This window comes from Sorex araneus, chromosome 3 (genome assembly GCF_027595985.1).
Source record: "Sorex araneus isolate mSorAra2 chromosome 3, mSorAra2.pri, whole genome shotgun sequence".
NCBI classification, from domain to species: domain Eukaryota; kingdom Metazoa; phylum Chordata; class Mammalia; order Eulipotyphla; family Soricidae; genus Sorex; species Sorex araneus.
Genome location: NC_073304.1, coordinates 231,705,945 through 231,850,123, shown reverse-complemented (window position 1 = coordinate 231,850,123; position 144,179 = coordinate 231,705,945).

Genomic DNA, 144,179 nt, shown 5'->3' with positions numbered 1-144,179 from the left:
CAGAGGAACCACAATATTTTATATGATTTTCTTCTGCTATCCAGGTGTTATGGTTTAATGGTATTCTTACTGGCTGGGCTTTGTATTTCTGGTCCTTGAGCTGGAAAGCTAACTTTCATTATTATTATTATTATTATTATTATTATTATTATTATTATTATTATTATTTTTGTGTGTGTGTGTGTGCTCACTGAATTTTCCAAATTGCTTTTTTTTTTTAGCTTTAAGGCTGGGGATGTATGAGACACAAAGAAATACCAGTGATTCATCATTTTTTCTTTCTCAAGGTCCATAGCCAGCAGGCTGTTTCCTCTCTTTTAAGCAGAATTTTCTTAAGTTTGTCTACTCCATAACATCATCGATTCTTTTGCACTTAGCAAGAGAAATAGATAACGATACAAGTCTTTCAATATATTACTCTCATCTTTTCTGAACAAGACATCAATGAGCAGTAGTATCGAATTGGATTACTCTTAGAGAGATAAGCACAGTTTCAGATGCCCAGAGATGTCTACATTCTTATATCTACTCCCATCTCACAGGCATGGATGCCGGACACTCTCACTGGATGGTTCGCTCCCAACTGAAAGTTGTTGAATACAAAAACCTAAACATAAATTGATTGTCCACCTCTCTTCAGGCCCTCTCAAATTATCTTCCAGGAATTTTATTTTTCTGTTCTCAGTGCTACTTATGAATCTACTCCCAGCTTCAGCATTTCTGAGCTGCTATGAATAGCTGAAGGCTTCTTCTTCTTTGCTCCAATCCACCATCACCACATCAGCTGTCTCACCTCTCCTTGTCTTCATCACATTTAGGTGACAAGTTACATTTTAAATGCCATCCATTAGTCATGATCCTTAACTAGAAAAGTATTTTCCTCTATGTTCTGATCTCTCTGTTGTTTCTGGATACCTGCTCTGATAATCTTTAACAGATCAGCCTTCCAGAATCAAATGATTGCTCATCACTAGTTTACTATATTCCGTCTACTTGACTTTACTTCTGCAACATAAAACCTTACCCTTCTTATTGTTGAATATTCAGCAGATTTGCTCTTTTGAGGAAAAGAAGACAAACTGTTCTGCAAAGTTTTTCCTAATCTTCCCAGTGAATGACAAACTCTCCAACTTGGATCATATATCTGTCTTATCATACTGTCTTTTTTTGTTTTTTTAAATTGTATGTGTCTTCTCTCCTATAGCATTTTCCTACAAAGAGTTCAGGCATCTTAGTAAGCTTTATTTAGATTCGCTAACAACAGCACAAACATGACCGTGATACTTAAAGAACCAACACAATTGCCAAAGGTTAAAAAAAAAAAAAACACCGTGCAGATTCTATCCTATATTCTGAGAACACTCTATTTATTCCAAGTTTCATGCTCAAAACATGATGTGGTCATGAAGTCACAAGAATGAACGCAAAGGTGATTGTTTGAAGATGTTTAATATCTGTGTGTATGTGTGGTACATGCATGCATATGTGTGTGTATTTTCTTATCTCCTAAGATGGATAGGGAAGGCAACATATAAGATGTCTCTTTCTTTACAGTACTTTTTGTTTGTAAAAGCTATGCCTGAAATATGACATCTAGGATAGATCAGTGATAAAGACCACCCCATCGATCTCTGGAGTCCCCAAGTTATTTGAAGGCTACCACAATATGGTCACATTAATATATCAATTGAAACACGTAATTTTAGAGGAGTGCATAGCTTCTAAAGAGAGCTGCAGACAAGGTTTTGGCTCCCCAGTGACTCATCTTAGCAGTTGACATTTTTTCCTGGATTCAACCAAGAAACTGTGAGTAAGTTTGCTTTGCCACGTCCCAGAGAAACCCCGGATAGCTCTCACTCAATCTGCTGCGAGCAGAGCTATCAGGTCACCTAAGAAACAGCAGCTTGTAGACTTCTGCTTTATGCAATGTTGACCTTGATTTGCACAACCCAAATAGAATGTGCCCCAACTCATGGAGTCAAGGCAGTAAACAAACCCCGTGCCAACAGGACATCATTTCAACATCCTCTGGCATATGAAACATGTTTGGGCAAGGTCACACACATCATAGGCTGTATTTTGGTATGGACAATTTGAGAACACTGTGGCAACTATATGATAGGTCCATTAGTTTTACAGAGACAGCCACTAAAGTTACTCTACGTCTGCTACTTGTCAAACTCCTGAAAAGTCATTGAAATAAATCACTGAAATCTAAGCAGTGGTCCAAAGGACCTGGAAACAAACCAGATGCAAATTGCTGGAGAAAGTGATAGTTAAAACACTCAAGATATTTTTATTCCAATGATGATAATTAGTTTTTAGCTTAGTTTCTTCTATAGTCCTGTCCACACATATAAAGTTATCATTCACCTATCAATATCCACAATTGTCCTCCAAACTATGCCAATAAGTACTTATTATACGAGTGGTTCTTTACATTTTTTTAAAAAATGCTGTTTTATGCTCCACCACTATTGTATTTGATCAATTGCCACTGATTGACCTAAACACTTTTCCTAAAACAAAGGTTGTGTTAGGTATCTTGAATTTTAAGAGTAAAGTGAGATAAGTTTCTTTCCTTGATCAGCTCCATAAAATTTATTTCCATTAATGACATCCCGCATAGCACCTCCAAAAAGAAATGGAATAATCTGAAACATAAACCATGCATATAATTCTAATATTCTCATATAGCTACCTTTGATTTTAACTTTTTCCATAGAATCTCCCATTTTGAAGCTATTTTAATAGCTGCAATTTGAAGAAATTTGTTTTGCTAAAATTGAGTTCCTCAGGAGCAGGTGAGCTAAGTTTACTGTTCAATCGTTTGCATTTAGTATAGTGCCAGACACATAGAAATGCTTAGTGAAAAATTGTTTAAAATACGTTGTTTCAATTTGAGACTAGAAAATGAGGAAAACCATGCATGTAGCAGCATGGGGCTAGTTATCTTAATTCACAGAAATAGTCATATCTGGACCTTTCTAAGTCTTAAATAAATTGAATTTCATTGCTAGCTGACTACATCTTTCAATTCCAAAATCTCAGATTATTTTGCTAGAGTATTATAGATTGAACATACATTAAAATAAACCTATAAAAGATACAGTCTTAATGTATCATTGTGATTTTGGAAAATTAAGGAAGGTGAAAATAGAAGCTAGTAAAACGCGAATAGCAGAACCTCTTCTCCATACAACTCTCATGTTCTGGCCCATAGTAATTAGACAAACATCACTAACAAGCTAGTAACCATAGTTTTCACCTTAACCTAGTCCTATAATAGTTTTTATTTGTTTGTTTGTTTTTGTTAAAATCACACATTACAGATATAAGCTGTTCATATTGCTATGTGCAAGTATGAACTTGTGAACTTGAAGACTCAACTTGGTTCTCATTCCACATTTCATTTTCATCTTTCTGTGTTTGCAAGAGCTTTCTAACCATGGAGTCACATCTAGAAGGCCTAGTTCAAACAAATGTTAGCTTGTGATGAATAAAATAACGATGGAGCATTTCATAGTAAGTAGATGGCATCCTTTTATATGAAGCAGATCAATATGAGACCCAACTTTAAAGATATAGAATACAGTTGATATTTATGTGGTGTAACAAAAGCCCCTGAATAGCAATGCAATCCTGGGGAAAAGAATGAGAAACTTCTCTTTTAACAACTTTAAACTATACTATCACTGCATCACTGTATCACTGTCATCTCTTTGCTCATTGATTTGCTCGATTGAGCAACAGTAACGTCTCCATTGTGAGATTTGTTACTGTTTTTGGCATATCGAATACGTCACGGGTAGCTTGCCAGACTCTGCCGTGTGGGCAGGATACTCTCGGTAGTTTGCTGGGCTCTCCGAGAGGGGCGGAGGAATCGAACTCAGGTTGCCCTATTGTAAGGCAAATGCCCTACCCGCTGTGCTATCACTCCAGCCACCCCAGTATACTTATATAATGAAGTAAAATAGCAAATTTTCCAAATAGCCAAAATGTCTCTCTTATGATGTATATTTTTGAAGTTGAAATATTTTTAATTAAGTATTACATTTAATTATTAAATATTTTGAATTAAAGCCTTATAATGGATTAAAACCTGTTGTCTTGAAGTTGTGTGCTTTGTCCAAATCTAGGCTGGACAGAGATAGGTAAGGCTTAGCAGATACTGGTAAGCCTTCACTTTGAGATGAAACATTTTTTATGATATTCAGATCAGTGTGAATAGAAAAAAAGATTTATGAAGGTACAACACAGTGTGATAGTTTTAGGTGGGCATATTTTTACCCCCTGATCCATTGAATGACTATCACATTGAGATAAGTTATTAAAAATTTTAAAGGAAACAGTGTTAAAGGGTCGTGGAGGGTAGAACTCAGTGGACTAGAACAATGTATTGCCTCTAGGAACCCCAGGTTCAATCTCTAAGGTCACATGGTCATTCAAAAACTGTAGAAGTGATGCTAGGGCATCAAGCAGGGCATCCTGTACTACAGAGTGTGATAAAAAAAAATTACTCCAAAGTATAAAACCAAAAACTTTGTGTTGCTCTTAGTAGTAACCTTATTAGTTTATTGTTAGTGTAAGATAAAATATAGTTAAACATGCACTGAAGCAAAACAAGGGTTCAGAATGTTGATTGAAAACAACCCCTTTAACTCAGATTACAGAACTAAGAGGTATGGGGAATGGGGGAACAATAGGAATATTGTTGAGGAATAGGGTTCAATGGAGGGTGGTGAAAGGATAGTAATGTTTGGGTGGTATAGCCACATCTATTTAGAAGGAAGATGAAATTGTACCCTAAGCAACTTGCAGTATTCCAAACTAATATTGTGTTCATTAAAATATGTCATTTATATCAGGGTCACAATGATATAATTAAGGAGAACTGGCCTTCTGTTGTCTATTTCGGGGACACATGAGTCTTATAAAAGGAATAGCACAAATGCTATTTTAGTGAGATTTTAATGGAGAAAGACTAAAATAAGCATGCATTCAACCTGGTGTAAATGCAACCAATAATAGCTAATTTAACTTGGTATGTGTTGGCAATTACACCACCTCCGCTTCGGTGATGATATTGTCCTCATAACACCAAACATTGGTCAAGCGACACAAATGCTGGCTGACTTCGACCATGAGTGTGGAAAGGTCGAATAGCAGCTGAATTTCAACAAGACGATGTTCATGAAAAACTGAACTGGTCTTTGAAGCTCCATTTGCTCTCAATGGAACGAAGATCTCCAAATGCAGCAGCTATGTGTACCTGGGTTGAGAAATCAACATGAAGAGTGACTTGGTGCCAGAACTGCGCAGGAGGAAGAGAGCAGCAGGGAATGCATTCAAGACCGTCGAAGAGGTGGTTAAGAGAACAAAGAACCTCTGACTCCAGGCACATCTTTTCAATTCCACCATTCTTCCTGCACTAACATATGCCTCAGAGACCTGGGCCCTACGAAAACCGGATGAGAATGCTATTCGGGTATCCCAAAGAGGAATCGAAAAAGCTATGCTGGGAGTATCAAGTCTCACTCAAGTGAGAGAAGGAATCCGGAGTTCTGACCTCCTTAGATGGTCAAGAATCAGGGACCCTGTCTCGTTTGCCAAGGCATCAAAAATCAGATGGTCCAGTCATGTAATGCAATTCGGAGATGACCTCTGGACTAGAGATTCCACGAGACATCAGAAGACCTCATGGCCGCCCACCAACTAGATGGTCAGATTTCTTCGTCAAATCCCTGAATGAACGTTTGAGGCTCTTCCTGTTCCTGGAGCAAGCAGATATCATTGGGCTGCACTAGCACATGACAGGGACAAATGAAGACATTACTGGAGCCCGCTCGAGCCAATCGAAGATCAACGGGATGACAAGTGACAAGTGACATGTGTCACAGGTAGGGTTCTCTCTTAGCAGCATCCTCAATGATGAAGCCAGCCTGACTAGATGTTTACGCCATCTAGTCTTGTGATCAACAACTATGGATAGGAGAGAGAAGGAACAGACAAAGAAGAAGTCCAGGTACAGGTCAGTCTTCAAATTTGCTCTGACTAACCAGACAAGGAAAGGCCAGGGCTAGAAGGGCCCTTTGGAATTAGTGGGATCTAGATGGCCAATATAGAGGATAACTTTCTAATATGTTAAAACATCCAAATCTGGGTCCGAGAGATAATGTTGCAGCAGTTAGGGTGCTTACTTTGAAGGGGGCTTACCTAAGTCCGAGCCCCAGCATCCCACACAGTCCCCTAAGCACCTCTAGGAGTCATTTCTGAAGCATCTCTGGGTATGGCCCCCAAACAATGCAAAATAATTTTTCCCAAAGAAATAGAAAACAGGAGTATTAACTAATGAAATGAGCTGTAGATAAATATTTGCTGGTTTGTTTGTGGTTGACGAGACTAGTAATTTTCAACCAAATCGTGACTCTCCGGGTCGGTTCACTGAGGTATTAACTCTTTATGGACAGCCTTGGGGTGGGCAATTTGTGACTGGGAAGGTCAAGATTCTGATGAGAGGGGGCTGGAACGATAGCACAACAGGTAAGGCATTTGCCTTGCACACAGCCAACCCGGGTTCGATCCCCATCATCACATATGGTCCTCTGAGCACCAACAAGAGTAGTTCCTGGGTGAAGAAGCAGGAGTAGACTCCTGTGCATCACCGGGTGTGACCCCAAAAGCCCCCCCCCCAAAAAAAAGAAGGTTCTGCTGAGAATCATGTGTTTGGGTTTTGGCTGTATTTGTTGATTGATTGATTGATTGATTGGAAAGCCTTCACTTATTTTTCCATTTATTTGGCCTGTGAGAGGATGTTTTGACCCATGGATCAGGGCACACCTTCTTCCTTCTGTTATAAACTCCACTTCATCTCCCAGTGACATTGCTCGGCCTCCAAGATTCTCTGCAACGGCATTCCCAGACCTTTTCACTCTGGGGATACACAGAGCCCATCCAAGCATCCTCCGTGTTGTCTTATATTATTGAGTAACTGAAAACACAAAACAACAAAGTTTTGATTCATCATCCATACGAAGTGTTCTTTGCTCCAGCTTTTTGGCTCATTCGCAGCTGAGAGACTGCACTTTTAGCATGTTGCTGCATATTTATTCCTAATACTTTATCTGTATTCCTTCCTGATATATACTCTCAAGCCATGCATAAATAAATGAACATTTCTTTCTTTATTATTATTTATGATATATTTTTAAAATTTATTTATATATATATGTATTTAGGCATGGTCTGGAGCGATAGCACAGCAGGTAGGACGTTTTCCTTGCATGCGGTCACCCGGGTTTGATTCCTTTGTCCCTCTTGGAGAGCCCGGCAAGCTACCAAGAGTATCTTGCTCACACGGCAGAGCGTGGCAAGCTCCCCGTGGCATATCCAATATGCCCAAAATAGTAACAACAAGTCTCACAATGGTGAAGTTATGGTGCCTGCTCGAGCAAATTGATGAACAATGGGATGACAGTGCTACAGATTTAGGCATGGTTTGAGAGAAATGAATTGCAATCTAAGCTCTTAAAGCAACTCAACATCATGATTCCATGATAACCACTTCTTGGTCTCTCAGAATCTCAGCTCTATTTCTGTGAAACTCGCAGAATTTAGATAGACTATTTTTTCAAATCTTAAACTACTTTTCCATATTAGGTATTGGATTGCTTAAACATTTGAAGATGATGAAGAATCTTCTCTAAGGACAGAAATGCTTGAGATTGAGGAAATAGCTAAAAAAATATTATGTTTACCTGACATGGATAGGACTCCTAGATATTTAAACATACTAGTTAAAATAAACTAGTATACATACTAGTAAATATACTAGTTAAAACTAATATGTTTACCTTACATAAATAGGGCCCCTGTAGTTATTTCCACAGCATCTGATATGACCTTGGTGGTCTTCAATATGAATAGATTTGTTCATCAAAACCAGGTCAGAAGTGACCTATGACCCCAAAATTGCTCCAAACAAAACCAGAAATCCATTCTATTTTGTGAAACAGCTAACCCTTCAGAATTGAACTTAATAGATTAGCTTGGTGACTGTGCAGAATAACCCGTAAATATCACTGAATATCAATTACCACTGCTTATTTTTATTATTTCACTGTGTAGTAATGATATATTTCACTACATAATCATTTCATGATTTCACTATATTAACTATATAGTTTTATCAGGATATTAACCATAATTGGGCTGGAGTTATAGCACATCGGGTAGGGCTTTTCCTTGCACACGGCCAACCTAGTTTCGATTCCTCCATCCCTCTCAAAGAGCCGGGCAAGCTACTGAGAGTATTCTACCCGCACAGCAGAGCCTGGCAAGCTACCCGTGGCATATTTTATATGCCAAAACCAGTAACAACAAGTATCACAATGGAGACGTTACTGTTTCCCGCTCAAGCAAATCAAGGAGCAATGGAATGACAATGATACAGTGACAGTGATTAACATGATTAATTTGTGTTATACTTCAGCCTAATTCTAATGATCTTCCCCACCAATCTATATGATTCTTCTACACCTCTTGATACTGCACCATTATACTGATACAATTGTGCAAAGCTTCATTATTATTTTAAAGGCGTAAAGGGAGAAGACTGAAAAAAATCTGAAATAGGGATACTTTATTGTTGCCCATGAATGCACAGAAATGCAGCAGTCAAGTTCTTGGCAATAGAAATTAGATGGTAACCAAGATTCTTTAATTATTTTAGTGTTTCATTTTATCTTTTTTCACAAAAGGACTTTGACTCAGTTAACATAGATCAGCCCCCCATAGATATTGAGAAAATCTGGTCTGAGGGAGGAACTTAATGGTTCTATTTGCAAGGAATTACATGCAATCCATTGTGCATGGTTATCTTTTTCTCAGATTTATTTCTAGTCATTGAGATGGACAGAAAGTGAGTCTCAGGTTCTGTGAAGTACATTAAAAGCCAAGTCATCCATTTTATTATCCAAATCTAAAAAGAAAAAATCAAGTAAATACCGATTGGTGATGAATGGTTCTAGTATTACTTGTGTTAGCCATGCTTGGCAGAATTGAATACCTATCAGCAAAAATTGTTGCCTTTAATTTTAGTTGTCTCAACTGTCAGTCTATAACCATGAGTGCGTTGATTACTGTTGTTCCAATTCCCTCATCTGAAGAAGAGGAAAAATGGTTCATTTCACAAGTGGTTTTCAAGAGGAAGTAAATTCTCAAAGTGCAAAGAGTGATTGATTAACAGTGTTTAGTTTGTTTGTGGGAAAACTTGTCTGACTTGTTACTCTGCCTGTCTAGTAGAATGCCTTGCTGAGGAAAAGATGGAAAACACACACATACACACATACACACATACTCACACTCACACACACACACACACACACAAGATCACCTCATGTTTAGAAGCTCCCACTGTTGAGACTTTAAGGCCATGTTGTAGTTTAACATGTGACCAATCAGAACCTGATGGACATGCTGTGATTTTAAAACTTTTGGCATTTTTGTCTTTTCTCTAAATGTCTATGTCTTGTTTATGTTGTTTCCACAGCTTCTCGGATCTCCCAAAGAGGTGAGAAAAATATTCCCAAAAAACAATATTCCCAAATATTCCCCAATATTTAAAATCTTTCTCTTTTAAAACCAGAGATATGGCTAACCCAAGGTTTGATCCCAGCCCCATATGGTCCCATGTACTCCTGAGAGATCTCTGAGTGCAGAGACAGGAGTAAGCTCTGCGCATCACCAAGTGTGACCCCCAAACAAAGAAAAGAGACATTTATGTTTTATAAAAACAATTTACCACAGAAAATCTTAGTAAAGCTAACTATACTCATCTCTGTAGGTTGAACAATTGTTTCAGAGCAAAGAAAAACCCCTAGGAATATATATATATATATATATGTATATATATATACACACACACATATATATATACATATATATGTATATAGTAGCAGAGTCTCTTGCCCGTGCACCTGGCTGTCTTCCCTGGGGCCCCTCAGAGGGGGTGGGCTTCAGTTTCCCTCCCCACCCTGAGCAGAGCTCCCTCGGCCAAAGACCTCTGGAGCCTAGCCACAGCTATGCTCAAGGCCCCTCTCCACACATTCAGATGAGCCTCACGCATAAAGGTACTGGCAGAGGAACCCAGGTGTGTGGGATCCAGGGCTGAGACCTTTGAACCTTCTCGGATCAGGACTGGGCCTCTTCTGCCCAGATTCCCCATTTTCCAGTAGCTAGGAGACACAACCAGGGACTGCCCCCAACGCCATGTCATCCCACCAAGGGCCAACGTCCAGAGACTATAAAAATCAAGCTCTCAGAAGAAATCTTATAGCCTAGTTCTCCCTCTGGGAGAACCTGGCAAGCTACTGAGAGTTTCCTGCCCACATGGGAGAGCTGTGCAAACTCCCCATGGTGTATTCATATGCCAAAACCAGTAACAATGATGGGTCTCTTTCCCCTGACCCTGAAAGAGCCTCCAATGCGGCACCTTTGGGAAGGATGAGTAAAGAGAGGCTTCTAAATTTCAGGGCTAGAAGAATGGAGACATTACTGAGACCGCTCAAGAAACTTGACGATCAATGGGATGATGATGATTATGATGAGTAGCACTGTAGCAGTCTTCCGTTGTTCATCTATTTGCTCGAGTGGGCACCAGTAGCTTCCCCATTGTGAGACTTGTTGTTACTGGTTTTGGCATATCAAATACACCACGGGGAGCTTGCCAGATTCTGCTGCCTGGGCGATATACTCTCGATAGCTTGCCGAGTTCTCTGAGAGGGATGGAGGAATCGAACCCAGGTCGGCCACATGCAAGGCAAATGCCCTACTGGTGCTATCGCTCAAGTCCAGAAATATATATATATATATACACATATTTATATATATAGAAAATATATTTATATTTAAATTTATATATATTACATGTGTATTTATATTTTCTCTCTAATAAATATATAATTATATACATGGAGAGAGAGAGCAGAGAGTTGTGCTTTGATATAGTAAATGCTTTTTTTTTATGTAAGGGGATACTTTAAGCAGTGTGGTTTTCCAAAGCTTAAGCTGAAGTTAAAAATATCCTCCTATATTAATAGGAGCCTATTGACTATACTGAGTAAAGCCCTGATGCCAAAATAGTTCACCAAAATGCCACAAGCGAAAATAATTATTTGGAATCAAAGAGCTGAATGGCTTCTACATTTAACTAGTGGAAATAGAATCTAATATATTTCCACTAATAAACTAGAGATAGACTCAAATTTATTATAGAATGTATTCTAATAGATTTATCTAGAGTTATGTGTATAAAAATATATATACAAATATTCCCTCCTGATTTGTTTCTCTGTGGCTAACTTATTTGGAGCAAGATATTAGAATTTGAGTGATATATTTTTCATGTGTAGGTTGTGCAGTAGAAGCCATTTAAAGTAGGATGTTTATATAAATTCCTTTTTACTACATTTGTATTCTCTATTAAGTATATGTACATGTGTATATATAGTCATGTAACTTAATTTATGCAATTGCCAAAGCCCATATTGGCAATTACTTTAAGTGAATATCATATTAAGTAATAATAAGAAAATTTACCCCAAATATGAGCTGCCTTCTCATGATTCTCGTTTTGCCTTACTAATACTCTGAGATTCCCTATTAGTTGAACTAAATGTTACTGATTTGGGAACATTATTCTAAGTTTGCTCATATACTTAACTTTCAACCGAATTTTATTCAATTCTCCTCCCCCACTGAAAAATCAGCAATCTATAAAATATGTTTGGCTCAACCAGGGAAGGATTTAGTTTCTTTGAAGATGAAGTCTTCTAGGTGCAAATTTCATGGAATTGTGTTATAAAGCTGATATAAACAGCTGGTATAACACAATTCTTTATACCAGCTTTATAACACAATGTATATAACACAAAAGAATACATTTTTCTCCATGGCTTTATAACACAATATAGCCATGGAGACAAATGTATTCTTTGTTTTGTGGCCACACTGAGTGGTGCTCTGGGCTACACCTTGCTCTCTGCTCAAGAGTTGCTCCTGTTTTTGTGCTCAGAAGACCAAAGTGTGGTGCTGAAAATTAGACCAGTGCCTCCTGCATGCAAAGTGCATGTTCACATCATGGAATTTTCGCTCTGGGACCCCAAAATACTCTTGTGGGCTCTTACTGGTACTTTGAGACTTTCTATGTTTCTAGCACCATTACTATAAAACATGGTCCCATCAACTAGAATCCTCTTGATGAAGTATTTCTATTCCTATTTCTATTTCCATTTCCATTTCAATTTCAATTTCCATTTCTATTTCTATTTCTATGTGCAAGAGATGAACTCAGGATCCCAGCTAAGTTCTTCAGAGAAGATCTTCTTTGGAAAAGTCATTTGTCACTCACATTAAAACGCATTTACCTGAAACTATCACAAACGTTGGCTTCATTTCTTCAGAGATTTTGGGGGGAGTGAATGAGACAATATGCTAGACTACCGAGTTATATGCCATAAAGTCTATAAAATGCCATAAAGTCAGCAGACCATAAAAATCAAACCTGAAAAGCACGAGGCAATAAAAACATCTTCAAACCTTGGATGGAAGAATTGAATTTCTCAATCTCTTTACCTTGATTTTTTTTTTTTATTTCAGGACAAATCTATAAGCTACACAGAAGTATGGTGAAGACAGGACCTCCTGCTGTTACACATTTTTCCAACAACTCAATTGCAGAATATGATAATAAGTTATTAATCAATTTTTGTTTGTTTTAGCTGGGTAGCAATTCTCCATGGAGTTAGTTCAGACCCTTTAGGGAACACCCTTCAGCATCTCCCATGTGAAGTTTGCACAAGCAGATGATGGACAGTGTTTGTGGGGTTTCCTTCTTGGCCAACTAAAAATTCCCTCTGGCTTGGGAGAGCATGAAGTCTTTAGTGAGGATGTCAACTGTGATTTATTATAAGCTGAGTTAATTCTCCTTCAATCTAAAGGCCTTGCATACGACATAATCACTTTCTTTACCCTCCCACCCCCCCCCCCCACAGAGGAACTTGCTTATTCCATGATTCTTAAGACAGCTTCATCCAGAAACTGGGCATAGTAAAATTTCAACTGTTTTCTTTGGAAATTTTTGTTGCAGGGAATGGGGCACGGAGCGCAATTAGTCAAGTAGGGTTGTCACCCAAGAAAGATTCAATTCAATGTGAGAAAGCAAGATGTCTGTGTGTGTTAGTATAAGTCTGTGCATGTCTTTATGAAACTCAAGAGAGCTTACTGGCAGCAGGGCAAAGAGCCTTCTGCAATACCCTTGTTAGACTTTTCCTATCTTGGCTTTGCTGTGCTTTTATTCTTTTGAAGGCAGACGCTGAATAAAGGGAATGGAAATCTGGACAAGGTTCAAAGAGGAACCCAGAGGATTTCAAAGTTGGAAATTAGGGATTAAGATCCCTATTTTGGTAGTGGTAAATGTGGAGAGAAACCCGTGAATAGAGATTCTAAGAACATCTTGAACTTCATAAGGTTCTTCACTCATAAGCTGATCCCCTCCTGTGCTTTAGACATAGCAAATAAAAGTTGACAGTTTTATCCATCACTTTTGGAACCAGAGTACTGAGGGTGGGAGATTGTGTCCCTAACAAAACTCAACCCCGGGGTTAGATAGTCCCTTGGGCAAAACAGCGTAGGTCTTAAAAGATCAACAGGCAGCAAAATTTGTCCAGGAAAGACTAGAATAAAACAGTTTGGGATCTTCTGGATGTTGAGTGTAACACTGGCATAAATAGAATAGGAAACTGTTATGACTTTCATTTTTATTTTAAGATTGCCTGCTGATGGGCTTTGTGAAATAACACAGTGTCTGATCTTTATGTATCTATTGAATTTTGATGTGCTTATTAACTATTCTTAATGTCTCTGTCAACCTTAAATAACAGATCTATTGTTGGGAGCCAGTGAGGGGGGGATAGTATTGTATTGAATAAATGGGCCAGGGTGCTTACTTAGAGCTGTTCAGGTGACCCTAAAGCATGGACAGTCCCTATGTATCTATCTCCTTATGTGTTTGTCTCATTCTCTGCCACTGACCCCCACTGGATGGAGGTCCAAGATGCCGATCCAATTGGCTCTAAACAATGAGTTTCCCAAAAAGGCTTGCAAAGTTGCTATTTTTGACCTTTGAAAGTGAAGTGCTCACAATCTGGACTACTTTCATCAGGAATGTAGCAAGTGATGGTTTCTCTCAATCCCCAGCAAGCGTCCCTTAAAATACTCCTTAAAATGCATCCGTCTCTTTTCCTGTGATGTTTTCTCTGAACACACTTTGATGTAGGTCTTGGTTCTCACTCTCACCTAACTTCCCTATCCAAGAAGATAACATATCATAGAAAGATAAGAGATGTACTTGGTATTGGCAACATCTTTCAAACCATTGGAAACATGCATAACTGGTTAAGAAAAGCCATCGAAGGCTTAAGACATTTCTAGAGTTGATGGAGGCATATCACAGTCTTTATGTCAGAAGTCTTGTCACATATACTGAGGAACAAAATCAAAAACGATGTAAATATAGTTTTCAAGTATTGAGTAATTTAAAGTAATAGTTTATTAGTCATAGAAGTAATAAAATTATGGGCCTAGATTATTCTGTGTAGTATGGAAGATCTCTGGATGTTAATCTTAACAAGGCCATGGAAACAACCAACCTTCATTCCATTCTCACTCCAACTTTTTACCTGCTCCACCAAAAAAGAACTACCACAAATGCTTAGACATGTTCCCATACCATGTGGAAAATCAACATTTGTTAGAAGAATCACTTATTTAAGGACACAACTTTTGAATCTATGACTTATATAAAATGGAACAATAGAGGCAGCAGATCAGAACAATAGTTTTGCCTTAAAATTGTTCCATCAAGAATTATAATTATCATTCCTATTTGGTAGGCATCATGAAGATCCCGATGAATCTGAAAACAAGACGTAGAAGAATTGTGCTCAGAAAAGCAAAGCCTGGGTGGGTGCAGAGACAACAATCATATCGTTGTTGAATGTCTATGTTTCCAAACCAAAAGGTGCTAAACCACTCTACATCAGGTCCTGATACTAATCACCAAAAGATGTCCCTAAATTCAGAAATGGACCTAACTGCTTTGTACTCATATTGTCTTTGTACCGCCATCGGCATAGGCGGTAATGGAGCTCACTGTCGGTTGTTTTAAATATCTCCCTTACAGGACGCTGATAGGCAGGGTATAGGATTTCCTATGTACATAAATCTTCAAGTCTGGCAGAAACCAACCTCATCAAAGTTCTCTCCATCTTCATTTGACACGGATTTTCTTTCCTCCTCCCCTTTAATGTTTGTTCCATAGGAACGGTCACTGTCACTGTCACTGTCATCCCGTTGCTCATCGATTTGCTCGAGCGGGCACCAGTAACATCTTCATATGAGACTTGTTGTTACTGTTTTTGGCATATCGAATACACCACGTGGAGCTGCCAGGCTCTGCCATGTGGGCAAGATACTCTCGGTAGCTTGCTGGGCTCTCCAAGAGGGATGGAGGAATTGAACCTGGGTCGGCCGCGTGCAAGGCAAATGCCCTACCCACTATATTATTGCTCCAGCCCATTCATAGGAACACTGTTTATTAATAGATTGAAATTTGCTCTTATCTGTGTTTTCATTACCTCTAAGTGTAATATACTTAGTGTAATCCCTTGTTATTTTGCAGCTTCCAATGCCAAAATTACCTGTCACATTAACATGCATGACCATATTGAACTGCACTAATTACCTACATTTTTTCATTAACATAATTTTGCCATATTAGAGACTTTCAGTGGTCCATCTCCGTACTCGTATATGAGCATAATTGTCACTATTTCCCCTGCCAAGATTCACGCGCATATAAAAAGATCCCTTTGCTTATTTCTCCACCCCTTATGCTTCTCCTTTATCGATTACTACAATCAGTTTTACTATTGTTTAGATGAGTGGTCTTCAACCACTGATTCATAGGAAATTGCCAGCTTTCAGGAGACAGACTGTTAAAAACTACTGGGGTACAGACCTTTTCGTAATTGCCGGTCTGTGGACTGGAATGGAGGACAGATGCTGATTTTCAGAATTATAAAAAAGGTTGAAGAAGACTGAAAGAGACTATTTCAGTGTTAAGTTTTTACCTTGTTGTACCTCTTGAAAAAATTTCTTCCGTAAAATACAGAAATGGCCTAAAAAGTTGCAAATATGCTACAGAACTCAAAAAATGGACTGGAGCAATAGCACAGCAGGTAGGGCATATGCCTTGCACATGGCCAACTAGGGTTCAATTCCTCCATCCCTCTCAGAGAGCCCGGCAAGCTACTGAGAGTATCCCGCTACACGGCAGAGACTGGGAAGCTCCCCGTGGCATGCTCAATATGCCAAAAACAATAACAAGTCTCACAATGGAGACATTATTGGTGCCCGCTCGAGCAAACTGATGAACAACGTAATGACAGTGCTACAGTGCTACAGTTCAACTCAAAAATACGTTAGTTGTAAAATAGTCGTAGGTTATCAAAACAGAGACACAAGAAAACAGACAGTAAGTGGTGAGATTAGGGATTGGCATGGAATGTGTGGCATAGCACCCTCTTTAGTCCAAGAGAGATTTCATGATACAAAAGTTATACAATATGCCTCTCCAAATATATTATACATACAAGCAAAGCCTTGAAATTTAACCATTTCATTTAAAGAAAGTATTTGTATATGTTTTTTTCAGAATTACTCATTCAGAAAGAAAGAATGTGACAATAGATGAATTACACAATACTAATACCTCTTTTCTGATTTTTTACTGACACACTTTCTGCTTATATTCTGTAGTCTCCAGACTATTCTGCTGAAGTTGAAGTTTCATTGCTTTAAATTATGAAGATCATTCATTACAGCTTAATCCAAAAGAAAATGTGTCAGAAATGTGCAAGTTATGTAACAAAAGACGGGAAGTGCAAGAAGTGGAATATCATTGCAAAGAAAGGAAGAAAGAAAGAAAGAAAAGAAAGAAAGAAAGAAAGAAAGAAAGAAAGAAAGAAAGAAAGAAAGAAAGAAAGAAAGAAAGAAAGAAAGAAAGAAAGAAAGAAAGAAAGAAAGAAAGAAAGAAAGAAAGAAAGAAAGAAAAGAAAGAAAGAAAGAAAGAAAGAAAGAAAGAAAGAAAGAAAGAAAGAAAGAAATAGAGAGAAAGAGAGGGAGGGAGGGAGGGAGGAAGGAAGGAAGGAAGGAAGGAAGGAAGGAAGGAAGGAAGGAAGGAAGGAAGGAAGGAAGGAAGGAAGGAAGGAAGGAAGGAAGGAGGAAGGAAGGAAGGAAGGAAGGAAGGAAGGAAGGAAGGAAGGAAGGAAGGAAGGAAGGAAGGAAGGAAGGAAGGAAGGAAGGAAGGAAGGAAGGAAGGAAAGATGCTGTTTCCCTGCTCAAGTGTTCTCTGTGCAGACTTCCTCTTTTGGTATCCTCTATTCTAGTCTTGGGTATTCTACGCTCCACCATTTAGCCTTGTCCTTAAAGTGTGACTTGTATTAATGCTTCACATTGTGAAGTTTGTTTGAGTTGAGTCCAAAAGGTTAGAAATGAGGATAACTAGGTTGAAGGTTTAGCATCTTTTGGTAGGCTTCCTATATCAGACCCTATCTCTCAATCAAAGGCGACCTGTTTTTGGAATGAGCATATTCATAGATTTTGCTGCAATACTTTATTTCCTGATCTGCTATTCATGCTATCTCTATGTTCTTTAGGTCTAGACTGTTTGCTTAATGTACTATGTTGGCTCACAGTCTAACAGAACTCAACTCATATAAATAGTGGTTTCTAGTATATTCCAGGCTTTTTTCTAGATTATTTAAATTTATTGCCTCTTTGAATTCCCAAAACAACCCAGAGCAAATCGATCAACAATGGGACAACAGTGCAGTGCAGTGCCTCTTTTAACTCCCCAAACAACTCATACCTTCTGTTATAGATGAGGACATTGGCAGAGAAATGGAATACTTTGACACCTGTAAGTAGAAGTAGAGCTAAGTTTTTAACCTATGCAGAGAAATTTCAGATTATAACTTCAAAAATACCATTTTTAGTTGATCCAAACCATCTTGGAATGATATTCCAATACTGATTCACTAGCAACTTGTTAGTGAAGAAGGAAAATTATTTCATTATTTTCTTTCTATTGCGATGAAAGCTTTAGAAGAAACTCTCTGAATGTGGTATTAGGTAAGATGGTGAACTTCACAAAAACAATTATTATATCTTATTATACTTACTAGATCAGCTGTATTTTTATAATTCCTTATAAAAGATACTAAAAGAGTGCTGGAACTATTTAAACATGGTTCCTTTTTATTGGCTAGTTACACTGTGTTCCCTATTGTCTCCAGTTCAGCTAGTACAGTCTCTCTCTCTCCTCTACCTCCCCCTTCTCTCTCCATATATATGCATATATATAATTTAAAAAATAATATGACATCCTCAGTCTTCCTAAAATAAGTCTGATGAATGTCTCCAAAATGTTAATTGTATTTTCTCCAATTGTTTTAAATGTGACCATTTCATCTACTATTCTACATGAAGAATGTTTATTACTTTATAATACTGTTCAACCACTGACCAGTTATATTTAGTTAACATAAAAAAATGAAGATAAGTTTAAATTTTGTATAATTTTTGTCATTCTCTTACCAGCTAATAATTTTATGCACAACTATTCAATATAGAGCAAGCTATATAATAAGTCGCAAAGTGAAAAATAGTTACTAAGTATATTTTCTTGTATGTGGAATATGAAGAAGAAAAGCCAACAAACTCTTTAAACTCAAATGAAGACAGTCTTATATTCTTAGTTTTTTTAGTTAGAATTAATAGTGATTAAGAGTAATAATAATGAATACCAGAATGTAAGGGTCAGGGATTTTGAGAAAAATACAGAGGGATCAATTTGATATTGATAAATGGTATTAGACCTTTGGTGATTGGCATGGTGTGGTACATACATTTATAATGGCTTGGCATATGCGTAGTTTGTGAATCAAAGGTAAGTAAGTTTAAAAAAAAGTCATCCCTTTTTATTCTCAATTACTGCTTTCAAATGTAATCACAATATTACTATCTTAAAATTTCTTTCTCCAGCAGATATTATCATGAGATTTTAAGAATGTATTTAATATATCATTGTGTGTTTCTCAGTATTTAGTATGGTATCTCACAAAAAATTGATGTTACACATACAATTAACACAAGTTATGTATTACATAATTATGTGTGCATAATCCACACATAATTGACTAAAATGAATGATTAAATTAACTGCAAATATATTTATGATACTATCTCTCATATGTGTATATTGTTAAGCATTCCACATCTTTGTAATAATGAACATACTATAAACTCTTCTTCACAGAGTATAAATATATTTCAGTAATTTCTGCCACTGAGTAGTATCTAATGGCCAGCATAGGTTGACATTATATGTGATTAGACAATACAATATAAAAAAATCAAATTATTTTTTATTAGTCCTGGAAGTTATGATGATGCATGATTAGAGCTTCATTACTTAGAAAGTTGAAATTTCTTCAGATAACAAAACTCTCATATTCTTAGAGAACAATTTTATCCCAATTTACAATGAAATGAAAAATGACATTTATTATTATAGTTTTATGATACTAAGGATGATTGCCGTTCTCTGCCAGCAATTAGGTAAAGATATGAAAGGATATGAAATAGGGCAGAAGACAAGGTGTTCGTAGTCACAGGAGAGAAATTCGTGGTGGAGAAGGATTAATATACCATGTGAAATGCAGATCCTCTGTACTAATGGGACCTTGGTTGGAAGAGTGGCCCATGCCAAGTTCTTTAAGCAAAGAGGACCACATGGTAGTTGAGTGAAATCTGATGTTTTGCTTAGTTGTCTCAGACATGTTTACTTTAGTAGAGGGTTATGGAAAGGTTGAATCAATAAACACTTTCTTTTCAGTCAGCAGACTTGCCATGGACATCAATAGTCATGCTTAAACTGAAACTGGTCTTTCTCCATGAATGGAAGCATTCCTTGCTTCCTTTGGGAAAAGGAGATTTCATAGATGTGAAGCACTTATGATTAGATACCCAAGCAGAGAGTTGGCTACTTTAAATTTTATTCAAAGCACTATAGAGCATAACTGGCAAACATAATCTCAAGCAATAAGCTTGTGTCCTCATCTTGATAGTCATTTGGAATAAGAAATGATAATCAAATTGTGAAATTCTTGTACGACTTCCATCCTGCCATTTATTTGGATTAAAGTAAATCAGAACTATCTTTGTAATCTTATAACCTTAGATCACAAGTGGATTTCAGTTGTTTCATCTTCCTTCCTTTTCCTTAATCTTTTCATGTAGAAATCCGTTATAGAAGATAAAATTTGATCCTATAATGTAACGCTGTCTTACCCTGCATCTATAATAAAATAATGCATAAAATTAAAAAGGAAAAAAATAACCATGGAAAGTTAAAAGATAAAAAGAAATGGATATTTTAATTCAGAAAATGCTTCTATCATTCCATAAAGAAAATAGTCAAAGAAGCATATTTTCACACCCACTTTTTCACTTTTCCAAATCTGCTCTTATCAGTCTTTCTGGGTGGATAAACAATTTAGGAGGGTAACCTTAAATCCGGAAGTTATGTATTAATACATGACAAGCTTACAATATTATTGTCTTCCTTTAGTATGGAAGTCTGCTGTAATGCACACATATAACAAAGCCACGAAACAGGGAAGTTGAAAACAATACGATTTTATGGTGTTTGAGTTTGTTTTTAAAGACTTTTCTTTCTTAGTCTACCTTTGACATCCAGTCACTGTTATCAGTCCCGAGAGTTCAGGTTTTCTGCAGACAAAAGATTTTAAACATCTCCTTGGACTTTGTCCAACTTGACTATAAGAAGGTATTTGTTTTATTTCTTTGCCTGTTGTACGTCTTGGGTACCCACAACCCACAGGTGCACATTAAGCATGATAGCCTTTCCCTTGTTCTCGAAATGGAAGTAGATTATGAGGAAGTATTTAGTAAATTAGAGGAACTCTGAAAACAGGTGGGAAGCTGAGTCACAAGCACCAACAATCTCATGGACATTGAAACCCAGCTTGGTGAGCCGACCTCCATGTTTGGGAGTTGGATAGCAAGTACAGTAAAGATAGAAGAGCCCAGACATACACAATAATCTGGAGACCAAATGCCACTACAGAAATGACCTACCTAGAAATGTGGGCTGATGCTCACAGACCAAGGAAGAAAAATTCTGTGTCATCTGCTAGACCCATTATTTGAAATGCACTAAGAATAGATTAACTTAAGAATATATTTACAAATCATTCTTTGTAGACAGCATGCGAATTTCCATTGTCAGTTTTTATATTTTATTTCTCTTCATTTAATGTATACCAAAGAGATGGACGAGCCTGGCAGGCTTCCCCTGGCATATTCCACATGCCTAATACAGTAGCAATAACAGGTAATTCCCTTGACCCTGAAAAGAGCCTCCAATCGTTGGGAAAAATGAGTAAGGAGATTCTGCTAAAATCTCAGGGCTGGGACAAATGGAGACATTACTGGTGCCCACTCGAGTAAATCGATGAACAAGGGGATGACTGATACAGTGATTAAAACTTTTTAATTTATCAGGAAACAAGTGGTAAACAGTATAGGATTTAGCCCAGTATTACTTTTTTTTCTTTTTTAAAATGTAATTACAGTGAGATACACAGTCACAACGTTGTTCATACTGTTTCATTCTTAAAATGTTTCAACACCCATTCTTTACCAGTGCACATTTCCCACCATCAATGTCCCTTGCCCTTTCTCACCTGCCTCTATAGCAGCACTCTTCCTCTTCTTCCTCCTCCTCTTCCTCTTCCTCCTCTTCTTCTTCCTCCTCCTCCTCCTGTCCTCCTCCTCCTCCTCTTCTTCTTCTTCTTCTTCTTCTTCTTCTTCTTCTTCTTCTTCTTCTTCTTCTTCTTCTTCTTCTTCTTCTTTCTTCTTCTTCTTCTTCTTCTTCTTCTTCTTCTTCTTCTTCTTCTTCTTCTTCTTCTTCTTCTTCTTCTTCTTCTTCTTCTTCTTCTTCTTCTTCTTCTTCTTCTTCTTTCTTCTTCTTCTTCATTGTCGTCGACGTCTCCCTCTCTCTATCCCATTATTATTTCATCCTTTTTGTCTCTTTTCTCAATATCTCTAAATAAGCAAAGATCAATAAAAATAATCTGATAACCAAAGGAGTCTATTGCAAATGATCATATATGGTGAAAACAGGAAAGCACAAAGATGTTTATAGTATGCTAATAGTCAAAACTTGAACATGTTCTAAAGTTGAATTGCCTGAGATATATCAAATAAATCATGGTTTAGACAAATGGGAAATTTGTCTGTCATAGTTAAAATAACCAGATAAAATCAGAGATTTTAGCAGCCTCTCCTTACTCATCTTTCCCAATGATTGGAGGCTCTTTCAGAGTCAGGGGAATGAGACCTATTGTTACTGTTTTTGGCATATCGAATACGCTATGGGTGGCTTGCCAGGCTCTGCCAGTGCAGGCAGGATACTCTCAGAAGCTTGCTGGGTTCTCCGAGAGGCATATATATATATATGTGTGTGTGTGTGTGTGTGTGTGTGTGTGTGTGTGTGTGTGTGTATTTCCCTTTATGATGATATGTCATACGGCTTCTTTGAGGCCACATGGTCCAGGAATATGTTCACTCATGCATGAGGCTCAGCCCGAACATGTGTAAAACCTGGAGCATGGTGGCAGTGGGGTAGTGGAGGTCGGCTTCTCGGGCTGGGTCCCTTGGTGTAAAAAATTAAAGCTCGCCGAGGGGTGAGCGCACTTGCGGGCTCTCCGGGTGGCTCTGTCTCACTACCTGCGTTCGGTGCCCCAGAACTGCTGTGTGTGCTGTCGGTCAAGGGCAGGCGACGGAAGGAAGAAGGCCAGACTGTTTGCTCGATCAGTTTATTTCATTCTCTCTCTCTGCTTCTCTCCCGGCTCTGAATCTCTCTCTAGATCTCTGGATCTGGCCCCCCAACCCACTCTTACAGCCTAGTTAAATCTCCACCACATGAGGGGGTTGGGGCGTACACATAGGTGTGGTCACCATCAATAGGGCTGAGGTTCCTTTCCCTCAGGGGATGCTTCTCCTAGGACTTAATTCTCTTTCAGCAGGATGATCCACCCAAGGGCGGAGTCCCATGAATGTGTTTCTCTTCTCCTCAGCCAGCAAACATATAATATTAATCATTTTGTATGGACACAATAAGAGATGCATTAAAGCTTATGGAATTGCTCTCCTGGGGCCATCTCAATCTCAGACTACAGTGCTCAGGCCAGATCAGTCTTTCCTATCCCTAGCAGGGTCCTAGTCTCATCATTACTTTTGGATCATGACAGCATTTGTCTATGATCAAGCTCTTAACTTATAATTAAGAATTAGGCACTTTGGCCAGGCCCATCTCGATGCCAGGGTAGCACATAACTCACCGCTTGCCCTGGATCCTTCCTGTCCCTCGTCGGGGACCCTGCTTTGGGGTGCTAGGAACTGAGGGCAACTGAGGCTTAAGTGGAGAAAGCAGATGCCCGGGAGGGAATAATATTCAAGGCCAATTAATTCCCAAGTTATAAAAACATAATACTGTCTTCTTGTGTCTATACAAAACAGACATAGCTTTAAAGTAAGTTATTCAAAAGGCATAAAGAGGAGAGAAAGACAATGTTATAATATTCAGTGTCCTAGGAATGTCTGACTTTACAAATTAGCAGAGTCAGATTACGGGAAAGCTTCGGATTAACTGTTTGGGGGAAGAGAGCATGGAGAAGTGATTATAGCTAAACAAAGGGATGGGAGAGATTCAGGAACACCCTGATGGGTCTGACTGGGGTAAGCCTAAACTCTGGGTAAAATTACAGTCTTAGAAGAACTTATCTGTTGGATTTGTCTTTTTGTTTCATATTCTCTCTCTCCTCCCCTCCCCTCCCCTCCCCTCCCCTCCCCTCCCCTCCCCTCCCCCCCTCCCCTCCTCTCCTCTCCTCTCCTCTCTCCTCTCCTCTCCTCTCCTCTCCTCTCCTCTCCTCTCCTCTCCTCTCTCGCCACACAGAACAGTGCTTAGGACTTAAGCCTGACTATACACTCAGGAATTACTCCTATGGCGCTCAGAGGACCATCTGGGATGCTGGAATTTGAACTCAGTTCAGCTGCATATAAGGTCAGCACCTAGACTACCCAGATCTGGCAGCAATAAAGCTTACCATAGAAGAATCACTCGGTGAGTCCATCTCAAACTGCTGACTCATGAAAATGTAAGCTATGTTAAGTTCCTTATTGCCAGATCTGGGTAGTCTAAGAGTAACAAGCCCTAAGTGTTTCATTGTCCAGAAGCCTTATCCAGCCTTGTTCTTGTTGTGGCAATACTGTTGTTCCTTTAAAAAGAAAAAAAAAACATAGACCAGAGTGATAGTATAGAGGGAAGGGTGTTAGATATGTAGCAAGAGTTCATGGACACCCAGTTGGTTTCTCTCTGTTTCTATGTGGGTGTGGGGTGGTGGTGGTGGTGGTGGTGGCGGTGTGTGTGTGTGTGTGTGTGTGTGTGTGTGTGTGTGTGTGTGAATACACATGTGGGCATATGCATGCAAGTATATAACTGAAGGGATATGAACCAACAACGCTAGTTGGGCCTTAGAGAGATGGAAATTTTTGTTGTGTATCAGTACACGGTTTTATTTCTCTAAATTAGACATGATTAACCCTGAGATTAAAATAAACAAGTAAAAGAAAGAGGAAACCTAGAATTAAAATCATTGCTTTAGATGAAGAACTCATTGCTAAGGATGGTGGGTTTCTTTAATTTTTCAAATTCATTTTTGTTGATCGTCCTAGTAAACAACCAGATGCCATGATTAACATAAGAGGAACAAGCACAGCATCATGAAAACCGCTGATAATGTGGAGATATCTGGGCCCTCACTCCTTGCTGGTATACGCACACAGGCACACTATCTGGTAGTTTCCTACCAACGTTACACTTATCCTACCATATAACACAATTATTCTTGAAAATGCATCTACTCAAAGATCCCTTTATGGATGTTACAGTAGCAGCAGTGAAGTCCTTGCAGCAGAGGGAGGGGCAAGTAAATTGTGGAGCATCTAGATAGTGAAATATTCAGAACTAAGAAAGCAAGTGAGATGAGGTGAAGACTCTGTAGAACCTTCATGTGTATTTTCAGCAGAGATAATCCAACTTTAAAGTTCATATATTGTGCCGTTAATTCTAACTATAGAGCACTTGGGAGAGGATTGAACTTCAGAGAAAGGAAAAATGGGGGGAGAGGGTAGAAAAGAAAATTAATGGTTGCAAAGAGTACTGGAGAGTAGGTCATGGTGCAAGAAGAGGCGGGATCTTAGGGGAATTGGGGGTTAGTGAAAATATTTATGTGGTATTATAACAGCTGACTACTTATGATTGCACTTTGGTTAAAACACATTCCGTGCTCAGCCTCGTACTCACCCAGACAGAGACCCCAGCAGCTGTTGGCTACCACAATCCAAGGTCACCTCCATGCCCTACTGGGCTCCACTGTATTGGGACGGACTTCGCCAAGATATTAATTTGCTGAAACTTTGAGTATGAGGGTTTTGTGACTGAAATCTCCAGGCTTTCTCAGAGTCGAGATGGAACACCTCCCCAACCTCCCTATACGTCCAGCAGTCACATCCATACCCCAAAGCTGCCACCCAGTTAAAAAGGCTAATCCAGCTATAACCCCCCCTCCCACGCCAAAAAAAAAGCAGAACTTCCTGAACAAACATGATGACAGTAGTAGTATCTGTGAAAGTGCCTGCCGTGGAGGCCGGCTGGCAGGGAGGTTGGGGGGGGGGGTTGGCTAGGGGGTGGTGAGAGGGAAACTGGGAACATTGGAAGTGGAAAATGTACACTGGTGGAGGGATGGGTGCTGGAATATTGTATGACTGAAATGATGTTCTATCTCACAGTGATTCACAGCATAAGACTGTGAATTCACTGCATAATTCACAGCTTAAGATTCAATAATAGCTCATTAAAAACTATTCTGTGCCAATATTGAATCACCTATGGACTGGAATGATGATGATGTGCCAGTAAAGGTTCATTAACTGCAGCAAACAAAAGTATTCGGTGGGAGAGGATATTCCTTTTTTTTTTTTAACCAGTGTCCCGAGTAAACACTCAGTAGATTTTATTTTTTTATTTGGATTAATAAAAACAATTTATGTTTGTGTTTACTGAAGGGAGATAACTCCCAGTATTTTTTTATAATTTATTTATTATTTAATTGGTGAGTTACAGTGAGGGTACAGTTAAAGATTCACACATTTTCGTGCTTGTTTTTCCCTCATGCAATGTTCGAGAGCCCATCCCTCCACCAGTGTCCATTCTCCACCACCAATGAACCCAGTATCCCTCTCACCCCCCATCCCATACCCCCACTGCGCTCCGCGTCTGTGGCAGAGCATTCCAATTTGTTCTCTCTCTCTCTCCTTTTGGGAGTTCTGGTTTGCAATAGGGGTATTGAGTGGCCATCATGTTCAGTCTACTTTCAGCATGCATCTTCCTCCCTGCTCAGGATTTCCAATCATATTTTACTTGGTGCTCCCTTCTCTATCTGGAATGACTTTCCCCCAGCGTGTGAGGCTAGCTTCCAAACCATGGAACAAACTTCCTGGTATTATATACTACTATTCTTGGGTGTTAGTCTACTTCTCTGCCATTTTATATTCCACAGATGAGTGCAATCTTTCTATGTCTGTCCCTCTCTTTTTGGCTCATTTCACTTAGCATGATACTTTCCATGTTGATCCACTTATATGCAAAGTTCATGACTTCATCTTTTCTAACAGCTGCATAGTATTCCATTGTATAGATGTGCCAAAGTTTCTTTAACCAGTCATCTGTTCTCGGGCACTTCCGTTTTTTCCAGATTCTGGCTATTGTAAACAGTGCCGCGATGAACATATAAGTGCAGATGTCATTTCGACTATACTTTTTTGTTTCTCCAGGATATATTCCCAGAAGTGGTATTGCTGGATCAAATGGAAGCTCAATTTCTAATTTTTTGAGTAGTGCCCATATTATTTTCCAAAGGGGCTGGACCAGTCGGCATTCCCACAAGCAGTGAAGGAGAGTCCCTTTCTATCCACATCCTCTCCAACAGCAGTTGCTTTTGTTCTTTTGGATGTGTGCTATTCTCTGTGGTGTGAGGCGGTATCTCTTGGTGTTTTGATCTTCATCTCCCTGATGATTAGTGATGCAGAGCATTTTTTCATGTACCTTTTAACCATTTGTATCTCTTTCTTGGAAAAGTTTCTGTTCATTTCTTTGGCCCATTTTCTGATGGGGTTGGATGTTTTCTTCTTGTAGAGTTCAACTAGTGCTTTGTATACCCTTGATATCAATCCTTTTTCGGATGGGTATTGAGTGAATATCCTTTCCCACTCTGTAGATTGCCTTTATATTCTGATCTCTGTGTCTTTTGCGGTGCAGAAACTTCTTAGTTTAATGTAGTCCCATTTGTTTATCTCCATTTTTACTTCTTGCTTAGTTCCGTGTCAGCTTTGAAGATACCTTTAGCTTCAGTACCGTGAACGGTTTTGCCAACCTTGTCTTCGATGTACTTTTTGGACTGTGGTCTGATGTTGAGGTCTTTAATCCATTTTGATCTGATTTTTGTACATGGTGTCAGGTCGAGGTCTAAGCCCATTCTTTTGCATGTGGTTTTCCAGTTATGACAACATCATTCGTTGAAGAGGCTTTCCTTGCTCCACTTCACATTTCTTGCCCCCTTATCAAAGATTAGATGATCATACATTTGGGGTTGTGTGTTGGGATATTCCACTCTGTTCCATTGGTCTTCGGCTCTGCCTTTGTTCCAGTACCATGCTGTTTTAATTGTTACCTCTTTGTAGTAAAGTTTAAGGTTGGGGAGGGTGATGCCTCCCATCATCTTTTCCCCCAAAATTGTTTTAGCCATCTGTGGGTGTTTATCATTCCATATGAATTTCAAGATTTGCTTGATCCATTTCTTTGAAGTATGTCATGGGTATCCTTATAGGGATCGCGTTGAACCTGTATAATGTTTTGGGGAGTATTGCCATTTTGACAATGTTAATTCTCTCTATCCATGAGCAGGGGATATGTTTCCATTTCTTCATGTCCTCTTTTATTTCATGGAGTAGAGTTTTATAGTTTTTTTTGTAGAGGTCCTTTACTTCTTTAGTTAAGCTGATTCTGAGGTATTTGATTCTCTGGGGCACGATTGTGAACGGGATTGCTTTTTTCATGTCCCTTTCCTTTGTTTCATTGTTTGCATATAGGAAGGCAGTGGTTTTTTGGGTATTGATTTTATAGCCTGAGACCTTACTATACAGATCAATTGTTTCTAAAAGTTTCTTAGTAGAACTTTTAGGCTTCTCTAGATATAGTATATCATCTGCGAATAGTGAGAGTTTTATTTCTTCCTTTCCTATCTGAATGCCCTTAACATCTTTTTCTTGCCTAATGGCTATTGCTAGTACTTCCAGTACTATATTGAAGAGAAGTAGTGAGAGTGGGCATCCTTGTCTTGTCCTCGATCTTAGACAAGATCTTAGTTTTTCCCCATTGATGATAATGATTGCCGTAGGTTCGTGGTAGATGGCTTTGACTATCTTGAGGAAAGTCCCTTCTATACCCATTTTAGCGAGAGTTTTCATCATAAATGGGTGCTGGATCTTGTCAAATGATTTTTCTGCATCTATTGATATGATCATGTGGTTTTTATCTTTAGTTTTGTTGATATTATGGATTATGTTGATTGATTTCCGAATGTTTAACCATCCTTGCATCCCCAGGATGAATCCCACTTGGTCATGGTGTATGATCTTTTTGATGAGTTGTTAGATCCTAATTGCTAGTATTTTGTTGAGGATCTTCACATCGGTGTTTATCAGAGATATTAGTCTATAGTTTTTTTTTGTTAGTGGTGTCTTTGTTTGCTTTTGGTATTAGGGAGATATGTGCCTCATAGAAACTGTTCGGGAGGGTTCCTGTCTTTTCAATTTCCTGGAAAAGCTTGAAGAGAACTGGCAACAAATCTTCTTTAAATGTTTGGAAGAATTCGCCAGTGAATCCACCTGGACCTGGGCTTTTGTTTTTGGGGAGACTTTTGATTACAGTTTCGATTTCCTTGATATTTATGGACCTTTTCAGGTATTCCAAGTCTTCTTGGTTCAGTCTTGGCAGATTGTAGGAATCAAGGAATTCGTCCATTTCTTTTAGGTTCTCTTGTTTTGTGGCATACAGCCTTTCAAAATAATCTGTGATGATCTTTTGAATCTCCTTGGTTTCTGTTGTGATGTCCCCTTTTTCATTTCTGATTTGGTTTATTAGGGTTCTCTCTCTCTCTCTCTTTCTTTGTGAGTCGTGCTAGCGGTTTATCAATCTTATTTATTTTCTCAAAGAACTAGCTCTTGGTTTCATTGATCTTTCAGATTGTTTTTCGGGTTTCCATATCATTAATTTCTGCTCTAAGTTTTATTATTTCTTTCCTTCAATCTGGTTTGGGTTCCTTTTGCTGGTCCTCTTCTAAGATCTTGAGCTGTGAAGTCAAGCTATCTAGATAGGCCCTTTCTTCCTTCCTGAGTAAAGCTTGCAGAGCTATAAATTTTCCCCTTAATACAGCTTTAGCTGCATCCCATAGGTTCTGGTAGCTTGTGTCTTCATTCTCATTTGTTTCAATGTATTTTTTTATTTCCTCCTTGATTTCCTTCGTGACCCACTCATTGTTCAATAGTGAGCTGTTTAATTTCCAGGTGTTTGATTTGATTCTCTGCTTCTGCGTGTGATTAACTTCCATCTTCAGCACATCATGGTCTGAAAAGATAGTTGATATAATTTCTATCTTCCCAATTCTATTAAGGTATAGTTTGTGACCCAGAATGTGGTCTATTTTGGAACATGTTCCGTATGCGCTGGAAAAGAATGTGTATTCTTTTTTGGGGGGGTGTATAGCCCTGTATAGGTCTATTAACACTGTCTCCTCCATTTCTTTCTTCAGAGCCATTGTTTCCTTGCTGAGTGTCGTTCTTATCGATCTATCCAGAGGTGATAGGGCAGTGTTGAAGCCTCCAACTACTATCGTGGTGCTAGTTATGTCCCCCTTAAATTCTGTTAGGAGTTCTTTTAAGTATTTAGCTGGTCATTCATTAGGTGCATATACGTTTGAGAGTGTGATTTCTTCCTGTTTTACATATCTCTTGATGAGTAGAAAATGACCTTCATTGTCCCTTCTGATCTTTTTCAGCCTGAAATCTATGTTGTTGGATACTAGTATGGCCACCCCAGCTTCTTTGAGGGAGCTGTTTGCTTGCAGGATTGTTTTCCATCCTTTGACTTTGAGTCTGTGTTTGCTCTGACTGTTCAGATGTGTTTCTTGTAAGCAGCAGAAAGTTGAGTTTAGTTTCTGAATCCATTTTGTCACTCTGTGCCTCTTGATTGGTGCATTTAGACCATTAACATTGAGAGAAATTATTGTCATGGGATTTTGTGCCATCTTTATGTAGGGTTTGTTGTTTTTGTAGGGTTTTTCCTTGTCTTATAGTAGCCCTTTCAGTCCTTCTTTTAAGTTTGGTCTTGAGTCTATGAAGTTCCTGAGCTGTTATTTCTCCGTGAAATAGTGTATGGTTCCTTCAAGTTTAACTGAGAGTTTAGCCGGGTAAAGAATTCTTGGTGAGGCGTTCATTCCATTAAGTTTTTTCACTATATCCCACCATTGTCTTCAGGCTTGGAAGGTTTCTTCTGATAGGTCTGCTGTGAATCTAAGGGGTGCTCCTTTGTATATGATCTTCTTCTTTGATCTTGCTGCTTGCAGTATTGTGTCTCTATCCATAGCATCCATCATTCTGCCTTGGCGATTTTTTGTTTGGGTCCCTTTTAGCTGGCACCCTTCGGACTCCTTGGATCTGGATGCCCGCATTCTCTAGCTCTGTGAATTTCTTAGCAACGATGTCTTTGATTGTGTTTTTTTTTTCCACTGGGATTGGTTCCCTGTGGTTCTGATACTCCAATAATTCTTATGTTGGTTCTCTTCTGGTCATCCCCTAGGACTCTAATTTGCTCAAGAGCCATTTTGAGATCTTTTGCCATTATTTGTTGTTGCCTATATGCTTTCTGCAACTCATCTTCAAGCTCACTGATTCTGTCTTCGGCCGTAGCCATTCTATTATTGAGGGCTCCTACTGAGTTTTTTATTTCATCTACTGATTCTTTTAATTGTGTCACTTCTGTTCATAGCTTTGAAATTTCTGCTCTCATTTCTTCCTGGATTATCTTGGTGGACCGTTGCAATGCTCCATCCATATCCTCCCTTAATTTATTGGATGTTCTTTCCATAGTTGTTTTGAGTTCAAGAACCATCTTCACAATTTCCTCTCTGAATTCTCTATCTGAGAGGAGATTGTATTTCGAGGAAGTCCCTGTTGGGGTTTCTGAGATCCTCTCTTCCATCTCTCCTGGTGGTGGGGATTTTCGCTGTTTCTTCATGTTGTTATGGACTTTACTGTCAGGCACTCCACCTTAGCTTGTGAGGGGCCTCAATTGAAGATGTGGGGCTATGATCTCTTTAAAATGGGCTTTTTGCACAGCTTGATGTGTTCACTGATAGTGGTTTTGAAATTAGGATGGGATAGGCTATTACCATATAGACTATTACCATATAGTGACTAAGATGACCCGAGTATTCTCCAGAGGAATAGGTTATACCAATTTTGAGCAAAGCACCATGCATGGAATGGGAGAAATAACTGCGGTCGCTCCAGAAAGAGGCCACGCCCACTTTGAGACCACGTCCCCTGGTGTGAGGACATGCCCCTAACCTGAGGAAGAGGGAGGGGTCAGGGCCGCTTGGCAAGGTGGCTCAGAGGGGCCAGGCGGGGCTGGGAGCTTCCTGGGAGAGGGTATTCCTAATGGAGGACTGATGGGTATGGAGAGGTAGGAAGTATGAAATCATTCACCTTGTCAATTTGGAAACCTGGGGCATTTAAACAAAATACAGTCTTCAAGGTAAAATAATAAGAAAACTATAACGTGAAAAAGAAGAATGTAAGAAAGGAAGAGATAAATTCATTTTCTCTTTATGTTGGGGTCTCTTTACCTTATTTCATGCATAGATGAAAAAAATATAGAATTTAGATTTCTATCATGAAGAACATTTTGTAACAGTCTGTACTAACATTCTTTTACTCTTATCATATCATTTTACCAACAAAAAAAAATGAAAGAGATAACACATCTAGATGAAGAGCCCTAGGAAACTTGGTTGAATTTATATCAGAATGAAAATATAGATGACTAGAGAAGATGTGGGGATGTCATGCACTTGGTGATTGCATGTTCAGAAGCAAAGAAGCAGGATAGACACTTGCCAGAGAGGAGGTGGATGGACTTATGGACAGAAACTGGAAGTAGATGTGAAGCTCTTTGTACTCATCAAGTTTTATAGAGATGAAAGGAACTTTCAAACAATTGAAATTCCACATAGGCTACCAATAAACCTCACATATCTTCTACAAGAATGAGAATTTGCTTCTACACATTGTATTATCAGACTTTATTTGAGAAAAAAAAATTCCTGTGGATTTGCAAACTTTTTTTTAACCTACTTTCTATTTTACCTTGAATGCCCAATTGTTAATTTATGGACTCTGATATATTGGTCATCAGCTCACTGAAGGCATGTTCCATTTGCAAGCTAATTTTGAACAGATTTCTTTACTTTTGCCTGAGCCCTGCTATGTAATAACCATGTGGATTAGTCTTTACATATATGTTTATATTATATTTAGACTACATATTTCTAATAAAGCTTAAGAATGCTCCCTACCACATTTAGAAAGCTGAGACATTTGAAAAAGGTTGAGTTTAACAGAGAATATTCAGTTCTTACTTGATGAATAGAGGAGGAGGGAATAAATCCAGAATTGGTGTTGGTTTTTCAACACCTTTTGTGAAATCTCAAAATTCCTCTTTCTCCTTTTCTCTTTCAGTTATTAAGGCAATATTTGGAGCCAGGGGAGTAGGAGAGTGAGTTTGTGGTGGCAACTATTGCACAGTGTTCTGTGGGGGAATTCTTGAAATCTTCGCTGCATGTATCTGTTAGGCCACCTTTTTTTTTTTATTTCATTCTTCTGACCTTTGAGCCATCAACAGCCTGAAAAGTTTGTCTTCAGATATAATTTCTCTAAATACCAATTTCCATGCAGTTCCTTTTCAAACTGGGGACCAGTTCTACATAACTTGCTGACCACAGTGGCTGTGTTTTAAATGCAATTGTCTATGGGAGGTTATTCTAGAAGGTGGCAAAATCCATTCTCTGTAAAGTCACCTAGCTAAAATATGGTATCTAAAAGCTTGGTTCAGAGTGAAAACAAAGCATGATTTATTTTATTTTCCTCATGATGCAAAATTTCTTGTGGGTGTTTTAGGAAAGTAATTAATATTTTTTAAAATATTAAAAAATAAATTTGCATTTTATGCTGAAACTACTTTTTATAAGGTCCTCACTTTCTCTTTGCTATTTTATCATTTTCTTTTTCATGCCTTGTTTTTGATTCTGCATATCACCATACTCAAAATGTCTCTATTCTTTCATGTAAAATATCTCCTTGCGATATTCCTTTCAGTTCAGATCTAGGTGTCTTCTGTATATGCTAAGTTTGGGTGAACCTCGGTCCTCCTCATTCTGGCTTCTCCTTGAACCGAATATATTTAAACTTTCTGCCTTTCTTCTCCCTGGCTGCAATGATTAGGATTTTCTTTTAATTCTTTTGTTTGTTTGGTTTTTGCTGTTTGGGTCATATCTGGCGATGCTCAAGGGTAACTCTTAGCTCTGCACTCAGAAATTAATTACCCCTGGTGGTGCTCAGAGGACCATACGGGATGTCAGGGATGGAACATCAGTCAGCCATGGTGTGCAAGGCAAGTGCCCTACCCATTGTACTATCACTCTGGCTCCTTCCTTTTCATTCTTATCTTCTGTGTCTTTGCACCTATCCAGGTTTCTTCCCTAAGGAGGTGTCTTTGATGTTATCGCTGCCTTTAATTTCATTAGTTGTAGATTGTACTTTTAAGTATATTGTCTAAAGGCAGATATAAGTCAATTGTGCCATGGTATGGACATACACAGGTGGGGAAGTCGATTATTCACTAGACAATCATTCTCTCTATGTTTCTGAATTGCCCACAAAGATTTGGATGCTTTTATAATGTCTGTTCATCGCCTGTGTTATGTTATGACATTAGCATCAAGTGGGTATGTGTGTGCAGCTAAGCAATGCCATTGATTAGTCACATCTCTGATGAAACGAAGTGGTGTCTCAACTAAAAAATAAGTCGTCATTACTATTTAATCTTTCTAGGAAAATAGTGTCATGAAAAAACATTTGAATCTATAATTGGCATCTTTAAAGATGCTTGCCATCTGGACCTCACTCAGTTTAATTAGTCACTGCAGGATGGCGGTTCTCTTGTAAAAATCTTGCACTCCATTAACCTTGACTTTTCACACATTGACATTTCAAGCCCCTTCTTTGCTTTCATATGGCGGAGAGGACACGTTTCCATTTAACAGGAGTCCACCTCAGGGTTCATGAGCCAGACGCTTGTTATTTGGCAAGACCACTGAGCCCAAGTCTATAAATTGTGGCGGCCAGGAAAGGTTGCAGGCAGCTAAAAATGGCAAGAAAGCAGGAGTCATGCACTCACTCCACCCTTCCTCTAGAAGCTACCAAACAGCATGTTGAGTAAGGATTAGGACGCGGAGCAGAGGGAAGTAACACAGAAAGATGAATTTGAGCAAAACTTTAAAAGGTGTTCCTGTCTTAGGGCACCGTTATTCAGCAGGGAATCAGTACCTGAAAACGGATTATTTAGCAATTTCTATAGCCAAGCCATTTTAGACACTGGGCTATTTATTTCTGTAACTTTGAAGTAAAGGACTGTCTAATTTAGCGATCGGGAAGAAATGGTTTCTATAATGTTAGAGCAGAACGTGATATCCAATGCCACCCTTCCTTCACATTCCAATTTCCTTTGGTTACTATTTTCTAGAGTCTCAGGGTTTTTTTTCATAATTGCCATGCTAGGTTAAAGTTTATGCTGAGGCAATCATAATAAGGTATAGCAGTAAGAAAATAATGTCTGTACACGGGCCAGAGTGATAGTGCAGTGGGTAGGGCATTTGCCTTGCATGCAGCCAACCCAGATTGAATCTCTGGCATTCTGTTTGGTTCCCTAAGAACTTCTAGGAGTAATGTCTGGGTGCAGAACCAGGAGGAATCCCTGCACATCGCTAGGTGTGACCCCAAAAGATAATAATAATAATAATAATAATAATAATAATAATAATAGTGTCTGTACGAGGAGATTGACCTCTGTAACTCATGGAGGCTGTTGTTATAGATTGCTAAGATTCTATCAGGTGTTATTTGAAATAGAACATGTTGATCTCACCACTCTAATATATTTTAACATAATGTCTTTCTTTTCGTATTATAATATAATTATGTTCAATTTAAAAATGAAATACCCTCATATCTCTTACTTAATCACCTCTTTTGATTTCTTGATAAGTATTATATTCATTTACAAAGCATTTGTTATGTGTCAGTCTTCTGATGATATTAAAGAACAAGACATGTAAGTTCCAAATATTTACTGTTATTCACTGGATCCAGCAGAGAGTCAAGGGAGAGCTGCCAGTTGGCAATGAGTTAGGATTAAATCCACACAGTCATGGAAATGAAACATTTTGTAATGGTTCTTAGTGTGTGTATGTTCAATCGATCAGTATCTGCAGAAACAGTGTTCGAGATTAAAAGGATTTTAGCACTAACATATTGATCAAGCAGTTGGTACTGTCTAGAACAGAATGTTGCCAGACTCTAAAATTTCAAAATACAGTGCCAAGAGTCTCCTCAGCATCGGTTCATTTCTGAAACCTAAAGACTGGCATTGAACTAAGCAATACGATGGATACTATTGAAATGGAAATTCCCAGAGGATGTTCATTCTTTGTTGTTGTGACTCTTATTTATTTATTTATTTATTTTGACAAGAGTGACATTCTGCAAATGTCATGGCTTAGGCTTTGTGGGCCTAAAGGCAAGATCATGAATAGTATGAAAAAAATCTGTCACCTTAAGGAGTACCACCAACCCCCGGAGAGGAGCTTGAGAGCATCCAAGGACTTAGAACTTTGACTTGAGTAAGGTTACAGTCAAACCCTAAAATGACACTGCGATTCTCCACTCCCCTTTGTCATTTATTTTTTTATTTACACTACTTTTTATAATGTGTTGAATCTATGATATTGATGGACAAAGTCACTGTCACTGTCACTGTCATCCCGTTGCTCATCGATTTGTTTGAGCAGGCACCAGTAATGTTTCTCATTGTGAGATTTATTGTTACTGTTTTTGGCATATCCAATATGCCACAGGTAGCTTGCCAGGCTCTGCCATACGGGCTCTATACTCTCAGTAGCTTGCCGGACTTTCAGAGAGGGGCGGAGGAATCAAACACAGGTCGGCCACGTGAAAGGCGAACACCCTACAGCAAAGTGCAAAACCCCCTCTACACTGTATCACTGTCATCCCATTGTTCATCGATTTGCTTGAGCAGGCACCAGTGACGTCTCCATTGTGAGACTTGTTGTTACTGCTTTTGGCATATCGAATACACCACAGGTAGCTTGCCAGGCTCTGTCTTTCGGGTGGGATACTCTTGATAGCTTGCGGGGCTCTCCCAGAGGGATGAGGGATGAAGGAATCAAACCCGGGTTGGCCACGCGCAAGGCAAACACCCTACCCGCTGTGCTATTGCTCCAGTCCATACTCTACACTATACTGTCCCTATATCATTTAAGGTCTACTTCTTCATTCCCCCACTCCAGATTCCCCTTCTGTGTGGTAATCTGAATTTTGTACTTAAAGTCAAGGGTCTGTTCTAGTTTTATACTATCTATTCCCATTTTGTCTCTCTATGCCACAGATCAGCTGGTACTTCTCCTCTCCCTTTTGATTTATTTCCATTAATGTGATATGCTCTAGTTCCATCAAAGTAGCAGTTAATGATAAGATTTTATCATTTCTAACAGCTGTATAATATTAAATTTTTGTATGCCTGCCAAAATTCCTTTGCTATTTTTAATATTGTCTATGTATGATTTGCAGAGAGTGTAATCACACAAACTAGATGATATAGTTTACTACATACTTAGATTGTATAGGTAGTCTATTGGGACCTTTGTTGTATACTTGTCCTTTAGTCCTTGGTTTACTAAATATCATTAATCAGTATATATATGTATATACATATAACTTGACACTTAATAAATTACATATAAGATGTCTTAAGATAATTTGATTTTTTATGTCTCAATTCTAGGGAGAAGTTGCTAATTTAAGATGGTGTTAGCTGGGTATTTATTTGCTCTAATTTGAGATCATTCAAGAAAGTGGAACCCTATCTGATTTTTGTGACCCATGTACTCTATTTCGTCCCATCACATTCTGTCAACTGGAGCTAGTCTTCTATTCAAAAGAAATGCAAATAGATCTCACCTACACAAAGAATGTGTAAGTTATATAAAGACGTGTGGGAAAAGCAAGAACCAAGGTGTTGGTTCTCTGGACATAATCCATATTAATTTGATCCTTCTCAGAAACATATTGATGAGAACAATTTTATTTTCTCAAGCTTTATATAATTCATGTCAGTTGATTATCATGTTACATGAAGACATGAAATGCACAAAACTTGAGTTTGAATGTTAATAAAATATATGAGTTAACATACCGTTCTACCTTAAAAACCAAAGAGCAAAGCCTTTACTTCAATTGATAAAACAAGTTTTATATATTGGGGATACATTATATATGAAATATCCCTCATTTTTTTAGTTTTAAAGATGTTAAAATCATATAGGGTATGAGTTCGTGGAAGCATGGGGAATTTATAATCTATAATCATGTTCTGGTACAACACCCCCTTATTATATTCTGACCTTTTCTTTAACATGTACATCATTTCCTTAAAACTGATAATATAGGTAGGATAATATAGCTAATGAAACTAAGCTAAGTTTTTCCTAAATACCAGCAGTAACATTTCCCTTACAATAGAGTTGCAATTTCACATCTTGAATATGCTACATAAGATAGCAATATTCTAGAAATTTCATAGTAAATCTGTGGTTTCAGTTATAAATATAGTCTATGTATAGTCAAATATAGTCTATGTATTATAAATGGATAAACTATTCCTAAGAAGCTCGCCTCCTTTTTTTTCTTTTTGGGGCACACCCAGCAATGCACAGAGGTTACTCCTGGCTCTGGACTCAGAAATTACTCCTGGCGGTACTCAGCGGACCATATGGGATACTGGATTAGTCAGTCAGCCATGTGCAACGCAAACACCCTACCTGCTATAATATTGCTCCAGCCCCTCACCTCATTTTTATACTTTTGTCTTGTTTTGTTTTGTTTTGTTTTGTTTTGATGAGGGCCACACCCAGCATTGCTCACTGCTTACACCCGGGAGACTCTTTAGGGTACTCACTACCCACTGTACTATCTCTCCAATCCTCATTTTTCATATTTGTAGGTTAAGAGTTCATTTTTCTTTAGTGTAATCACTAAATCTATTGTAAAACAATGAGAGCGAAACATGTCACATTCAAAATTAGGTAGCCAAGGGTTTCTGTTTTTTTAGAAAAGAAGTGTTGCTGAGACGAGCTTCCAGTGTGCAAATGTGGAATGTCTCAGGTCAACTTTAACAACTGGACCACCCTGTTCACAGTTGTGCCTTTTCAAAATTCAGTGAGCAACCCAGTGATATTTTGTACGCATCAAACAGATTTGACTATGTCCCACCACCAAGATAGTCTCTCCACAATTATTTTTTACAGGTATGGTAGCTCCATTTCATTTTAGATAGAAAATGCTTAGTTATTTGTCTTTGCTACTCATAGCCTATGCTGAAACTAAGAAGTAAAATAGAGCTTCTTTGGGTGACATGAACGTTATAGAAAGAATAAAAAGTTTTACTGCTTGTGGATGACGGAAATAAAAGAAATAAGATATCCTTACTTTTAAAATTATAACATAGTTCATTCATTTTTTAAGTTCTAAATAATAGAATACTTAATTATTTCTAAAATTATTTGAGCTTGACATTCTAGAAATGTAACTTAAAAATAAAATGTATTGTATTTTAGGAAAGAAGGTCTTAGCATTCAGACTGACTTTTAAAGAGTTAAGTAACTCTGTAGAATGCTGCTATTTTAACAGAACATTTCAAACCAACCAAGTATACTAACTACTGTTATTGTTTATTTTCTTTCTAGTCTAGGGAAATTTTTTTTTCTTTTTAATCTGCCAGAAGGGACCTTCAGGATTTGAGCCTTAACATGGTTTTTAAGACTTGAATTTATTTTTTAATTAGAGTTAAAATAAAAATAAATGCTCACTCTCTAGAACTATGCTAGTTGGAGAAGAAAAAAAAACATAGGAGCTTCCTACTCTGTAAAGATTTCGTGGTAATCTATGCTGTAAAAGTGCATTTTGAAAAATATAAAACAAAGAGCTTTCAAACTGGTCAAAGACTAATGTAAAGTGATATATTTCAGACTGGAGAGATGGTGTAACTTACTCCTGTCACTGCTGCCTGTTTATTGTGTTTGTCTGGTTGGCCTGGCAACCAGCTCATGCCATTTCACTCATTTTATAACGTTCCTGTAAATGTTAGGTAGGGCTGGATTTATTATACACTGTCAACACCTAAAATGGAACCCACTGCTTAACGTAGTTTATTTGGCTGAATGCCTCTGCCTTCTTGAAAAAAAAAAAAAGTGTGTGTGTGTATGTGTGTGTGTGTGTGCAAGTGTGTGCACGTCTGTGTGTACTTGTGTGCAAAAGGGGAAAAAGAATCCTGTCCTGCCTCCAAGAGAAATGTCGCCCAAGCATAATTGAAATTGGGTAGCACAGGCTTCGTCAAAGAAGTGTTTGCACTCAGGAGCCAGTTGTGTTGTTAGGTGGAGGATTGTGACTCACAAAAGTTGTGACTTGTGTTTAGAGGAGCAGCAGACTAAAAGTCATGTTTATTTCTGAATTTATCATCCCCTGTGAAACCAGAGGGCCAATCACTGTCGTGCAGAAAGGCCTGTGAGCCGTCCGCGGCTGAGTCATCAGCCTATTTGCAGCTGGACAGATTTCTTTGCCATTTTGTAGCCTGCAGCTTTCTGCTCTTTGAGAAGGAAGCTTTGAAGGAGGTGCCAAAGATAGTGTCCTAAAGAGGCATTTTGATGATTTTAATCAAGTTTATATGTTCACTGAGATGGCTACAACATGGAGATGAATCAGATTCAGAGGCACAGTAATTTAGATTTTTTTTTTTTGGTTTTGGGGCCACACCTGGCTATGCTCGGGTATTACTCTGGCTCTGTGCTCAGGAAGTACTCCTAGCATGTTACAGGGTCATTTATGGGGTGCCGGGGATAGAACCTTGGTCGGCCACATGCAAGGCAAACTCCCTCAACACTGTACTATCGCTCCAGCTCCAGTTTAGAAATATTAAGGGAGAAATTCCATGCACTGACCCAAAGCAAGCGTAACAGGCTCAAAATAATGAAAATCATAGTGGCAGCCTGTTGTTGTGTTGTTGTGGATCAGCCACATGTTAAATCAGTGTCCTGGTCACTAACTTTGTAAGAAGGGGATTTGCAATAAGTTAGAGTTAGATGGTTACTCTCCACAGTCCCAGTCAGTAATTCTATCATCTGTTGGCGCCTAGGATCAATAATTTCATCCTGTCACTCCTCTATGAGCAGACATTTTAAACAGGATGGTCTGGTGTACAAGCTAAATGCACAGGTTAAGAGAAATATTTTATTTGTGAGGCGGGATTTGCTGTGACCTTCTCCCAATCTCTCTCCTAGCTGGGCATCTAATCATCACTTAGAAATCTAAACAGATGGAAAAGATTTTTATAAGAAAAAATGACCACAGGCACTTTGGCAATTTGAAACCAGAGCTGTTCTAGGTAATTTTGCCTTTTTTATTAGTAGGATAATTATGATAACTATAGCTCAATGTAGTTGGGCATTACAAATTGTCTCTTAGAGGAACATTTTGAAACGGATCAAGCTTACTGTGGAAGTTGCATTTTATTTCCATCCCCATATCCAGTTTGAGAATTATGAGTTAAATAGGGAAAGCAACTTTCTTTTCTACAAAAGGACAGGTTGACCCTCTAATCTCTAAGCCCGATAAATGAACATGCCGAAAACATTTCTGAAGAAAAATCAGAAAATTTATGTTTCAAGTTCTATGTAGAGTATATGCCATTTGACTTAAGACAAGTAGACTCCGGTGAATTAAATCAAGGTAAAAATATATGCATATGTGTGGTGTAGTGTGTGTGTGTGATATTTGTGTGTTTGTGATGTTTTCATTTAGGTTAAAAAATACAAAAATTTAATATGTGTGCACATCTGTATATATCCTTCTGTTTAATTTGTATGGAAGTAGAAATTCTCAATATACATAAGACAAAAAGGATAGCTAGTTCTCCGGGCAAAATTAGAACCATGCAGGCATCCACTCGGGTTGTGCAGTTAATGTCGCAGGTGAATCTATTATAATGATAATTTAATGCAATAAAATCTAAGCCGTGGGTTTTCCCCTGGATACACACACAATTGATTGCAGATGGCTCAGGTGATGAGGCTCGTGTACAGTTCTATCACCATCCATTTCATCTTCCTTTTGAACGTTTCTCCGGAAACCTATGTGACAAATTATTTCTAGTGGTGGTAACCTAAAGATTAATCTTCAAGAGACCAGAGTCATTAGATACTGAAAACTTTATGACTTCATTAAATAGAACTTGACAATAAAAATTAATGTAGGAATTGGCTCATTTGTGTGTGTTGCTATGGGTTTTTAAAAAATATTTTAATTGATTTTATAAAATATATTTTTCCATGTGTTTAAATAAGAGAAGGATCATCTTTGAATTCTTTTTTAACTCCCCACAAATGGTTCAGTTTTCACTATGTAAGATAACATATTAGTATTTCTTAAGTGGGCAAAGTAAAGTTTTAAGAAAGTCCTGATATCTAAGTGGATGAAATTTATTAAGAGATGTGTAACTCATATGAAGAATTTCTACTTTAACCATACTTAAATCCATAAATTCAGTTGTTTTAATCCATATATTTTGGTCTCTGGTGGTTTATCTTAGATAAACCCCTCTCATTAGTCACTATATATTATTTCTTTTTCCTGGAACTACTTTTAGACATCTATGAGTTAAAGAAATCTATTCCTTTATGGCTTGATTGTGTTTTAATTTGAAGGATGTCCATATTAACGATATAGATGCATACGGTCATGTATATTTGCAGGGCTAGCAACCAACCCCCAGGTCTCACGCTTTGCAAGAACTTTGCCACTGTGCCACAACCCTGGCCCTAATTACCCTGTTTAAAAATGGAACTCATACTACCCAGTTGTCTAGTATACTTTTTAAAAACCATGTATTTTTTTCCATAGCTATTAAAACTTTCTAGCCCTTTAGATCACTTGCTTACTAATTTCTTGTCTGCTCTCTCTCTGATTTCACTCCACCGATGAATTCCCACATCAAAAATTACATCCGGTATATAATAACTATTTAGTGAATAAATAAGTTCTCAGATAAGTATACGCTAAGTATTGACTAGATTATAGAATGCACTATGATATAACAGAAAGCAAAAATACGCTATTAGAAAATCAGTTTGAATCTTGCTTCTATCATTTATGAACAATGTGACTTTGAGAAAATTGCTGAAACGCCCTATGCCCTATTTTTTGTAATATGCATAGGGCAAGTAATGAGTTTCAGTACAATTACTGGAAGAAGTAGAAAAATCAAATTAATCTGAGTCTTTCAGAATGTCTTGTGCATGGTAGATAGAAAAATGCTAATTATTTCAATACTAACATATAAGTTTATGTCTAATATTTTATTACATAGCATTGAAGAAAATCATAGCATAACAATTAAAAAAGTCATAAGTGGAAATTAATATTGATCAGACAATACACTATTATACATTTACATGAGGCAAGACCCCTATATATAGTAGAGTATACATAGGACAAGTGCAATCTAAGAACAGCATTCAAACATCTGAAGTTAAGTGGCACATTTCTTTCACCCTAAACAATTCTAGTATTTTCAATATGTCTCCATTTGAGTCCCCTCCTGGCCATTGACAATTGTGGTCACACTCTTCTTCAAGGCACAATTTCGTTGTTATGCATTCATCTAAAGAAAATAAATGAACCTCAAACTTCATTTGCATTATCTTGAAAATGTAAAGCTCTAAAATAAATTAGTGGATCCTCCTTCCCTTTTGAGATGGAAATAAAATTTTTAATAGTTCTTAAAAGTACAGTCTGTCGAATTCCTTGTCCAAACTAACTAGAAAGATGTGACTTCTTTGCGCTCAGAAGCTGAAACAATGGCTACACAAGGGTTGCTGCATCCCTTCATTGTGAGAAAGAATCTGTCTTTTCTTCTCTGCTAGTCCATTGCATTTGGGTTCTTGGGAACTTCTCCAATCATGATAAACCTGTGCGACTTTGCATGAATGGTCACCTACACAATGAGATCAGATCTTGGTGGCAAACAGCGTCAAAATATGGGTAGTTTGTTTTGTCTCTCTTTTAAAATGACTAAGTAGCCTGTGAAAACATAATCTAACAGACTCATAAAAGTATTCTGTTCACATAACTAATGTGGACTTTGTTTTTCATGTTGCCTCTTACAGTCTATAAACAGAAACAGTGGAGTCTATCTTTTATTCCAGGCAGTTGTAAAACCTCCTGGTTGTGACAACATATAGACTAAGCCTACTTTGTAAAGATGTTGCATTTATTTTCTATTTAAATGAAAGCTATAAACTTTAAAAAAAAAATATGGAGTTGCAGACAAACCCATTATTGCTAAAAATGTAGTTCAAATGGGGAAAAAAATGAAAATTAGGAGGTGCTCTATTTTAACATGTGTATTGACTGGATCGATAGCATAGCGGGTAGGGCATTTGCCTTGCACGCGGCCAACCCGGTTCGATTCCTCCGTCTCTCTCAGAGAGCCGGGCAAGCTACCGAGAGTATCCCACCCACACGGCAGAGCCTGGCAAGCTACCCATGGCGTATTTGATATGCCAAAAACAGTAACAACAAGTCTCACAATGGAGAGACTTTACTGGTTACTGGTTACTGGTGCCTGCTCAAGCAAATCGACGAACAACAGATGACAGTGCAGTGCAGTGCTATTGTTGGGAGAGAACTCTGCTCCAGTGACATTTGCGTGTTGCTCTTTCATCAGTCTTCAGCACTGCAGTCCCGAGAGAGCTCAGTGGTAGCACCATGTCAGTGGACTCAAGCCTGCCCCCTTTTAATTGCCTCACAATTTGCTCACTGGTTTTGGGTAATTGGAGCAATTTGCTTGCAGAAACCTGTGAGGAATCAGATGTTAATTGACTTTGTCTGACTTAATCAACCTCTCAAGAAGCAGGCTTCATTTTCCTGACTGTTTCTTCAGCTCTGTGCTGGCATCCTGTGAGACAGTGGAAAGAAAACATAGAGGCAGTTGTCTTGGTATCAACCAGCCAAATCTGATTACCGACTCCAGCTCTGAATGGAGGGATTCCAAGAACAAGCCGAGCCCTCCTGAAAATACTCAGAAGGGATAAATGATGACGAAAAAGCGGTTCCGAGGCTTACAGACGATGCAGAAAAAAATATAATAAAGACAAGGCATATTGAAAGCAGGATGGAAAACTCTTCTGCTTCTTCTAATGTGATCTGGAAAAATTCTTTTAAGAATTTTTAAGGCTGGAGCGATAGCATAGAGGGTAGGGCGTTTGCCTTTCATGCAGCCGACCGGGGTTCGATTCCTCCGTCCCTCTCAGAGAGCCTGGCAAGCTACCAAGAGTATCCTGCCCACATGGCAGAACCTGGCAAGCTCCCTGTGGCATATTTGCTATGCCAAAAACAGTAACACGTCTCACAATGGAGATATTATTGGTGCCTGCTCGAGCAAATTGATGAACAACGGGATGATATTTTAGCTCATTTATAGGTATGATCTATGGATGAAGCTGTTTCAGATCTCACTAGGTATAATAATCCAGCATACTGGATTCACTGTTTCATTTACTATTTTATTATATGTGGGGGCAGGGGTGGGGGTTGGAAGTTGCCAAGCTATGCTCTGAGACCTTCCTGGCCAAACAGACCAGATGATTCAATGCCCCAGCTCAGGGATATGATGTTTCTTGGGACCGGCAGTGCTGGGACGGGCGCAGGAAGGGAGGGCAAATAGTAACGGTACTAGAACTTGAGGTCTGACCTCTGAATTACCATGCAGGTCCCCCACCTCTTTATTTGGCGATAAAAACCCTATTACTGTAGACTTCTATCCGTCCCTCTTCAAACCCTCACCGTGAAAGTAGTTTGAGTGTTGAGATGATCTAAAGTCTAGTAGATCACTCTATCACCTGCCAGATTTTAAATAGAGCAAAGCATATGAGCCCTCAAATGACTTCTCTATTTTTCACACCCAAAATTCTGTGAAACTAAGATTTTCTGGTCATGAGAGGTGTGGAGGACTGTGCAAAGCTAGAGCTGTTAAAAGAATACTATTTCTTTCTGCCTGTTTATCATTTTCCATATGTAGGCACTATCTTTTATGTACTGCATCTATTCGTTTTTACAGCTTTCTCATGAGAAAGAGTTAACATTACAGTTTACCTCGTTTGTTCATTTAAGGGATGCAATCTCTCACAACTATCTTAGATTCTATGTTTGGGGGCCTTCTCATCTATTTTTTTAGGTCATACCCGGTGATGCACAGGGGTTACTCCTGGCTCGTGCACTCAGGAATTACTCCTGGCGGTGCTCAGGGGACCCTATGGGATACTGGGAATCGAACCCGGGTCGGCCGCGTGCAAAGCAAACGCTCTACCCACTGTACTATTTCTCCAGCCCCAGCCTTCTCATCATTTGAGCAATGAAGTTAAGGATTTCCAATGATCTGATCTAGGTCAATTATGCTAAAATATTTTTGTTAATCTAATGGAGGCTCAGTTTGATGGCATTTTCTTGGGGGATTTTGCATTCAAGTTCAATAATAAACTTTCCCCTACATCTTATATACTTTTTGCATGATAGTCATACCATAAATTGTACTTGCTTTGAAGAATCAGTGAAGATGTACAACCATTATTTTAGAGAAGATTTGAATAAAATTGAAACTGTCCTTGATATCATAGTAAAACTTTCATAAAGCCCTATTGCTCCAGTGGGTTATTTTGTTGTTGTTGTTCATTTTAAGTTTTTATTGAAACACTTTGAGATACACAGTTACAAAGATGCTCATGATTGGTTTTCGGTCATGCAATGTTCCAGCATCCATCTCTTCCCTTTGCCACTGTGCATTTCTCACCTCAATGTCCCCAATTTCTCAACTACCACCCTGCTCCCCGCCCCTGGCTCAATGTAGCAGGCACTAGGCGCTCTCTCTCTCTCTCTCTCTCTCTCTCTCTCTCTCTCTCTCTCTCTCTCGCTCTCGCTCTCTCGCTCTCTTTATCTCTCTCTCTCTCTGTTTCCTTTTGGGCTTTTTGGTTTGCAACACAGGCATTGGAAGGTTATCATATATATATCCGTTTACCTGTTTTCAGCACTCAGTTCTGGTCCAGAGTGATGATTTAAATAACTATTTTTGTCATGGTTGTCCCTTCCTTTAACTGCTCCCTGCCCTCCACCCCTATCACACACACACACACACACACACACACACACACACACACACACACACAGAACAAGCTTACAACCATTGACTGGCCCTCCAGTATGCCTGGCCCTTGTTTCTTCTGTCCTTGAACATTGGTCTCTAATGTTTTCCTTGTAGGGATGTTTTTAACTTATGCATATATATTTTAAAGTAAAATTATAAGTTTTATTGGATAGTTTCTTTAAAATTTCTGCTGCTTTAATTTAATCTATCAGTTTGTTAAGATTATTGTGCACTTTTTATGGGGCTGGAGCAATAGCACAGTGGGTAGGGCGTTTGCCTTGCACGCGGCCAACCCGGGTTCGATTCCCCTCATCCCATATGGTCCCCTGAGCACCACCAGGGGTAATTCCTGAGTTCAGAGCCTGTGAACCCCTGTGCATCGCCGCGTGTGACCCAAAAAGCAAAATTAAAAAAATTATTGTGCATTTTCTTTTTTATCTTAATTATGCACAGTTACATTCTTAATTGTTTTTGACTTTGAGGGTTTATCAGTCATAAAACTAATCTTCAGACTTTTTTTTTAAATTTTGTGTCACCAATTTTTTGGCTTTTTTTGTCATGCTTCTGAGTCAACTGAAGTTTTTTCAACTGAGTCAACTGAAAAAAATCAAGTTTTGGCTTTTTTCTTCTTTTTTCTGAGTCAACTTTTTTTTTTTTTAAATGCTCTCAAGTTTATCATCTCTATCCTGCTAAGGCCTAATGATGACTCTTACTCATTTTCTAGTGATGATGAATGCTTAACCCATTAGTTTATATCAGCTCCTTGTCATTTGGTTTTGTTTTATTTGCAGGTCACACCCAATGGTATTCAGAGGCATTACCTGCCTTCAGGGTACCAGGAAGTGCCTGAGCTAGAACCCAGGTCTGCAACCTTCAGAGCAAGCACTCAACCTGTTGAGTTATCTCTTCTACCCCTGATGCTTTTTAATGTATTTTTTAATTATTTTAGTACTAAAATATCAGCTGCCTTTGGGAATTAAGCATGAAGAATATTTTTGCAGTCCCTCTAAAAATGTATGAAAAATGTCTCATGAAGAGCATAGGAATCATAGATGTTTGAAGTTCTATCTTTCAAATGGCAAGTTTAATTTCAGTTTATTTATCATCTCCATGTTATCAAACTTCTTTGTAGTTTACCATTAGAACTTACCACTATTTAATTTCTTCCTTTAATCTCCTCTCTTGTATTCATCATGAGGTTTTTTGAGTTATGTCATCATTGAGGTTTTTTGAGTTATGTCAATTTTTTCTTCTAATACATTTTTCAAATGGTGGTAGGATTAGAATTAATGTATTTATACCATTTTAGAGGGTTTTCTTTTTTTTTTTTTTTGCTTTTTGGGTCACACCTGGCGATGCACAGGGGTTACTCCTGGCTCATGCACTCAGGAATCACTCCTGGCAGTGCTCAGGGGACCATATGGGATTCTGGGAATCGAACTCGGGTCGACCACGTGCAAGGCAAACGCCCTACCCACTGTGCTATCGCACCAGCCCCCCATTTTAGAGGTTTTTCTTGGAATTATAAATACTTAATAAATCCCAAAATTTAAAAATTAATTTAAATTTGAAGTTATTTTTCTTGCTTTTTTTTTGGGGGGGGGTCACACCCGGCGATGCACAGGGGTTACTCCTGGCTCTTCATTCAGGAATTACTCCTGGCAGAGCTCAGGGGACCATATGGGATGCTGGGATTCGAACTCGGGTCGGCCACGTACAAGGCAAACGCCCTGCCCACTGTGCTATCACTCCAGCCCCCTTGAAGTTATTTTTAATATTACTATTCCTCTAAATATCACTTCTAGATTTTTATCATGTATATTTGGTTTCACAAGCACAAAACTTGTTCTATCATAAATGGTATTGTCAATATCCTTCTCCTCAATAATAACGTAAGGAACTAATTCCTAAAGACTCAATATCCTCCAATTTGCATGCCTAAATTACTTGTTCCTGATTACTATATCTTAAAGTCACTTATTTTAAGTAGTAGTGTTGATGTTATTGCTTTAAACCAGATGATTATTTAGATTTTATGTATAGACACTGTTTCCTCTTACTATTTTTTTCACCTTGTATTTTTTTATCTCAGACAAATTTATCTTTTCCTTAAACTGTAGTTAAGTCTACACTAGTGGAAAAGCTATTTAAGTTGTTTTGTATCTGGATGTTACATTTTTCTTTGTTTTTTCGTTTTGTTTTGGTTTCTGTTTTGTTTTTTTTAGGATGGATTAGCTAAGTACATTGTTGTATTATTTCTTCAAGTCAATTCTATTCAGTAGCTTTCTCTCTTTCTCCTCTCTTGTTCCTTTTAATAATTCTGTCATTTTTCTATTCACATTTTTGTATGAGTGATAATGTCATTTCTCTCTGCCTACTCTGTCACAAGTTCATAATAAATTTTTGATTTAATCATGCTAACATACAATGGTTGCCTTTCCTTCTACGTTTAATAGTAAGAAATAGGTCTTTACAGAGCACACAAAAATATTGCAAAATCCAACCGTATGGAAAGTCAACCGTCACGTATCTTTTTCACGTATTTTATATAGCTTTATATATGTACCTTGAATGATATACATAGATATTTAATGTATCTTAAATAATTTAGCATGGCATAAATAATTTAGCATAGCATTATAGCATAGATATTCAGTCTATTTTAAGTATGCAGTATGTGCATCCACATGCAAGTATCTAAAAATATTAGTGTGTTATATTTACTTAGAAAATAGTAAGAATTGTAAGTTGCTCTTACATAATCTTGTGATTTGTGGATGGACTCACTTAGGGTTTGTGTCATTTAATATTATGCCCCAAAGTATTCATTAGCCTCATGTAATGCTACATGCATGGGTCTTTAAAATATTTTGGTCCACAGCCAAGTTTTACACTTGGAGGGCTGAGTATTTTGAATATATTGGTGAACTAGGTTCTGAACTAAATCACACCCGATCATGTTGTCTATAGAATTTCCATTGTTTTTGTAGCATAGGGACCATTTGCGGGATGATAAGTAAAGAAGAGCATGATTTATTGTGGGGAGTTCAGAAAAAGACAGAATGTTGACTGAAGAGCGAGAAGAATCAGATCTTTGAGAAAGGAAGAGAACCTTGGTTTCTGTAAACTGAAGAATGAGTTGAAGAGTGATTTAGTCACAGTTTTCGATCTGATGAGCAGCACTAAGTCCGTGGTGGTAACCTAGGGCCCTACATCTCTTGAAACTCAGCCAGGTAACAAAGCTTTAGAGTTCCAGACAGGGTTATAGATGAGACATAATCTGTGGTTTAATGATGACAATTGTTCAATGTTTTGCTTAACTCAGAATTGTCTCACAGACCATCTTTGGTAACTTCATATGAGCCACCACTAAAAATTTTCTAGTAAAATGAACAATTTCCACAGTATTTTGCACATTGCTCTTTTACCAATATCTCCTGTTCTTCTTTACCCCTGTGAATACCTCCGTGCCAGGAATCACATAAAGTACTTCCTATTATCAATGGCTAATGCTGAGAACATACTGAAATCTTTGCTAAATTGTGTAGAATGGATTGTAATTACTGTACCAAATATATCAGGGAGAAACTAATGTAAGTTTGGAGCAGGAACATTCAAAATCTTCATTAAGGAGGTTGCATTGGACTGAACCTTCAAGCACACAACTGAATTTTAAAAAAAATTATTCAGCACAAGTTAATGGATGAAGAATAAGTATGATTTGAGAGAAGAAAATGAAGAAGTGGATATGGTTTCCTAATTCATGTGCATTGGGAGTTAATGGAGTGAATAAATCAAGCAGGTTTATAAATTAAGCTTTGGGATTGCTATATTCTCACACTATTTCCAAAAGCATCTTATTTTAAATAAAAATCTGAGCAATCTGAATGATTTTTACATGAGAAAAGCGTTTCCATATACAACTCAACTTGAAAAGTAGAAGCATGAAACAAAATATGCTACATTTTTCCTTTAGGAGACTTACTCCAGTTATTACTATGGTAAGAAACATTGTGATATTTCTAAGGAGGACAGCATGGGATTTCTTCCCCAAATGTATTTAATTGTATGACCTTTTTATTGTCAAATAGAAATGACCACTCAGTGCATCACAGACCCTCACTAGGAAGAGACATTGAGGATGAGTAAAATAACCTAAGTGATATTTGAAAATGAGCCTCATGGGAGTACACAGGTCTAGTTGGCAGGATTCTTTAATCCAGTTGCAGCCCACAATAGTTGAATGCACATGAAATAAAGGCGGTTGAATTTGAGTCTTGAAATGGGACCAGCAAGAAGGGCCTGATGGGAAAGAGACAGAGTGAATAAATTTGGTGAGTGGGTTAAAGGATACAAAGCTAAAGAATGAAAATTAACTCTGAGATTTCAAGCCTGGGTGAAAGAGTAGTGGCTCAATTGACAGAAAGAGGGAAGTCAGCCAGAAAATACATTTAGTTTTGTGTGAGGTGATAGCAGGAATTAACTACAACATTTCATAGACTTCCATGGCCCTAAAATATTTCACAGGGCTTCGAGTTCATGTTCCTGTCAGAGAGTAAGTGCAGAGTTTACCTATCTCAAACATTTAGGGATCTTTTTTTACAATACTCTGTAAAACATAGGGAGGAAGTAGAAAATCGTATTCTTAGACGATTTTGCCACATCCTCCAAATTGGCATTATTTTCTCCAATTAGCTAAGGTCTTCTCCCTGCTCTTTATGGCAACTTCTTTGTTGGGAAGGTTGGAGATTCAGTTGGTCTTGAAGCATACAAACATTTGAGTAAAATTGAAAGCACATACAGAGTAATTTCTCAGTCCTCTCCCTCTTTCTGCAATCATGGACTTTCTCAATGCCAACTTTGTATTAGTTGACATTTATAGTTGCAATAATTAAAATCTTAGTCATGTGTGGGTTTTTTATATACCAAGTGCATTAAAAATGGAAATATGTTGTAAAAGAATACCAACAATATGTGCCCTTCATCCTTTGGGAAATTTGGATTGTTTCTCTATAATTTTGAAAAGCTATGTCCCCATTTCTTTGTCACTAGTGATATAGAGTCTAAAGGTTTCTGGACCTACGATAATAACATACATTCTTCATAAGGTATAGTAATCACAGACATTTAATAAACTTCATAATGTGATCTTCTGGGCTCACATACAATAAGAATGCCTGCAAAAGTGATTTATATTTAATTCATTAAAATAACCTAAGTGTTATTGAGTATTAGTCACGTGATATATTAAGAAGAATAAACTACTTAACTAAAATCTTATATATATATATATTTGTGTACACATAAGCACATATAGTTCTAATGTTTACCATGGGGACCTTTCAATATTTGTATGTGCAATAATTTAACTGGAACATATATGAAACTGGTTAAATCAGTATCAACCAGTCTTTTTGCACCACCAAAGATAAAGGAAACAGAATAAATAGGCTATCATTGCCTGTCTGACAACTGAGTTTATCATATTTAAATTTTTCAAAATAATTTATAATTATAAAATATACATATAGGTGTGATCCGGGGTGTGAGCCGCACAGGAGGAAGAGAACAGCATGGAACGCCTTCAAGAGCATTGAAGAAGTGGTTAAGAGGACTAAGAACCTCCAGCTCTGGGCACATCTTTTCGACTCCACCATTCTTCCTGAACTAACATATGCCTCAGAGACCTGGGCCCTATAAAAAAAGGATGAGAAGACTATTTGGGTATCCCAAAGAGGAATCGAAAGAGCTATGCTTGGAGTATCACGATTCACTCAAGTGAGAGAAGGAACCCCAAGTTCTGACCTCTGTCGCTGATCAAGAATCAGGGACGCTGTCTCATTTGCCAACGCTTCAAAAATAAGATGGGCCGGACACATAATGCAATTTAGAGACAACCGCTGGACCAAAGCTGTTACTGACTGGATTCCATGGACGTCAAAAGATGGCATGGCCGCCCACCTACGAGATGGTCAGACTTCTTTGTCAAAACCCTGAACAGTTTGAGGCTATACGTGTTCCTGGAGCGAGCAGATGCCACTGGGCTACACTAGCATGCAACAGGGACAAATGGAGATGTTACTGGTGCCTTCTCGAGCAAATCGAAGATCAACGGGATGACAAGTGATACAAGTGAAAATACACGTAGAATTGGGAACATGCTTTAAAATTATGTTGTTATTTCTTTCTTTCCTTCGTTTTCGGTTTGTGTGTTGAGCCATACCCAGCGGTCTCAGCACTTACTCCAAGCTCTATATTTAGGGACAAATTCTGGAGGATTTCAGGGGAACATATGTGATCCTACCCACTGTATTATTGCTCCAGACCAAAAACTTTCATTCCATTCTAAGTATTTTTTCTACCCTCAATTCCCCATCTTTCCAGCTATATATACAGCATTATAGCTATGCAGAGCTGCACTGAGACACAACTTGAACTTTGACTTTTAGTTTTTTTTTTTTTTTTTTTTGCTTTTTTGGGTCACCCCCAGCAACGCACAGGGGTCACTCCTGGCTATGCACTCAGGAATTACCCATGGCGGTGCTCAGGGGATCATATGGGATGCTGGGAATCGAACCCGGGTTGGCCGCATGCAAGGCAAATGTTCTATCCGCTGTGTTATCACTATAGCCCCACACAACTTGAACTTTGAATCTGTCCAGATATCTACTTGCTTCCTCCTATCACTTGGTACCAGTGACTATCAGCAAAATGCAGCTCAGTTTTATCCTGATTTGAAGCCAGTAAAAAAGAGCCTTACTGGACATACTTGAATGAAGGCGATCCCTCCACCAAGACAAAGGGTCTTAGGAGCTTAAGTATCATCATGCACCACCCTGTTCACCTTTTCACCCTAATGAGTGGTCCACCTCTTTAAAACTAAATTTGTAACTCACCTCCACCTTTGGCACAGGGACCTGCCCTGAAATTCCACCTCATCATCTGAGCTTTAAAAATTTTTTTGCCTACCAACTTCTTTTATCCTTCGGGCAAATTTCTGACATCAATCTCTTTAACAAAGCCATAGGATTATCTCCGTAGAAATTTTTTTGTATCCTGACTCCAAAATCAGTTTTTTGTTTTTTTTTTTAGAAAACTCTAACGGGGGTCTTCCATACCCACTCAGACGAACTTGAATTGAAGTCATCAATGTATTGAAGGCTCTCTATGAGTCCAAGTTCATAATCCAGTCAATTAGGTCTGAAAAAATCTATGTTTTAGTTCTTCCTTCACTCAGGGAAAATGATGATGTTGTCATACTTTAAATGTGCGCTTCTAGACGTGATGCACGTTGCAAGCCAAGAAGGTACTGGCAAGGGGCATCAGAAACAACTCCGACTCTTTTCCGTCTTGCAGATTTAAGACTTTAGTCCTAAGATTTTGATTTTCCCATCTGACATCAGTTTACAGTTTGAATATCTTGCAAAGCACTGCTGGAGAAAGGCAGAGGGTGAGGAAAGCCAGAATAAGAGCACTTCAAAAGGTCTGTGGAGGTACATGATAGAGAAAAGCGAAAGTTGCAGAGTGAATATGACTGCCAAGAGGGATTTGGCCTGATGCCACGCTGGGGGCCGAGTGAGAAATGGACCCTGCAGATCTGCCGGCACAGTCCTGGTGGACCACCTTAGCTCTGGGTCCAGATGACAGAACAGCTCCTTTGAAAGTTCGCTAGAAGAAAACCATGTGTTTTGCTTTGCTCTGAAGAAGGGATCGTTAGCTCAACACTCTTACAGTATAATAGACAACATGTTCCTAGACACCACATACACACACATACGCACACGCACGCACACACACATGCAGGCACACACACACGCAAGCGCTCAGACACACATGCAGGCACTCACACACACACACTCAGGCGCTCACACATGCAGGCACTCACTCACACACACACTCAGACACTCACACACACATGCAGGTGCTCACACACACACTTGCAGGCAGTTGCATACACACATGCAGGCACTCACACACACACACTCAGGAACTCACACAAACACATGCAGACACTTGCACACACACATGCAGGCACACATACACACACGTAGGTGCTCACACACACACACACTCAGGAACTCACACAAACACATGTAGACACTTGCACACACACACCTGCAGGCACACATACACACATGCAGGTGCTCACACACAGGTGCTCGTACGCACGCATGCAGGCACGTGCACACGCACACATGCAGGCTTTCACATGCATACACATGCAGGCACTTGCACACACACATGCAGGCACACACACTTGCAGGCGCGCACACACACATTCAGGCACTCATGCACACACATGTGGGTGCTCACACACACACACACATATACACACACAGCAAACCATAGCAGGACCTTACATGGCTGCGCCTCTGATTACGCTGATCCAACAACACAGAAAAGGCCCCTAAATTCGTCTCAACTGAAGAGCTAAAGCCATTAAGGACCCCAGTGCATTGACTTCATCCCCTTGCTCCCTATCAGCACCCTCTCTCCTCATTTTTCTTCCCAAGTCTGTAATTTAAATGAGAGGCTTTCTTTCTCTGTTTAAATGGTGTGTGTTGGGGGGGGGGGGGCAGCCAGTTTCAGGAATAAAAGTCAGTTTGCTGACAAGAATCTTCGAGGCTTCTCCCAACCCATGACCAGTCTGAGTATAACCTCCTTCTGGTACCCAGAAACAGGCTAAAGAACAGAAAGTGCGAATAATTTCTGGTCCCACATTCTGTCTGAAGAAGTCCCCACCTCAAGATAGCAGAAATGATGCAAAAAAGAGAAGGGTCCTTGTTATGGAGCAGGAGATGGGAATGACTGGGAGGGCTGTTAGCCCTGAAAGAATTTTTGCTTTAATCACTTCTCGTTCCTCTTTCATTTCTTTCCCGTTGGCAGGAACAAACAATCACTAACAATTAAATGCTACAGAGGCTGCAGACTTGGAAGTTATTTCTCCAAAAAATGTGATAGGTCTTTTTTGCAGAGTTTATCCAGAGAAAAAGACAAACCTTACCCCAGAGACAGAGCGGAATCTGAAATAAGTGGTTAATGGATTTAACTAAATACTGCATTTAATTCATCTTGTATAAAATATTTGCATGTTCAAGAGTACAGAAAAGCCTTTAGCTTTTGCTTTGACTCATGTTGAAGTGGGTGAATTGTAGACAGGCATGTATTTTTGGTCCCCAGCAAAATTTAAAAAAAAATAAAAAATTATTTGGAGGTTAAAAAATTATTTTGGTTAATCCGTCACAGTTTAGACATTGTCTTGAACATACTCTGGTTTAAAGATTTGAATTTTTTTCTGAAATACCTTTCTGAAAGTTTTATTATGAGATTTGAAGAGAATATGAAACTGACTCTCCATTTGCTAGCCCTGGATAATCTAGGGAAACGCTGGCTTCTAATTCTCACATAGGAGTTTTATTGTATAAAATCCTGATCCCTTATTTATTTACTGGGTAGGGCGCTTGCCTTGCACACGGCCGACCCGGGTTTGATTCCTCTGTCCCTCTCAGAGAGCCCGGCAAGCTACTGAGAGTATCCCGCCCGCACGGCAGAGCCTGGCATGCTCCCCGTGGTGTATTCGATATGCCAAAAAGAATAACAAGTCTCACAATGGAGACGTTACTGATACCCGCTCAAGAAAATCAATGAGCAACGGGATGATAGTGATGACAGTGATTTTTGGGTTAAGTCCCATCCCCACTGATGCTCAGGGCTTACTTCTGGCTTTGCGGTCAAAAGTCACTTCTGGGAAACTTGAGGGGTTAAATACGTTGCCATACCTGTTGCACTATCTCTCCGGCCCCAGTTCGTTCTTTAATTTGGTCTCTCCCAAATAATTTGCTTTGGATCATTATTTTTATCATGCTCTTATTATAGTTGTTACTATTATTAATGTCTAGGGAACTAAACCTTGGGAAATTGGTAATAGAAACTTGCTTTCAGTAAATGGACACCCTGGTGGTCTTGCTTTGGTATTTATAAATAATACAACCAGTGATTTAATGGGCATTCTAAACAGAAATAGAACTCAGCGGCTAAAATTTAATTTTCTGTATAAAATAAAAGAAGTTGCAAGAGACTGAAATGTGGGCTAGGGCTTGAAGTTCATTTGGGGAGTCCCATAGGTTATATATCACCCTCTGAGGCTTTCATTTTCTTGGTGTAAATTGATTTAGTGTGCAACATTTTTTAGCTTAATCAAATCCCCTTGGAAGAAACAATCTTGCTAAAGAGAGTTTTGTTTAACTCTGCACTAACTTTATGGAGATTTCATAGCATCCTGAAGAAGAGAAAGAGGAGAACTAAGTTTTATTTTCTTCCTACTGCTGATTAGAAATGGTCCTGTTTTCACTAAAGAAATATCTTTATATTTTCCATAGAAGGATGATATTCTCTGAGAAACCATGCATGTATGTGAGTTCTGGTAGAACTTTTCTGCTTTCTTTAGTTTACTTGTTTGGAGTATGAGTCTGTATACCACATCATCATGATAAGGACAATCCTCTCTGTTTGCACTTAAAATCACTCATCTTATTTTTTTTTTCTTTTTGGGTCACACCCGGCGATGCTCAGTGGCTATTCGTGGCTCTGCACTCAGGAATTGCCCCTGGTGGTGCTTAGGGGACCATATGGGATGCTGAGAATCAAACCTAGGTCGGCTGCATGCAAGGCAAATGCCCTACCCACTGTGCTATGGCTCCAGCCCAAGATTTTAAAATTTTTTTTGTCTTTCAGGTTCACACAAGTGATGTTCAGGGGTTACTCCTGGTTCTGAACTCAGGAAATACTTTGGCACTGCTCAGAGGACTTTGAGGGATGCCGGGGATCAAACCCAGTTTGGCCACTTGCAAGGAAAATGTCCTACCCAATGTACTATTGTTCTGTTCCCGTCTCTCCCACACACAACTCCAATTTGTTTTTTTTAATCTTTTCAACTTCTGGTGAAAAATGTTGTGGAAGTTTGTACTTATGTACAGAGTCAAGTAAAATAAGAACTTTTAAAATGTCAGTCTCTTTTTCTGTGAATCCCCTAAAAATATATTTTCAACTTTACCCTACTTCCTAATGCTCAGTTTCTGGTTACACAGTACTTCTTTCCTCCTGGTAGAATTGTATATTGAAGAAGTTTTTAGCTCATCTTAACAGATTCTCATGTCGAAATGGAGCACAGAGCTGAATAGCTTTAGCTTAAGGGTTTCCACAAAGAAGGAATTTTGGGCAGTGTGGTGAGGAGGAGTCTGGCTACAGTACATTTCTTCAGAATGGTCACTGGGCTCACTATTCCTTCATTTCTTTAAACGTAGGCTGAGGATTTGCATTTTCCCCCTGTGATCCAGGTTAGCCTATGCATTTTTCTGTTTCGGTTGTGCTTTGAAAGAGCCACTAAAAGAGTTTTGGCAGAAGAGATACAAAAAATACTTTTCTGGGTGTCTTATTTTTGTCCTTCAGTATCAGTGGGAAAAATAGAGTTTCTAGATTCCAACTATTAGCATGTGCTCCTAGCACTGGGATAGACCTGGGAAATTTGATGAAAAAGCTAGTCTTGGCATTTTATCTAAGGTCCTCGTTATATCTCCATGTGATTAGGATGCAGCAGGTACGTGGTGCCTAGAATAGAGCTTTTCTAGATGTGCAAAAAACTGCTTAATATTTCAATTATTCGAAGTTGGGCTAGAAAGAGCATGCAGTTAAGAATCCAATGTTGAAACCTCAATGGCTGAACATCATCATCATCATCATCATCATCATCATCATCATCATCATCATCCCGTTGATGGTCGAATTTCTCCAGCGGTCTCAGTAACGTCTCCATTCATCCTAGCCCTGAGAATTTAGAAGCCGAGAATTTAGAAGCCTCTCTTTACTCGTCCTTCCCGACGATGTAGCATTGGAGGCTCTTTCAGGGTCAGGGGAATGAGACCCATCATTGTTACTGGTTTTAGCATATGAATACACCATGGGGAGTTTTTGAGGCTCCCAGTGGGCAGGAAGCTCTGGGTAGCTAGCCAGGTTCTCCCAGAGGGAGAACTAGTCTATAAGATGTGCGCTTCTGTAACATATTAGAATATGCCTAAACATATTAAACCAAATTTGTTATCCCAGCCAGTGTTGTATGAATGCTTGTGGAGAGATCTCCTGATAGTAAACGAGGCAGTCAGGTTTCTTCTATCATGAGATTCACAATATTTCAGGAGTCTGACAACTTCCATCAGATTTGTCTCAAATTGGCAAATGGAGTTTGGCAGATAATTTGGAAATTTACATTAAAAAGTTTCAGCAGAGATGCTTTGAAAAGTGTTGTCCATCTGTTCTGGCTACAGTGCACTGGGCTAAACTCAGTCCCAAGGAAGTATGCATTACCTGTGTGGCCAAGAAATAAGGAAACAAGTGTGAGAAGTGGTGAACAGAGTCCCTGATACAGAGTTGGAGTTCTCTACCCAAGCAACAGACAACAAGGGTTGTCCATGGAATTGCACCATTAGGTTTCAACTTGAGGACTGAACATGTGGAACTCAGAGAGAAATAAAAATGGAGATGTTTCCATAGAGAATAACAAATATTTGATATTTCTGTGTTGGGCTAGATTGTTTTACAATATAGTTACCTATCTGGAATTCTGATTTATTAGGATATTAAAAATATTTTCATCGTTTCCACCAAATTTAATATACGGATGTGTTTTCTATGTGATGCCCTGTAGGATAACATAGCCTCAGGTAGTTTAGGTTTTATTGAGTTGCTCCCATCATGGTGCTCCCTTTCCTCTGTGCTTATTTGTAACGTCTTTCTTTGTGCTCTGTTGACTTGTAAATATTGTTTTCCTTTTTTCCTTGAGTCCTTTGCATAGTTTATTCAGAGCCATGTCCTTTTGTATGAATACAGGAAGACTGTAGCAAATGCTATGCTTTTGTAACCTGGGAATCATTTGACTCTACATGATATTTTCCTCGTGGGCATCTGTTCTCTCCCAACCTAAGCCTCAGCTGCCCTTACTTCCTAACACCTCCAAAGGCAGTGTCCCGACGTGGGACGGGATGGACCCAGGGCAAGCGGTGAGTTATTTGAGTTATTGTGCTATCCTGGCATCGAGATGGGCCTGGCCAAAGTGCCTAATGCTTAACTATAAGTTTAGAGCTTGGTCATGGACAAATGCTGTCATGATCCAAAAAGTAAACTAGATTTGCACCAGCTTGGCCCTCGTTTCCTCTTCTGTCTGCCCTATGGCCTGGGCCACCTGGTTGGGCGAGTGGCCTGGGACCGACCCCCACCTCCAACCCAGGCAGGGCACACAAGGGTTGTCACCCCCGACAGCTGTTTTTTTTACAATGCCCAATTTGCCAATTCGTTGCAATGTATTTTGAAAGTCCTCTAGATTTGTGCGAGATAGAACATGAAGTTCATCCTTTTCTGTCAAACAGTTAATGAGTTTATTTGACAAGGAGTCTGCAAGACCATTTAGTCCAAATAAAATTAAGAAAAGAAATAATGATAATGTTGTACATATAAATCTCCTGTCGGGGTATATGAATCAAAGTTGGTTCACCATCAGATACTCTTTATTTATTTATTTTGCTTTTGGGATTATACCCAGTATTGCTCGGGGATTTCTCCTGGCTCTGCACTCAGGAGTTACTCCTAGTAGTGCTTGGGGGACAGTACGGAATGCTGGGGATTAACCCAGGTTAGCCACAGGCAAGGCAAACCCCCTTGCCCCAAGATACTCTTTATCTTAAATGGTGATTCTCTATTCCAAGCTTAAAAGTAATTAAAATGAAGAGTTCAAAATAACATTAGGTTTGTGATCATTAAGTGTTTATAGACACTTAGACCTTCATACTCTAGTATGAACATTTTTTTTCATCACAAAAAATGCAGCATGGATGGAAAAGTATGTATATAGAGATAGATAGATGTGTGAATATATATGCAATATATACGTACATATATATCTACCTATATATGTGTCTATCTACTTTACTGGATAATTTAGAATGCAATGCAGAATGGCAGGAACAAGTGAAAAATCTTTTTCTGGCCTCTTGTATTAAAATCAAGGTCTCTCACCTTGCTTTCACGGAGGGTGGTGTTATGTTTTTGAGACCTGGGAAGAGGTGGTAGGTGGTTAATATTTCAGAAAGGTAGCAATTACCTGATAACAGAGCAAGCGTGGACTGTGTCTCGTTACTACGTCTCTCGGAGGTGCCAGATCTGCCGTGGACATCACGGTCATTATGGCTTCAGTTGGCTGAGGTCACCTTGGTTCACGTGCTTTATACATTGGTAGCCTTCTCCCTATTACTTGCCAAACAAACCTTTTTATTTTTGCACACGTTTATGTTGATTTTGTGGTTTCTGAAATTGGATTCTGGCTCCTGGAGGCCCGAGTTTCCACAGCAACCGGAGGCCTTATCTGCTACTGCTTCTTGGCAGGGAGACAACCGGGTCTTTCAGCTTACTTTGGATTTTTTTCTTTTTAACTTTTCTTCTTCTCCCCAATTTTTCCTACACCCTGTCATTTAAGCATCACATAATTAATTGCGTACATCCTGTGCCACATGCAATTGCCACAGCTTTGAAGTCCCAATAGATCATTTTCTGGAGCCGTGGGTACCATTTTAAAAGAGAAAGAATAATGAAGGCTGGGGCGCCAGGGCAGGGCTGTGTAGACTTCAGCATCTCCTTCTCCGTGTATGATAAAGAAAGTTGAGTCCCTTCTGTTTGTTTTTCCGCATTTCCTTTCCAAACGGGCCTTTTCAATATATAGGAAAGACCTCAGGACCAAGTTTGTTATTTTTCTCTCTGGAGCTAATTCCTTTTCCAAAACCAGCATGAACTGCCTCATTTGGTGCTGAGGTGAGGTTTCAAATTGGAAATTAAAAAAAAAATGTTAAAGGTCTGATTTAGCATCATGTCATTTGGAGGCTGCTACTGGTCCAGCGGGAGTGGAAAAAACAACAGGCAAACAAGAAAAAAAAAGATCCCCACCCCCTTATTTAGATGTTATTAAAGTTTAACAACAATAAATGATCTCATTGCCTCCTTCATGTTTTTCTTAAAAAGTAAATGCAATCATTTGCTTCAGTGAAAAGAACACATTTATTGGATTAAGCTCTCGACATCTTGATGAAGAGGATAGAAATGTCTTAAGAAACAGTGCTTTTTTTTTTCTTGCAAAGTTTAATTAGCTTTCCCTTTTGTTTACAGAATAAAGACAGAGGAATGTATTTCATTTTCAAGTTTTGTCTCTTCTGAGGGAAAACATCCCAAGCATTGATCTCTAGCAACAAAAGCTTCTCCGTTTACTCCTCAAACTCAATGCCGCTTCACTCATATTTGTATCGATAAAAGTTCAATATTTGGTATTTCTTAAAATTTGATATCAATTGAATCCCTAACAATGCTGCCTTTGTTTCCATATATTCTTTTTTTTTCTCTTAGCATCTTTGGGCTTCTTGTTCTTTCTGCTTCATGGTTTGAGCCCTATCTTCCTATTTTACCAACAGGTAGGACTGTCTCTCTTCCTGAAAATTTCCGAAAGTTTTCCCTATCCACATCGTTTTCCCAGTGTCCTTAGCCTGAGGGAATTTATTCTTTTTTGCCAGAGTAAATATGAAGAGCAAATTCTTGCTTATTAGTATTTGGCCTTGGATTTTATGGTTTAGGCTTCAGCTCAAACCCTTTTTGAAAAAGGCCTTTATTGCCAACTTATCTAAAAGATCACACCCTGGGCCCAAACTTTCAGCCCCTTCTCGTCTAGTAACTTCTTTTACTATCTTTAAATGGGGCACTGGGGAAGAGGGGTAGGCCACATCCAGCTGTGCTTGAGGCGTACTAGATGATTGCACCCAATAATCACTCCTGGCAGGGCTCAGGAGACCATATGTGGTAGTGGGAATTGTTGGTCACATGCCATACCTCATCTGCTGTATTCTCTTTCACCCAGTTTTATATATTAACATATATATAGTAATTTTTAATTGGAAAATTCATGTGTTTTTCAGTTGGCAAAGGAGCTTTGTTAATTGACTAATATTCAAGAATTGTCCAAAGGTATATCATGAAATGCAAAAATCTACTGTGACTCTGACTAATAACTGTAACCTCCTGCCATTAAATTATTTCTTTTTATTGACAGAAAAATGTACGAGTGTAAAGGTGAGTGAGAACATTGTGCTTTATGTGAGATTATACTTTTTGAAAAGTGTTGTCCAGCTGAAATCTTTAAAGATTCCATGCCGAAAGTAGAGAATAGAACAAACATGATGACTTCTCAGTGTCTGTGTTGCAAGCCATAATGCCCAAAAGTAGAGAGAGAGTATCGGAAATATTGTCTGCCATGGAGGCAGGGGGAGGGTGGGAAAGGGGGGGTATACCGGGGATATTGGTAGTGGGGAATGTGCACTGGTGGAGGGATGGCTGTTTGATCATTGTGAGATTGTGACCCAAACATGAAAGCTTGTAACTATCTCACAGTGATTCAATAAAATAAAATTTAAAAAAAAAAAAAAATAAATAAATAAAAAAGAAAATAAATGATTAGGAAAAGCTCAAAGGAGAATATGACACCAATGCAGAAACAGAAAATAAAAATTATGATGACAAGGTAGGACTGAGGGAAGAAGTTTCAGGTAAATGGCATTTTAAAAGCCTCCAAATTGAAGCATCAGGAATAATAAGAGATTCTAGGGGCATTTCAATAGGTTCTGGATAGACAGAATAGGGTGAGCATGAAAGAAGCCAGAGGGCAATCATTTTATAGATCTGAGAAAAGTTGTCAGGATATGGGTCCATGAGCCTTTTAAACAAGGAAATTTGTGATCATGTTTTTATATTAGAGTTTCATGAACAAAGAATGACTTGAAAGAAGAAAATTCCAGAGCCACAGAAAACACTGAGTTGGTATAGAACAATGATTCAGGGGCTGGAGCAATTGTACATCGGGTAGGGTGTTTGTCTTGCATGCGGCCAACCTGGGTTCGATTCCCAGTATCCCATATGGTCCTCTGAGCACTGCCAGGGGTGATTCCTGAGCGCAGAGCCAGGAGTAACCCCTGTGCATTGCCAGCTGTGACCCATAAAGCAAAAAAAAAAAAAAATAGAACAGTGATTCAAGAGAATCAAAACTAGTGTAGAGGGGCTGGAGAGATAGCACAGCGGGTAGGGCGTTTGCCTTGCACGCGGCCGACCCGGGTTCAAATCCCAGCACCCCATATGGTCCCCTGAGCACCGCCAGGGATAATTCCTGAGTGCAGAGCCAGGAGTAACTCCTGTGCATTGCCAGGTGTGACCCAAAAAGCAAAAAAAAAAAAAAAAAAAAAAACTAGTGTAGAATTCCTGGCAACGTGATTGTGGGGATGAACAAACGTCTAGATGTAAAAACAATTTAGAAAGTATAATAGTCTGTTAGATATAAGAGAATGAAGGATCTTCTATCCAATCTTAATATTGAAATCCTGGTTAGATGGCGTACCTCTTTTTAGATTAAGAATACGTTAAAGAATCACCTTAGATACTTCATGCTAACGTTGGCTTTGTTAAATCAAACGCCACATTAAAATGTATGACATTCCTATTTTCATTGCAGCTCCCGGGTAGGGAAACAACCTAAATGTCCAATGTCTGATGAGTGCATAAAGAAGTTGTTGGTATTTAGACACAATGCACTACTCAGAAATTATAAAAATAAAATTCTGAAACCAAAGGAAAACAAATACTAGATGATCTCATTGTTCTGCAGTTTTATAAAGCTTCAAAGCAAAGGTGGGGCGTAAACAATATCAAATAGAGACAATGATTGGCCTCTAACTGCAAGACTGAGTCCTACCGAGCAGGAGAGGCAAGTGGTGGAGTTGTAAGGAAGAACCAGCCTAGAAATAACACGTGTATGGAATAATTAGGTGGGCGGAAGATGTAGTCACTTTACCACTACAACCTTCACGTTGCCCAAACTACCATTAAATAAAGAAATAAATATACATATGGGGAGTTATTTTGTTCATTTTAAAAAAATAAGTGACAAAGTATAGGATGGTCTCTACCGGGTGATTAACGCTTATTCATGAAAGAGGCTATTCTACTGGTTAGTTGCTGGAAAACAACCTTGATGTTTGAAAACATTGTATTTTATATGGATTCATGTGTACAGGACCTTTTTTTCATTTTTATTGTTTTTGTTCTGTTTGGGAGGGGGGCTATAATTGGCTGTGCTTAGAGATGACTCCTGGCTTTGTGCTCAGGGATCACTCTTAGCGGTGCTCAGAGGACTATCCTCCGTTCAGTGGTGTGAATTCATATGGGTTGGCCATGTGTAAGACAAATTTCCTACCCACTGTATTATCTCTGTTGCCCTCGTGATCTTTCTTAATCATATAGAGACATATGATGACTAAATATGCCCCAAAGTTAAAAGCATTATAATTTTCAGCCTTATTCTATCACATAGCACAGGGAGAAAATGGGGTAGTAAAACATTTTAGCATCTATTTTAGACTGTAACAGATACTGGATTTATAAAAAGACACACTTTGAATTCAGGCAACCAAATTATTTCCTGTTAAAAGTGAACATCTTTGAAGTGAGATATGTCCTTAATTCTACAGCAAAAGTCCAGACACATTTGGAAATATAATCACTCTAGTGGAAGTTCCTCAGAGTATATAAAATTAAATAACATTCTACAGTTGCTTACTATGTAGAATGATTAAACTTTGTAAATATAAATTAAACTTTTCAATATGCATTGCTGGACATTGAACTAAGAGTCAGGACACCCTAGAGAACATTAGGCAGTTAAATAATTCTTGATTCCTCTCTGACTTTTGTTCCCCACACATAACCTAATTTTATTTTCTCTATAAAATATGCATCAAATTCAGAAACTTTCATCCCTTCCCAGGGTTTCTTCATTGATTCTATGTCAAAGGATCATTATTGTAGCCTGAATAAGTGTTTAGTTTCATCTACTCTTAGACTCCAACTATCCACTCGAACTGAAAATATCTGATAGCTTTCTGACGCAGTTGACTTAAAACTCACATCCTTTATCTGCCTTCAATGCACCTGGATAACCTGGTCCTTAGGTCCCCTTTCAGTTCCATCTTATTTTCTTTTCCCATTTAGCTTTGTGCTAGCAATAATGACTTTCTTGTTTCTTATGCATTCACAGTAAAGTATCACTGGAGATTCAAAACCCCTCCTCTATTTCCTCTGACTCAAACTCCCTTTTATGAAACCCTCATTTGTCTGACTCTTCTACATTAATCTTGTTTCTCAGAGGAAATGTCATCTGCGCACAGACATTGTCATACTGCCCGCAAATACCTGATGTAAAGTTCTACTTTTTTTTACTTTTTTTATTGAATCACTGTGAGATTACAAAGCTGTTCATGATTGGATTTCAGTCATACAGTGTTCCAACACCCATTCGTCCACCAGTGTACATTTCCCAGCACCAGTGTCCCCAGGATCCCTCCCATCACCCCCCACCTGCATCTATGGTTTCTGGCAGTCACTTTTCCTCTCTCTCTGTCCTCTGTCTGCCTCTGTCTCTGTCTCTCTGCCTCTGTCTCTGTCCTCTGTCTCTCTGTCTCTGTCTCTGCCTTTCTCTCTGTCTGCCTCTGTCTTTGTCTCTCTGTCTCTGCCTTCTTCTTTCTCTCTCTCTCTCTTCCCCCCTCTCTCTCTATCTCTCTGTGTCTCTCTCTCACTCCCTGCCCCCCCCTCATTTTGGGCATTGTGGTTTACAATATTGATACTGAAAGTTTATCAAGGATATCCCTTACCTACTTTTAACCCTCAGATCTTGTCCAGCGTGATTACTTTTATACCCCTTCCCAGGAGGACGAGAGAGAGAGACAGAGAGAGAGAGAGAGAGAGAGAGAGAGAGAGAGGAGAGAGAGTACAATGGCTAGAGCTCTAACCTTGCAGATTGTCGACTCCAGTTTGATTCCCTGGCACACCATAGCCTGCAGGTGTGATCCCTGCATACTGAGGCAGGAGTAACCCCTGGGAACTACTGCCCCAAAGCCAAAAACTGATTTTTTTAAAAAATTAAGAAAATTGAAATACTTTGTCTTTACATGTTTGTTTTAGTCTCTAGAAATCCCAGTTCCTTCTCTCTGTTGGTTTTTTTTTTTTTGTCATTATCTGCAATTGGTGACTCTCTGTCAAGAATATAAGCTTTAACTCATCTATGGTATATAGAATAACAGAGTGGGAGACTAACACCCAAGAACTGTAGAAATAAGTACCAGGAGGTTGACTCCATGGCTTCGAGGCTGGCCTCACGTTCCGGGGAAAGGTCAACTCAGAGAAGCGATCACCAACTACATTGTAGTCGAAGGCCATGTGGGGGAAGGGAGTTGCGGGCTGAATGAGGGCTAGAGACTGAGCACAGCGGCCACTCAACACCTTTATTGCAAACCACAACAGCTAATTAGAGAGAGAAAACAGAAGGGAATGCCTTGCCACAGTGGCAGGGTGGGGTGGGGGGGAGATGGGATTGGGGAGGGTGGGAGGGACACTGGGTTTACGGGTGGTGGAGAACGGGCACTGGTGAAGGGATGGGTTCCAAACTTTGTATGAGGGAAGTATAAGCACAAAAGTGTATAAATCTGTAACTGTACCCTCACGGTGATTCTCTAATTAAAAATAAATAAATTAAAAAAAAAAAAGAATATAAGCTTTAGTAGAGGAAGCACTAGATCAATGAAAAGGGGTAATAGCGTCTGCTCAAGAGGCAGCTGAGGAATGAATAAAAGGAAACCAGGGACATTGATAGAGGGAAGTAGACATAGGTTATTGGTACTGGATTGGTATTGGGACACTAATTGCCTGAAACTTAGTAATAAGTGAATTTGAAACCCTGTAATTTACAGTATTTAAAATTGTAAAAACTTTTTTTAAAAAAGAATATAAGCTTCAGGGTCCAGAGACATAGTATAGCTAGTAAGGCTTTTGCCTTGCACACAGCCGACTTAGGTTAATATCCCTAGCACCCCATACTGTTTCCCCAAGCCCACCAGGAGTAATCTCTGAGAACGGAGCATGGAATATGTTGAGAACACAATTGAGTATGGTCCCCAAATATATGTAGGTCAATTGATAAATGTGTGAGTGTGAGTGTGTGTGTGAGAGAGAGAGAGATTGTGTGTTTGTGTGTATGTGTGAGTGAGTGTGTGTATGTGTGTATATATAATATATATGTTTCAGGGAAGACAGAGAGATAGTATAGCTCTCAAGGTGTTTGCAAAACTGGGTGTGGCCCAAATAACCTCACCCTCCTAAAAAAAATATATATATATATATATAAATGTATATATATATATATACAAGCTTCAATAGGAACAATATTTTTTTTATCTATTTACTAATATCTTTGGGATGGAGCAATAGCACAGCGGTTGGGCTTTCACCTTTCATGCAGCCAACCTATGTTCGATTCCTCCACCCCTCTCGGAGAGCCCGGCAAGCTACTGAGAGTATGGAGGCCACACGGCAGAGCCTGGCAAGCTACCCTTGCGTATTGGATATGCCAAAAACAGTAACAATAAGTCTCTCAATGAGAGACATTACTGGTGCCCGCTCAAACAAATTGATGAGCAATGGGATGGCAGTGACAGTGACTGATATCTTCAGTGACTGCCAAGTTCAAACCCAGAGAGGCACTCAATAAGGCGAACGCCCTAACCGCTGAGCTATCACTCCAGCCCCCCCTGCCTTTTTATTTTGTGCATAAACTAAAAGTTCCCATACTATTTATTAAGTTTTAGTATGTATCTTGGACCATGATCATCTCTTGTTAGTGATTCTCCTCAGCAGTGCTCAGTAGCACGGGCCAATACTCTTGAAACTACTAAATCTGGCTGTTCGCGCATTGCAGTTTTGTCCCAGAGTTCAAGGGCACTGGTGACTATCAGAGCTACATCAATAGTGGTCTATGGGCCATTGGGTACCAGGGATTGACGCAGGCCTTGCCACATGAAAGGCAGACGCCCCAGCCTTTAAAGCTATGTATCTGATCGCTGTGCTCAATTTTTAAGAGCATTTTTCCTTGCCCTTACAACAACTCTGAGACATAATTGTTTTAGGCTCAATGCACTAAGGCTCAGAGAGATGAAATCATTTATCCACTATGACAAAACTAGGGAAAACATTTCATATTAAAGCTAAAACCTCTATCCTTGCCACTTATATTGATTTTTTTTAAATCAAAGATCTAAATGACACAGAAACAAGCAAACAGATCCCGTCCCATGATAGGTTAGCTCTATTCTTTCCATCATTTTGGCAACGTTATCCATATCCAGCACTAACTACATGTGAATTACTTGCATCTACCAGAGGAGTCTGTGTCTGTGTGTGTATGTATAAAATACATGGTCTTTATGAACTTTCCAACCACTAAGTAAGATCAGTAGTACAAGATATATCAGTGGGATTCAATTTTATTAACTATGGCATATGGGTATTTAGCACATGGCCATATGTTTCTCACAAAATGTAACTTATAATCTGAGCATTATAACTAAACAACACACATCATTGCAATAATTTCTTTCCAGCAACAGTCCATATCCCATTTCTTTCTCAGAGGGTCTACTTTTATTTCTATTTCCACCCGTTTCACTTGTCTCTAGCAACACCTCTTTTTTTAAAAAAAAAAAACAAAACCTGGAAATATGGGGTGTTATCCTGAGGCTGAAATAGTCCATATTTTCCTTCCATGAAACACTGATTGGCAACAGTCAGTGATTGTCTTTTTTTTTTTTCCTAACTCTAGCCTTGAGCCAGGATCAAAATATTCATGAATAATTCGCAAATAATTAAATTCTTTAGGTTTTGTTCTTATTCACAGAAGCAATGTAATGTTGCTCTCCTTATGGATTAGATTATCCGTAAAGGTTATGATTTAAGCAGTCTCTTTTTCAGATGTGATTCCTTTGACTGTGTTGGCTGATAGGACTCTTGGCAACACAGGGTCTGTGTTTTCTCTGTAAATAAAAGCCTACAAAATTTCAACAAGTCGGTCCTTGTATGCCACACGGAGAGATTGATGACAAACCCCATTATTTCCTCCCTTAATATAACACTCCACAATCACAAATTCACTTTCTCAAAATGCTGATTTCCTTCTCACTCAAAGCCAGTGAGATGTTAGATGAATCTATTATCTCTTTCAAGAACTCAACCTATGTATTAAAAATTATACAAGGGTAAGTAATTATTATTTAATTATTTCAACGAGGCATGGAATTTTCAATATTATATTATTTAATATTTAGTATATGTATATTTAGTAAAAGCACAAAAGAACACTTGGTCAATTGTCTACCTGAATATAACCCTCCCAAACACAGACACTTTTGTATTGTATGTATTTAAAATAAAACACACAAAAAAATAGAATAAGAAATAAGAAGAGTTTAAAAGATGTATGTAAATACATAGAGTTAGTTATATTCCAAAGAATGTATAATTAACATGTTCAGAATATCAAGTCAGGAGACATATCCCTTTTTCCAAGCAACATATGCACAGATGCACTCAAATTCTTCCACCAATGAAAATCTATAAGGAAAATATATATATATTTATATATATATATATTTATATATATATACACCCTGCTGTGTAGGGTGTCCTTAGCTTTTATTCTTTCTATGAATACAAAGAATAGTCATTAGTCTTAGAAAGTCTTAAAGTCTCAAGCATTAGTCTTAGAAAGTGAGTGAATCAATTCTCCAGTGATATATCTCTATTCAGAGTTATCATTGGAGTGAATGCATGTTTCAAGGCACTGCCTACTGAAAATATGCCATTCACTATAATGCCAAGGTTTCCACAATCGTTTCTTAATTTGCACTATTTAAAAACAAATTGCCAACAAAAGTTAATGAGGTATCAGAAAAGTTTTGCTGATCTCATAGTTTGGTTCCTTTCATTAAATTATTTAAATTTGAATAAAGAAGGCTATCTGAAGGTTTCCTCCTAGTTCTGTCTTTAAAAAAATCTCTCCTGGCAGAATTTGGTGTTCCCTAGGCAAGGTGGTTCATATCCATTATACTATCTACATGGCCCTGTTAGTTCTTTAATATAGATGTGTAATACAAGACAAGGATACCCTGTTTAGACAAAAGACAATTCTACGAGTGGAATAGGACACCTGAAGAAGCTAGCAGGTAATGAGATCAGAACAGGTTGATGCACACACATACATGTGAGATGGCAGACACCAGAGAGAAAAAATTTGTAAAAGGATATACACAAAGGCTTGGTTTTACTAGCACTTGAGAGTTAATCAAGTCAGACCCGTATGGAAGATGGAAAACTCCTGTCCTCCAAGCCACCATTTAGTCCTTATCATGACTGGAAGTGATTATTATGGTGAAAGAGAACAGGAAAGCACATTTTAACAAGGGTGGGCTCCAAACCAGAGGATACAGAATGAACAACAAAATGGTCTCAAGGGCTGGTCACCTGAGATATACTGTTTATTTTATTTATTTATTTATTTATTTATTTATTATATTAATGAGTCACCATGAGGGTGCAGTTACAGAGTTTCATGCCTGTATTACAGTTACACAATACTCGAATACCCATCCCTCCACCAGTGCCCATTCTCCTCCACTGATGGCCCCAGGGTCCCTCACCCCCCCTCTTGCTCTCTCCCCCCCCACCCCCCTGTGACAGGGAATTCCTTATTATTCTCTCTCTCCTTTTGGGTGTTAAGGTTTACAGTGGACATACTGGGTGACTATCGTGTTCAATCTATAGTCTGCTTTCAACCCGCCTCTCCCATCCTGAGTGTTTTACCTGAAATCCTAAACAAAGTAAAGTTTAGGTTCAAGGGCAAGGACCCTTGCCTAATACTGATCTTTGGTCCAATTTCAGTAGAAAGGAAAAGAGGTGAAAAATAGCTCCCTAGCTGTATGTAGATGATGATATAGATGATACAGAGGAGGATATGGATATAGACTAAATACATAGAATATACATACATATCTTTGGAGTGTATGTATTACATTATACAGAGATAATTTAGAATGCATGCATATACATTTTATATAGAGCAAATACATAGAAGATACATATCTTTTGAATCTATGTATATACATTATAGAGAGACTGGAATGTATATACATCACAGAGAATTGGAATGCATGTATATACATTATAGATACAGACTAAAAGATAGATAGACGTAGAAGATATGTACATATCTTTAAAAGTGGAGGCAGTAGTAAAAAGTGACAGATATTAACAATTTTAACATTGTCTGTCCCAAAAGAACTTTGGAATTGATCTAAGAATTCAAAAATGATACTAATTATTTTGCTTCTCCAATATATCAGGTAAAATTAGATTTTTATTGTAAATGAGGATAACGAAATGATGGTTACTCTGAGTTGAACTACTATGACTGGGTCCAAAATATTTCTCTATAATAATTTTTTTAATTCTGAATATTTCAAACTTTCCAATATTTTATTCACGTTTTCCAGTATTCACATATAATCCTCTTGGCTCATATGTTCTTCAAATAAATTATTATTTTTTACTTGTTGATATGAACAATGACTGTTTTACTGAGAACTAAAAGAAAAATTACCTGTCAAAGGTGTATTACATCTTCCACTATGTTCTCTTTCTTAATACACATGGGTTACTAATGATTAGGTCATTTAGAGCCTGTTTTAGAGCCTCATCTTAGAGCCTCACTGAATGAATTTGAATCTTGAACTCACTATTTCCTAATAGTAGTATTTTGTTAAATAATGGATGCAAACTATGTGCTTGTTTTCTTATGTGTGAAGGAGACATATCTACTTCACAAGAATTATTGTTTTAATTTGCTAATACATGTACATTTTTAGCCATGATTCCTACTATATAGTAACATCATTTCTGTGTGTTAAGTAACAATACCAGATTTTGTTTCCAAAGCTAGAAACTAAAAAGAAAACTAATCATTCTTTCTAGATTCTACTTTATAAATAAACTTCCGAATCTAATCAGCCGTTTCGTGTCCTTTCTTTTCCATTACTTCTCTTGTCTTAGTTCAAATTCCCTCATTTCTTACCTATAGCATTAAAAAGCTTTTCTTTTTAGTGTTTTGTTAGGTATCTTTGTTCTCAACCTCTCCCACATTAATCTTTAATTATCCTAACACAATCATTATCTTTCTGTAAGAAACATATGACTCAGTCCCTTTTAACCACAAATAATTATGTGTTTATTGAATTTCCCTTAACTTCTCTTATTGGTATAACGGGTTCTTCCCACTCCTTCCAATAAGATCTGGAGATCTATATGAGTCACAATTCATCAGAGAAATATGAACAATGAAAAACATAAAAAGAGAGTGATGTGATTTATATTGAAGTTTGGCTCAAGTGTTTGGAGAGGCATTGGAATTGCATAACCTCCTGTCTGTAAGTTAGAGACTCAAGAATACCAAGGATGTCACTTCAGTTCAAATCTAAAGACTTGAGAGCTGGGAAACTCAATGTCCCAGCCCAGCTGGCAGGCATGAAGAAACTGGATCCTTTACCCCCACATTCTACTCAGCCCTTTCATGGACTGGACACTGCCATTTACATGGAGAAGGATAATCTCTTGGCTGAGTTCACTGATTCCAATGCTAATCTCATCTGTTTGACTGTTTGATTGGTTTTAGGCCACACTGGCAAGATTCTAGATTGATTACTGCCTCTATACTCAAGGATCACTCTTTGCAGGGATGAGGGGACCATATGGATATCAGGGATCAAACCCACATTGGCTTTCTGCAAGTCAAACTCTCTTGTCTGCTGTATCTCTCTGGTTACTCATCTGGAAACACCAGAGAGCTACATCCAGAAATAATATCTCATCCGGACACCCTGTATACCTCTCAAGATGACAAAGATAATCACTCCATTGGGCTGGGAGGAGTTTCAATTTCTTCTAATAGCAGTGTTTATACCGAGGTGAGTTCAATTCATAAGAATGTAAGTAGGAAAACAGATGTTCATTTCTGATTTAGGCTGATTTGTACAATCCAACCTGAATGTAATTAAACTGATATTTGGGGATCTATAGCTCTCTGAATCTTTTCCTAATCTAAGAGGAAATGGTTAATTATAGGACTAATTGGCTATCTCCACAGAAAGCCCAGGTAATTCTATATCCCAACAAATTTATGAGAACTTTTGTTTTTCTGAAAATTTACAGCAAGGAATCTTGCTTAGTTTTTGAAGCTGGATATTTCCCTTCCATTGGAATTTATCAATCAGATGTAGCACTTGGGTGTAGGATTACATAGCTTCAGGTAGTTTAGGTTTATTGGGTTGCTCCCGTCACAGTGCTCCCATTCCTCTGTGTTTATTTGTACCTTCTTTCTTAGTGTTCTGTTAACTTGTAAATAATGTTTTTCTCTTCTCCTTGAATCCTTTGCATAGTTTATTCAGAGCAAGTCCTTTTTGTATGGACAAAGAAAGACATTTAATTGGCCTTGAATATTATTAATTCCCGGGCATCTGCTTTCTTGACTGTAGTCTCAGCTGCCCTTACTTCCTAGCATCCCCAAAGCAGGGTCCCGACGTGGGACAAGACGGACCCAGGGCAAGCGGTAAGTTATGTGCTACCCTGGCATCGAGATGGGCCTGGCCAAAGTGCCTCATTCTTAACTATAAGTTAAGAGTCTGATCATGGACAAGTGCTGTCATGATCTTAAAGCAATGACGAGACTAGGACCCTGCTAGGGATAGGAAAGACTAATCTGGCCTGGGCACTGTAGTCTGAGATTGAGATGACCCCAGGAGAGCAATTCTAAAAGTTTAATGCGTCTCTTGCTATGCCCATACAAAACTCATATGTTTGTTGGACAAGGAGAAGAGAAACACAACCATGGGATTTCATCATTGATGGGTCCTGCTGAAAGAGAGAATAGGTGTTCTGCTATTGTTATTGAACCTTTTAAGCCTGAATTGTTACATTGTAGATTCCAGGCTCTGGCCCAGCCTAGTCTTTGGGATGTAGATTTCAGGTGCTGCCTAGTTTGTAATTGACAATGTAGATTTCATGTGGCAGCCCAGCCCAGTCATTGGTATGTAAATCCAAGTGCTTTACAGCCCAAGGAAGGCTTCGGTTTTGGTTTTATATCTTCTTTCCGGAGGCCTAGATTACGGGCCTGCAGATACAAGAGAATAATGTTGCCTCAATGTTCTTCCTGTAAGATCTTTTGGTGCCCTTGGTGACTGTCAATGTATTGCACCATGAGCAAAAAGGGGTTCCGAGAGAGAGACATGGGGAAGGAGCAACTAGAGAAGGTTGGGTTGTCATCCTTTTCTTCGCCTTTCTTTGACCACTGGCAGTCCAGATCCACTCCTCGGCTAAGCCTTAATTTTTTACACTTGGGGAAAGGTAACTTTTTGCTGTAGGAGCCATTCTGAGTATTATCAGTTGTTTGATATTTCATTTGGGCAGTGACACACCTCTAGGTTACCAAAACTGTCTCTGGACATTACCAAAGTGCCCTTTTGGGCAAAAATTGTGACATAAAGTACCTTTACTTCAACTAAAGTACCTAGGAAGTACCTAGGAAGCTGTAAGAAAAAAAAAATAAAAGACAAAAAAAAAAGCATGAAAGATACAACACAGATCAAATTCATAAATATGCAGAATCTCATGTCATATAATGACTTTGATGTCTGGATACAGAGACAATGCCAGAGATTTCCCTGAAATTATATGAGTTGTTTTTTTTTTACTTTTTGTGACTAGGACAGGAGCCACAGTAGTCATTCCCAGATATTGCTTTATAAATTCTTTAAGTATTATAGAAATGGGGCCACTCATGTGCTGTAAACTCTGTCTGCTGCTGAGAGAAGCTGGAGTGAAGTGAAGCTGACGAAGTCATTCGCAGATGGAAGAATTCCAAATACTTCCACCTCTGAATGACCTTGACGAGTCTCAGGTGTGACATGGCTATTGTACCTGCAACTCACATCAGATGAATTTTGTGAGATTAGAAACCGTCACATCATGCCCTCCGCTAATTTCTTAACACCTGGAAAGCATTAAGAATCTGCTACTGTTCTTACTATCCTGTGAAGGGCGAGCTTTGCATGTGGATGTGAAAGAGCTAACAATGATGGATGGATATGAGACTCTCTTAAATATAATTGTAAGCACCAAATACATAGGACCCTCATGGATTTTACTTGAAAGAAATGTGTAGGATTTATTAGTAAAGTCATAACTTCCATAGGATAAGAGAAAAGCCAAGGAAAGCCAGTATACATGAAAGATATGCCAAAACTGGAGTGCTTGGTCATTCTGTCTATATATATCAGCGGTTATCAACCTGGTCTGATTCTGGCCCAACTCCCATTTCCAAATATTCAATATTTTTTATTGTGACTCCTGAATGTTGGGGAAGAAGGACTCTAATAGTAATTATTAGTCAAGATGCCAATGAACATCATCATCATCATCATCCCGTTGATCATAGAATTTCTCGAGCAGTCTCAGTAATATCTCCATTCGTCCTAGCCCTGAGATTTTAGAAGCCTCTCTTGACTCGTCCTTCCCAACCACGCCGTGTTGGAGGTTCTTTCAGGGTCAGGGGAATGAGACCCATCATTCTAGAGCTAATACATGCCAATGAACATCTCTAAGTAAATAGGATATCCCCCACTGTAAGGACTAATCAGACTCAAATGTGAATAGTAAATAGTAAATAGTTCTTGGGGGGTGAAAACCTTGGTCTGTAATGTGAATTTTCTAGATATCATAAATTGCAGGGATTAACATGAATTCTGTCTCATGCACAGTTATTAAATGGTTTTTATCTCCACATAATATTCTACTAGTGGCATGAGAACACCAAGTGCCAGCAAGGGGTCAAGTACTGTCCAGCTTTTCACAACCCAGAAAGTCAAAATTATAAAATTATTTTCTCTAGAGTTGCCTCTCTCTCTCTCTCTCTCTCTCTCTCTGTCTCTCTCTCTCTCTTGCTTTTTGAGTCACACCTGGTGATGCACAGGGATTACTCTTGGCTCCGCCATATGTAAGGCAAAAGACCTACCTGCTGTGCTATCGCTCCAGCCCCTCCCCCCCTTTTTAAAGAATTGTTTGATACTGGACAGACACTGAGAATATTTCAGCTCGAAATAGCATATTTGGATTTTTCTCTGCAATGACACTGCGGCTGAAGTTCTTAGATATTGGAGCTCAGTGCTATTCTCTAATGCAATTTATATTACAAATGTGTATATCAAACATGAGCATTAAAAAATCCAAACCCAGGGGCCTGGACCGATAGTACAGCGGGTAGGGCATTTGCCTTGCACACGGCTGACCCCGGGTTCGATTCTCAGAGTCCCACATGGTCCCCTGAGCGTAGCCAGGAGTGATTCCTGAGTGCAGAGCCAGGAGTCAGCCCTGAGCATCACCTGGTGTGACCCAAAAAGCCAAAAAATTAAAAAATTAAAAAATCCAAGCTCTCTTATTGCCCATTGTGATTTAACCATTCTTCCTACCTCTAGGCAGTCTTGTGATGGTGGGAGGGTCTTACAGCAAAGTGATGGGGTAGGGTTCCTTCTAGAATATGCTGGAAAATCCTGAGGGGAGTTGACAGAACGGAAGGTCTGTGTTGTCCTTTTTTTTTCCTCTGAAAAGAAGGGAGACTAAAAAGCAATAAAGCAAAAGGGATTTCCTACAGGTAGCCTTAAATCATTCAACACGGAGGTCTTCAGGGAGTGAATCGGCTCCTCTGTCCTTTGCAGAGGGAGTTTTCTGGCTAAACGCTCCTCATCCAGCCCCGAGTGTCTTCATCTGGCTCTCCATGGACTTTTAGCCAGACAGGTCCCAGCATAGCAGTTTCCTTGCTTCTTTTGAAATGGGTCCTGACCCATATATCACATTCAAAGACTTTTCCAATTGCTCCCTGGCGGCAGAGGCTGAGGGCTTTGTTTTGCTTGTGATAATGTGCTAATCTCTAAGACCCAACATAAATTCTCTTCTTGCATTGTCATTTGTCAAAGTCGCAATATGAGGCTGGGAGAGAGAGGAAGAGAGAGAGAGAGGAAGAGTGAGCAAGCAAGTGAGCAAGAGACAGAGAGAGAGAGAGGGAGAGAGAGAGAGAGAAGAGGGAGGGGGGAATAGGGGTGTAGAGTAATGACAGAAAGAAACCTTGGCCTTCATTTTCTTTTCCCTCTTGTAGAACTTTCCCCGCCCTTCTTCTTAATCTGTAAAACATCTGACAGAGGGCACTGCAAACACAAATAAATAAATAATTCTCCTTGACTCTCTCTCTCAATGGTCTTTCACTGGGTCAACATTTTAGACAGAGAGTTAAACAGAAAAAGCAATGAAGAAAACTTATACAGTAGTCCCCAAATTGATGCCTGATGCTTTGTGAACCTCTCTCCGTCACATTTTCATCACTTGGTCCAATTGAATTATGTGATTATGCAAAGTATACACCATCAGTGGCAGTTCCACAAATCTGACATCATGAGGCTGTAACCACTGGCATTTTCTGTAGGATTGCCTTTTAAAGGGCCCCCTGGGTTTTCTACAGCAAAATTGTTTAGGGAAATGGTACTAAGTAGGAAAGTGTTTTCTCTCATGGCATTATATGGATAAAATGAATAAATATGGTATCTTGTTGTGATTGTTTTAGGATATTTACTGAAGCATATTTTACATACCATTGCATTCATTTACTTCAGTATGCAATCCAGTGATTTTAACTCACAAACTTTTGGAAGCAACACAACAATCTCGATTTCAAACATTTCCGTTATCTGTATGAGATCCCCAATACCCATTTCATAATCATTCTCTGCCCCATGACCACTAGCAGGCAATCACCAATCTACTTTCTGTCATGATAGATTTGCATTTACTGGATACATCTTGGAAGTGAAACCATAAGCTGTATAGTCTTTTGTGTCTGGATTCTTTCACCAAGAGTTATGATTTTGAGGTTCATCTAGGCTGCATATTTTAGTACGTCAGTCCCTTTTTATTAGCAGAGGGTATTGCATTGTAATGCATTTTGCTTACCCATTCATCCACGGTTGGGCATTTGGGATGAAGTTATTTTGGAAAATGTCATCTATGGCTGTATGACAACATGATATTAGAAAGCTTGTTGAAAAAAAAACTTGTTAAAACATTAGGGAGAAAACGTTTGCCGCAGAGGTCGGTAACCCCTCGACCCAGGTTCTCTGCCCATAGGGAAAGGTTTCTCTGCATATACACTTGTAGGAATCTGAAAATGTTCATTGGAGTCCAATGCACTGTAAAAACTAAGGAAGTGAAGCTATGGAATTAGCTCATAGCAAAATATCCATGATATAACGGAGACCAAGTTCTCGTAGACAAATTTCACATGACACATTTTCTCTTACTGTTTGTTCCATGTTCTTCTGGGAGATCTAGGGGTACTGAATAAATAGAAGAAAAGAATTTGAAACTCCCAATCAAGTTTGAAACCAACCAAATGGAAATTAAGAAACTGCATGCTCAGGCCATCATTTTTAATGCAAAGATGAGGAAATTGATGACTGACAAAACCAGGCAGGACGTTGGTTATTCTGAGAGAAAATATTGCAGTTATAAAAACAGTATAATCTAGATTCTTAAAATAGAACTTACAATAGGATAAAAGTGATTACTGGGACCAAAGAGATAGTACAGCAGTTAGGCTCTAGAGTTACATGCAATTAACAGGGGTTTAATCCCTGGCATAGGTGGTCCTCCCAGCACCACCAGAAGTGGTCTTTGAATATTGCTGAGCGTGGCCAAAAAATAAATAAATAAAACAGAAAAGTTATTTCTATAAATAATGATATTTGTGATGTTAATTTTGTTATGTTTGCCAACATGTGCCATGGACTCAGGGCTAAGTGAACAATGAATTATATAAACTTTATCCTTATCAAATTTTCCTGATTTATTGTGTGAGAAAGCTAAATAACACGTATAAAGAAGGCTGCAAGTCATTTTTCCAATGGGACAAGAAATAGTAAAGGATAGGACTTGAATTCAAATATGAATCTGTCATTTAAAATTTTTTTCCCTTTCTTTATGGTCCAAGAAAAAATATTGTGTGTGGTACTCAGGCACCACACACAGGCATGTGTACATACATACTCTTTGCCACCTACACAAATGGACCCAAAAGAAATGTTTCTAACATAGAAAAGCATACAACACTGAAAGCATGATTATTGATACTTGGGGGACCACATAATTATTTAATGAGCTGTTTTGATATAATAATATCTTTTAATTGGGGATGCAAATCTAATCACATATATTTAGTTCCTCCAGAAGAAACACAGATTTGAATCTGCATACGTAGAATTTGTCACCACCAAGACTGATTTGCCAAAGTGATTTTTATCTTGAATGTTGCAAGTAAGAGAGAAATGTCTTCTATTTAATAGTCCTCTGGATACTGCATTTTTCATACCCACCAATATAAATTTAAAGTTATGTTTCTTTTTCTGAAGAATAAAATAAAGTATATTGCAATATACAAATTTACTCCAATTTGAATAAAAGCAATGTGGGTTTTTTTTCTTCTTAACCAGATTTCTTCCCACTGCATATAATCTACCATTGAGAGCATACAGTGCCATTTTGTTTCACTAAAGAACGGTAGGAGAAGGCGGGAGCGATAGCACAGCCGGTAGGGCATTTGCCCTGCACGCAGCCGACCTGGGTTCAATTCCCAGCACCCCATATGATCCCTCAAGGACTGCCAGGAGTAATTCCCAAGTGCATGAGCCAGGAATAACCCCAGTGCATCGCCGGGTGTGATCCAAAAAAGTAAAAAAAAATAAGAAGAAGCAAGGTAGGAGAGTGCTAGTCACATCTTTCCTATGACTTCCCTAGAAGCATGCGTGTCTGAATCATGGTACCAAACTAGAAAGCCAGTTCGTAAAATATAGCACTGTAGCACTGTAGCACTGTCATCCCTTTGTTCATCGATTTGCTGGAACGGCCACCAGTAATGTCTCCATTGTGAGATTTGTTGTGACTGTTTTTGGCATATCAAATATGCCATGGGGAGCTTGCTCTGCTGTGTGGGCGGGATACTCTCGGCAGCTTGCTGGTTCTCCGAGAGGGATGGAGGAATCGAACCTGGGTCAGCCGCTTGCAAGGCAAATGCCCTACCTGTTGTGCTATAGCTCCAGCCCCGTAAAATATAATGTGATGGAAATCCCACGGACTTATTTGTGACCCATATTATAACCCTGGAGTGTACTGTAATGTACAAGAATACCTTAAGTGGTACATTACTTTCCACTAAATAAATCGGCATCACTACTACATTGATTAGTATGAATTCAATAATATTAATTTTGATCCCACATTATTGAGCATTACGAACTGCCTTCCATGATGGTCAATATTATAGCAGACACTAAACATCTCCCAAGAACCGTCTGTCACCTTTGCCACAGAACCAAAGGCAGCGAGGCAGGGAGCGGTGTTACTGAGTGATGGTTGAGTCCTCCCTATTGAAGAAACAGTGTTCTATTTTCAAACGCTTAATGGCCAAGGAGGTTTTATCATCAGAGCCGAGCACAGGGCGTGAAATCCAGCCCCCAGGAGAGCTTGCCAAGGAGCCGTTTGGCTGGTACCACTCCTGCCCTTGGCATCATCTTTCAGGGGCCAATGTGCCAATTAGATTTTTTACCCCAGGTAACTCTTCAAAAGAAATGCCTAATCATTTTAATGGGATGGGCGACATTTTGGGGAGGGGGGGAAGAACACAATTAAGGTTGATTTTAACCTGTGAGGAAAAACAAGCCATGGGGTGTTTCCATGTGAAATCTTGGATGGGGTACAATAATACACGGAGGGAAAACAGGGGAGGGGAAGGGAAGGAGGGAAGAAGGAAAGTTTGCTCCAGTCCTCTTGGGCCAAAACCTGCTTCTAACTAAAGGTTCATGCCTGCCATGGGTGTAGAATTTCCTCACGCTGCTGATAATTAGCTACACTCGGTGTAAAGCACTTGGGAAGAAAAGCTTCAGAAAGGATCCTTCCTTTTTATTCTGCAGACTTTCTCAAAGGTCAAGTAATCCTATCGTCAAGGTTTGAAAAAAAAATCCCACTTCCCATTCCCCCCCCACCTGCCCTAATAAATAAATCACTTACTTAGTGGCAAAGACCTAGAGAGAGAGACAGAATGTCAGCGTTCAGGTGCGTGTCTTTGCATCCTAGTGAACATTTTCCAAAAATGGAACTTCTTTTCCATGTAAGACAGAAGCAGGGGAAAGGGAGAGAAAGAAGATGCCAAAAGAGGTGGGTGGAGGGGCTTGAGAGAGAGAAGAGGAGGAAGAAGGAGAGAAGCCAGCAGGAAGGAAGAGAATACGTAGTTAAGAGAAGAAAAATAGCAAAAGTCTTGATTCAGATTCATGTTTTTCCTTTCCCTTTGCTTGCTAGGATCTAGAACGAAAAGTGCGAAAAAGCAAGTGGGATTGCAGAACATGGTGTCTTTTGTCCAGTGTCTGTTTTGTAAAATGTGTAAGAAAAGAACGCCAAGAAAAAAAAATCAGAACATGGGTTGAAGTTTTGCAATCAGTAAGCAAAGATTTCAGTTTCTTTGGGATGCAGTGCATTTAGTGTGGGAAAACCATGAGCTTTGAATCCACTAGTATCACAAGGGGAATTCCTCTTCTGTGATTTTTTTTTCTTTCTTCCATTGCACTTGTAATTTTATTATCGCGTTTTCTGTTGATGAATTAGCATGTCTTACAATGTTTGCTATAAATTTCTTTGGCTGGAACTAAAAAGGGATTTGCCTGTTCTCATTACGCTCCCCATAAACTACTCATGGTAGGAACCTTCTGCTGCATTTCCTCATGACTCATGAACTTGGCAACGGTGCTATAGGGTCCTCTGCTTACCCCTAGGTCTTAACATTTTATCACCCAGAATCTTACTCATGTGCTCTTTGGGTTTTTTTTTTCTTCTGGTTCCTGTTTTGACTTTTCTCCTAATGGAGTTTGAAAATTTCCTTCACTCCACCTAGGGCCCATGGTATTAAAAGCACATTCATAAGAATTCAACAAATTGGGCCCTTACATGTGTGTCATCACTGTGAAGCCGACACTGAGCTCTTTCCATAGAAACTGTGTTCACTTGGCACACAGACAGATAAAAAATAAACCTGGTTCTAGCCTTAAAATCGGCTGTCATCCATAAAGAAGCTCCTCGCAATGTCTTTTAATGTAGAAAGCCGAAAGAATCACAAATCGACTGTGGAGTTTTTCATCTTTTGTTTGGGTTTCTCTTCCTATGACTAGCGTGGAAACCTTTTGCCTTAGCATCCCATCTGTTCCTCTGACTGAAGTCAAGTCTAATGAAGGATGGCTCTCCAAAGGTTCATAAGTTTGATTTGCATAGGCATTCAAAGTTTGAATATCCATCAGAATTTCTCAGGCCTGGAAATCAGGTTAGAAATGCCAAGAGACCATGTTCTCCGAAACTGCTATTTTTTTTTAACCTTTTTCACCAGCTGGAGATAAATTACAAAAAAGCTGGGTTCCCCCACACCATCCCACCTACAACTGCCACCAACATCTTTCCTCTTTTGATTGGCGTTATTTGTCCTTCGATTGACCAATCTCAATTAGCATTTTCATTCAATGAAAACCATGTGAGACATCACTTAATGCTATCAAATATCAGTCTTGAGTATCACTGCAGGGCTGTTTTATTTGCTCTTTCCATGAATTATATAAGTCATGGGGGAAAAGACAATGAAAAATGGGGGAAACCATCTTCATGCAGAATCTGTGGGGGCTCTGACAAATACACTCAAAACGACCAGGCAGCATTCTCATTTACACAAAAAGATAAATGATTTTATTTCCAAAATAAATAATGTCCCTAAGCTTCACCTTGAATTCCACTGAATAGATTGTTTTTGTGGGCCATGTACAAAGAAGGTTTTTGCTCTTTCAAACAGTCAAATCTAAGTACTAGGCAAACTAGTGAAATTTAGGAATGTTCTTTGGATCTTTTGTTTTCATCGTTTTAAGGAACATACAGTTATCATAAAACATACACACATTTATATATGCCATATTATAAATATGGTGGTTATGCCTTTTATGTTGCTTTACTAAATAAAAAATAAGGGTAATAAATAAAATTTTAAAATTTCTAAAAAAATGATAAGCTTATAGTTTATTTCTATAGGTGATGGTACATTGGAATAAAAAAAAATATCCTATGTACCTTGCTTGCTTCCCTTTTCATCTTATAAGAAATTAGAACTCTACTCTTCTTTACACGTCAGTGAAATTTGAGGAGTCACTGTGTTATACCTTGAGACTGGGCAGGAGTGAAATTTGAGCATGACTGTATTTATAATTAATTAATTTATTTTTAACTGGAGGTACATCTGTTGGTACTCTGGGGCTGTTCTGTTTCTGTGCTCAGAAATGATCTCTGGAGGTGCCTCGGGGACCATACCATACGGGCTGCCAGGAGTTGAACCATGGTTGGCTACAGACAAGGCAAGCAAACATGTATGATCATGTGAAAATTAGTAATTGTTAAAAAACCAAAGGCAGAAGCGGAGAGATAGCTCAATTTAGTAGCATTTGAGAGACCCTCAGTTTGATCCCAGGTATCAGCTCCTCTAAGCAATCGCCGAACGTAGCCCTGACGGGCCCCAGAACTACGAGGTCAAGCAGCATCGGATTGAAGAATGGAGCACTGGATCTCTTCCACTGCTGAGCAGAGCACTGTAGGGAGTTCTCTCAAGAGCCCGGAAATCATCCCCAATTTCTCAAAATGGGGCAATCTCTGTTCTGTCACTGTCACTGTCATCCCGTTGTTCATTGATTTGTTTGAGCGGGCACCAGTAGCATCTCCATTGTGAGACTTGTGTGGGACTTGTTGCTGTTTTGGGCATATAGAATACACCACGGGGAGCTTGCCAGGCTCTGCCGTGCCGGGCAGGATGCTCTAATACCTATTATTCATCACTTAACAATAGTGCTTAAAGTACTGGCTCTAAGATTCCGGGTAGAGCCATCAGACTCTTTTAAGATGATCCAAGTAAATTTCATCAGAAAACTACTCTTTTTTTAAAAAAAAAATTATTAGTGAATTATCGTGGGGTACAGTTACAGACTTACAAACTTTCGTGCTTGCATTTCAGTCGAACAATGATCGAGTATCCATCCCTTTACTAGTGCCCAATCTCTACCACCAATGGTCCCAGTATCCCTCCCACCCCCCCACCCCACCCCGCCCCTGTGGCAAGGCATTCCCTTTTGTTCTCTCTTTCCTTTTGGGTGTTGTAGTTTGCTCCAGAGACATTGAGTGGCCACTGTGTTCAATCTATAGTTTATAGATATAGATATAGTCTATAGTCTATAGACTCCAAATACCCCTTACTTGGTGTTCCCTTCTCTATCTGAGCTGCCTTTTCCCCCAGCATTTGAGGCTGGTTTCCAAACTGTGGAGCAGACCTCCTGCTCCTTATCTCTACTATTCTTGGGTGTTAGTCTCCCATTCTGTTACTTTATATTCCACAGATGAGTGCGATCTTTCTATGTCTGTCCCACTCTTTCTGACTCATTTCACTTAACAGGATACTTTCCATGTTGATCCATTTATATGCAAACTTCATGACTTCATCTTTTCTAATAGCCACTTAGTATTCCATTGTGTAGATGTACCACTATATCACTGTCATCCCTTTGTTCATCGATTTACTCAAGCGGGCACCAGAAATGTCTCTATTACACTCAGCCCAGAGATTTTAGCAACCTCTCCTTACTTACCCAATCTTACCCAATGATTGGAGGCTCTTTCAGGGTCAAGGGAATGAGACCTATTGTTACTCTTTTTGGCATATGGAATACGCCACATGTAGCTTGCCAGGCTCTGCTGTGCGGGTGGGACACTCTCGTAGCTTGCCGGGCTCTCCGAGAGGTATGTACATATCCTTTACTGTATTTGGGATATGAATATGCCATGGGGAACTTGCAAGGCTCTCCTGTGTGGGCAATAGACTCGTGGTAGCTTGTCAGGATCTCCAAGAAGAAGAACAAGGCTATTAGCTGTCTTCCAGGAGTTCGGTCTTCTAGTTTCTGGATGTTGGCCGTTGGTGGGATTACATGGCACCGGGGGCAGTTTGTGAGTGTGGCTGCCAAGCTACTGGAAAATGGGGGTTCTGGATGGAGAAGGCTCAGTCCCAATTCGAGCAGGCTTGGAGATCTCAGCCCCGGGTCCCACACACCTGGGTTCCTCTGCTGGCCCCTTCATGCGTGAGGCTCATCCGATCGTGTGGACAGTGGCCTTAGAGCATGGCTGTGGCTGGGTTCCGGAGGTCTTCAACTGTCAAGGCTCTGCTTGGGGCGGGGAGGGAAGGGCAACCCATCCCCTCCGAGGGGCCCCGGTGAAGACAGCCAGTAGATGTACCAAAGTTTTTTTAACCAGTCATCTGTTCTTGGGCACTTGGGTTTTTTCCAGATTTTGGCTATTGTCAACAGTGCAGCAATGAACATATAAGTGCAGACGTCATTTCCACTATACTCTTTTGCCTCTCCAGGATATATTCCCAGAAGTGGTATAGCTGGGTCAAATGGGTCTCAAATGCTGGTGGGAATGCCGACTGGTTCAGCCCTTTTGGAAAACAGTATGGACGCTTCTCAAAAATATTAGAAAACTACTCTTAGTTGGCAAAGATAATGCCATTTCCCAATACAAGCTCACAAATAAGCTGTGCATTTGAGAAGCCCTATTCTTATTGATATCTGTCTTACTCACTACGGAATGATTTCCAAGTTAACCTGACACCACCTATTAAAATAGGGTCTGTTCTTTAGGCCTTGATATGAACCACATTTTAAATGATGAGCGAACGCTGGAAATCTTAGGATAGCCTTCTTCCGAAGACAGCAACGGAAGAAAAGAAGGAAGAACATGGGAGACTGGCCTGAGGATATCCTCCTCTGGTTCCAGACAAAAGCACATATTCTATTTGTTTTCTTAAGAGTAATTTGCTTAAACAAATTATACAAATGTACTGAATTACATGTTTACATAGTAAATTAAATAATAATAATACTCAAATTCCAAGATAAGATGCTAATTGCAGTTTCTAAAATGCAGTTTTAAATAATTATTTTCTCTATCTAATAATTATTATCAAATTAGCTGGTGCATACTCTACCTCACATAACAGGAAAGGGAAAACTTAGGTATAACTAAGCAAAAAAAAAAAATGACATCCAAATAGGTCTTTTAAGTTTGTAGCACTAGTATTTTTTGCAGCTCCTTAAATAGATGCAAACTCAAATGATGTTTTTCTCAGTGATGGCTTAATTTTTTAATAATATCTAAGGAATTTCTTAACCCTTTTTAAAGCCCTTTTTATTTGTAGACATTTTGGACTTAGTGAATACTATTAATTACAAATAAATTGCTATTATAAGAACCTGAATTTCTAAAAAAAAAATACTAAATTTAAATGAAAACATACTTGCATGAAAGTGAGAGCCCTGACATAGCCATATTTAAGGATGATTTGACCCTGTTTTATTACTGTTGGCCCCATGTTATATAGCACACAAAAATGAGTAAGTGAAATTGATATGCAAAGATACTGTAGGCCAAATTTGATAGCATCTAGTGATGTCTAAAAAATTGGCTAAAGACAATCAATATTCCTTTAACTACAATGCTATCTCTCCCACTTGCCCCAAAAGATGTATCTCAGACTTCCAAATGTTGCAATATAGTCTCAATGAAATGGTTTGATTTCATGAATACGCTCCTTAAAAATGTGTTTTTACATTTTATTCATCTGTTACTTGTAATTATTCAGAATTACAACTCCAGTCTAAAGAAGCAGTTAGGGGACTGGAGCAACAGCACAGAGGGTAGGGCCTTTGCCTTGCATGTGTCCAACTCCGGTTCGATTCCCAGCATCCCATATGGTCCTCTGAGCACCGCCAGGGGAAATTCCTGAGTGCAGAGCCAGGAGTAACCCTTGAGCATAGCCAGGTGTGATCCAAAAAGCAGGAAAAAAAAAAGAAGAAGAAGTTAGTCTTTTTAATTCTTTATTTGAATAGTGCACTCTACTCATAATGTAAATGATAGATATATTTTGCTGGTAATAAAAATATTCTCCCTGTGTCCCTCTAACTTATTTTTCTCAACTTCACAGACAGTTTCGACTATTATTGCTGTCTACATTTAGATGACCGGCATTCATCAAACAAAATACTAAGTGTCCACTTGCTTTTTGTCAACCCCATAAGGTGCAAGATAACTGAACAATTGTACCATCTATGGGAGGGAAGAAATATTAACATAATTTCAACATTCTGACAGTCCCTGATGAACTGGGAAAGCGCCTTAGAAAAAGAGTGAAGACAGAGAAATAGTTCCCCATGGAAGAAGTTGAGAATTTCTCTAATAACAGAATGAGTGAGCAAATCAAGAGGCCCGCCACTCTGCTACTGTTTAAAAAACTTTAAACGATTCTAGATAACAATGTAAACATTTCAGGGAAAGAACCATTTATTTCCTCTCTTATTCTTCTAGGCGAAAGTTATAGTTTGGTGGAATGAGCAAAAGTCCATTTCAAACTTCTCTGTTTTATTCATGAATTTAACGTCTTTTCAGTCTATTCAAAGCACTTAATATATGCAACATTTTTTTCTTTTTATGTTTCTTTGTTTGTTTGGTCAGAGAATAAAGTGAATCAAAACATGTACTGCTAAGTACTTCCCATTAACAACTCTTGGAAAATTACAAAGCAAATAAATGCAGTGTATTCTTTCCTAGCAGTATTAGTTTGATGCTTATAAGAGGGTTAAAGAAGATTTTTTCTATTATAGGTTTGGAAAAAGATTTTCATATAAAGGTTTGAAGGAAAGAAGTTCTTTTATCTCTGGGTTTTGGACACCAGGTTGAAGTTTTAATTTGTGGCATACCTGATGCTAATAGAACATGACATTTAATAACTGTTTCCTGAATCTGAGAACGTTAATTATAGTTCAGTTTAATCATTAATAAGTGGAAACAATTTAGATAAGTTATCTTTTCTGCCTAAGTGCCATAATAGCAACATAATAAAAATTATCTACTTCAGACTCAAACAAAAATCATATATAATACTAATAGGGTATTTTGCTATTTGCTATTGTTAAATACCTGTACCTATTAGCTATTAATTTTCTAGACTGAGAAAGTTTTATAGTATTCTAAATTAACAATCCATACATTGCTTCTTTTTTAACCTCATTCATATAGTAGAGACAAAGTTCTTCCCAAGTTGGTTAATTTCACTACCATTTAAGGGAAGATACTAAAATTAATACTATAAACATATGGCATGTTGTATAGTAAAACTCTACTTCAGAATCTTACAGAAAAATCCATGCATTTATCAAACCAATTCAGAAACCTCCAGGACTTCCATATATCTAGATGGTACAGTGATAAAAATAAGAATAAAATTAAGTTGTAATCCCTTTATCCTGCTGGCCCCATCTAGCCCACCCAATGAATAGAGCAGATGTGAATAAAATACAGATATATTTGCAATTAGACTGAAAGACAGCATTGACCATATCTGAACATGGACCTGCCAGCTTCGTCAATGTTAATGCCATAATAGTCCGGATTATGCAGTCACCATCGCTATAATAACATTCGTTTGCTGTCAACGCTCCTATGTTAAAACAAATTAGCTAGATGATTAATGAATATCAAAAACAGCATGTGGATTCTCTGTGCTGAAGTATTACCCAGTGTGAAACCCCCTCACCTCCAAGTTAGTGAGATAATTTCTGGATCAAATAATGCTCCTGTGGGTTTCAAGAGCATGTGAAAAAAAATGTTTCTGAGCACTTGCTGAATTTGATTACATGTAGAACCAACCTCTCAATGGAAGATGGAAGCCAATGCAAAGGTACATTTTTTTATTCCTATTGTTTGTAAGACAAAATGCAGAAGATTAGTTCACTAAAAAAATAAAAGATTCAATTCAAAGTAAAAATTTTGAAAAGCAGAGAACTATCATCTTATAGACTTACTTTTTTTTTTTTCTTTTTGCTTTTTGGGTCACACCTGGCGATGCACAGGGGTTACTCCTGGCTCTGCACTCAGGAATTACCCCTGGCCATGCTCAGGGGACCATATGGGATGCTGGGATTTGAACCCGGGTCGGCCGCATGCAAGGCAAACGCCCTACCCGCTGTGCTATCTCTCCAGCCCCATAGACTTACTTTCAAGCAAAGTACACCGTGAACTTCAGAAAGAGCTAAAGATCACAGATGATTTATTTTACCTTACTTCCACTTGCCAAGAAAGGAAACTACTCCAATTTTTTTCTTTGCAATCAACAAACAAAATACCAAAGTATAAGAGCATAAATGAAACTGATCCAAAATATGCTTTATAAATTTTTGAGATTCATGTCTACAAAGATTCAAAACAAAAATACACATGTGCATACAACATGTATCAAGATATATACAAAATAAATCATTTTGCTTTATATTTATAAAACTATATAGTGTACAAGCATACATATGTGCAAAACTACATTTATATAACAGAAAAACATTATTTTATATGCATATGTATACATTCAGAAACTATTTGAAAGGCATTGCATAAGTTATTTAAAAACTCGTAGAGGTGTTTATGCTTAATCATTCTATTACTTCGGTTTTTTTTTTTGTGGGTGGGATAGGTTGTGTCTATACCTGGTAGTATTCTTAGCTCCATGATGAGAAATCACTCCTGGTGGACTTGGGGACAATATAGGGTGCCAGGATTGAACCTGGGTAAAGCCATATGCAAGGCAAATATCCTCTGCTCATAATTGTGGCCCAATCATTCTACTACTTTATTTTAAATTGAGTCACCAGGAGATGCAAAGTTATTGATGATGAGGTTTCAGTCATACGATGTTCCAACACCCTTCCCTTCACCAATGAACTTTTCCTATCACTATTGTCCCCAATTTCCTTCCAGCCTCCCCGCCCCTGCCTCTACGGCAGGCATTTTTATTTTTATCAATGTAATGTAAGCAATAAAATTCCACATTTAGATATTTCTACAAAGCTCACTCTAAGAACAAGGAGTCAGATGAGAAACAAGCTAGAACTCAACCTTACGGGAAGAGTTTGCCAAACGTTCTTGAAACAATTTCAACAGTGCACCAGTTTGTAGTAAACTCAAAGTGATGAATTATAAGAATTATGCAAATATGTATAAAATGATAACACTAACTAAAAACAAAGGAAAACATAAAATGGTTGTAATTAAACCAAGTAAACTAAAAGCAACAGTACATCAGGGAGAGCACTTGCCTTGCACATGGCTGACCTAGGTTTAATTCCCAGCATCACATCTGATCCGTGAGACCCCTCAGGATGACATCTGAGCACAGAGCTAAGAGTAACTCCTGACCACCATTGGATAACCCTGATTCTCCATAATTAAATAGACAAACCATATCAACTACACCCAGATATTTATGTTTAACATTCAAATTAATAATAAAAATATGGGCTGGAGCAATAGCATAGCCAGTAGTACGTTTGCCTCGCACATGGTCAACCGGGGTTCCATTCCTCTCCCTCTCTTGGAGAGCCTGGCAAACCACCAAGAGTATCTTGCCCACACGGCAGAGCCTGGCAAGCTACCCATAGTGTATTGATATGCCAAAAACAGTAACAACAAATCTCACAATGGAAACATTACTGGTGCCCGCTCGAGCAAATTGATGAACAATGGGACGACATTGCTACAGTGCTACACTGGAAAAAACAAATTTATTTCTGTGCCATTCCCACACTGCCTTACTAGACATTGTTGCTGGTAAAAAAATACTTTTTAATCCTTCTCCAGAGGCAATAATATTTGGGCTGAAATCTCATGATTTCATGAGAGGTCATGAGGGAAAGCATTTTCTCTGCAAATGAAATACCCTAAATTACTTGGACCCTTTTCATCACAAGATGTCACCATTAAGAGTCAGAAAATAGGTGTATGTCCGGCTATTCCTTTACATTTTCTTCTTTATTGTATTTTACTTTTCAAACATAGAGCTCTTACTACTTCCTTGATCACATACCTGAACGGAATCAGAGCGAAATCCAACCACAAGCCTCTGTAATCAAAATATACCTCAAGAGATTTTGTTTGTTTTTCTATCTGGGCACATGTGGTCTATAGACTTATAGTATTTTAAAGTGTATTAGGTAAAGTACCCACCTCAATGCTTATTATAAATATCTCCCTTTAGTCTTTGGAATGCACTGAGTTGTGTACAATAACCTATCAGCATGAATATCTTCGTCTCCTCCATACACACATATTGTAAGTAGGTGGAAATTATTTCAAAGAATATACAAAAGTCATCAATAGTCAGGAATCTTTTAGATGCCAGGAGTCAAGTCTCACTCACTGAGTATTCAAGCAAAAGATGCCATTCCGACCTCTGAATCTTTTCAATTTCCATCTCTTTTACTGGCAGATGCTTCGAAAGTCTTTGGAAATAAGAAACGTACATGATTAATATAGACAACACACATGATAACACAGTTAAATACTTTGAATGATAATGTCATCACATCTATATGTAGCACTGCACTGTGGCACTGTCGCCCCATTGTTCATCGATTTGCTAGAGAGGGCACCAGTAGCATCTCCATTGTGAGACTTGTTACTGTCTTTGGCATGTCAAAAAAGCCACAGGTAGCTTGCCAGGCTCTCCCGTGCAGGAGGGATACTCTTGGTAGCTTGCCAGCCTCTCTGAGAGGGACGAAGGAATCGAACCCAGGTCAACCATGTGCAAGGCAAATGCCCTACCCTCTTTGATGAAGCTTGCTTGATTTTTCAGCTAATCATCATTATTGTATCATTTTTGCTTAGGGGGATAAAAAGTGAAAATCATTCAAGGAAAGAAAGAGGAGAAAAAATATCTACCCAAGATGTTAAGTTAATATTCATAATTGCAGAGGCAGGAACAATTGTATAGATAGAAGGGTTGGCTTGCTTGCGATGGCTGACCTGGGAGGGATCCCTAATACACCCCATGTAGTTCCCAAAGACCCCCACCCCTCCCCCCAGGAGTGATCCCTGTACACAGAGCCAAGAGTACTGAGCATTGCTAAGAGTGCTCCCCTAAGCCCCAGTAATTGAAGCATATTTAAAATGCCATATTCTCACCTCTTCTACATCCCATTCAAAGCTAAGAAATTAATTGGTGATATGAATTCACCTACTATCAGTCAAACAAAAAGTCCAACCTTAAAAAAAAATGCAAGCTCATGTGTCTTTGAGTGGCAATGAGATAAAGAACTCCCAACCTCTTGAAGTGTTATCCTCCTTTACAGCAGTTTACACCTCAAATTTAGTTCGCACACTAAAATATCAATTACTTTATCAGTAAATCTTTCATTAATTTTTTCCCCATCCCTTTCAGAGAGCCCGGCAAGCTACCGAGAATATCCCGCCCGCATGGCAGAGCCTGGCAAGCTACCGGTGGCGTATTCGGTATGCCAAAAACAGTAACAACAAGTCTCACAATGGAGACATGACTGGTGTCCGCTGGAGCAAATCGATGAACAACGGGACGACAGTGCTACAGGTGCAGTGCAAGGTGCAGGCGCGTTGGGGCATTGCTCAGGCTTACTCTTCGCTCTGAGTCCACAGATCGCTCTTGGCTATATTCTGGAGGCCAATGTTATGCCTGGGTTGGAAATGGTGGTGAACCGCTTTAACCTCTGTACTATCTCTCAGGTCCCTTCAGCTGCATTTATTATTTTTTTATTTAGGCACTACAATGAATAAAGTTGTTGACAATAGTCTCAGCGTACAATGTTACGAAGACAAACCCACAACCACTTTCCACTTCCTTCCAGCCCAGGTTTCCCCCTTCACCTCTACCTCCTAACTGTCTCCTTGGAGATATTTTTTTTTAATCTTAGTTTCTGGGCTGTGCCCAGCAGTTTTCAGAGCTTATTTCTGGTTCTGTGCTTCAGAACCATCTTGGTGGCCTTATGGGACCATATGGAGTGCCAGGGATTGAACACAGGTTGGGTTTGTGGAAGGCAGGTACGGTACACTGGCTATTAGTGTTATGTGTAGAAACATCCCCCGATACACACACATCTACAACACAGAAAAATAGACATTTCTGTGCATTTCATATGTCTCACTGTATCACTGTCATCCTGTTGCTCATCAATTTGCTCAAGTGGACACCAGTAACTTCTCCATTGTGAGACTTGTTGTTACTCTTTTTTGGCATATCGAATACGCCACGGGGAGCTTGCCAGGCTCTGCCATGCGGGCGAGATACTCTCGGTGGCTTACCGGGTTCTCTGAGAGGGACGAAGGAATCAAACCTGGGTCGACTGCGTGCAAGGCAAATGCTCTACCCACTGTGCTATCACAACTGAAATCAATGTTGAAACAATTTTCAACAGCAATTTGAGATTTTCCTTTAGTCTTCAGTTATGCATAAAAGGGCTTCTGAAATCTTTGGGCATTTGCTCGATTTCTTCTTAGTCATTGTCTTTTCTAGTCACTTTAGCATTTAGGAGAATAAACTTCTAATCAGTGTTCTCGCTTTAAACTAGGTAGCACTGTAGGACTGTCTTCCTGTTGTTCATCGCTTTGCTCCAGTGGGCATGAAAATTCACAAATAGTCTCACATATACATATGTCCACACACATACGTAGATGCACACAAATACTTGTGTACACAAACATGGATTCACATGTATAAATAACATATACCTACATTCAAACACATATGCATACACAAAACATCTGCACATACACATACAAAGCACCGATAAATACCTGTATACAAATGTACAAATATATACACAAACACACATAGGCATAAGCACACATACACATGCACATTCACAAATATATCTATACACACGTGAACAGAACACAGACACACAATCACAAACACATATGTACCACACATATAGACACCGAATCATAATTCACATGAGATCCAACCCTGACCTTGCATCTGGAAGAGAGGGAGTATTTATCTAGATCTTTATAACTTTCCCTACATCTCCCCTCTCCTCTTCACCTCACACCTGCTTCCTTATATTTTGGATTAAATAAATATTGGGGAAATCACCTCTGTGTTCAAGATTAAATAACATTTTAATGGCATAATTATTGCACAAATTAAGATAAAGTCATGCTGACATGGATGTACTGTCACCTTCAATTTTAATTATGAAAACATTTTTACTCTTCAATTTTGTTTCATTTAAGCTATTTCTTTCTTTTGAGTTTAATTTAGGAACACAAAATCTATATATACTACCAAGAGTTTTATACCAAGAATACTTAAAGAAAAGGCGACTAATTTTTTATAAAAATATTTATTAAAAATATTCTTGCCTCTCAAATGGCTTGCACACTCCTTTCATTGTCCTTATGTTCATAAACAACTACCTTGATAGGACCTGATGATTTATAGAGACCTTTAATTTTTTAAATTAAAATGCTTTACACTCAAATGTGAAGGTAGCAAAAAAGGATGTGAAAGCTTACAAGATTTTTAAGTCTTTTCATGAAACCGAAATACTAAGAAATATTAGATGCATGTAAACTGTTCTTTCATTTCAGTAGAGTATTTCATGGAAAGAATTGATAATCTAGCAGGGAACTTGAAATAATTTGGAATTTGGTGGTGGGTTAAAAAAGCAATTAGACAAAGTCTGAGAACAGTTTCCTGCTTTCACAGATACCTAAGTTTTTAACTTTGAGCACAATACTTTATATCTACCTCTGTTTAGGCATTTAATTTCTCCAACACAGAGAACTGGATAAGCTGCAGGGAGCTTTCTAATATTACATGTCTACAATACCATAATTCACTTTGGCTCTGACACACATGATACTATAAATAATGCTTATCCAAGTGACTAATGTCATAGAAAGTGCTGATATAATCCAGTTTATTGCCAGGATTTAGAAATATAATTGGCCTATCACAACACATTCAAATATTACGTTTATATAGCTTATGAGAACCGATGATATAACATGGCTATATTTTAAAGTGAGTGTCAAAGAACTTTACATTTTTCTATCATGGTAAGAAAATTCCCCACCCTCGGAGAAAACCTGAATTAAAAGGCAAATCACTTTTTGAAAAAAATGCTATTTATCATTTTACATGAGTGCACACAGCACTGGACAGACTCACTTATTTTTCTCCACTATTTGTTTAATGGACTTATTTATTAGCAGATGACAAGCCTCGACTAAATTGAGAAACTTTTTAATAACTGCCTGTTTGGTCTTGAGTGATCAGTTTCTCTTGACTAGAAAGCATTTTCTTTTTATCATATTCCCATCAGAGATTTGCACAGGGTCTATTATCCCTGAGCAAATTTTTAAATGAACATCTTATACTAGAACATTTTAGAATATTAAAAATTTTAAATGTAATTAGATTAGTATCATGGTCCTCATGATCTGTGTCTTAGAAAGATGAGGTCATTGAGTAACAGAGTCAGAACTAGTCTTGAACTTGGGTTTCCAACACCTTACGAGCTTTCCTTTTAAGAGGCAGAATTTTAGATGCTTGGGACTTACTGGGTTAGGATGAACTGATGATTTTTCTTATCCCACCAAAACTATAAACTACATTCTGCACTTGAGAAAATCAGAAAAATTTAATTTAGAGACTTGCTTAAGACATATCAAAAATAGACTGGAGAGATAGTATAGCAGGTAAGGCATTAGTCTTGCATGAGGCCAACCCCTGAGCAGTCAAGAGTGATCCTTGTATACAGAACCAGGAATGTGCTCTGAGGACTGTAGTATGTGACTCATAGCACGGTTAGCACTGTCGTCCTGTTGTTCATCGATCTGCTCGAGTGGGCACCAGTAATGTCTCCATTGTGAGACTTGTTGTTACTGTTTTTGGCATATCGAATACGCCACGGGGAGCTTGCCAGGCTCTGCTGTGCGGGCGGGATACTCTCAGTAGCTTGCCAGGCTCTCCAAGAGGCATGGAGGAATTGAACCTGGGTCAGCCAAGTACAATGCAAATTCGCTACCTGCTGTGCTATAGCTCCAGCCCCAGTGACTCATAAACAAAAACAAAACAAAAAAAGAAGGAGAAGAACGAGGAGAAGGAGAACATGGAGGAGGAGGAGGAAGTGAAGAACAAAGAGGCAGGAGGAGGAGAAGGTGGGGAAGAAGGACAAAGGGGAGAAGATGGAGAAGAAGGAAAAGAAGAAGAAGGGAAAGACAGGAAGAAAGAAAAGGAGAAGGAGGAGATGGAGGAGAAGGAGGAAGAGGAGAAGGAGGAGAGGAGAAGGAGAAAAAAGAAGAAGGAAAAGAAGGAGCAAGTTTGTTTGACCCCATATCTTTCATCCACGCAGAAACACCAGAATACAGGGAAAGGAATACCATCCAAACTGGCCTGGGATCCTGCTAACAATAAGTCTGTTTTCATCAAATACATTTGCATGGAATTTGCTCTTGTGCATCTCCAGCAGCACTAGAACAACTCTTTCACTATGTCCTCAGCTCTTCGGGGTTTGAGAAGTGTATTTTCAGGAGGACAATTTGGAAATTTTTTTATTAAAACTCGTCGAGACTGTTAGAGGCGACGCAGGTTGTAAGAGGGAGGTGAATGGGGATCCCCGGGCGCCATCATTTATTTTCCTTTGTTTTAATCTCTGTTTATCATCACAAAGCCTAGAATAATAGTGCTCTGAGGGCCAATGCTAAGGAAATAGAAGGAAATTGAAGTTCATTGTGTCACTGGCACACATTACCACCCCGAGCAGGAAGGCAAAGGGAACCTGAGAAACCTCAGGACAATTAAAATTTGATTTCCATATCCTTACTGACAATGTGCTACTTACCTGCTTTGGGATTTGAGCCTTTTGCCATATCACTGTTCCTACAGAAAGGGCCTGGGCCAGATGTCAGCAATTAAAGAATAAATTGACATATGGGTAATGACTGAATTGTCTGTTCGTCGCGGGCCGTGTCCTTTGGACGTCCGATAAATTGCGCTCCACGCAGTCAAGGCAAAGAGAGAAAATCAGATGCTTTTAGCAGCCAAAAGAGTATTCCCCCTAACCCCCCGGCATTTACTGGGTTAATTGTTCCCCACCCGTACCCCCACCCCACCACCACCACTTTGACATACACAGAGTAGTTATATAATATAAAAAGCTCTTTTTCATAACCCCTCCGCGTGTACGGCGACTTTACATATAGACTCCCCCCTCCCCCTCAAAAAAAAATTTAAACGGTGCCAAAATCTACATTTTCATTTGGCGAACTAGTTAAATCTATTCATAATCTGGTGCCTGAATCAAATTTCAGAGCCGACTAGACTGCCTTGGCTCCTGGTTTTCGTTGCTCAACCTGTCTCCGACTGAATTTAGCTCTGCCCTTACATCTTTTAGCTGTAGAGAATTTCTAATAAGGGCAGACTGTTTTCCTTCGCCATCCAGAGGCTCCTCCAACCAGATGCTGCATTTCCAAGCGGGGGCCCTTTTGGAGCCAACATGGAACGTTTGGGGGGGGGGGCGGGAAGAAACGCCTTTCTTCTTTCACTTTTTCTGCTCCTTGCTAATGGTTCTCACACGACATAAAACTCGTGTATTCTCCAGTGGACGCGTTGTGCGGCAGTGTTGTCAGGAATCAAGAGAGAAAGCAGGAAGATCTAAGGGATTACTTGTAAAAACACACAAGGTTTTGCTATTGGAGACACAGGGTGGGCATTTGAAAAAAAAAAAATCAGGAGCTTGCTGGGGGTACCCAGTCATTTTGTATGAGTTATTTTCTGCCTGAAAATTCCAATGAAGAAGGACGGATGTAGAAAGATTAAAGAAGATTGGAATACAAAAATAAGGCAATAACTTAACAATAAAATACAGTAACAATAACAGAATCCAGTGGAGTGCCGTGGCAACTTGGTTTAAATGAGAAAATAATGTTTGGATTGTTCAATGTTAGAGGGCTGACGAATTTATTTGCTGTGGACCATCCAGACATCGGTGATATTCTATTGGCTTATAAATTGGGTGATAAATAATAGCCTGTGCATTATTCTTTTAGGAAAGCCATGATAAGTAACCACTATAACGTATTGTTGTTGGGTCATAGGAGATAGGGATCCATTTATTATTTCTCTCAATGCTATAGGAGTTGTGTGAGTCCACGGAAATGTATCACAGTATGTCTCACCATTATTTTCTTAGATACAGTCACAGAATCATGTCACAACTATGTTAAATGTAGTTAATAGAAATTGAGATTTAGATGAAGAGGTTTCCAGATAGGAAGGGTTTGCATCAGTGATTAAAGAGTCTGTTGCAATTATGAACTCGGCCCGTAACTCGTGAAGTCAGCCACGGATGCTGCTAAACAAATTAGCTGTGTTGCAGTCAAACATTATTTAAACAAAAATAAAGAAGACAGATCTCCTTTGGCCCAAGGACCACTGATCCCAGATGTAAAGGAGTATTTATGGTCATCAGCTCACAATGAGGCTACAAGGAGGATTGAAAACAAGCCACCATACAAGTAGACCATATCATGCATCGTTTTCGGGTCCAACATTATGAATAAAGAATTGGAAAAGAGTGCATTTCTTTTCCTCTTCGGTAGCCATAGAACTCTACTATAAGGATTAGGAAGTCTCTCAAGAAAGAGCTTTTGTATTTAATTTGCAGTTCTGGTCGTGTCCTAGTACCACAGGGTAGCATGGAGGTCTCCAGTACAATTTGAACCACTTGACTGAGCAGAGCCATCAGCAGAGCCTTGCATTCATTCCTTGGTCATCAGTTGGGACCCTGAACTGCCTAGTTAAAAGGGTCTGTGTGTCAGAGCATGGACTCTACAATTCTCAGGTCCACTGTCCCTGCACCATGACCACTGTGCTTACAGCGGTCTCTGGAGCATCCACCTGGCGCTCTGGTCTCCATCTCTGCTTCCTTTTCTTCAAGGAGGCGGGGCTAGAAATCCAGCCTTGCAAATGTGTCAATTGCGTCTGAGCATTAATTCTTCCCGTTGCCGAGAGAGCTCCAAGACTGGAGGTTATTTTTCTGCCTTGAAGATGGCAACCGTGCTCTCATCCCCTCCCACTCTTGAGCTAAGGTGTCTTTTCTCTCTGTCCTTGTGATGTTGATACAAAACAGCCCTCCCCTAGAAGACAAGAAAAGTCTACAGTCCAAACCCAATTTTTACTAATTTCAGCACATTTAACCTGGAAAGAAAGCCAAGAGGCTGGGTTGGTTGGGGTCTTTCTTCTGCCAAGTTTGGGTGGGTTTGTACTAGTTGAGCATTTAGTGCCAGCCCTGATCATTATGTGTTGGCACAGTAAATTAAGCTACCACACCTTTAATGAACTTAATTCCCTTATTTTGACAAAATTCCCATTTCCAGTGATTCACACTTTACATTTAGACACTTCTCCTATAAGTGTTTGCCAGAGGCATTTACTAGTACCTAAGCACTGGATTAGTTAGAAACTTGAATGAGAACCATCAAAAATCACTTTTTCGTATGTTCTATAAGTCTGATTTGGATCTGAGCTTTCCAGAGCCAGACATAGTTGCACTAGTCTTGAACATGCATCTCTCATCCTTTTTGCACTTCATGTTACCATTGATTTTTGCGGGGCTGGAGCGATAGCACACCGGGTAGGGTGTTTGCCTTGCACGCGGCCGACCCTGGTCCTATTCCCAGCATCCCATATGGTCCCCTGAGCACCGCCAGGAGTAATTTCTGAGTGCAGAGCCAGGAGTAACCCCTGTGCATCGCCGGGTGTGACCCAAAAAGAAAAACAAACAAAAAAACATTGATTTTTGCACTATTCAAGACCCAGGGCTGTGAGAAGTATCAGCTTAGACAGACACAGAGCAGTAGGCATTTATTATCCACTAAGTGCTACCATCAGAAGTTTGCACTGAAAGAGGTGAAAATAAAGAACGGTAATTTAGAGAAATCAGTCTCATCACAATCCAAAGAATATTGTTTTCAGCCATGGCTTTAAAAATGACAGAGTCTGCTTTGGGTGTTTGAGGGTTGAATGAAGTCAAGGGAGTTATCTAAGACTTGCATCCAGTTTATGAAAGAAGAATATTAACAGGTAACATGATTCCGGGGAGCTAGGTATTCTAAAAACTAGCTAAGGTCACATAGGTACAAGATATTAAACCTGAAAAACAATCCATCTTTATTTGGTATAAGGCCCTTATGCAGTTTTTCCAAGAATCAGACAATTTTACTGTAGATGGGCAAAAAAAGAATATTTTAAGTGTTTTTTATTACAAGTAAATAGCTCTGATGTTTTAGCACATGGAAGAGACACAAACTATATAGAAATCAGGTATAGATATTGCCAGTTGCACAGGTATTTAAACAGGCTTTCACAGAGGGCCAGGGTTTCCTGACAATTCTGTATTCTAAACTTGATTTTTGAGAAAAGTTTCCATCCACACTTTGAAGAAATTCTGCAATTCTGCAATCTAAATGTATTTCAGAAGGTTTTGCTTCTTTCCGATATTTTGAAATGTACTGATTGATTGTTCTGAACATAAATCATTAAGAACAATTCATTAATCCTTGGATTTTTTTTAACTTACCCCATCATTTTGTAGTCACTCTTAACTATTTATCCATCCTTTGTTTCTTGAGACTATATCATAGTTCCTGTTTTTCCACTGACTTCAAACTTCATAATGTGAAAATCTTTCTAAAAACTTTATTCTTGATAGAAAAAGCTACTTGGATTTCAAGACTTCAGGTGACCTTCTTTTACTACAAAGCTTTCCATCACCCTTTCTTACTTAAGTTTCTACTGAGGTTGTGAATAATCAGCAGCTTGGAGATCTCTAATAGATTTTCCAGGAGGCAACTCTGATGAAAATGTCAACTTTCTAAACAAAGACAGTTTTTAGAATGTTCTTTCAGAAATCCAGATTATTCACTGTTCTCATCAAGTTGAGCGTTCAGCACTCCAATAGTAAGGGGGCATTGCCACCTGGTGGAAAAAGCATTGAGGGGGTTAGAGGGTCACCTGGGGAATACAGGATAGGCACATTTACATTGATGCCAAAATTTTACCTTAGTGACATCCTTATAATGATCCCCCTCATGTTCAGAGTCCTGAACAATTAAATATAAGCAAAACCTGTTAACACTTGCATTTATTTTCTTAACACTTGCATTTAAATAAATCCATGTGCCCTTCTCATTAAAATAAAATGGATGAATATGTCATCGATGATTCCTATTTGTTAACAATCCCCTCAGTCCATCTTTTTGCATGCTTATATAATTTGCCTCTCTTTTCATATAATCTCTAATCACTTTCTCTGCTAGACTTTCTGTTCATATTTTCACCAACACTCAGTTCATTTTTACTATACTTAACTCCAACCTACTGTGTCTTTGAGCAATTCTGTCTTTTATTCTTCATGAGCCAGCTTACATCTGCTACTTTTGTATGTTTTAATCTGTGTTTATTCACTGTGAAGTTTTTTTGAATTGGAATCTTTCTTTGATTTTCCAACATGATTTTCAATCGGGTCTCAAAAATGTTAAGTATGACTCCTTAAATGGCTATCTCCAATCTGTATGCTCATAGACTTTTCTGTGACCTTAAACATCTTTGAAATACTTCGTGGTTTCCAAACATGAGCTTTCCCAGTTTCACTAATATTCTTGCTTTTTTCCACCTTTGTTTAACTAAAGTATCTTGATGATATCCTTTCTAAATCCATTCATTCCTTTTTCAAATAGCCTCATTTTCCCAGACTTCGTAGCCATTTGCATTCTCACACTTCTCCCTAGCCTATGATCTTGCCTTTTTTTGCCAATTTTTGTAGACTTCATCCTCCACCTAGCCTCTCACTTTAGGAGCTGAAACCTACTTCGTCAACATTTAGAGGCGCCCAATTTCTTGTCATCCTTGCATTTCTCAATCTAGCCCATCACACGAAGGCACATATCTCTTTCTCAGCTTCATTAGAAAATTTTGAGCAATTCCCAAATGAAGTCTCTGCTTGATTGCTCTCATCCCGTCTGTAATGTGCTTTCTTTGCCTCTGAAATGTTTATCTCCAGCGCAGACTCTCACTGCACAAAGCCTTCGCCTCTTTGACTCACCACTGTCCCTAGCACCTAGCTCAGGGCTTGGCATATGGTACATGTTTAACAAATAGCTGATGATAAGCAAATTAAAAATGTTCACAAACATTTATATTTTCCATTTCAACCGCCAAAACTCTGTGTCATGCTCCTTTCCACTTTATCCCAGGACACAGACAGACACACACCCTCCAATCTGACTATTGATCAAAATCACATTGGTGTCTCATTAAACGGCCCGTTTCCTGGGCCCCATCTCCAGATACTGACTCATTAGGATGCACGTCCTATCCAGATGTTGAGCAATCATAACGTTTCCCTTACAGCCCTGGGTTTTGTCATTCTCTTCTGTTTTATTTTACTGTTGTAAACTTCTACCCAAATTGTAACATTCTATTGTTGCCAGAAACTCAAAATGTATACACAAAAGTCCCCTTAGCCTCAAATTCTTGTTAGTTTTAATTTTTTTTCAAAAGTATTAGATGACTTTCTGGTACTGAATTAGAGTATCGGGTTTCAGATTTTCATCATAAATCCCTACCTCCAGAATCTTTTAAATCATATCTATGTCCTGTGGTTTCAAGGAGGATCAAATGATGGGATTTTTTTTAAAAAAATGATATGTAAATAAAAAACAGAGCTTGTTAACTAAGTGGTTGCAATTTTGGTATTTTGTTTTTAATTATAATTATATTAGCCACAAAAGAGTCCATTGCTAAATGTTTGAAAAATTATGAATTCCGGGGCTGGAGTGATAGCACAGTGGATAGGGCGTTTGCCTTGCACGCGGCCAACTTGGGTTCAATTCCAGCATCTCATATGGTTCCCTGAGCACCACCAGGGGTAATTCCTGAGTACAGAGCCAGGAATGACCCCTGTGCATCGCCAGGTGTGACCGAAAAAGCAAAAGAAATAATAAAGGTTAAAAATAAAATTATAAATTTCATAGAATGTCTTTCTTTCAATCTATAGCTCTTTGCTATGGTATACTTCTCTTGCCATTTCTAAAACAATTATTCATATATAAATCCTAAAGAGAAAATTGCATTTTTGAATCAATGAATATGAAGTTCAGACTTGAGAGAAACTAATAAAGTGAATATAAGTTTATCTAAGGTTTTCTTTGCAGAAATAAATTGATTACTCAATTGCCTAGTTGGTAAATGAATAGTATTTTTCCCTATATGAGGTAAGTATCTGAAAAGCAACTAGACATGATAAATTAACTTCTCAGATTATTAAGTATATTACTGTTTCTCAAAATCTGTTGATACCATTTGTCTTTTTCTCCTCTATATTCCCCACGTCCTTAAAAAACCTCAATAATATAAGAAACCCAATATGTTTTATGAGACCTTAAACATATGAAAATGGTACATTTAATGTCATGTTACTCATGACATTAAAACCAAGGTTCTTCTTCAAGGCTATGTACTTCCTATTATTTTCTTAGTCCCATGATTCATTACCAGGTTAATGCTTCATACTTATTATAGTTGCAAACTAGAAAGCTAATAATAACGAGTTTATTAGGACCACAAAATCTTACTCAGAAGTGATTTTATTTTTGTGTAACATTTTAAAGCAGGAAGTTGCCTTGTAATCAGATTTTCCCACGTGGAATGTGTTCAAAGGAGCTAGAGTCGTGTCTGTCACAAATGACTGTTCAAATGATATTTAATGGAAAAAAAAATAAGTGGATTGTTGGGGAAAATGATACATAAAACTTCTGTCTCTCTTAAAAATTACCTTGGGGGCAAAAGAGATAGTACAGGGATTAAGGCTCTTGCTTTCCACACAGTTGACCCCAATTTGATCCCCAGAAATGCATATGTTTCCCAGAACGATGCCAGAAGTGATCCCTGAGCACAGAGCCGGGTAATCCCTGAGTATAGTCAGGTGGGGTCCAAAATCCCAGAACCTAAAAAAAAACAATAACAACAACAAATAAACCAAAAAATTCCTCTTCTGGGGCTGGAGGAGGGAATTGTGGTTAGGATGTTTCCTTGATTATCGCAGATGTAGGTTTGATCCCTGCACCCATACGGTCCTCCAGACACCCCCAGGAGTGATTCCTGAGTGCAGAGCCCGGAGAAAAAACCCTGAGCATCACCTGAAATGGCTCAGAAACAAAACAACAACAAAAAATCTGCCTTAAACCCCTACCTGGAGCAAGGCTAGAACACGGTTGGAGCATTGTTAGAACACCCGGCAATGCACAGGGGTTACTCCTGGCTCTGCACTCAGGAATTACTCCTGGGTGCTCAGGGGACCATATGGGATGCAGGGAATGGAACCCAGGTCAGCCGTGTGCAAGGCGAACACCCTACCTGCTGTGCTATCACTCTAGACCCGCATTAAGCCACTTTTTAGGTAAAGGGTTGGAGAGTTATTACCTCAGACATTGTGACCATGAGATTAGCGAAATATTCAAGTCAGCCCTTGTCATGTCCAAGCAACCAAAGATAATCCATCTATAAATAAGTTTGGATATGCTATAATACACATTGTTATGCTATATAAAAATAGGAAGAAGACTGAATTAGAGTTTAGAATTGTCTGAACCCTGAGCCAGGAAAGAAATAGGAGAAAAGTGGGAATGTTGAGAACTCGAAGAGATTTCTGTCAGCTGAATCACCCATGAACCTGAATGGCTGGACTTGGAATCATATTGTAGGAGGGAGATAAGTGCCTTTTTAAAAAGAAATTATAATTTGAAGGGTTTTTTTTCTATAGTAAAGTAGCTAGAATCAATGGAATACAATAAAGTGGAGTTGTAAGTGAAGTTTGCTTTCTCTTTTCATTACTATCATCCTCCTTGCTACCACATAATTATTATCATGATAATTTTATTTAATAATAACAACACAAGGCTAAGTTGCCAGTCATTAGACACCAGAATAGAAATCAAGAAAACAAAAGAGCACTAGTATATAACACTCAGCACACTTTCTTAGTGTAAGATGCTTTTCAATTTCATAGTAGCAAGTGAGGGAGCAAAAGATGAAATCTCTTTGGTGTACAGTCCAAGAATATACAACCAGAATGGGGTGAGGTTACACTCAAAGGTCAAGTTTATCTGATTCCAATGGCTTTGCTCATCTTGCTTTCTACTAGGGGCATTCTGATACTATTTTGTTTGTTTCCCTACATTTATCAATATAGATAGATAGATAGATAGATAGATAGATAGATAGATAGATAGATAGATAGATAGACAGACCACAGGTCACACAGGAAATCCATTTCCCCTCCAAAAGATGGTAGATACATGTTTGACAAAGAATTTATAATAATATAGAATTTTAAAAACCAAACAATTCTTTATTTGGGGTTGATTTTTTTTTACATCAAAGTTGTTTTTGAGTTCACACACACACACACACACACACACACACACACACACAGAAGGAGGGAATTTATGAGTGAGTTTCTCTTTCATTTTACTGCCCAGTGTGGTGATGTCTAGTGGGGAAATTATCCCCCTAAGAAAAACATCAAAGTTGGGGATCCTGCCCTAAGCAAAATGCCTTAGGTCATTTTGAATATGACTAGGCAAAAAAAAAAAAGAACCCAGGAAAGAATAGAATAGATAACAGCCAGCAAATATACACCTATGGAGAGATAGGATAAAACAGCATAAGGTCTTTCAGACCTAGAGGACAACATAAGCAAAAATAGAATAGAAATTTCAGAACATTACTCTGTAGTTAAAGGGTAGCTGTCAGGCCACGTGAAATGCCCAGCCTTTTGCTCTTCAAGCACCTATTGAATTTTGATGTGCTTACCAACTGTCCCTAATGTCTCTGTCAACTGAAACATGTCTTTGTCAATTTAAACAATGACTCCTGCAGGGACCTAGGGTGGGGAAGCCACACTGTATTGCAAGAATTGCTGACCTGAGAGCTCATGGATGACTTCTCAGAGCTTGGTCAGTCCTTGGGTGTTTGTTTGTCTCTTTGTATGAATTTGTGTCATTCTCTGTGGCCCCTTCCTCCTCCCACCCACCCCCACATGCAAAGAGATCAAAGATGCACACCAATTGGTTTTAAACAACAAGTAGAAATTCAAAGAAAGAAAAATGATTACAGAAAAATACAGTTACCTTCAAATCCCCAGATTGCTTTTGCTCAGTTGCCCTGGCCTCACGGGCCAGACTCCCAGGGCACTCTTAGTTGTGGTCACTCCTTGGAAAAATGTGGATGATAACACATCAGCCTAAGAGCATTCCATAGCGCTGCTTTTTCCTCTTCCACTAGATGTGGCATTTTTTGTTTCTATGCAAATATCAGGTTTCAGTCCTTGACCTTTGGGGTGCTCAGATGGCTAGACCATTAGCAGCAGATGATGGAAGCTGCCCTGATAGCCCCTGTCTTTTATTTAGGTCTCCCAAGTTTCCTATACTTTTTCTTCCTTCCTTCCTTCCTTCCTTCCTTCCTTCCTTCCTTCCTTCCTTCCTTCCTTCCTTCCTTCCTTCCTTCCTTCCTTCCTTCCTTCCTTCCTTCCTTCCTTCCTCCCTTCCTTCTTCCCTCCCTCCCTTTCACTCTTTCTTTCTTTCACTCTTTCTTTCTTTCACTCTTTCTTTCTTTCACTCTTTCTTTCTTTCTTTCTTTCTTTCTTTCTTTCTTTCTTTCTTTCTTTCTTTCTTTCTTTCTTTCTTTCTTTCTTTCTTTCTTTCTTTCTTTCTTTCTTTCTTTCTTTCTTTCTTTCTTTCTTTCTTTCTTTCTTTCTTTCTTTCTTTCTTTCTTTCTTTCTTTCCTCCTTCCTTCCTTCCTTCTTCCCTCCCTCCCTTTCACTCTTTCTTTCTTTCTTTCTTTCTTTCTTTCTTTCTTTCTTTCTTTCTTTCTTTCTTTCTTTCTTTCTTTCTTTCTTTCTTTCTTTCTTTCTTTCTTTCTTTCTTTCTTTCTTTCTTTCCTCTCTTTCCCTCTTTCTTCCTTTCCTCTCTTTCCTTCTTTCTTTTTTCAGTTTTGCTCCCATCCTCATGGTTCTGCTACTTGAGCATTGCTTGCCAGCAGGAATTGCTTGCCAGCAGGTTGGAGCCAGAGTCCCCAAGGGTGTAAAAGTCAAAGAAGGAAAGGGGACGAGAACCTCAGGCTCCTGTGGAATCTGCCCTCTGTGTGTGGAATCTGCAGACCAACTACTTTTTCACACCAGTTGGCCATTCAAGCCAGCTCCTGGGTGACTTAACTGGAAGAAGTTTGCATCTTCTTACTATTTCTGCTAGAAGCCAGAAGAAAGGAGGTGTGTGAGAAACCTCTGACCACCCCCTCTTTGAAAAGGACGAATCTGTCTATTTCCTCTCCCTGGATGCGTTTTCTTGCATAAGGCCAGTGACAGGTCCTCTTCATAGTAACCCATCAACCCTATCTGGCTACCTCCTCCTGTCTAAGTTACAGCATGTAAATCCCAAAGCGTGTCTTCCTCCATCTATTGCTTCGTTGAGTTTGGACTCATTTCTACTAAGACAACAGCACAGTACAGTGCATTAGTTTTGCTTTGGGGGCCATTCCTGGCAGTTCTTAGGGGGGGCTACTGATGGCACTTTGTTCAGAGGTTACTCTTGGAAGCATTGGGGGTTGAATGGCACATGAGACCAACCCGGGTCTGCAACATTTAAAGCAAACACTTATACCCCCACAGTATCTTGACAGCCCCATCCCTAGAGTTTATGAAATTAGGATGGATAAGCAAATGCCTATCTGTTATTTAAGTAAATAAGTAAATACCTAAAGTATTTAAGTAGATTAGTAAATACGTAAATGTTACACAACTATGACATACCCAGAGAATCTCTAATGGCAGACTAACTCATAGATTGTGATTGCATCTGTGTGGCCATGGAAAGGACCAAAGACAATGCACTGACTTGTGTCTTGGGTTCTATCTAGATTGTGTCTTTCCAGGGATGTTCCATTAGTGTAGCAGAGAGGGCCAACCTGCAACCAATCTCCAGCTCCTTCCAGCTCACTTTACTTCGTGGAGAAGTAACATTCCAAAAGCAAAGGCACTCGGAGAGCTCAGCCTGCTCTCAATCACTGGTCACTGGGTTTGCTAGAAGAAAGTTTCTGTGGGAAAACTAGCCCACACTAAAAAATGGGGGGTGGGTGGGACTTTTTTAGTGCTCATCACCACATTGACAGAGATTCGGAGGAAATGGCACCCTCTTGTTTATATCAAGAACTGGTCCAAGGGGTGCTTTGTGATTTGAATGTTTAATGAAATAATTGTTATTTGCCTTCCGGAGTGAGAATTTACTTTCTTTGACCCTCCTTCAGAGTCCTCATTTTAAGATAAGCTCAAATATTGACAGAACTGGAACTGAGATTAAAGGACATATAAAATGCATTAGTGCTATACCAAAGGAAGAAGAAAGAAAAACCCAGAGGCCTCTCCCACAGTAAATAAAAGCGACAGAGATTCTTAAGAAAACATTGCTGGATTTCACTTGGGTGTATGATGAAATGGATTAGGTTTACAGTGATCTGGAAACAGGATGGATTCTTCACCTTGACACCCCCAGGAACAAACCACAGCATTACTAGAACTCCCATCTAATGCATTTTGACCACTCTCTTTGTGGTGTGTATCGTATTCTGATGGATAATGAAATCCAGCTGCTGCCCTTGCAAAGAAAGGAGGAAAGGTTTGACCAAATATCTTAAAACACTGTAGAGACAGGGACTCCACTTCCTGTCCCACCTTCATGAACTCTCCTAAAGAAATTCACAGTTTGATGGGATGAAAAAAAAAGGTAAAATTTAAAAAAAAAATGTACTTTGCTAATAATGCTCCTTGTTAAAGAGTAAAATATCCCACATGCAGTACATCATAAAAGATTTTCCAGTTTCCTCCAGGGTGACATACTCCATTAGCAGAATTTTTGATTTGGCCCAATTTTTCTCTCTCTCTCTATTTCTCTCTCTCTCTCTCTCTCTCTCTCTCTCTCTCTCTCTCTCTCTCTCTCTCTCTCTTTCTCACACACACACAACACAACTGTAGCCAATTTTTGATAGAAGCAGGATTCCGGATTCAAAATGATGACTAATTATTGACAGGGGTAAATAAAGAATTATCTGGTTTCCAGTTAATATAAATTAATATGTTTAATGTAAGGGAAGGACAGAGCAAAGGGGAGTTCCCATTTCCCCTCGTAAAATATTTACTATTCAGGTCCTTACCAGTTCCACCAGTCAAATATTTACTGTCAAAGTTCAAGAGCAAGATGAGACATGTGGTCATTCAAAGGTCTGATCTGAGCTGGCCAGACTGAAGTCAGAACCCCGAAATTTTAGATTTTCTTTAATCCTGTGACTCTCAGTGTTCATAGAGAGAAAATAATAGCCAGAGAATTTTCTGTCGATCCATGAGCTATGAAACAGAAATTATAATGTCTCTTCGCAAATCTACGCATGTTTTTGAGGCCTTTGAGAATCTGTGCTGAAAGTTGTAACTAACTTGCTCATTGGGGAAATTCATTTGAATAATAGTGACTAGCCAAAACCATAAATAGCCATTTCTCTAAACTCAACCCAGCATATAAAAATAGGAAATATATATCAATATTGCTCATTTTTAGAATAAATCTTCTGATCTCCATATAAAAGTCACATTTGCTCTAGGCTTTAGAGTACACGTTTCCTCAAAGAATAAGCTATACAATTTACTTCTTGAATTCATGTGTGTCTGCAAAGTTCTCTTTTGATTCCTCATGATGGATTGGGGTGGGGAGGGGCTGGTTCAGGAACGTTCGTGGCACAGCAGAACCAAAACCCAAACACAGAAAAAGACTTTTCCCCCATCCTCATTCCATTCTCTTCCTCTAGTTCATTCTGTCTCCATTTTTATATTCAGTTAACGTGTGTATTTTTTTTCTTTCTGTAGCTGTCCAAAGTCAGCAAAAGTGTGCTGTTTGTTGCAGCAGGATTTACACGTCTGAAATGACTCAGCTTTCAACACTTCCTAAAGATTTGTGAGTGGGACTCTGCCCTCTGTCTGGATTCTCAAGCTCCGGGGACCTGAGTCAATTTCCTAATAAAATCGACCCAACACCTAAGCTGAATTCATTTGTTCGATGAAGGAGTAGAAACAAAGACAACTGGAGAGAATGGGTCAGTTCTTTCACGTCTGGGCAGATGGGAGCTTTGCTTCTGGACATTTCTCTTCTTGTTTTAATGGTTTCAAATGAGGCAATGTGCTAACCAGAGAAAATCCATTCTCTAGACTCTCTGAGATTTAGGTCAAATGTCCTTTGGTTGCCATCCTAATCTTAAGGCTCTTGAAACAGAAGAGCATTGTCTCCAAACATGGATCACTTGTTACCTAAAGTAGGTGAATAGCTTACCTAAACTAAGACAGGAAGTCGCGTTAATAATGAAGTTCAGGACAAATCTTCAACATTAAAACACTTGATATTGCACATAAATACAAAAGGGAAATAAATCTGGCTGAGGACAAGGAAAATGCTTAAGCCCAATCTCTCTTAAATTCCTTAAAAACTAGAAACTTATCTTCCGGATGTGCCAAATTTTTGTCTTTCTAAAGTTTTCTTTTCCCAACACACAGATGTCCTTAACATCTATTTCTTAAGCAACTGCATTCTTCTTAATTTTTTCATAAAAAATAAAACCTAAAACCTAAAAACTAAAAGCTAAAAACTAAAAACTGAAACCTATAAACTAAAACCTAAAGCATAAAATTACCTTGTTGTTTCAGGAATCAGAAAAGGATTTAGAATTGATAGTATTCTAATAACAACAAGTCTTACAATGGAGACATTACTGGTGCCCTCTTAAGCAAATCAATGAGCAACGGGAAGACAATGACAGTGATAGTACTCTAATAATTTAAAAGAGAGTAAACAGTATTTAATCATCATTTTCAGAGTTATCTGGCATTAATTTTTCTTCAACTCCTGATTTTCGTAGATATTTTTGGCAAGAATATCTGAAGAACTAAAAATTAAAAAATTATTCTGTGTAGAGTGATTCTTCCTGCTCTTTCAATTAACAGTACTTCCAAATCATGCACTGCTAACTTTTCCAGGTATTTCTTAAAAGAATTTCGTGAAACAATGTCTTATTATTATCATCATCATTATTATTATTATTATTTGCTCGAGCGGGCACCATGAATGCTGGCCAATTTCAATTGTGAGTGTGGAAAGATCGGACTGCAGCTGAATCTCACAAAGACAATGTTCATGAGAAACAAACTAGTTCCTGATGTTTCATTTGTCCTCACTGGAACGAACATCTCCAAAAGCAAGTTGTGTAGTTAGGTCAAGAACTCAACATGACAAATGACCTGGCACTTGAACTGCGCAGGAGGAAGATAGCGACGTGGAATAGCTTTAAGAGCATCGAAGAAGTGTTAGGACGATAACAACCCCCCGGCTTTGGGCACATCTTTTCAATTCGACTCTACCGTTCTTCCTGCACTAACACACGCCTCAGAGACCTGGGCCCTAGGAAAATGGGATGAGAACACTATTTGGGTATCCCAAAGAGGAATTGAAAGAGCTATGCTTGGAGTATCACATCTCACTCAAGTGATAGAAGGAATCCGGAGTCCTGTTGAGTCCAGAATCCAAGGTCAAAGTTCGGCACTATATAGGTTCCGTGGGACTTCATTCACGCGTGAAGCTCAGCCAGAGCGTCCGGAAAATGGCCTGGAGCATGGCGGAGGTTGGGTAGTGGAGGCTGGCTGCCTGGGCTGGGTCCCTTGGGGAGGGGAGGGTTCTCACCTGCACCCCTCTGGGGCTCCCTGAGTGAAAACAGCCTGGCATGGATTCCCTAAAAAAATTGTTTTTTAATTACTATTACTATGAATAATTCTTGACATACATTTTTAAAATTGTATTAAATAAATAAGTTCCAAAAATGTTAAATTTTAGTAAGAGATAAGAGAATTAAAAAAATTTATGTATGTGCAGTAATAAATAAAAGATTGTGATAAAATCCATATGGATGTTAAAAAGATACTTAATCAAACATAGTACTGTTGCACTGTCGTCCCATTGTTCATCGATTTGTTTGAGTGAGCACCAGTAACGTCTCCATTGTGAGACTTGTTGTTACTGCTTTTGGCATATTGAATATGCCATCCATAGGTAACTTGCCAGGTTCTGCCGTGCAGGCAGGATACTCTTGGTAGCTTGCTGGGCTCTCTGAGAGGAATGGAGGAATTAAACCCAGGTCAGCTGCATGCAAGGCAAATGCCCTACCAGCTGTGCTATCACTCCAGTCCTTAATCAGACACAGAACATTTAATAGAAATGTTTTAATTTATTATTGAAAATATATAAAATTTCTTAGTAAACTAAGAGTCTCTGAGGAATTAGACAGGGTGTTCCTCTTGTCTGAATGTTTTCACCCTATAAAGGAAGTGTAACTGTGAGCAGTGTCAGATTTGATGAGTGGAGCTGTCAGATTAATCTCGCCTGGAAGGATAGGAGAGCAAGCAGATGGTCAGGAGATGTGGTTCTGTGTTTCGGATGTTTTCATAGACATCACCTCTACATCTCTGATGTGTTTGATCTCCTTGAATTACATTTGACTCACCCTCAACACCCTCAATTCTTTCCCTTGACTGTCCTGACTTATATAATAGAGGGACTGGTGTAATTTAAGCATTCCACTTTTGATCCTTTCATTTCCTTGCTCTGTTATTCTTTATACCATAGATCATCCAGTATTCTTCTGTCTTACTTCACTTAATATATCCTTCAGTTCCATTTCTTCAAGTTGCAGCAAATTGCATATATTTTACCATCCTTGCAGCAGCATAGTATTCTTTGTCTCTGTGTGTTGTGTGTGTGCATATATATATATATGTACATATATATATATCAGATCTTTATTATAGACTCATCTGTAGTTGGACACACAATCATCTTTTTAAAAAAGTTACATTTTTTGGTCGCAGTGATAGTACAATAGGTAGGGCTTTTGCTTGCACTTGACCCACTGAGTTTGATCCCTGGCATCCCATATGGTTCCCTGAGCCCAGCCAGGAATGATCACTGAGCACAGAACCAGGAGCCATTTCTGAGCACAACTGGGTGTGTTCCTCTCCCCATAATAAATAAATTACTTAACGAATTAATTTAAAAATTCTATGCTATGTGCAACCTTAGAACTCAAGATCGGGAACCTTAGAGTAGCACAGTTGCTAAAGATGATAATGCATATGGCCTATCCTATTTTGATGGAGAGCCAGGTGAGGAATCTTTGCCTTTAACACACTGTTCAGTTGATGAATGCTAAAAATTTAAAACTATTGATGTTCCGTGGGCTGGAGCAATAGCACAGTGGCAGGGCGTTTGCCTTGCACGTGGCCGACCCGAGTTCGATACCTCCGCCCCTCTCGAAGAGCCCTGCAAGCTATCCGTGGTGTATTCATTATGCCAAAAACAGTACAAGTCTCAAAATCGAGACGTGCTCGAGCAGATCGATGAGCAACAGGATGACAGTGATACAGACAGTGATTGATGTTCCATAAAACCATATCAAAATATAGTATCAAGAAAGCAACAAAGCATGAAATGTGAGATTTAAAATATTTCTCTTTTCAATAAACATAAATAAAGCAATGAATAGCATCAATATAGATAAACCATAATCTATAATACAAGATATCAGTGTAAAGTATAAAGAGCAATAAGTCAATAAGGAAATGCCATATAACCTAGGAGAGATATTGAACAAAATATTTGAAGAAGCTTCTCAAAACCATTAAACTTAAATATCCAAAGACTATGAAAATTGATTAGTTTAACTGGTAAAACGAGTCAGGAAAATGCAAACAAAACCACCAAAATACTATTTTTAAAATTGGCAAAGATTAAAAAGCCTAACAGTACTGCTCATGGTTAGAATACCAAGTAATCAAATGTACAAAGTACTCAAATATAAATTGGTACAACACCTTGGTAGGGAGGTAGAAATATCTAGCAAAACTAAAAGGTGCATGCCGTTTAATTAAAAAAATTCATATATCAATATTTTAAAGCTAACTACAAAGATTGTATGAATGAGGATATCTATGATAGTCCTATTTATAATTTTTATAATTGTCCCACCTCAGAAATGACCTAAAATTACACCACAAGGTATAAAAAAATCAATATATGAGATGTTTAGGTGAGGAAAATATAAAACATATGAAATAACGAATAAGCCACATTGATACCAAAAATCGTCGAAAACTAAATTGAATATCACTGTATCACTGTCATCTCATTGTTCATCTATTTGCTCGAGTGGGTGCCTGTAACATCTCTTTTCATCCCTGTCAGGTGCTAATGTAGCCTGATGGTGTATTGGGGACTATTTCAGGATCAGGGGAATGAAGACTGCCATTGTTACTGTTTTTGGCATTTTGAGTCCGCCATGGATAGCTTGCCAGGCTCTGCCATGTGGGCAGGATACTCCTGATAACTTGCCATGCTCTCCGACAGGGATGGAGGCTTTTGGGACAGCTCCTAATCACCTTTGTAAGTGTTCCCAGTCTACCGAATGAAAGCTTTTGGTCGACTGACAAGTTGTAACAATCTGCACCCCGACCAAAACACACCTGCCTGAGTCTCTGGCCAGCACCTGGGACATTTGCGGCCTCAGATCTTGGACTCTGAGCTCAACAGGACCCAGGAGCAGAGATCTTCTGCCTGCTTCCCCCAGTCTCCAGTGGCCCAGGGATCATGCCCATAAGCCACCTCTTGCTGGCACCAGATAATCTCATTGGCCACCGCCCAGAACTCACAGCTGCTTCTCTCAGAAGGGAGCATAAAATGAGGCCCCCAGAACCATGCCACCGGACTTTGTGCCAGGCTGTTTTCACTTGGGGTGCCCCAGAGAGGGGCAGGTGAGAGAGCCCTCCCTGCCCCAAAGGATCCAGCCCCAGCAACTGATCTCCACAAATTGAATATAAAAACTAAAATATATACATAAAAATTCAGATTATTTGATGATTAACCAAATACACTGTAGCTCTGCAGAAGAAAAGAGAGATGAACTAAAGGAGGATAAATTCAATTTGCAAATCTAATCAATGATAAAGTTATACTAGCATTTGTTCTATATTTGCTCTGTTATATCTATCAATGTATATAGTCTTCATACAGATATGCAGGTGTGTGCACATTTGATCTCTAAGCATATCTATGTATGGTGTAGGAATTTACACACTTAATATAAAATATACCCTGCGTGACACCCTATTATCACTAAAGGGTGATATTACTACGACCCTATTTTTAAAAAAGAATTTAAGAATGTTTTATTCTTGTATTAACATACATACTTTAAAGCTAATTTAGAAGAGAAGTCTTTTAAAATCTGGGAGCACTATTTAGGTGTAACTATATATTTTTTTGCACATCTCTTTTTTGGTTTTTCTCTTAGCTTTTCTCTAAAACTGTATATAGTACTATTTCGATTTCACATTTATTCTATTAAAAAATTCCAACCTCTTCTGTTTCATCTTGTCTGTGTCATCTCTTGGTTACCTCTATTCCCCAATCCATCCTCATACACATACACATTCCTTCTGTCTCTTGTTTCCACTGTTCTTGGGTATTAGTCTCTTATTATATATTTTTTATATCCCACAAATGAGTTTGAGAACAGATGACTGGATAATGAAACTATAGTACATCTACATCATGTTTACTTTTTAAACCAGTGACATAAAGAAATCCTATATTTTTTTATTTAATTTAATTTAATACTACCAAGAATGCTTGGTTGTAGTATTCTTGGTAGATGAGATGGGATAGGTCTCCACACTCTATTCATAAAATAACTTATCTGTGAAAATATACCCTTTATACATCTTAGGATTCAGTGTAGAGGAATATATAACCTACTTGCTTTCAAACTGGAAAATTATATCACACACTATGTCATATATAACTGGAAAGTTATATCATGAACTAAGTTTAGTTGGTTCCACTATTGGGTGAGAGTTGAGTTTCTATGATGTGCAAGAAAACTTCATTCTTTCTGAATCTTTGAAAGCAAAGCACAGAACTGTGCCTGTCTTTCATTGTGGGAAGAATTAAGGGAATTAAAATATCGAACTACATAATGAATGTTTTAAAATTGTCATGCTTTATCTTCATGCTACAAGGAAGATTTCTGATGCCATTATTTCCCAGATAAAAATGATATATTTAGATCAATGGCAAGGTAGTATTATGCAACCACTGTCTAATAGAATACATAAAAGACACAACTAGGGGCTTGCTACATTTGAAGACTTTGGAATTTGATTAAAGATTTAACGCTAATCTAGGAAAAGAAATTTAGTGTTTTTTTCTGTTGCAGAGAAAAGTCAAGCAGTTTGTTAGTTGCCTTTTTTTTTGAAGTCAGGTGTTATACTGTACATAAAAACACACATTCATATTTTATGCCATTGTGTGTGAATATGTATATGAATACTTTTGTATATGTATATGTAATATAGATGTGCTTCTGTATTATGCTAAATCATCCGAAGCTTATGCTTTATTTTTGTTTTATAGATGGGGAAATGAAACTCATTTCCACTGTAAAACATAAATGCACAAGTATCTTTATGTTTCTTTTATTCAGAATATTCTAAACTTAGAAGCAACCAAGATATTTTTCAAAAGGTAAATGGGTTCATAAGCTTTGGTCACTTCTAAACAGCAGAATATTATTCACTTAAAAATGATTGCTAGCAGGCTGTGAAAATCTGCACTGTCTACACTGTCATCCACTTTTTCATTGATCTGCTTGAGCGGGCACCAGTAACGTCTCCATTGTGAGACTTGTTGTTACCATTTTTGGCATATCGAATATGCCACAGGGAGCTTGCCAGGCTCTGCCGTGCAGGTGGGATACTCTGGGTAGCTTGCTGGGCTCTCTGAGGAATTGAACGGAGAAATCAAACCCGGGTTGACAGTGTGCAAGGCAAAAGCCCTACCTGCTGTGCTATTGCTCCAGTTCAAGCTGTGAAAAGACATGAAAGAAACTTAAATGCGTATTACTGAGGGAAAGGAATTAATCTAAAAAGGCTATCTTGCACATAATTTTCAACAATGCATTTCATAGAGGGAAATCTTTGAAAATAATAAACATCAGCAGTTTCAGGGACTGCAAGAGACAAGGGGAAGATACAGAAGGGACAGCTATTAGAAAGGTGAAACCGTTCTTACAGTACAACAGACTGTGATGATACATTAATTGATACATTAATTCTTTTCTTTTATTTGCTCTCCTTTTCTTTTCTCTTCTTTTCTTTTCTTTTTTTTTTTTTTTTTTTTTTTTTTTGCTTTTTGGGTCACACTCTGTGATGCACAGGGGTTACTCCTGGCTCTGCACTCAGGAATACACATCTCCTGGCGGTGCTCAGGGGACCATGTGGGCTGCTGGGAATCGAACCCGGGTTGGCCCCGTGCAAGGTGAACGCCCTACCCACTGTGCTATTGCTCCAGACCCGAAACATTAATTCTTAACATGGAAAACTACTCTATCTCCATAGTATAATGAATACATGGTATAGAACTTGAGTCCAAACCCATAGATTATACCACACCAAGAATGAACTCCACGTGCCTGTGTGAGGAAAATACATTTATCCTTGTGAAAAAGAAATCCCTGTGTCTGTGTAGCATTCTGGTGAATGATATTGAGAATGCAGTAGACTTGGTTATGCAAGTGTGGGAAATCTCTTTACTTCCTTCTCAACATCATTGTTAACCTAAGACTTTTTCAAGCTAATAAAGATAAAAAGAACTATGTGAGGTTCACAAGATTTTGTGATTGCATCGAGATCAATAGTTGGGAGAATTGTTTTGAATGGGTCAGACTTCATTGCCTATTTTTGACATTTACAGGGGAAGAATTTATATCATGATAGCACAGCGGGTAGGGCGTTTGCCTTGCATGCAGCCGACTAGGATTTGACTCCTTTGTCCCTCTCCGAGAGCCCAGCAAGCTATGGAGAGTATCCCGCCCATTCGGCAGAACCTGGCAAGAGACCCATGGTGTATTCGTTGTGCCAAAACCAGTAACAACAAGTGTCACAACGGAGACGTTACCGGTGCCCACTCGAGCAAATCCACGAACAACGGGACAACAGTGCAACAGTGCTACAGTGATACAGATCTAAAATATAAAAATGTATGCATACACACGGGACAGGAGTGGCAAGGAAATAGCTCAAAGCGTTGCACATGAGCAACAGCCCACGTTCAGTCCCTTGCTACCTCAAGACCCCTGAGCACTGTAGAGTGTAGCTCTGGTGGATCCCAGTGTCTCTCTGCTGGAAATGGCTTCTGGAACCCTAAGCAGTGTAGGGAAACCTGCACCCAGAACACATAAAGATGGAAATGGCCAAGAAAACAAGCAGTGAGGACCCGAATCGGGGCCAGCAACACCGGGGGGCCGGAAGGAGGAGGTGCCGCCAGCACACCTTCTCCAGATGGAACCCTGGCAACACTGAGCAGCAACTAACACGGCTTCAGGATTCGGGACTGGGACACATCCGAGCCGCGCGGCCGCTACTGCGGCCGCGCAACCTTTTCTAAAACCTGAAAACATACAATCTTTTAATGAAAACTAATTATCAAATGCCTCCTTATTAGGGTTATCTTGTTTGGGGATATAACTCCCACAACAATAGTGAGTTTTGTGTTGAAATATGGAATGTAATCAAGGTGAAGAGAAAATAAAGTGAAATTCATCAGTTATACAGTTGGGGTGGGGGGCGGGGAGTATACCCGGGATTTTGGTGGTGGAATATGGGCACTGGTGAAGGGATGGTGTTTGAATATGGTATAACTGAGACATAAACCTGAGAACTCTGTAACTTTCCACATGGTGATAAAATTTAAAAAAAAATAAAAATTTAAGAAAACAAGCAGTGAGGCTGTGATGGATTAAGATGTAGTTTAAGGATCGAGTGGGACATTTTCAGTCTAAGATCCTCTTTTAGCTTTTGTTTAATGGGGGGGAAAAAACAGGGCTACAGTGATAGCACAGTGGGTAGGGCATTTGTTTGCCTTACAGGTGGCCAAGCTAGGTTCGATTCCCAGCACCCACATGGTTCCCTGAGCACCGCCAGGAGTAATTTCTGAGTAAACCCTGTGCATTGCCGGGTGTGATCCAAAAAGCCAAAAAAAAAAAAAAAAAGCTTTTTCCAAAGATACAATACTCATGAGTCCATATATCTCTGATTCCTTAAAACATTAGCTCATTCTTGAATCTGGCCTTAGATTCTTCCCTTCTGAATGGTTTTAGATCTCTTCTCCTCCGTCTTCCAAAACCAAATTCCACCAGCAGAACTGGGAGGGAGGGCGGGGAGGGTTGTTTTGTCTTATTTATAATCCAACCTCCTTCTCCCCTGCCCGCCTCCTTTGCAAAATGCCTTTTGTGTTCGTCTGATCTTCAGGCTATGATTAGAATGGGAATTATTCCATCAAGGCATTTAGACATCGTGACTTCCTCATCTTGAAATAAAAGCTAGCTAGCATTTGTCTGTCTTGAGAGCTAACAAAATGCTCTCCCCTGGCACCCTCTGCTTCTCACTCACAGAGTCAGCCCCTAACAGTGGTCTCTTCTTCTGCTTTCCTCTTAGCAGCTCTTTGCTTTTGAATCTGATCGCTGAATCCTATTATGGAAATTACTGACCACTTTGAATGTCTTAATCCCTCAAGGCTGGTCAGCCCCTCCCAGCATCCAACAGGAAGGAGAACGGAACAAAGGAAGAAATCTGAGAGCCTCTACTTTTCTTTGCCTCTCTTTGGAATACTACAGATGTATCACTTTGCAAGCAAAATTCAAGTGTTCCAGGCTCCTATTCGCTCTGCCAAGGGAGTCCCACGCTATTGCTCCTATATACGTGCAGCTTAGCTTCAGCACGCAGCCACCCAAATCTGGGCAGTGTTGAAAGATCCTTGAGCTTTCTAGGGATGCCGTTTTCCAAATGTCTTTTGATTCTAAAGTGAAAGAGAATGACTCAGATAAGTGCTCAGTAGCTATGTTAATTACTCTCCGAAGGCTGGAAACAATTATTTTAAGGTGGCTGCAGACATAAGGATTCAAACTCAGGTCAGGGTGTTAAGTTTAACATACATACTAGAAAGCGTAGCAGATGACTGCAAAGGTAATGAAAGATGCTCAGAGTTTTCCCTCCGAGGTAGACACACAGGGAGAATTAGGTTCACAGGACAGTTTAAGTAGTCTGTGCTCATGGAAATCATCAAACTTGTGTGGTCCCTGCTCTTCTTGGACTCATTTTTAACACTGTTGTGCAAGTTGAGCTGCTTAATTTAATTCCCCAAACAGGGTTTATTTTAATAAGATGTAGATCGGAACTATAAAACCAATATTCTCAATGCTCTTTTCTTGATTCTCAACTTTCTGTAATAGTAACATATGATGTATTGCAAGATAGTAAATACATCCAAGCGATTGCATTTAATTGACGTGGGGTATCAGTAATGTTCTCATGGTATAAGTGAAAACTATGGTTCAAAGATGTAAAATGAATTTACAGTCTCCAAAAGGGAGTGACAAAGCATGTCTCAAGACCAGATCATCTGACTGCATTAATTTTAGAGGCAACTAGAAATCTCCTGCATTTTCTAAGACAGTCCTTAAGGTTCATTTTTGTATTTCACTAACCATAATCATTTTGTCCACTAATTGGCTTCCCTTCAACTTCCAAGTTGTGTAGGATTGTATATTTTAGTATTTGGATCAGCCTTCTCTTTCCTTCAAACCTTCTTGTAGCACTGCTGTTCCATTGTTCATTGATTTGCTTGAGCGGACACCAGTAACGTCTCCATTGTGAGACTTGTTACTGTTTTGGGCATATCAAATACACCACGGGTAGCTTGCCAGGCTCTGTCATGCTAAACCTTCTTGTAAAAAAGAAAATTCATAGAGCTAAACCATTTCTGTGGGAGTCTCTTAAATTACATCTTTAACCCCAGAAACTGTCAAACTTCATATTTCAGCTATTGTACCTCTTACATGGGTGGTTTATCAATACCATAAATTCTATGCACCTAAATCAAATACCTGATAGGTCTTGTCAATAATAAAAATCCATAAAACTTGTTTTATTCTCCTCTGGAGAGACCCATGGACATTTGTCACTCTCTCTCTCTTTCCACTCACATGGAAAATCTACTTTGATTCCGTAAAAAATACTTTACATTAGTACATTTCTCTCCAATGCTACTTTCTGGGTTGTTTATCATTCTATCTATTCAAAAGTAAGTACAAGCAATTTGAGCATTCCTTTTTGTTTATGCTTTATCATCAAGATCAATAAATCTGAATATTTCTCAAATTATTTTGTTACACTTATATTACCACTGCAATAATGTGGTTGCACATTGCTTCTTTTTTGTATGGTATAAATCCTTACTGAAATATGATTCTCATCCTTTTCCTTTTGGTTTAGTTCATATATGACCTGGGCATATGACTGCCCTGATAAAATCACTGAATGTCATCATCATTTTTCCTTTTTTTTTTTTTGAGGGGTCACATCCGGCAATGCACAGGAGTTACTCGTGGCTTATGCACTCAGGAATTACGCCTGGTAGTGCTCAGGGGACCATATAGGATGATGGGAATTGAATTAAGGTCGGCCACATGCAAGGCAAACACCCTACCCTCTGTGCTATCGCTCCAGCCCCTCATCTATTATTTTTTGAGTGTACATCCAATCTTCTTTAAAGCTTATCATCCTAAGATACCTACTATCTAGGCCCAACATAAATTTTCAAAATCATAGCTCATTAGATCTTAGCAGATAAGTAAATCTTGGCCAAGTTGCACAATTTGTAGTGTTATCAAAAGTCACTTTCTCATTTCAACTAATAGTCATCCTCCACACTGAAATTTCTTTCCTCTTCAGTACTCAGATTGATAAACAATACCCTTTTTCTACAATGGTGTTGAAAAAGACTAAGAAATGGAATACTGACATTTCCCTAACAAGGGATTTCAGATAAATAGATATAAATGATGTGTGTATAAATATACAAAGATTATATGTGTATATTACTAATATTTATATATCTGTCTATGGATTTTGGAAACAGCTATATATAAGCAACCTGCTTGATGGTAGGAAGGAAGCACAAAAGAGTTATATTTATAAGGCAAGGAAAGTATTTACCTGCAATCAATCTACTCCCCTTTTGCCAAGTCTTGTAAAATACAGAGATTTCTTCATCTTCCTACAGTGGGATCATGATTACTAAATGACTTCCTGATTCCCCAGCCCCTGGGTAAGAGCTTCCTCTCCTTCCTATTCATTTTCAGTTCAAAGATACTGATCTTATCTTTGCTTCAGTTTTTGCAGCATTCTCAAAATATCAAAAATTGTAATATTACAGTCTTCCAGTCAGAGTCTGAAAACTTGGAGGCCCATGGACTGGGTACAATGCTGTCACTACCTAAATTTCTATTACCTGGAAATTCGGGGTATGATATAATTTTTAAATCGGATCGTTGCTAATGGACTGAAGATGAGATGTCACTCTATCAGGGGACCCTTAAAAGCCACTGCCTCTGTCCTCTGAAAAAAGGGGCTTGAGGAGACAAAGACACCTAGAGAAGGGGGTCATGGAGAGAAAGGTGGACACTTGATTGGTCCGTCTACAAGCCTAGAGAAATTAAATACTGACCCAAGCACCAGAACAGAGGAATAGAAAAGTTTCTTCTGATTGATGCCTTGATTTCAGCTGTTTTTGTCTCCCAGATGTGAGGAAAGATATTCCTGTTGTTTTCTACCACTTATTTTTTAGACTTCAGTTGCAAAAACTTGACTTTTGCAAAGGGTTACAAAGACCTCCTAAGAAACTCGCAGCTTCAGTTTACTCCAGACATCAGAAAACTGAATAATAGATTTTAGATCACTATTTGATCCTCCTTCCTGCATCCTATCTTTCCCTATCATCTTGTCTCTTTTGCCAAGATAACTTTTTGGTTTTGTTTTTGTTTTTTGGGTCACACCTGGTGATGCACAGGGGTTATTCCTGGCTCTGCACTCAGGAATGACTCCTGGCGGTGCTCAGGGGACCATATGGGATGCTGGGGATCAAACCCGGGTAGGCCACATGCAAAGCAAATGCCTACCCGCTGTGCTATCGCTCCAGTCCCGCCAATATAACTCTTAATGGTTGTAGGAAAATATATATTAGAAACATTTCTGAGAGACAATTTTGACTTTAAAAATCAATGTTAGTGTCATACAAGCCCTCTGTTCAAGACAAGTATTTTTTTGGACTCTGATAACTTCTTAGCTCTCTGTCTCCATCGTATCTGTCACATTCTGCCTTAAATTACAGTGAATTGCCCTAAAACTTTGCATTCCCCCACCAGTGATTGAAACTCTGAAAAGCAGACCCCAGATTTCACACATCTCTGTACACAACACAATGCCTTCAGTAATAAATTCATCCAATACCCCTCTATTTCCAGCCCACAGTATGGCAAGAACATCTCAAAGTACTTAGAGGGTGTTTGGTCAACATGCCGAGGACCTAAATGAATGATATCTGAAGCTATTCTTTTCTTCATTCTAACCTGTTGAAAAATGAGCCACGACCTTTCTTTGCTTTCACTTACCTACGCCTCTGGTTAAATTATTTGATATCAGACACCGCTCACATCCCCTCTTTTTCTTTGAAACAGGAAACATCACCAAGAATATATTAATCTGCAGCCACTGCACTTCTAAATCTCAAAGAACAGAGAGCAGAGGAAGCTGGAGAGTAGCCAGAAGTGACCAACTTTATTCCCTCCCTCTGTGTCCTGCCCTGAGGTCTAATCTCCCCTCCCTTCCAGGTGGTTTATGAGTTTATCTTTTCTTCAGACTGAAAAGGAAGTGGGGGTGGGGTGGAATTAGGTGCATACACATAATTGTAAAGGCTTTCTGTGGATTTTGAGGGCAGAGCTAGAGTAGCATTTTTTAGAGAGTCGTCCTGGCTTCTAATACCAAAACCAACTTTCAAGGTTCATCAAGGTTCAAAAGCTCGCTCTCTCTCTCTTTCTCTCTCTCTCTCTCCCCCTTCCTCCCTCCCTTTCTCCCTCTCTCTCTCTCTCTCATTTTCTCACTCTCTCACTCTCTCTGGCATCTTTCCTATCAGCAAAATCACTCAAGCCAAGGCTAAGAAATAAATAACTAACCTCCAAACAGAAGGAGGCTAATCAACAATGCAGTTACTGAGCTCAGCCAAAAGGAAGAAGCATAGAAACCAGGCGACTTCTGAACACAGTGCCAAGAACGGAAGGTTTCCACACTAATGACTAAAGCTTATGAAAGATTAAATCAGATCCTCAAGCTGTTCGGTTCCCGCAGAGTGACACAGTTGGGGAATGACCTGCACCACAGCAGACACTGGTTGGGCTGCCCCTCTCCGCCTTTAGAGGAACTTCTGAATCAATCAGATGCAGGGTACAATCCCAGACACAGTACCAGAAGTTCCTGTCGGAGGAATGTGCAGTTCTGTTCATATACTGTCCGGGTAGTTTTGATGCTCGCCCCTTAGTAGAAAAACACACTGAGTATTTCTTTGAGGCTCAGTCATCTTCGATCAGTTATTACTTGTGCATCTTATGCTTGAGTTCTATTTTGGGGGATCTTCTTTTTATTGGTTTCGTGGGGTGCCAGGCATCTAGGATAAAAACATGCCCAATGATTGAGCTATTTGCAAGTCTCTCACAGACTCGTTTCTTAAGGCCTGAATTCAATGCTTCGTCTCACACATGGCATCATTCCATCGCTCTATTATGAGGATTTCTTTTTATCTTACTTATGCATTTATTTATTTTTGAGTCGTGTTCAGGGCTTACTCCCAGTTCTGTGCTGAGCAGTCACTCTTGACCATTGCCTGAGGTATGGGTATATGTGGTGCCTGGGATTGAACGTGGTTCAGCCGCATGCAGGTTAAGTGTTTTACCCACTGCATTACCTCTGTGGCCAACTGTTTTGAGGATTGACTTAAACACGGCTGGAACCAGAAACCGTAGTATGCCTGTTGTTGCCTTATAGGCGTTTAGTAAATGTCTTTGTGTTTTATTACCCTGGATGAAAACTGAACTTCCTACTACCTGGTTGCAGATACCACATGCTACCCATGGCATTTTAATCAGAGATTCTTACATTGTTATTTCTCTTGCTGTAAACCTCACTGGCTCTATCGGCTATTTCCTGAGAGATAAATAGGGCCCAGCTATTAATATTGCATTCATTTGTTGAAATACTCTTAGTGTGTTTGATCCTCGGAAGCCATCATTGTCAATGATTTTATGAGTACACTGAGAGTAATTTTTAGGTGGCAGGCGAAAGAAAAGCAAACAGGAATGCTTCAAAGATGAAGGCTCTGAGATCAAAGAGTCTGAGCGATGTGGCCATATCCCTACAGATAATGCCAAATGCCACCCTGCTGATAAGACTCCCTCAGGAGCCTGTGACACACAACCCCGGTGCAAGGCTTACTCCGACTCTCTGTTGACAAAGGGCATTTTGAAGTGTGGGAATTATTTTATGACTCTCCTAGCCATTATTTCTTCAATGACTCAAGTCTACACCTGCAACACTTAGGGCTTATATTTTGCTGGGAGAGTTTGATTCCTGGCATAACTCCTGTTCCTCCAAGACTTCTGAACAGAAGCCTGGAAGGATGAAATTGGAGGGATTTTGCAAAGAAGCCTGTTCAGATGCACAGCTGAGCTCCCAGCTACTAAGAGAGCTACTCTGTAGGTTCCCTTGCATGGTAAATTCTAGACATTTGCAAGGCTGCGGGGGATGTTAGGCATTTTTCACCTTTCTGGTGAGTTGGCTTCCTCAGACCTGTGGCGTGTGGACGTTAGGCACCTTTATTTCTGTTAGGCCACTCCACACAGACACTCCAGATTCACAAAGACAGCTCCAAGGCAGACCTAAGAATCTGGGGGCCAGAGTGATGGTACAATGATGAAGGTGTTTGCCTTGCACACAGTCTACTCTGGTTTAATCCCTGGCTCCCAGAGGATCAAAGTGAAGGCACCAGGTATTCTATATGTTGGGGTTTAGATTAAGCCAATTTGCTTACTTTTGTTGATATCCCTGGGATACAGAGCTTTGCATGGCAAAACCAGAAAGGTCCTGGCAAACTGCTATTTCCTCAGTTGATCAATGAGTAATGAAAAATAGGAAGTCAATGACGATGTTGATAAAGTGCAGTGAGAAGCCAACTCATTGGTTATAAGATGGGACTATTTTAAGACTAATTCAGTAGCTAAATGGCAAGATGGGCAATATTTTCAAGGGTTCTGAAATACCATAAGAAGATGGTAAGTAAAAGAATGCAGAGACATTTAACAATGAGTATAAAAATGTGAAAGATATGGGTCTGTGAATTAGTAGAACAGAGTTAGGTCAGTTTTCACAAACTCTACTTCAGGGACTCTGATTTTTCATCTGGAAATGAGAAGATTCAGTGAGTTTCCTTGTGTGGTAGGACTAACTGGAGATTCTATTGGAGACAATAAATCGTTGAAAAAAATTTTTTTTCTCTCCATTAGTGACCTAAGAAGATGAGTCAGCAAGTTATCTATGTAGATGCAAAGAACAAGAACAATTTTGTTGCTCTTTATTTTTTTAAATTCTTGTCATCTTGGGAATATAAGCATCCATTTCTCCAGTTACAACTTGCAAGTTTCCAGCTGACAGGTTGAAAATATGTGCTCCTGCTTCTTCATTTTACACCAGACTAGGTCTGTAAGCAGTGAGTTTCTGAATTATTTGGGAATAATAGCCCGAATTGGGTTAAACTGGCATGGTGGTTTCTTCATCACTTCCAAAACAGGAAGGGCATTCAGAGAGAATTAGTTTCAAGAACTCAGAAGGAAGAAGATGGAGTAGACAACACCAAATGTTCAGAAGTGTTTGGGTATTTGCTCCCACACAAACAGAATCTTCGCGCTAGACAGCTCAGTGTGGCTTCTAAGAGATGTGGTGACAGCAGAAACTGGATCGAGAGAAAGACCAAGCCAGAAAAGCAACTGAGGATAAAGCTGGACACACATTTTTGAAAGCCAAATAACTCAGCCTTTATCTTGTCTGCTGAATTCACTTCCTCGCTATTCCAGGATTACCTCTGAGATTTCGTGTTGGTATCATCCGAATAGGAAGCTTATCTATTGACTTCCTGGATCCTATTGGCAGAAACACTACACTAAATTTAGCATTTATCGCCAGTAAATGTCTAATGTCAGAAGTTCATTGCTAGCCAGAGTGAAAGTGTCATTATAAATCTTCATGGAAGGAAGGCACAAACTATGTACGCTTTGGAAACCCAGTGTAAGTTCCCACGCTAAAGGAAGATGGATCATATTATATCCAATATTTGTGCGCAGTACTGGGAATCATACCTGGGACTCACACAAGCAGTATCAGTGCTCATCTGCCGACTTGTATCCCCAGCATCATTCTATCTATTTTAGGGAAAAAGAAGAAAGGTTCTAATTATCCTGACAGCATATATTTTATTTGTGCAATTACAAGTCTAAAGTTTTCCTTTGCTGCTAATTTTGTATAAAACCTATTGGTGCTAAATATTTCTTTGCTGGGAGATGTTTATTTACACAGATGCGGGGTATTTGAATTTAGGGGGAGGGGGCCATTGGAGCCAGGAGCCAAGGCCAACCCCTCACCAATAGCTATTTGTGGTTTTTCCTACATTTAGTGGTTACAAAGGAGTCTTAGACTTCCTTGCCTCTGACTGATACTGTACAGTTATTTTATGTGAAATTTTAGAAAAAAAGAATTCTTACTCTCCTAACCCAATAAATATTTTAACTCACTTTAGGTGAGTATAGTGTTGGTGGTAAGGAAGGGGTGGGGAGACCCAGGCAGTGCCAATTAAAGGAGACTTAATTCCCACCAAAGGGAACTTCTTGCCCAGGATCTTTATCTTCGGGCATAAAAACAAACTTGTGTCTAGGTGTAAAAAAGAAAGAAAGAAGGAAAGAAAGAAAGAAGGAAAGAAAGAAAGAAAGAAAGAAAGAAAGAAAGAAAGAAAGAAAGAAAGAAAGAAAGAAAGGAAGGAAGGAAGGAAGGAAGGAAGGAAGAAAGAAAGAAAGAATTGAAAGAATTAAATACAGAATCAGTGAAATAAAGGAAGAAAGAAAGAAAGAAGGAAAGAAAGAAAGAAGGAAGGAAAGAAAGAAAGAAGGAAGGAAAGAAAGAAAGAAAGAAAGAAAGAAAGAAAGAAAGAAAGAAAGAAAGAAAGAAAGAAAGAAAGAAAGAAAGAAAGAAAGAAAGAATTGAAAGAATTAAATACAGGATCAGTGAAATAAAGGAAGGAAGGAAGAAAGAAAGAAAGAAAGAAAGAAAGAAAGAAAGAAAGAAAGAAAGAAAGAAAGAAAGAAAGAAAGAAAGAAAGAAAGAAAGAAAGAATTGAAAGAATTAAATACAGGATCAGTGAAATAAATTCGGCAACATGCCAAGTTTAGAATGATTTCCATTTTGTTTGATACTGTGAAAAATTTTATTTGAAAGTACTTAGGCAAAAAAGGAAAATATCCCTTCACACACAGGACATTATTTACGTGATAAAGTGTAGATGTGAGTTGACAGAAATAGATATGGTCGTGTGGAGGTGGACAGACAGATGATTCTCTCTTTGATCGTCCTAAGTCCGGGGGAAACATTGCTCAAGAGTGAAGGAATAGGGGTTGGTGAGGTTGCTGAGATAGTAGAGCGAGTAATGCATTTGTGTACGAGGTTTGAATCCCAACACTGCATACGGTCCCCCAAGCAACACCCAGAGTGATCCTGAACCCAGAGCCAGCTACAAACCCTACCAGATGTGGCCAAAACACAAGACATGAAAAAATGAGAAGAGAATAACCTGGGAAATATGGAATTTCAGAATGCTTTAAAAATAGATCTTACATACAGTTTTCACTCTTCCTCTCTTACTATCCGCACATTTTAAGACAATAAAGATGGGCAGAAAAATTAAGTAAGGTTAGTTTGCAGCCATACTAAAAGAAAATAAATGAAAAGGTCATAAAACAAATCCAGCAAGGCATAAGTAAATAATTCAATTGACAAACACTCTCACCTCTATGGGAAAATAAAATTTCTTTATGGTGACATGGCAATTTCTTAAGACTTGATTTGAACATCAAATTTAATATGTTTCTTTTAAGTAGTTAGATGGACTGGAGCCATAGCACAGCGGGTAGGGCATTTGCCTTGCACGCAGCCAACCCGGGTTCGATTCCTCCATCCCTCTCGGAGAGCCTGACAAGCTACTGAGAGTATCCCACCCCCATGGAAGAGCCTGGGAAGCTACCCATGGTGTATTCGATATGCCAAAAACAGTAACAAGAAGTCTCACAATGGAGATGTTATTGGTGCCCGCTTGAACAAATCTACGAGCAACGGGATAACAGTGATAAGTAGTTAGATGTCTCTAAATAGGTTTCTATAGGTGTGTGAAAAATCAAAAGCAAATTTGAGTTTATATACCAAACTTAAAAGCCTCTGAATACTGAGGTGCTTTCTACAACATCGTAGAAGTCAGCTTGGGCACATTACTACATGAACAAGATAATGATTATTAATAACACTGTTAGCATCAAGGTTGATGTTATACATACAATACTTTTGTCTTTCAAGAAAGTGTATTGTGTATTTTATTCCATGGCTTAAAGATTCAGAAGCAGCATGGCTAATTTTATGCCTGAAATAATCATATTCAGTTTCACTTATTTTCTTTCAATGTACATAAGAAAATATTTCCAAGGTTCTGTCACAAACTCTTTTCCTTTAGTGAAGAAATAAAAATACTACATTGTTATAATTGGCATATGGTGTAGCTTTTTTAGAACTTACGATATTAATTTGACTTGACTAGTTCACAAGATTTCCTGAAATGTGAATTCTGTTAGAGTTGGATTAACAAAAGATTAACAAAAGAAGAGTAAATGAAAATTCAGATATAAAGTATACCAGAATGAAATGTATTAAATGTTTAAAAATACTTAATACTGGAGTAATTGAAAAAAGTCTGTCTCTCACCCGCAGCTATGTTGGCTCACAAAAGTGCAAAATAGAGAAACAATACTGGTGGAAAACAAAAAGGAAAGAAAATGATATATCTGAACAGTTTGTAATATGCTTCTTGATAGTTAAAATAGACATGAGTTAGGAGATATGATACATAGAATAAAGTGCTTGACTCACCTGATCCAAGGTTTGATCTCTGGTAACACATATTGTTCCCTGACCCAGGAGTAATTCCTGAGTTCAAAGCCAGGAGAAGCTTTGGCAAAATTGACTGTGGCCCCCAAACAAAAGAAAAAAATAAAATACATATATATATGGACAAAATATACTTTGAGTGCAAAAGACTTTGTTGTGCAATATTTTGGCTATCATTTTCAGCATCATTTATATAGACATGTAATTTATATAATTTTTACAACTTTTTCATATTTTAAGTATTACTACATCAGAGTCTTTACAATAGCATTCAAGGCATAATCTCTGTGCTAGAAAGAGTTGTTTTAAGATTATTCCTCCATGAACTGATTGTATTCTAGAATGATCAATGATGAGGATAAACACACACACTTACATGGCAGGGGTGGTACCATGATCACAAAGGTGGTACTTATCCTTTGCACTCCAGATGTGCTGATCCCTGTCCTTTCCCTGAAAATAAGAAACTTGACTGCACAATTTGTGGTAGTGGAGGATTGTGTTCATGCTCTCCCCTAAAAAAAAAGAATAAACATAATAAAAGTAATTCAAATGTCATAGTTAATGATAAAATATACCTTGTTCTCTTTCCAATCAGGTACAAAAAATGCAAGTCCATCATCATTACTTTCTGGTTAACCATATAGACATTGTAAGAGAAATATTAAAGACTAGAAAAATCTTAAAGTTATATTTTATGTATATATGGCCCAATATGTTTAACTGAAAACTAAGAAAAGGAATAGCTGAGTTTAGCAAATTTGATAGATCCCCTTGGAGGATTCATTTATATTTCTATGTACTAAAAATAACATGAAAGCAATTAAAAATGTTTTGCCATTTACATTTATGACAGATATATACATACACTAGTACTCAAACTTAATTAAATGCTGCACAGTAAACTGTAAGATTTTACTCAGAAGAAATGATGCACTAGTAAGTTGTATAAAATTTTACTAAAGCATTAAAGAGTAATAAATTATAAGGCTAAGAAAATTTTATATTGTTTTTCCTAAATAATATCCATTTCCCCCAATAATTGAATCACATTTCCAGTAAAAATGTTAACAAAATTCTTGATATAAGCTGGATAGATTTACGCATGTGTTCTCTTAAATGAAGAGACAATGATAGCAATATAAAACCCAATGAGATTCTTGTCTTGTTAGACATGCAAAACCTCCAAAATTATATTCATTAAGGCTGAATAGAATTGGTTTCAATGGCTAATTCACATCTGTTTAGGTCTATGAGTCTTTTGCTGTCCTATGTTGATGTGGAATCACTTGTATCACTTGTCATCCCATTGATCTTTGATTGGCTCGAGCAGGTGCCAGTAACGTCTCCATTTGTCCCTATCTCGTGCTAGTGTAGCCCAATGGTATCTGCTCACTCCAGGAACACGAAGAGCCTCAAATCGCTTGTTCAGGGTTTTGATGAAGAAGTCTGACCATCTTGTAGGAGGGTGGCCATGCGGCCTTTTGACATCCCGTGGAATCCAGTCAGTAACAGTTCTAGTCCAGCAATTGTCTCTAAATTGCATTATGTGTCCCACCCATCTGATTTTTGACACCTTGGCAAATGAGACAGAGTCCCTGATTCTTGATTCTCGACAGAGGTTGGAACTCCAGATTTCTTCTCTCACTTGAGTGAAATGTGATACTCCAAGCATAGCTCTTTTGATTCCTCTTTGGGATACCCAAATAATGTTCTCATCCTGTTTATGTAGGGCCCAAATCTCTGAGGCATATGTTAGTGCAAGAAGAATGGTGGAGTTGAAAAGATGTGCCCAGAGTCTGAAGTTCTTTGTCCTCTTAATCACTTCTTCGACGCTCTTGAAGGCGTCCCACGCTGCTCTCTTCCTCCTGTGCAGCTCTGGTGTCAAGTTGTTTCTCATGTTGGGTTCTCGACCCAGGTACACATAGCTGCTGCATTCGGAGATGTTCGTTCCATTGAGAGCAAATGGAACATCAGGAACTAGTTCGTTTGTCATGAACATTGTTTTGGTAAGATTCAGCTGCAGTCCGACCTTTCCACACTCGAGGTCAAAGTCGGCCAGCATTTGTGCCACTTGGCTAATGTTTGGTGTTACTAGAATGATGACATCAGCAAAGCGGAGGTGGTGTAGTTGCCCATTGTCTATCTTCACTCCCATTCCTTCCCATTCCAGTTGTTGCATGATGTTGTCGAGGGTGGCACTGAAGAGTTTCAGTGAAATGGTGTCACCCTGCCGAACCCCTCTCTTTACATCAATGATCACTTCTTTGTAGAATGGTGAGATCCTGGTGGTGAATCCGTAATACAGCTCACAGAGGATCTTGATGTACTGAGTTTGAACGCCCTGTTTGGCTAGGGCTTCGATGACCATTGATGTGGAAAATTCTATTTAATTTTCTAACTGAGGAAGACAATCAAACCTGATGTTTGATCATATTAATATATTTTGTCAGCCTCTGAGTTCTCCAGGGCTGCGGACCTGGTTTGCCACAACAGGCCTTCAGCCATAGATCTTAGTTGTTTGTTTACAGCTATCTTGTCTTTAGCTTACAAATAAATTTTGGTACAATGCCTTGCTAAGCAAGGCACAGTAGCGATAGCACAGTGGGGAGGGTGTTTGCCTTGCACACGGCTGACCTGGGTTCGGTTCCTCCATCCCTTTCAGGGAGCCCGCCAACCTATAGAGAATATCCTGCCCACAGGGCAAGCTACCTGTGGCTTATTCGATATGCCAAAAATAGTAAAAACAAGTCTCACAATGGAGATATTACTGGTGCCCGCTTGAGCAAATCGATGAACAATTGGACGATGATAGTGCTACCTTGCTAACATCATGTTAACGTTGTTACACACCGCTATTTGCTTTTGCAATGAAGCAAGAAAAAAAATCATATATAGGTTGTTGATCTATGACAAGATATCCAGAACAATATCTGAGCATAGGAAGAATTGTAGCACTGTAGCACTGTAGTCCCATTGTTCATCGATTTGCTCTAGCTGGCACTTGTAACATCTCCATTCTGAGATTTGTTGTTACTATTTTTGGCATATGAATACGCAGGGGGTCAGATTGTATAGAAGGAATTAGTTAATAAAAATCACCAGTGGCCAGAGATAACAGAGCTGGTAAGGTGTTTGCCTTGCATGCAGCCGATCCAAATTCGATCCCTGGCATCCCATATGGTTCCCTGAGTATTGCCCCTGAGCACTAATTCCTGAGTGCAGAGCCAGGAGTAACCCTAGAACATCTCCAGGAGTGCCCCCTAAAGCCAAAATAAAGTGAATCTCAAAAAAAAAAAAACAAATATCACCAATAAAAATGTTGTTTTCTTGTTTTTACTGTAAATAATTAAATTCTGTCTCATTTTCATAGTTTATATAAAATAAAATTCCAGAAAAATTAAAGATTTAAATGAGAAGGGACCAGGAAGATTGGTCCATGGTTGAAAGTTTGCCAGGGTTTCCAAATAACACACAAGCAATAAAATAGGCTCAAGATATGATATGTAGTATGAATCAATTCATATAAAGTTCAACAACAGATAAAACTAAACTCAACTGCGTGAAGGTATGGATGTAGGTGATAGAGTAAGGACAAAAAGGGAAAATTATTATAGAACAAGTAAAACTGCACTCAACTCAGAATTTGGGATAATCCTAGAGGAGATCCAAGTTTCTGAATGTGAAAGTGATATTTAATTTTAGTTCAGGGTAGGCCATACTTAATTTATTGAGTTAGGTGTAATTCACTTTGCTATTAATAGATTACACAAAGTCCACTCATTTTCCATGACAGAATGGGGAAAAAAACCTTTGGAGCAAAAGGAGTAAAGCATAAAAAACAAAATAAAACCTGTTTTCAATCATTAATCTATCCTTTAAAACCTACTGATAAAGTCCACTTAATTAAGGCAGTCATTTTTATTAGTGAATATTAAACCATATTTTCCAAGAAACCTTCTGGCTTGACATTTTTTAGAATTTGACTTGAAGTTTTTTAGAATGAGATATTTCTGGGGAGTAGTAAAGTGCCCATTTGCCATGATATCCATCAAATTTCAGTAATTCCTCATTGCTTGGGTGGACAGGTGTTGAAAAACATGTAAGACAGATTTTGACTTCGCAATATTTGCAATTCTGGCAATCAAGTCTCATGACTTAATGAGAAAATAACTAATGTCAAGATGAACAAAGTCCACTGAATCTTCTCCAGGCAATTTTCAAAGCTTCTATTTCTCTATCCATAGACTCTATAGTCATAAGACTTAGAAAAAAACACTATTTTTACTATTAATGCATACTCTACAATCAGAACTGTAAGACATACTTTGTTCTGCTAGTATTTCCTTTCCTTTATATGTTCTATTTATCCTTTCAGTTCGACCATTCTCCTGTGATTATTCCAGCAATCCATTATTTCTTACTTCCTAAAAAAAGGATGAGTTTCCTATTAGCATAGTTTCAGGAAAAATATTTAATAAATTCAAATTTTATCTTCCTATACTATTAAAAATCTGTTCCAACCAGATTGTCTAAATCACTCCACTAAAATATATTTTGGTAAAAATCTCTGGAGAACCAATGTTACTTATCTCCCAGTTCAATGATTAGCTCTTATTTGACTTTATCTGTGCCCATGTATTTGATGCAGTTCATTACTCTATTTGTCTTATTCTCTCATTTGATTGGATGATCTTTTTTTATTATCCTTTGCCACTCTTCTATTTATCCCTTTAGTTACTTCTGAACATTTGTTATGGTCCCTTGATACAAGCATTATCTATTTTTTTTTTTGCTTTTTGGGTCACACTGGGCGATGCACAGGGGTTACTCCTGGCTCTGCATCAAGGAATCACTCCTGACAGTGCTCAGGGGACCTTATGGGATGCTGGGAATCGAACCCAGGTCGACCGAGTACAAGGCAAATACCTTACCTGCTGTGCTATCACTCCAGCCCTGCATTATCTATTCTTAACTTCTATTCTTTCTCTTGGTAAGTTAAATAGTTAGTATGATCTTTTAAAATGTCACTTTTATGCCAAGGTACTCACATTACTTTTCTATCCTAGACATCTCTATTGATTCAAGAGATCTAATAACAAATACTCCATTTGAATCTTTGATGGACTGAACTAGTACTAGTTCTTCAAAAGCTTCTTGCTATCTTGTCTTTTCAGCCAATTCAGCCAATTCATAGCTATCTCCTTCAGATATTTTCATGTCATTCTTGATTCTTTCCTTGCTCTCACGCTTCGTGTACAATCTAGCAGAATATAGTATCAATAATATTCATTCTCTCTATATAAGATTTTCATAAAAGTTTCTTAAATTAAATTCCAAAATAGAAACTTCACTGCAACCTGCATATGGTATGGAAAATTTAAATGTATCATGTTCTGCCTCTATTTAAAATCTTGAAGAACTCCACAATTCAAACATCTTTCTGAGATGTCCATAGTCTTGTTTCTTGCCTCATCTCTCTCTTGGTCATCTTTGTGATTTTTTTTTTGCTTTTTCGGTCACACCTGGCTATGCACAGGGATTATTCCTGGCTCAGCACTCAGGAATTTCTCCTGGCGGTGCTCAGGGGACCCTATGGGATGCTGGGAATCGAACCCGGGTCAGCTGCATGCAAGGCAAATGCCCTACCCGCTGTGCTATCCCTCCAGCCCCTCTCTTCGTCATCTTTGTATCTATAGATAGATACATCTATAGATCCCAGGGATATTTAGGAATAGGATATTCCAATCTTAGGAACTTTGCATATCTCTCATGGTCAGAAATGTGATTCTCCCAGTTTTTCAGTAGTCCATTCTCTTTTATTTAAATACTCTCTTTTTATAATGAGGCACCTTAGTTTTAATTCCATTTTTATAAACTTCACAATAATTGATTACATTCAATATTCCAACATTGGCTGGAGCAATAGCACAACGGGTAGGGCATTTGTCTTGCACAAGGCCGACCCCTGTTCGATTCCTCCCTCCCTCTCAGAGAGCCTGGCAAGCTACCAAGATATCCCTCCTGCATGCCAGAGCCTGGCAAGCTCCCCTTGTCGTATTCCATATACCAAAAACAATAACAACAAGTCTCACAATGGAGACGTTTCCGGTGCCTGCTTGAGCAAATTGATGAACAATGGGAGGACATTTCAACTCCAGTCCCACCAACATTACATTTTCCCACCGCTATTATTTCCAATTTTCCCACCACCACTGAAGCCTGCCCCACAGGCAGATGGCAAATAATTTATTTTTTATTGCTTATTCTGAATAGCATGAGATGTCGTTGCTGTGTGTTCCTGGAATTCTAAAATTTTAAATAATTGGGGTCCGGAGACATCTCTGCAGTGAACTGCTCAGTTCCGAGATTCATTTGTGAGTCTTTGGATCATGGCTGTGAATGTCCTTAAGTGGTGCTTGTTGGCAGTTCATGGGTGGAGGCACCTTATTTTTAAATGGAAAATTTCTGCTCCCAGAACTCCTCCTAATCATTAACACCTTACTCTATTTTGTTCTCTAACATTTACTGATCACTAATCCAGTGGTCAGGAATTAGTCCTCATTGTATTTGATCTAGCATGCGTTTGACACGTTATCATTTACTTATTCTTGTTAGTTTTCCTACCCTGGTTAAACAAAGTTTCTGTTTTGTACACTGTTATTCAATATATGTGTGTTTGAATGAATTTAGTACATTGCTTTGTACAAACTATAAGTGTATTAAGAGTTTGGAAAAGGGAGAGACAAGTATTAGTCAGAGTCCTGAATATACACAATTTCTGCTTGTATTTCATATGCCATTTGTGGTTGAGATCAAGCAGAAAGAAAAATACCCACATTGGATGGAAATATGGAAATTGGAGTTTAGAGGAGAGGCCTTCTTCTTTAAGAATAAAAGTCATTATTTCTCTGGTGTCTCTCATCACCAAGTTGTGTTTAAAATAAAGGTCTTTTCTACTCCTTCTTCTTTCTGTTACTAAGAGTCAAATATTCCATTAAAACCAATCTTGAAGAATTCTTTCCCTTTCTAACATATTTTTCATAATAAGTCAAGTGCTATAAAATTATTTAATTATGTTTAAGACTTCCAGTTGTTTCCTCATACTCTTCTAGCATAATAGTTTCACAATTTAGCTGGGTACGTGGCTCCCTGAAATGATCAGTCAGTTTCTCTCTTGGTAGATGCAGTAAAAATATTCGGATTAATGAAATCTAAGAGGGAATACATGTGCAAGTTATGCCTAGAAAAACATAATGATGTCTAGGATTCAAGATTAAAATGAGACCTTCCTTTGGTTTATTCTTCATTTTCATTTTATAGTAAATGCAAATAAGTCTGGACTGGAGTGATAGCACAGCGGGTAGGGCATTTGCCTTGCACTTGGCCGACCCAGATACGATTCCTCTGTCCCTCTCGGAGAGCCCAGCAAGCTACCAAGAGTATTCTGCTCGCATGGCAGAGCCTGGCAAGCTAACCGTGGCATATTTGATATGCCAAAAACAGTAACAAATCTCACAATGGAGACATTACTGGTGCATGCTCAAACAAATCGATGAACAACGGGACAATACTGCTATACATTGCTATACAGTGCAAAGTGGTCATAGCAAGGGCCCGAGAAACACATGTAAAATACTCATTGTTATAGGCTGATGGTGAGATATGGAAAAAATGGCAGAACCAAGCAATACAAAAATCAACCTGCAATATCTAAGAAATTGACATGCCATAGCATTCTTCCTGTACTTTCATAAGGATAAGACCTAACTATCTATGCTTTTTGAGTCAGTGATAGTAGAATTTTTACATGATTATCAAATTTAATCCTAAAACTCTATCACAAAAAGTTCCAGTTATCCCATTGCTCAAACCTATGATGAAACCTTATTTTAAGATGTCATATAAAAATATAAAATGACTGGTCATAAACAGTTACCAAACAAGTTGAAAAAACACTCTTCCTAGATCTGGATAGAATCCTAGAAACTTTCTTTGTATTAACATTTTAATGGAAAATAACAAATTTTGGTGAGGTCAAAATGCTCTGATGTGCATAACCAATATCTTTAGTATACTCACAATTTTATGGAGAGTAGAAAATAGTTTCTTTAATCTTGGAGCATTTCTTTATGTTAGTCATTCAAATGGTTATGAAGATAATCCAAATATCAACTCCTTCTTTTGGTGATAATAGTGGCATCTGTATGAGGTAGATAAAGTCACTCAGCTCTACTTTTATTTACCTAGTTCACATGGAACTAATTCCACTCCAGTTTTAGAATGAACTAGAAGATCATAGGCCAAAGTAATCTGAGAACTCTACTGTAGAACTAATCACAGGTTGCTGAATGCAACAAAATCTAGAACATTTATTTTGATCTGTTAAAAATATGGACAATAGTACCAGGATTCAACTGAGAAGGTAGCTCAGAGGCAGGGGCATGTGCCTTGCGAGTATTGGGTTCAATCCTTGACACTTAATGGCCAATAAGCTCTGGTTAAGCGTCGTCTGTTGTAGCCTAGGTGTACCCTGAGCACTTTGGGGCCGTAGCATTGAACTGTTTGGCTCTGTGGGACGAGCATCATAGGGAATGGACCTGGATGCCCTGGGAACCTCTGCAGGACCATTGTTCCCCAATGAAAACCAGGATCTCTACCAAAGTTGATTTAATTTTGCAATGATGAGAGGATGAGGGTGATGGAGTCACAAATGACTTATGGATAAAGCTATCTTAAAAGGGTTCATCCAATCCTGAGAATCCAGGTTCTAGTAGCCTTCCCTGGTCTCAATTTAGTCAGTCCTGAAATACATCACTTGTATCACTTGTCATCTCGTTTTTCTTCGATTTATTTCAGTGGGAGCCAGTAGTGGCTCCAATCATCCCTGTCGTGTGCTAGTGTATCCCAGTGGCGTCTGCTCGCTCCAGGAACACGAACAGCCTCAAACCGTTCATTCAGGGTCTTGACGAAGAAGTTTGACCATCTCATAGGTAGGCAGCCATGCAGTCTTTTGATGTCCCGTGGAATCCAGTCAGTCGGTAACAGCTCTAGTCCAGTGGTCATCTCTAAATTGCATTACGTGTCCGGCCCATCTGATTTTCAACACCTTGGCAAACAAGACAGTGTCCCTGATTTTTGATCGTCAATGGAGGTTGGAACAACGGATTCCTTCTCTCACTTGAGTGAAACTTGATACTCCAAACATAGCTCTTTTGATTCCTCTTTGGCATACCCAAATAGTGTTCTCACCAGTTTTCCTAGGGCCCAGGACAAAATTTACCCATTTGGACAAAATTTGTGCAGAAAATACAAATATTAAAAAAGAGAGGCATTGTTTATTGCAAGTAGGCAGCACAATTAATCTCACAAGAAAGATGATCAGAAAATTAAAGTACTGTGAAATAAATACTTTGGAGAGAAACTTTTAGATGCACAACTTATTCTAAGGTCATGAGTGGTAGATGGCCAGCTAATGGATAAAAATATTAAGGCCAAAGGCCAGAGAGATAGCATACCTTTATCACTTGGAATAACTGCCTTACAAACAGCATACCCTTTTTAGTTCTAAGCACTTCATTGGCCCCACAAATCACAGTACACCCCCAAAGGTACTTACTAACACTGTGTTCTCAGTCATATCCCATAATTGAACTTCCTGCCTCATTAGTTAAAAAATCACAGGAGGGGTCCATGTACAACTTAAGAGGTCTTCCCTGCCACAAAAAATCAAGACAAGAAATAAGATAGAAATAGAGGGTACCAGATTGAGTGCGTCACTCAGAGGGAGAGGTCAAACAGTCTCATATGTGGTATATAAAGAAGAATAGCGAGAGAATAACAGATTTCCAATGGCAAAGAACTGGAGAGTTGGTTTATAGAACTGATTCTACCAGGGTGAGTGGGTGGGAGAGGTAGGTGTGGGTGGGAGGGAAACTGGGGATAGTGGTGGAAGAACACTGACACTCATGGTTTTTATGGTGTTGATATATGCATGAGACTATCATTAACAGTATTATAAATCATGATGCTTAAGGGATGGAGAGAGAGTGCAGTGGTTAGAACACTTGCCTTTCATGGAGCTGGCCCATGTTCAATCTGGGCACATCATATGATCCTCCCAAGCACCAGAGCACATGAAGTGTTCCCTGATCACAGAGCCAAGAGTAAGCCCTGATCTCTGAGGGTATGACTCCAAAGCAAAACACAAATAAATTAATTAAAATCACTGTGCCTAAATAAAAATGAGAAAAAGAAAAAAGGGAAAATGGGTGAGAAGAGAGAGAGGACAAATCGCCTAACAAAAGACCTTGTTGCTATTCAGTGAAATACTAGTAACTTTGAGAATTGGTAATAAACTAAAAGAGGAGAGATAAACAAACACCAAATCATGAATTCTGTATGATTTTATTTTATTTTATTCAAAAGAAGATAATTTTATGTGCAACAATACAAAAGTTATTTAACAAATCAATCTTTTGTAAACAACATAGTATAATTCCACATAGAGAAGAAATATGAGAATGGAAAGGGAGAAATTTACAAAGTGATTAAATTAAAAATTCACTAGATAGTTAGAAGATAAAAAGTTATAGGAGGTAAAAAAGAAATGGAAGGGTTAGCCAGGATATAAAAGAAGTTAGAATAAAGAAAATTAAGGGAAAATATTTTAAAATTATTTATAAGAACTTTACTCAGAGACAAGAGAGTGTTTTCAGGTTGAAAAATATATCACCTTGTGTTCAGCGTTTTAATTTAAAGAAAATCCACATCAGGGTGCCACATAATAAAGTTTTAAGACACCATGGATAAAGAAAACATCCTAAAAGCTTTTAGGAAAAAATCATAAGTCACATGCAAAGAAAAATTATGAATGAGAAACTGAGAGCTAGAGCATAACAGAAATATACCTTAAAATTCTGGAAAAAATTCCCAAACTATAAATATAATCCTAGCCAAACCGTGAGGAGGTGTAATAGTAGAATCAAGATATTTTCAGACCTGCCAACTCAAAAATAATTACCTACCATACATCTTTTTTGCAGGAAGCTCCTGGCGTCAGACTCGGAGGCAGTAATCCATAAACGGGGAATAGGTAGGATTTATGAAATAGAGAAGAAGTGAAGACAATTCCCAGGATAATGGTGAAGAAACTCTTAGGAAGACAGTTGGCATAGCAGACCTAACAATAGATTATGTGGGACAGGCAGCTGAAAAAGATACCGAGAGATGAACACACACATACATATACTCCAATATGATAAGGTATCTAGTGTTCTAACATAGAGAGAGGCATTTTACCTTGCCTTTCTGGAAATCTTATAAGTTGAATAAGTAATAATTACGTCGATCAAACATAAGGAAGCAACTATGAATTTCAGGAGAGCACAAATACATTCAAATGGAAACAAAATGGGATCTTAAAGTAAGGGGTGGCTCAGCTGTACCCAGAATATGCTGAAACATGAAAATATGTACATTCAATATTAATTTCACCAAAGTTAATTTAGCAAAAAAAAATCTGGAGATTGGAGAGACACAGGGGAAGTTTCCACTTGCATGTATGGGTTTCGAGGAATGAGAACCAGAATTAGTTATGATTCTAATTAGCTATAAAAGGATAGTGAAAACATGGTATGTAACTTCTTTAACTAAAATTTCACTCATACGCATTTTATATGGACCAATACCATCCAAAACAGCCAAAACAGTCTTATATGTAAAGTAGAAATTAAGGATAAGAACAGAGAAGAAACAGTTGTTTCTCTTTTAGAATCTTATCGTACTATGAAACTTTATTTATTTTACTATTAGACAATCCAGGAGTATCACTGGCCATTCTCAGTCTATGCTATTAAAAGGAAAAAAAATATTGTGAAGATAACATATCTACAAAAAATTAGATATATTTGAACTGCTTAAAATTAAAAGAAACGCATAGAATATGCCTATTCTTTAGAATTCCCTACCTCTGTGTCTTCTGATCTCAAATATTGCTTTGGCATTTTGTTATGACTTATTTTTCACACATTCATATTTTTATCAGTTATGTAAGCACATTTCCTCCACAAATACACTTTCAAATGTCATGATTCTGATTGAAATTCAATAAAGTATCGATATATTATCAATATTCAATATATTATCGAACTTAAAAATTTTGTTTAAGTTTTTTGAGCCATACCCATAGGGCTGGGGTCCACTTGCAGCTCTGCCACTGAGGGGTAAATTCTAGTAGTTCTTGGGGCACCTTATAGTATCAGGAATCTAACCTGGGTTGGCTGCATGCAAAGTAACAAATATTTGAATCACTGTACCATCTCTCTGTCCCAGCTTTAAATGGACATCTACAAAGTCTGAAATTCTGTATTCTATGCTGTGTAGAATTATTGGGTTCATTGCCTTTCTCCTGCTAATATTTTATAAGTAAATGGTATCACTATTTTCCAGTTGCTTGTAAATGACCCTATATCATAGAAATGCAAGGTATGTATGTAGATGTCCAAAGGAGTACTTATATTTCAATGCCTTCATGACCAAGATATGTTTTCTACAACATGTTTTAAAATCTATGTTAAAATGTGATTTTGCATGCAATTTTCTGCTCCTGGATATAACTGGAAAGCATATTGAGCTGAATTAGATTGGAGAGTGACAGATACAGAATGATCTCTCTCATATGTAGCATACAAGGATGCTCTGTAGCACTGTAGCACTGTTGTCCCGTTGCTCACCGATTTGCTTGAGCGGGCACCAGCAATGACTCCATGGTGAGACTTTTG